At 39.5% G+C, this 144,179-nt stretch overlaps 6 protein-coding genes across 22 annotated transcripts in view; 2 read left to right on the top strand and 4 right to left on the bottom strand.

Moving 5' to 3' along the window:
- Window positions 1-23,153, bottom strand: part of kcnh1b (potassium voltage-gated channel, subfamily H (eag-related), member 1b) — a 64,325-nt gene extending 41,172 nt beyond the window's left edge. For 3 of the 6 annotated variants that reach the window (XR_006092868.1, XM_042397192.1, XM_042397217.1), the window contains exons 1-6: window positions 22,919-23,152; window positions 15,556-15,679; window positions 15,364-15,470; window positions 14,335-14,463; window positions 11,218-11,336; window positions 6,042-6,434 (exon numbers count right to left, since the gene is read on the bottom strand). Coding sequence is in view for 5 of the 6 variants with exons in the window: in XM_042397192.1 (XP_042253126.1) it covers window positions 6,042-6,434; window positions 11,218-11,336; window positions 14,335-14,463; window positions 15,364-15,470; window positions 15,556-15,679; window positions 22,919-22,991 (945 nt within the window). In the remaining variant the exon portion in view is untranslated. The other 3 variants (XM_042397202.1, XM_042397208.1, XM_042397197.1) reach the window with 2 other exon arrangements.
- Window positions 23,154-28,792: 5,639 nt separating this feature from the next.
- rcor3 (REST corepressor 3) lies at window positions 28,793-45,086 on the top strand. 2 transcript variants are annotated; one of them, XM_042397229.1, is made up of 12 exons: window positions 28,793-29,165; window positions 29,262-29,318; window positions 34,506-34,583; window positions 34,675-34,727; window positions 34,832-34,993; window positions 36,635-36,759; window positions 37,940-38,018; window positions 38,157-38,372; window positions 39,497-39,574; window positions 39,843-39,900; window positions 41,386-41,630; window positions 42,740-45,086. In XM_042397229.1, the coding sequence occupies exons 1-12, from the start codon at window positions 29,042-29,044 to the stop codon at window positions 43,124-43,126; spliced, it is 1,662 nt and encodes a 553-aa protein (XP_042253163.1). In that variant the 5' UTR covers window positions 28,793-29,041; the 3' UTR covers window positions 43,127-45,086. The 2 variants fall into 2 exon arrangements, with proteins under 2 accessions (XP_042253163.1, XP_042253171.1); XM_042397237.1 differs by lacking the exons at window positions 28,793-29,165; window positions 29,262-29,318 and adding an exon at window positions 29,325-29,405.
- Window positions 45,087-47,035: 1,949 nt separating this feature from the next.
- On the bottom strand, window positions 47,036-71,503 carry LOC121907097 (NACHT, LRR and PYD domains-containing protein 3-like). Of its 2 annotated transcripts, XM_042426472.1 has the most exons (9): window positions 71,367-71,503; window positions 67,272-67,379; window positions 64,359-64,638; window positions 59,474-61,319; window positions 58,760-58,933; window positions 55,312-55,485; window positions 54,977-55,138; window positions 48,177-48,223; window positions 47,036-47,945 (listed from the first exon to the last, which is right to left on the bottom strand). In XM_042426472.1, exons 3-9 carry the CDS (start codon window positions 64,630-64,632, stop codon window positions 47,386-47,388), a joined length of 3,237 nt encoding a protein of 1,078 aa, XP_042282406.1. In that variant the 5' UTR covers window positions 64,633-64,638; window positions 67,272-67,379; window positions 71,367-71,503; the 3' UTR covers window positions 47,036-47,385. The 2 variants fall into 2 exon arrangements, with proteins under 2 accessions (XP_042282406.1, XP_042282414.1); XM_042426480.1 differs by lacking the exons at window positions 64,359-64,638; window positions 67,272-67,379; window positions 71,367-71,503 and adding an exon at window positions 62,793-63,043.
- Window positions 71,504-74,929: 3,426 nt separating this feature from the next.
- On the bottom strand, window positions 74,930-138,599 carry LOC121907047 (NACHT, LRR and PYD domains-containing protein 12-like). 3 transcript variants are annotated; one of them, XM_042426369.1, is made up of 15 exons: window positions 138,516-138,599; window positions 138,335-138,439; window positions 135,418-135,543; window positions 135,226-135,279; window positions 132,204-133,995; window positions 131,947-132,120; window positions 129,501-129,668; window positions 128,937-129,110; window positions 127,098-127,271; window positions 125,532-125,705; window positions 94,103-94,276; window positions 92,023-92,196; window positions 84,781-84,942; window positions 76,072-76,118; window positions 74,930-75,854 (listed from the first exon to the last, which is right to left on the bottom strand). In XM_042426369.1, the coding sequence occupies exons 2-15, from the start codon at window positions 138,387-138,389 to the stop codon at window positions 75,307-75,309; spliced, it is 3,996 nt and encodes a 1,331-aa protein (XP_042282303.1). In that variant the 5' UTR covers window positions 138,390-138,439; window positions 138,516-138,599; the 3' UTR covers window positions 74,930-75,306. The 3 variants fall into 3 exon arrangements, with proteins under 3 accessions (XP_042282303.1, XP_042282312.1, XP_042282323.1); XM_042426389.1 differs by lacking the exons at window positions 74,930-75,854; window positions 76,072-76,118; window positions 84,781-84,942; window positions 92,023-92,196; window positions 94,103-94,276 and adding exons at window positions 122,421-123,440; window positions 124,196-124,366; XM_042426378.1 differs by lacking the exons at window positions 125,532-125,705; window positions 127,098-127,271; window positions 128,937-129,110; ... (5 more) ...; window positions 138,335-138,439; window positions 138,516-138,599 and adding exons at window positions 96,174-96,347; window positions 97,595-97,768; window positions 97,851-99,639; ... (1 more) ...; window positions 101,137-101,253; window positions 103,124-103,213.
- traf5 (Tnf receptor-associated factor 5) lies at window positions 108,801-122,064 on the top strand. Its single transcript, XM_042426550.1, has 11 exons — window positions 108,801-108,916; window positions 111,988-112,260; window positions 112,781-112,844; window positions 113,906-114,007; window positions 115,950-116,114; window positions 117,677-117,754; window positions 118,158-118,232; window positions 118,338-118,430; window positions 120,247-120,387; window positions 120,553-120,715; window positions 120,851-122,064. The coding sequence occupies exons 2-11, from the start codon at window positions 111,992-111,994 to the stop codon at window positions 121,429-121,431; spliced, it is 1,731 nt and encodes a 576-aa protein (XP_042282484.1). The 5' UTR covers window positions 108,801-108,916; window positions 111,988-111,991; the 3' UTR covers window positions 121,432-122,064.
- Window positions 138,600-140,319: 1,720 nt separating the features above from the next.
- Window positions 140,320-144,179, bottom strand: part of LOC121907061 (NACHT, LRR and PYD domains-containing protein 12-like) — a 28,095-nt gene continuing 24,235 nt past the window's right edge. For all 8 annotated transcript variants that reach the window (XM_042426432.1, XM_042426399.1, XM_042426449.1 and 5 more), the window contains 4 exons: window positions 144,162-144,179; window positions 143,390-143,563; window positions 141,777-141,823; window positions 140,320-141,550 (listed from right to left, as the gene is read on the bottom strand). The exon at window positions 144,162-144,179 is cut by the window's right edge and continues 156 nt beyond it. In XM_042426432.1, the coding sequence (XP_042282366.1) occupies window positions 141,006-141,550; window positions 141,777-141,823; window positions 143,390-143,563; window positions 144,162-144,179 (784 nt within the window). In that variant the 3' untranslated portion in view covers window positions 140,320-141,005. The remainder of the gene's footprint in view (window positions 141,551-141,776; window positions 141,824-143,389; window positions 143,564-144,161) is intronic.

Genomic DNA, 144,179 nt, shown 5'->3' with positions numbered 1-144,179 from the left:
GCCTCCACTCAACAACTCTGTTTTCCTCGTTCCTACAGAAGCCCAAACAGGATTTAATTATCTCTACTCTTTGTTTTCCTTTATTGACAAAAGTAATTATTCCGTTGTGATGAGAAGGTTAATTATCTTTCATGTTGAGATCACGTATTATCGTAGTAGGATAAAGTTGTTGTCATGGTTTCATAATTATAAGAGCTATTTAAATAAACTCTATTATTATTAATAATGCTTGCTTCTAATATACTGTAGGTATATGCCAAAAAATAGGAATATATATATATATATGTGTATATATATATATATATATATATATATGTATGTATGTATTATATACAGTACCAGAAGCTCAGAACAAGAGTCAATAGCAACAGCAAAATAAGCTGTTTGTCATTGGCAGAGAAGATTTGGCAAATTTTTCATGGGCGCAACCCACATACTCTGCTGCTCATCCCATTAATGCTTGTTCTTTACAAATATGGCTCCATTTAAAAGGGAAATAAACAGGCTTTCCAACGATTTATTGCCAAGAAGCATCGTTACAACAAAGAAAGAATCTACCAAACACAAATTTCCTTACTTTTTGTGCTAAGTTTATATATATATAAATACTAAAAATTTGTGTCTGATATGATTTTTCCACAAAAAAGTTAAATTACCTTGTTAAAAATTTTTTCTCCTTCATGAAAAGTGTCTTTGTTTGAGCAAAGTTATATTAGAGATGTGTTTTCTGGTCCTGATCCCAATCAGTCGTTTGCAAATATCTATCAATCTGTATTTGCCAACACAGAGTCTGATCTGATATTTCTATTTAGCTAAATATTGATTAAACATGTATCTGACACATTAAAACAATCACTGTAGCCACTAAAGTAAACTTGCCTTTTTTCATGAGTTTCTTGATTGAAATATTGAAAATCCTGATTCAAAACTACAAAGCAGAGCTACAGAAACACTCTGATTGTGCAGCGATGTTCAATCTGCTCGTCTCCTACGTCTGAAGCTGAAGTATCTTAAAGTTCCACCGACGGCCGCTAGCTGCTCCAACTGACTCCTGTTCAAAAAGTCTCAACTTCTCTCCAGAGATACCGAGTCAACGAGTCATTCTGGTCTCAATCTCTAAATTCAGACCCTCTAATAAGTGTGCAGGTGGTCATCTTGGAAATTATTGCTCCGTTAATAAGATTTGAAGACTTGTGTCTGCTGTGTGTTAGCTCAAGTGTGCGACGCTTGGTGTTCTCAGGAAGCTAGTATTAGCTTGGGTCCGAGGTAGCGTGGCGTGTTTCCAGAGTGTGAAAGGCAACACTCCTTATCTGGAAGGTCCTGGCTCTGAATGGAAAAGATGGTGCCGACCAGAAGCTGCAACTCTGGACTTCAACCGGCTCCAGTAAAACCAACAGATGACGTCGCAACTCGCTACGTCCAGCTTTATACGCAGCGTATGGTGGTGTGACAGAGTGGAGCTTCTTCCCTCACAAGTGATCTTTGTTCGAGTACAGACACACAAACCGTCAACAGACGAGTTTCATTTTGTCATCAAGTGACTCAGATTTAATTAGTGACAGCTGATATGAGCTGCCGCCCAACACGTTTGTCTTTTTAACTGCTGAAAGTGACATGAGAGTCACTCTCTTTTCACATTCATACTTTCATTATAGATGAATCTGTCGATAATTTTAATTAATCTATTAGTTGTTTGGTCCCATAAAATGTCAATCAATGTTTCTCAAAGTCCAAGATGACTTCCTCAAATGTCTTGTTTTGTCCACAACACAAAGATATTCAGTTTACTGTCATAAAGGACTAAAGAAACCAGAAAATATTCACATTTAAGAAGCTGAAATCAGGGAATTTTAGCATCTTTTTCTTTAAAAAATTACTCAAAACGATTATAAAAATAGTTGGTAATTAATTTAATAGTTATTTATTATTAGATATTATTAATAGTTAAGTTAACTTTACTTCCACTGTGACATGAGGTTGGACCTACTGTCTGTCCCTAAAGTCCGTACTGATACTCTGCTTCCTCTGCTCGGAATCAGCTGCCGAACCACCTGAATCCTCGTCTCACTGGACGTATTTACAGGAAATCTAAATAACCTGGACGCAGCAACATCTGGCTGATTCAGTTTGATCCCTGATGCTGATGACTTGTGACCATAGACTGTAAAAAATATGGACGTAGTGGGCGACTCAAAGAGGAGGAGCTGAGGCGGCTGAATGACGCCTGGTCGCTAGCAGTTAGCGACCTGTCAAAGCAGCCACGTCCTTAATTATACAAAACTTTACGGCTGAATAAAGTGAGTTATAAAAAAATTCATCTCTGAAATTAGCTATAGAGACTAAAACCGTTGTTTGTACCAGGCTGTAAACATGTTTATTTCTTATTTTAACATGAGAGTCTTGACTCGCTTTTGGAGCCTCAAGTGGCTGTTCGAGGAACTGCAGTTTTTTGGCTTCATGTTTCAGCGCCGGAGGTTCCTGCTTGATTGTGACGAATACTGATGAATATTTTTGACATTTTAATTTATTCTTTATTTTCAGTGTAATTGTTATATGTTTTCATGTCTGATTTTTTTAATCTCAATGAGACTTTTCCTGGTTAAATAAATAAATAAATAGATCTCTTCGGACTCTGAAGTGCTCCTCATGTCGGTGGATCAGCTGACTGTCGCAGGTCGGCCATCTTTAACCAGATCAGTGTCAGACTGCTGTGCTCTGAGCTCTTCTTACAGCAGCTTTAGATAAACTGGATTATTACCTTTTCCATCAGCTTCCCCCTGAATCAAACACCAGACACCAGCCTGATGTGTTGCACCGTAGCAACATGACGGATTCAAAAGATTTTCTCTTTGCTACACTGGAGGGTTTTTGGCATTTTTGACCCGTCAGCACTTCAGCGCTGCTCAGTCCTGACCTTTCTCTCTACACCCACAGGAAGTAATTACATGCTGTGAAGTCATTGGATGAATGTTAAACAGTCCACTCCATCATCCCGCTGAGACTCGCCGTGCCACATCCTGCAGTCGGGCTGCATTGTCTTTCAAATTTCATGCTTCAGCCGGCTGGACGGGCGGACGGCGTGAGCCGACGTCTGCGTTTCATACAGTTCTGCTTCTTCACAAAGCAAAAGTTGGTTGTGTTGTGGATATTTCTGAACGATGGTCGACACTTCAGTGGAGAGAAGCACACACGAGCCTTTGATGTCTTCATGCTGAGAATGTTTATTGAAGTTACTTGATCGAGGAGAATCGTAAACAGCGAACATCCAAGTTGTTGTAACTCGGATGCTGTCTCTTTAGTCTTTAGCCAGGCGGCAACCTCTGGGGCTGTAAAATGAAGCCAATCCAACAGGAAGTTCCAAAAACTGCAGTTCCTTGAACGACCACTTGAGGCTCCAAAAGCGAGTCAATCCCCATAGACCCCCATGTTAAAATGCCCAACTTTACAGCAGAAATAAACATCTTTACAGCCTGGTACAAACAACGGTTTTGTTTTTTTTATAACTCACCCGTTTAAATTTTATTAAGCCGTAAAGTTATACATAATGAAGGACATGGCTGCTTTGAGTGACAGGTCCGCCAGCCGCTAGGTGGCTTGTTTCAGCCATTCGGCCCGCCTCTTTACCCATTTTTGATTGGCTGGGAGTTAGGCAGCGTCACACACTGCCAAGATGGCGACGGCCGGAGCGGCTCACTTTGAGCTTTGAAACTGCTCCTCAGAAACCAACGGGTGACGTCACGGTAACTACGTCCATATTTTTATACAGTCTATGTCTTTAACCCAAGCAGATCGGCCTACAATATGAAAAATTGGTCTGATTGGTTCACTAGTTTCTAAACAAAGGACGGCACTTTACTCGTGACATCTTAAGTCACGTTGCATTGAGCCTCAGGTCAACACATCTGTGTTGTCTGGAAGGGTCCTCTCTGGTCTTGGCTCACCATGGCGATGCTGATATCAAAACATCACAGACAGCTGACGTCTCGAGGAGAGATTAAGAATTACAGCGTGACCTCAAGGCTCAGTTTGTAACCTTTAGAACAGGTTGGATCAGATTTTCTGTTTGTTTGAAACTAATTTCTATGAAAATCAAACTGCAGACAGTTTATACATCAAAGTCGACCTTCTTCTGAATCTCAGACCCACAAAATGCATTGATGAATGTTTCCAATTCAGCAAATGGTTTTCTAATATTAACGACGCTCAGCTGACCTTAAAACACAGCTGAGCTGACATATTATTGAGGAGAATGGCAAATGTATTTCAGAGCTGCTATCACGCCCTCTCACAGTTAAATAAGGCTGGCAGCTCGATGAAAAGGTCAGTGACTGAATAAAAAGATCCAACTACAGCTGGAAGACTTTCCTGGAAGCTTCTCTGAGGCTCCTACTGGCCCCGACTATACATGACAGCACTAAAGAGCTGAAATTACTAGAAGATTCATCAATTAGTCCATTGACAGAAAATTAATTGGCAACAATTTCATAACTGATTAATCATTTAAGTCCTTTTTTAAGCAAAAATACCAACAATTCTCTGGCAGCAGCTTCTCACATGTGAATATTTTCCAGTTTTCCAGGACAGTAAACTCAACATCTTTGTGTTTCTCAGACAGAACGAGTCTGAATATGTTCACGAGGGCTTCAGGGAACAACGATCAACATTTTATTCACTGATTCAGACTAGTACAGACTGAACTTCACTGTATAACTAATTAAAGGATATGAAGTAAACCTGGAGCTTCTGGACTTGTTCCTTTGAGGCAGATTTGTGATTCAGGTCTTTTTAAATAAAACTGACTGGACTATTATTACACCTGCTTACTGGTTATACTGTATTCTACTGAACTATAGTGGAACCAGTGGTGGAAAAAATCCTCAGATCTGTTACTTAAGTCAAAATACCAAAACATTCATGTAATTCTGTTTGTTTTGTGTCAGCGTTCAGTGACGTTTCAGCTCCAGACTGTGATGAATGTGGATGTGAAACGACTCAAGAATCAGATGTCACTGATTACTGTTATTTAACACTGAAGAAGACGAATCATCAAGCTGCGTCTGATGAACAAACAGACTCAACCAGAGTTACTTCTATTAACATCAGTGAAATCAAACTTCACCATAAAGTCTGTAAATACTTGTTTTCACATCATAAGTGTGTTTCTATGATATCAAATGTTCCTGACTGAATAAGGACAGTGTGGCCTGAAAACATCTGCAAACAACTGTCAGCACATTTGACGTCACTCATTACCGGTGACGTCACGGTAACTACGTCCATATTTTTATACAGTCAATGGTTTTAATTTACAAACTAAATGTTCCAGTTTGAACAACAAACTGCCACCACGAGCCTCTGAAACCTGTTTAACTTTCTCCTTTAAACCCTCATGTTTCATTCTGAGCGGCGTGCTGACAGTAAACTGCCCCGCCCCTCCCCCCCGCACTGGTCTCTGTTAGCTCGGTGCTAACGTTACGTTTCTTTTACAGCATCATGTGTTTTAGATTCATATGAAATGATGCATTTCTTCTGATCACAGTGTGACAGAAATCTGAAAAAAAAAAACACTTTCACATCCAGACTGTGAAGGTCAGACAGAAGCTTCGACCTTCATCTTAAGTTTTTCACAATATCACACTCGTGTTTGAAGCCTGAAGAACGACAGACGACCTTCATCCGTCCGCCGTCGTCAACACAAACATCTGTGCCGTCGCTGCAGTCGACGTGTGTGAACTCTTTGTCTGTAGCCATGGTTACCAACCATCTTCCTTAAGGGACCCTGTTATTTTGCTATATAAATAACACTGCAAATGTTGGAAATAACTATTAAATTTAGCTGTTTTCTTCACAGACATGAATGAAATGCTGAGACATGTGTCTAAAACAACCCTTAAAATCAACACAGATGTTTCTATCGACCGTGATAATACACTGCTTTGATATATTAATTGATCTAATATGAAATAACTCTCAATATGAGGAAAACTGATATTTGCTGCATTAGTTCTATTTAACAAGAGAAACAATAAAAGTCCACCGACCTCGTCCACGTTCTCGAAGGCGTTGATGACATCATAAGGCAGGCAGGACAGCAGGTCGATGACGAACCAGGTCTTGACATAGTTCATGCGGATGAGTTTGGGGTCGGAGATGACCTCGCCGGCCGGCCCGACGAACGTGGTGTGGAAGTTGAGGACGATGTCGACGAGGAAGATGACGTCCACGATGCTGTCCACCACCAGCCAGGTGACGTTGTTCTGCTTGGTCTTGAAGGAGACGTTGTAGGGCACCATGATGGCGGTGTAGAAGGTGAGGATGAGGATGACCCAGTCCCACGTGGTCTTAAAGAGGCAGTAGTGCAGGATGATGTGCGGCGGCGTTTTCGGAGTTTCCTGTTTGTACTGAGGCAGGATGTCCGAGCCCAGCTGGAGAACCTGAGAGACAAAATACAACAAACTGACCGTCGAGGTGAATTTCATTTATCATATCATATAAAGTGAATGAAAAGACTTGATCTGAGACCGACTGAGTGTTAAGTTATTAACTTTTTACACGTCATTATATATAATAAACGTTTTATGTATGTTTGGTTTCTTTTTTCTGTGCTTTGGTACTTTTATCTACAGCATTTCCTGTAATTAAATATAATTAAAAGGAGGAAAAAAAAATGATGGAAGCCACTAAAATAAAACCGCCTGCATGTACCAACAGAAACAAGCTTTTAATTATCAAGAAAAAACAAATAAAACAAACAAATGATACACATTTCATTTTTGTGTGACTAAATAAATCAAGGATTTTACTGAGCTGAGCCTTTATAAATAACTCTGTGTATAAAATCAATAATATAATAATATGATCAGAGTCGTCATGTATGGATTAATTCATTAGTGCCGGCAGTAATTATTATCAGTCACAGCTGCTTACAGCTGAAGATGTTTGAAGAAAACTCATTAAGTACATTTAACCATTTTTATTTCTAATTATCTGTTTAAATACACAAAACAGTTTGTTGAGATCAAAATATCTTTTTTCCCAGCGGTGGAAGAAGTTCTGAGATTATTTACTGAAGTACAAGTAGAAATATCACAATCACAAAATATTCCATTACCAGTAAACCTCCTGCGTTCAAAATCTTTGTTGCTGTGTCTCAAATCTCATACTTCTGTACTTACACAACATTTTGAGTGCATAAGTGCGTTCACACTGAGAAGTATGGAAAAATGCACTGTGAGAACTAGGATGGTGCACTCAAAACGGTCAAAAACTGTTGGACTATGGACGCTTCTCGCCCTCAATGGTCGCCATCTTGGCTACGTAGCGGAAGGGGAGGGACCATTTTTCAAACTGGAAATGGCGGCCAAGTAACTACGGTGAACATCACCGCATTATATAAATGTAAGTTATACAGGTGTTTTTTAGCACTAAGCACCACTATACTGTTGTCAGAACCTTTTCTTGTGAGTTTCGCGGCCATCGAAGGTTCTCCTGAACGCTTGGAAGAGGAGGGTGATGGGAGGGTTTTTCATTTTGGTCTCAATCTGCAACCTCGCCGCTAGAAGCCAGTAAATCTTACAAACTGGTCCTTTAACGTAATAATCTCAAAGATTCTCTGCTTTATTCTCTTTGACGATACCTGTGGCGATAAGCGGTAAATGCAGGTGTGGTTTTTTAACGTAACTTCCATGGATGTCCCAGAGTTCCAAACAGTGTCACACACCGTGAAAAATTAGCTTTTTTGTCCACCGGCCAAATGGTTAGTGGTGAATGTTCAATAGATTTGTTTTGTTGGCTGGTGACTGAAGCAACCAGCCTCTTGTGTATTTTACCCTGGTGTCGCCTGTGTGACGTTAGACCGGAATGTACACCATGGATGTATAATAAGAGCTGGATAGGGCGCCGCTGCTCAGCCTTGCAGCCAGTTTTTCCCAGTGGCCACTTGCGGTATTGCAGCGAAAAATCCCCCTGCGGCCCAAAAAGCATTTTCCCCCATAGACCACCATTGTAGAAGAGACGCCTGTAAAACTGTTGACAGGACACCTCGAACTGCAAACAACGTCAATTATGAGTCTTTCTGTTATGATCTTTCGATCCATGGAGGTTTTATATTTGTAAAACTTTCCTCCAGCCGAGAAAAGCCATTTTAAAAGTCCGTGACAATTTCATGACAATGTCATGACAATGTAAAGTCTATGAGCCGAGCGGGAGCTCGTGAGCGGGGCCACACAACGCGGAAGCAAACCCGGAAGCTAGAAACTTTTTTTGGCGTATGCGCCAGGTGAGCGGTTCCTACAGGACTGAATGGGTGCCATGTTTAGTCCAGTATCCAGCTCTTATAATACATCCGTACTTCACACACAAGTGAGCTGAAGAGCGACCGTTGCGTTAGCTCCGCCTTCCCTCTCTGGTGGACCAACCACTGCTGGCTGATGGAAACGCATCACTGATCACAGCGGGTCACAGGCTCAGTCACCACAACAGCTAATTAGAATCTATAATGATGCATATTTTATTAAGTTATCATTTGTTTTATGTATAAAATATTGAGCTGAAAAGTAACTATCGCTGTGAAACATACAGTATGTACTGTAGTGAAGAGAGAAGAAGCATGAAATGGAAATATTCAAATATTCATTTTATGGTTTTATATTCAAAATCTGCTGGTACAAACAAATACATGATATGAGCTGCATAAAATGTAAAATGTTAAATTATATCTCATTTCATTTGCAATTTGCCCTGAAGCCTCGTTACTATTGAACCACCTTTTTATTTATTTATTAGATCTTTTGATGAATTTTAATAACTTTAATAGTTCTTCATCTCCTAAATATTAGCCTAATTTAAACGAAACAAAGCAGCTGATCTGAACTGTAACACGCAGGTGATTATTTCCTCTTCAGTGTCACAGAATATAAAGAAATAACCGACAGTTAACTGGTTTCAGTTGGTTCACTGTGTTTCCAGTTTAACGGACACTTGGATCCACAGAGACGTCCAGTGTTCAAGTGTTTATAGTGAGCTTCATGACAGCTTAAAAACTGTTGTTGATGTTTTTAAAACCTCCTGAACAGAAGAAATACTACCGTTACCATCCGAAAAAGACTAAGCAGCATCATCATTTAACTTAATCAGACTTTTGTTGGATGTTTTTCCTCATTTCCTGTCATCCCTCTACTTTCATCTGTCACGTTACAACACAATACAGAAGCTAAAGATGCTCCTCTGATTCCTCCTCTTTTTAATATTCCGGATACTAAAATGTTTCTGAAGCTAGAATCTAGGGCTGCGACCAACAATTATCTTAATTATTGATTATATTGCAGGTTGTTTTTTCTGTTTTGTCCAACCAGCACGTAAAGATATTCAATTTACTGGCAAATCATCACATTTTAGAAGCTGAAAACAGAAAATATTTGGCCTTTTTGCTTGAAAAATGAATAATCAGTTATCAAAATAGTTACCTGTTAATTTTCTGTTGATCTACTAATTGTTTTAATTTGTATTTTATTGAGTTTTTAAGGAGCTCTGATGACCGTTGGACGTTCATGTTTAACAGCAGCTTCAGTCTGAAGTAAACAACAACAGGAAGTACCTCCATCCATCTGAACACTCAGATAGCAGAAGACAGCGGCTGTCAGAGGTACTTTAGGCTGTTGGCTTTGTTTCAGATCCATTTACAGAAGTTCTAATAAAAGTAATTCTCGTCTGCAATTCTGCAATTAAATCAATTCCTTCTTGTGCCGTCCAGCGCTGATTACTGCTGTACGGTGTTCTCAGTGGGTGAAGAGAAGTGCGGTCATTTATTATACATCACATCTGCTACAGAGTCTGAAACAAACAGAAAGCTTTTCCGATGCCACTAAGGTACCATAACAGACAGAGGTGAGTCCATCGGAGCTGTGTCGGTCCAAACGTCGATTTCTGCTCTTTCTGTATCTCATCGCAGGAAAAGATCAGACTGAAAGTCTTTGGACACCAAGTCCGTTTTTTACGTTTTTTAATCCATCATCCATCACAGAAACCTTGCACACTGAGTCCGATGCCTTTTATTACTATATTTGTTGCGAAAATTCGCCATACGAGGCAAAATGGAGTCGTCAAGCAGTGAGGATGATTTTGTGGAAAAAGAAAGAACTACACAGTAAAAAGAAGACCACCAATTTCCACGATCCAATTGATCCTGAACAGCGGCTGGCTGAGCAGCCTTTCGACCGGATCCACAGATTTTCAGGGGACAGCCTCAAAACGAGATGATGATCAATAGTTGTCCTGTGATCAGTCTGTGTATAACTTCTCTGCTGGAGCTGATAGTATCAGTGTTTCCAGGCTGTGTTGTTTGCGTGTACGGTGGCTCTGAGTGGTCCAACAACTCTGTAAAGGCTTTTGACGGACGTAAAAATCAACAGAATCAACAGCAACAATAACACAGACTGTTTATATGTTTAAATGTATTGTATATGACTGTCTTTAACCTTTGGCACTTTGTTGCTTGTTGCACTACCTTCTTGTTGTTTCTTGTCTACTTCCCGTCATTTCTTACTTTAATAATTAATTTAAAAAAAACATTTTAAAAATTTTCTGTCTTGCTTTCTTTCTTATTTCACTTGTACCTGTTCAGCTTCTTGAGAAGTTTAACTCGCACTGAGTCGGACAATATTTCATTAAGTTTAATGTGACTTGATTATGATACCTGCCCTGTTAGCACCATTTAGCTACAGTAGCTAACGTTAGCCCGAGTGTGCAGCGCTCAGTGTTGCCAGTAAGCTAACGTTAGCTTGGGTCTGAGGTAGCGGGGCGTGTTTCCCGAGCGTGAAAGGCAACACTCCGCGCTTCTTATCTTGAAGATCCTGGTTCCAAACGGAAAAGATGTAAAGAAAGAGGCTTCAAACCGAGTCCGATGAAACCGACGGGTGACGTCACATCTCGCTACGTCCAGCTTTATATACAGTCTGTGGTTTCCCTCCACTCTGTGACAGCAGACCTTTCACTCCACCTTCAGGTGTGGATGTTCAGAAAAACATGCTGTATGAGCTAGTCATGATGGAGCATAAACCAGCCCTTAGGACAGTGCTGTGTTGAGCTAAATGCTTCTGTGTAATGTTCAGGTATAATATTTACCGTGTTCACCGGCGGAAGGCTTCTGTGTAGGAGAAGCACTTCATCTCCTGTACTGGCTGTAAGCTGAAGTTTCTACAGGAGGTGAAAGGATCTTACCTCTGCCAGGCGCGAGTGTTTGTGGACGTTTTCTCCTTTATGGACAGCGGGAGCGAGCTGCTGGAGAACTCCTCGACTGCTGGTTAACGCACGAGTCAGACGGGCAAATTTACCCCAACCTGGCAATAAAGACAGAATAACAGCATCACATGACTGAAACCTCACTAACAATATTTAATGTCTGGAAATTTCAGTTTGAAAAAGTGGGTGTTGTATTATATGGAGTACTGTGCAGAAGTTTTAGACACTTTAGATGTTTAGGTTCTTCTCCATAATGCACCAAAGAACAAGGAGTCCTGCAACAGGTGGTCTCTGATCTCAACATCATGGAGTCAGTCTGAGATTAACATGAAGAGACAGAAGCACTGTGGCAACAAGCGACCTGCCGAGAACCTGAAACACTGAGGAGAACTGCTGCTGTTTTAAAGACAAAGCTGCTCACAGCAGATATTGATTCACTTTCTGCTGTTTACTCAACTTTGAATCAAGTTAACTGATCAATAAAAATTATTCATGGCATTATTTTTGAAAGCATCCTCACTTTACCTTTAGTGGCTAAAACTTTTGCACAGTTCTGTGTATAATAATAATAATAATACATTTTATTTGGAGGCGCCTTTCAAGTCACCCAAGGTCACCTTACAAGAAATAAAAGCATAAAAGAATTAAAAAAACATCAATTAAAATGAAACATCAGCATAAAAACAGGTGAGGTGCACAGTGTCCAGTTATAGGGAGTATGCCAGTTTGAACAGGTGAGTTTTGAGGTGGAACTTAAATGAGGTGATGGAGTCTGACTGTCTTATATGTGGGGGGAGAGAGTTCCAGAGCCTGGGTGCTGAGCAGCTGAAGGCTCGGGCACCCATGGTACTGAGGTGTGACGTGGGGATGGATAAGAGTCCAGTAGAGGTTGAGCTGAGGGGTGCGGGAGGGAGTGTATTCATGAAGGAGGTTGCGGAGGTAAGTAGGGACTAGGTTGTGGAGAGCTTTATAGGTGAGGAGGAGGTTTTTGTAGTGGATGTTGTTAGTTGATAGTTGGATGAGGACAGGGGTGATGTGGTCGGATGATTTGGTACGGGTGATGATCCGGGCGGCATCTGTAGTCCATTACAATCAAAACATACAACAGCACAACAACAAACAGTACAAAGCAAAAAAAAACAAACAAAAAAAATACAAAGAACACACCATACGAAATACAAAAGCTACACAGAACAGCACATCACATACACCCACAATGTCAATTAAAAATGAATGATGTAAACTAGGCTCAGTGGTCACACAGCTGATTGGTCTTTAGTTGATATTTTAATTTGGCCTTGAATGTACTGATAGAACTACAGTTCTTCATATCATCAGGTAGGACGTTCCACTGAGTTGTGGCTTTCACACAGAAAGACTGCCCAAATGCAGTGCGATGAAATGGTACAATCTTGTATAGAGGATATAAGTTTACATATTATTTATCACTTTAAGTCCTGAGTTTCTTGAGTTTAGATTAGCTTGTGTTACTTACCAGACTTACCAGGAGACAAATGGGGGAATCACCCAATGACTTCCTGCTTTTAAGCTTGTAGCGGTAAGACACCGGGTAATGTCCCAAGCACAGGTTGCAAAGGACCATAAACCACAAGAAGAACACTTAGGCAAAATAAAATAATCTCAACCACACCACCGCTTGAATGTTCACAAAAATATATTAGTGCACCGTTAGACATTCAGTCCAGGTCCATAAAGGTTATAAAAGGAACCAAGTACTCCATTTCAGCAAAGGGATGGCCTCATAGCCCGACTCGGGTCATCTCTTGCTTATCATAGTTTCTCTCCTGTCGTTTACGGGCCAGAGAAAGGTTCTTTAAGACAAAAGCTTTGAGATCATCAAGCTGTGTGATGTTTTGGTAAACTGGAGAGTCAGGTAGAGCATTTCTGGGCTGCAGCAATACATCCAGCGGTCCCCTGAGTGGTCGGTTTAGGTTGAGTTCTGCCAGTGTAACTCCTGTGGACTCTTGTACAGCAGAGTTCAAGGAAAACCTGAACTCATGTAGACGTTTATCCCAGTTTTTATGCCTGGAGCCCACGTAGGAAGCCATCATAGTTTTTAAGGTCCCATTCACTCGCTCTGTCAAATTTGTCTTCGGATGGTAAGCAGATGTCAGTTTGTGTGACACATTCCAGGCTTTACAGATAGCCTGGAAGACGAAGGAGACAAGTTGAGAGCCTCTGTCTGAGAGAATGTAATCAGGTATTCCCCATCTGGTGACAATCTCCCGGGTGAGGATGCGAGAGATGGTTTCAGCGGTGGCGTTCCTCAAAGGGAAGAACTCCACTCACCTGGAGTAATAGTCCACAAAAACAAGTAGGTATGTGTTTCTGCTAGAACTCCTGGGGAAAGGACCCATCAAATCCATTCCCCGCATTTCCCAGGGGTGGCATACCACTGTTTGTATGCTCAAGGGCATACAACGCGAACACGGATCAACGCGGACTTAAACGCACGCAGAATGCCAGTGGTAGGCTTACAAAACGGAGGTTAAACTTCTCCCCTGTTCCTCACTTGTCAGCTTCAGACGCCATATTGATTTTATTGTCACCTGATACGAAAACATAAGAGGCCGGACTCCGAGAGAGCGGTAAAACAGAGCCATATGACTGGCTGACTGGGCTGGTGGGGTGTGGGGGTGAGTAAAAAAAAAACATAATACTGACGATTCACATAACATAACATATCGTAATCCAGAATATGATTTCGAGATGATACATAAAACAAATCATATAGTCATGAAAATAACACAAACGACAAAGAAATACAAAACTTTCAAATCATCATTCAACCGTTGTTTACCAATACCTGTTTAACGTATTGACATAACCATCATTAGTTATAATTTGGGTGATCACCACCGGTGATGTCATGGGTTAGATGGAGTATGGGGGATATGTTGCATTGAGTTAAATGTCTGGTTTAGTATTTATGTGATTCTTACTTATTTTGTCTTGTGATGAGGATTATGCTGTGTGTGTGTAAACAATGTTAACTGATACAAGTAACACTGTAATATTAGTCGTTGCCGTCCTGCATGTAGGGATTTGGGGGTTTTGGGTTTGTGCGCCGCCCACCTTTTGAAGAGTCATCCTCGATTGGTTGCTTGAAGGCGGTGATGTCACTGAAGGTGCAGAGGAACAGGACGACTTTGTCCTGCTCGTTCCTGATTGGAGCGATCTTCACGAAAAACCACACCGGCATCCCTGCAGTGGAACAGACAGAGAGGCAGGTCACAACAAAAAAACAGTGACGTCGTCATAAGAACGAAACTAAATATGATTCGCCAACAGTTTTGGACGGTTTCATTGTTTTCACTGTTAGTCATTGAAACTGTGTCTGTACATCTAGCTGCGTTTCCACCAGAGGAACCAGTGTCTAAATGAAGCTCCCAAAAAGTCCCTGCTGGTGGGGGATGGGGGGACTTTGGGGGCGGAGTTTGCAATGATGACTGTCACTGATTGGTCAAACACACGCAGCACTGCTTCATTCATAAAACAAGGAAGTACTCTAGTATCAATTTAGGATGAAGGGGGGACATTTTTCTTTGTTTGTTAACGTTAAAAGTAAAGTTAGGTTTATGTTGTCCGGTTTAAAAATGAGAAAAACAGAGAGAGAAAGCAGCGGCGGTCGAGCGAGCTAGAGAATGAATGGAGAGGGAGCAGCGGTAGCGAAAACAAAGCCGGTGAACGAGAGAAATAAAATGTTATTTTCTTGATTGTTTCATGTCGTTTGGTTCTAAAGCAAAAATAAAAGCATCAAACACTCAGCAGATGATTTACTGTGGAGACAGACGCTCGCTGCATTTCTGCTTTTCATTCATTCATCACATAAAACTCAAAGAACAACAGGACAGATCTGTGTTGTTGTTGTTTCGTCGTGTGTGAACGCTGCGTTTCATGTTCTAATTCCTCCTGGTTCTCACCTGCAGGATCTACCTGGTTCCTCAGATGTGGTGGAAACACAAACAGAGACTTTTAGTTCCAGGTTTAGTTCCTGAGATTAGTTCCTCTGGTTCCAAAGTATCTGAACTTCTGATTGAATAAGTGTAATGATAAAGCAGTGGACTCGACATATGCAGTACTGTGAAAACCTGCACTACTCACGGTTTTTCTTGTACATCAGAATCTCAAAAGAGTTCATCTCGTAGTTTTCGAAGGTCTGCCGAACCTTCTCCGTCAACTCCTTGTCGGTCAGCTCTCCGTACATGAAGCTGCGGAGGAAAACAGTACACAGGTGTTTTCTATCATCAGCTTCCACCGATGCCACAGCAGCGCGGTTCGGTGTCGTATTCGTACCTGCAGGTGCTGCTCTTCTGCATGACCTCGGCTCGATGGTAACCGGACAGTTTGCAGAAGCCGTCGTTGCTGTAGACGATCGGCCAGTCGACGATCTGAGCGTTTCCCAGCACGAAATTAGTATCTGACCACAGGAAGCAGTAAGTTACAATCTGTTCTGTTTCATAACCATTTTCTACATATTAGGGCTGAATGATTAATGCTGTAACAAACATCATCATGCTTTTGACTTTTTATTAATTAACCCTGATCAGTAAACTTTCTGACCAATCACAGGTGTTGTAATGTCTCCTCTGCTGTTCCTACAGTCGGACGTTTGATGTTCTTCTTCTCTGTGCAGAGTTTGTGTTGAAAGTTTCTCTGAGCTCACCTTAAATCTCAGTTTAACACCTGCACGGTTTGTGACATCACAACTAGTGACTAGGAATTCAGCCAATCGTGGTCCAGTATGCAACGTGCACAAGTGTGATGTGGAAGCTTGAAGCCTCCAGTGCACAAACACTAAGAAAGGACTTTACAGTGAAAGGGGAGACAACAGTTGGAAATAAAACATATCTGCATATTCATAGATTTGGAGTTTTTCAACGAGGGAGAAGATAGTAAAGTAAAGTAAATGACCTTCAGGAGGAGATCTTCAGCTGTCAGTTACAGCACAAGCACATGAATTTTGTTCATAAAGACTGATGCATTATCAAGTTCTTCATGTACTTTAAGCCATAATCATGCAGCCCTAATACAGACAGATATCATGTAATTATCATTCTTCTCTCTAGCTGCAGTAAAACTGACGATGGCTGAACCAGGACATGAGGGGAGCACTATTTAATATTTAGTTATTAATGTTCAGGTTGGACACAACAGAACAAACAGCCACTCACAGTCCACCAGCAAAGACAGACACACCAGTTTACAGCATCACAGGGAGGATTATGTGTGTGTGTGTGTAACTGGTTTATAACACATTAATAACAGCTGAACTGCAGCTTCAGAGCGTCTGTTGTCTCGTCTCGTCGGCTGGTGGCGACGAGACGAGACGACTGAAAAGTGATCTGACCTCCAGCTGGAGAACCACAGACCCAAAAACCCAAAGATCTCCCTTTGTTTCCATCAGAACCTCCATTTAAATGTAGTTTAATTTCTGCCTTAAAAACTCTCCCCTGCTGATACTTAAAATTCCAATAATTCCTAATTTTATCCTTATTATATTTTCAGCTGATTCATACAAATATATAAATCATCAGCTGAACTTTAGGACTTTGGTTGCCTCGATTTTAAAGCATGAAAATAAACCACGGTGCCTTAATTAAGCAACTTCAGAGGGAATCAGATGGTAGATAACATGTTGTTATTAAATGAATTAGTTTCTGTAGTTTTTCCTAACAAGTGAAGAATTTATAAGTGTGATTGAGGGAAGTTAATTAAATAAAAAAAATAAGTCGACTTGTTTCTACAGATTTCTGTTATCAGGTGACACTTCAGTGAGGAGCCACGAATTTGTGCTCTCGATTTATTTAATTCATGCTCTCCATTTAGCAATTCATGCTCAGATTAATAATTCATGCTCTCAATTTCACTACTTTGCCAGTCAGCCGGAAGTTTGAAGAAAGCAATAAAGACGATGTTTCCCTGTAACGTCAGTTACTGATCAACACTGGATCCAAAGCAGCCAGGAAGCACTGAGAGAATATAATACATAATATAAACTGTATATATATATATATATATGAAAGTGTTCACAGTAAAAAGTCTGTTATATTATCTCAGAGATAACACAATGTTGTGCTAAAAGTAGATCCAAATATCTGAGTCCAAGATCAAAATCAAACCTTCTTAAATACAAGCGATCCACAGTGAGGGTGAACGTCAGTTGAGAGAACGGCATGAAGTGAATTCTGTTGGATCAAGAGCAAGAATGATTAAATAAAGAGCACACAGTGTTTACCATACGTAGGCTCTACTTGGGCAGCCCGCCCAGGTAGAAGTCAGTCCAGTCTAGTAAAGTCCGTCTGAGTTGTGTGCTGCAGTAACTGAGCATGGATGTATCAAGAGAACTGGATACGGCGTTGGAGGCGCGGCCCCGCTCATTCCTATGAAAGTTGCTCAGTGGCGCATGAAGCCAAAAAAGTTCAACTTCTTCAGCCCATAGAGCGAGCGCAGTAGTGACTTTCGCCAGCCGAATCGGCTACTTCCGGTTTAGCCCGTCAGCTAACTTGAATGGGGATGAAACAATTCAATTGTGCGGCTCTTCTAGGCTTCTGAAATGTGATCAGGACCAAGCGGCAGCGTCCAGGGCTGTAAAATGAAGCCAAAAACTGCAGTTCCTCAAATGACCACTTGAGGCTCCAAAAGCGAGTCAATCCCCATAGACCTCCATGTAAAACTTTACAGCAGAAATAAACATGTTTACAGCCTGGTACAAACAACGGTTTTGGTTTTTTTATAACTCACCTGTTTAAGTTTTATTAAGCCGTAAAGTTATGCATAATGAAGGACATGGCTGCTTTGAGTGACAGGTCCGCCAGCCGCTAGGTGGCTTGTTTCAGCCATTCGGCCCCGCCTCTTTGCCCATTTTTGATTGGCTGGGAGTTAGGCAGCGTCACGCACTGCCAAGATGGCGACGGCCGGAGCAGCTCGACGGCTTCAAAACCGCCCCTCAGAATCCAACGGGTGACGTCACGGTAACTACGTCCATATTTTTATACAGTCTATGGATCGGACCAAACGGATCAAATTCTGATAGTAAGGCAAGTCATTTCGCGGAGGTTGTGATGCTCAAAAAAATTTTTGGGCCAGCGTGCATCATGTAACGTTGTCATTACACGGTTTGGCCGCTATGTCAAATTGGCTTCAAAGCCCGGCGCTCTTCCTGTATCCAGTTCTCTTTATACATCCATGTAGCTGAGTGGGGACTAGAGGCTTCTCTGTGAGCAGCCGCCTAGCTAGCGTCTACCGATAGCCTGCATGTGAGGCGTTTAGGGGACGTCTGTAAATTGACCTTAGTTACACTCTCCGCCTCTAAACTGAATGAGTCTGCCTGCTTTTTTTTTCTTAGCAGGGATTTGGACTTCAAGAGAAAATTATGAAAGTGTCCTTATCTGTCTGCATATCTTTTCATTATAATGTTAGTGGTATTTTGATGTTGGTTACTTTTTAATTCCACTTCCTGATTTCATATAGTTGAAGCTGACAGCCAATAAACATCTGGTGCAGCTGTTATGAATGAATTTTAAACCCGCAAAAGGAGTGATTTTTATTTTCTGCTCAGTTTCAACCGATATCACTGTCACTTCCTGAATATTTCACATCGTTCAATTATTTTTGAAATGAAAGCCTGCGTCGAGTCCCAGCAGAGACGAGGATAACGTGCGTCTGCCTGCAGGCGTTAACATGCTCCAACAAAAAAAAAAAAAAAAAAAACTCAGGATGGAAACACACACACACACAATAAAAACACAATCAATCACAATCAATAACCAAACTGATGTCAAACACACTGTATGTCTTGTGTACGTTAATGTGTCCGTCATTTATTTACGAATCTTAAAGTAACAATCTCAAAGATCTCCGTTTCGTTCTCTGTGGCGGCACCGTGTGGCGATAATCTGTAATTACAGGCGTGTTTTTGTGATGTCACGCTAGCACAAGCGAGTCTGTTACGTTAGCTCCGCCTACCCTCTGATGGAAAACACGTCACCGACTGCATGGCGGTAAACACCCAGTTCGTAATAATAATCATAATACTGCAAATGCAAGAACTTAATAACTTTATATCGTTAATTCAATATTATATAATTCTGTAATAGTAGTGAAGAACTAACATGTAAAGTCCTTAAAATACAGAAAACACAAAAAACTGAATTCTGCCCCAAATCCCATGTGGAGCTGAGATTAAAATAGTTTCCAAAATGGCTGCACATCACTGACAAACAACATGACGATGACGAGGAGGATGACTCCTAATCACTTCCTGCCCTCTGGCGCCCCCCATCGGGACAAACAGTTTGAGTCATTCTGTGTAATTAAATTAATTGGGGTGAATCGGGTTCAGCAGCTGAACGTCATGTTAATGAATCCAGTTGTAGTTTATCATGATAACAACATCCAGGAGCGCTGTGACGCTGCTGTTCAAGGAGTTTAAATAATGATAATATCACGTTTAACTAAACGTTCAGACCAAAAACTGCTCTGCGTTACATAAGTCAGCTGGTGCGGTTTATCAGACACCAACATATTAATATATGAGGGTTTGAACAGTGATCTCGTCTGTTAAAGTCTGATGTTTTGTTGACGACCTCCTACAAACGTTGTCTCCCTACAGTGACGTCACCTGATTTCCTCCTTTGTTCCCGTCATCATTACTACGACCAATAGACGGACATGGTTTTGCTGGACGATGCCGTGTCGTCGTTTTATTTGCCGGAGACTTTTGCATTGGCACACCAGCTGTCACGCCACAGTAACCTGACCGACAAGAGTTATTAGGACTATACATTTACACGTATTTGCTTTTTGCAGGTATGTCGTATCAGCGTACATGTGGGTGGATACGTAATAATTCAGAAACAGTGTCTCCGTTACAGAGTTTGTCCAACTTAAGCTTAACTTTTCTACTGTTTAAATTTTATTAAGCTGTAAAGTTTTGCATAATTAATGGCGGCTTTGAGTGACAGGTCGCAAGCCGCTAGGTGGCTTGTTTCACCTCAGCTCCGCCTCTTTGTCCATTTTGGATTAGCCGGGAATTAGGCAGAGTCACGTACTGCCAAGATGGCGACAGCCGGAGCCGCTCTTCAAAAACCAACGGGTGACGTCACGGTGGCTACGTCCATATTTTTATACAGTCTATGAACACTACACATCTTGGTCACAATTGTTAAAAATCACATTTAAGGCGTCCTTATCAGAAGTGTTTATGTAAAGAATAAATATCTGCTGATATCACTTTGGGGTTTTTTTTTTTAAACGGTCTCAAAAATCCAGTAAGAGTCGGACTATAAAATGACTGAGCGACTGTTGTCGGTCTGAACTTCACTGTAATTGTGGTGTTGTGTTACTGTGTTAGAGATTCATGAGTCCAAACTTTCCAAAAATAGACTTTAACATTAGGTCTCATGAACCCCCCACAGACAGCATCAAACTGTGCATTAATACGCTGAAAAGTTCATAGTTTGTAAACAAGATTTCACACAACAGCAAGAAATACATGTATAAATAAAGAATTTAACAAGAACTATAATCAGTGTGTGTGTGTGTGTAAATAACACAGGTGAATGGATGGGGAGGGATAAAACATGTACACGACAGTATGTGGAAACACTGGTCTGTACCTGTCTGTCTATGTGATAATGTCCAAACTGAAAAGTTGAAAAGAAACGTGGTTAAAGGAGCAGAAACAGTTGAAGCAGTGAGAACAGAAGGAGAGGCGAAGGACACAATAAACAAACTGGCTGAAGGTCTGAAACGTGACGGTCTGACACACTTCATGTGTTTCATCAGAAACGTTCCACGGTTTTTAATTCCTCACCGTGTCCAGCGAGGTTTATCCAACGAGACATTATAACTTACATACTGGACTGTCATAGTGTGGAGGGCCTTTTCCTCTCTCATAATTATAGTTTGATGACATTTAAATCACAAAAATCAGCCATTTCTGAAATACACATATACGTCTACAACTTATTATTGTGGTTCCAATCATTAATATGAAATATTATTCTCATTTACATTCACAGGGATAAATATAACATATTTTAACATATTTTAGGCCTACATTTTTCTCAGCTTCTTTCATTGCTTTACTGTAAATCACTTTGTAACTGTGTTTACAACAGTGCTATATAAATAAAGTTTATCATTATTATTGTTCATTAAGGTGATCGTTTTCTGTGAAAAGCAATAACTAACGTTTTGTGTAATGTGCTAATTCTTGCTGTGATCATTTCATTTTTATAGTGTAATGTTTAAAGTGCAGGCAGCTCTGCTAGCTCAACTACCAAAAAGTATCCCACAAATTTTTGAATTTTTACAAAAGCCTCTGACGACTTGTGTTACGCTCATTTTGCACAGTGTTTCAGTCCCTTTGTTCCTCATTATTAGATTAATATTACCACAAATTTATGGCTATTATTAAGATTCATGTCCACCAAAATAGGCAGGCAAGCAAACACTTACGTTCCTGTAACGTTCCCCAAAGGTTTCTTGGTAACTCCTGGTGACATTGGTTATAAGAATGTTCCCGTTGGGTCTTGTTGGTGTAAATGTTTAATAGTTATCAAATTTTTATTTTTTTAAAATACTAATACAGACTAGGAAGCACTTATTTAATTTAATGTTACTATCAAAATTATTATCAAAATGCCCACTGACGATCTTAAAACAAAAATAACTGATATTCATGACAGGATGAGGGTTCATCATGCTACTATGGAAAATGTAGTTAAGTTTTTAAATATGAATGTAAAATATGGTTTTATTAATCATAATCGGATTAATTGTTTTATTTTTTAAAATAACAGAAAATAGTGAAAAAATTACATCAATTACGTCAATTTTTTTGCAGAGTCCACGGTGAAACATTTTCTTGTTTTGTTCGACCAACAGTCCAAAACAAAACTGTATTTAATTCACAATTACACAGATCAGAGTAAAAGATGGAGAATGGGACAAAGTGGGGACTGTAAAAGTTTGGTTATTTGTTTGATAAATTACTTAAATGACTAATTGATAATCAAAGTTTTGGCCACTTAAATTTCTCTCTGTTGACCAATGATTTAAATTTACCCTTAAATTCATATCAAGTCAAATGTAGGGTTGACAAGTCATAGCTTATAATAAGACAGAAAAAGAAAGTAGAGCTACTTTAAATTCTGAATATATTGACTTGTTCGTTTTTCTCTTGTCAAATATACAGCAAGTTCACAGCTCGGCTGACTAGGAAGCTCAATACAGGAATAAGCAGCAAAGCGTGAAGCATAATATAACATTTGGCTTTAAAAATGAAAATATGTCTTTTTATATCTGCGTGTAAACGTTGGTTAAATATATGAAGCTGAATAAAGGGGAAGGCATTTAGCATAATTAAACTTTCTAAAAATGCGGGTAAATATGTGCTGCTCGGCTTTAAAAACTGAAAATGATTATTTTACTGTTAAAAAGACATAATTGTATATGAAGGCAGCTGTGTAATATACCTGTTAGCTCAAGTAGTGAGTGTTAGCTAGCAGTCTGCTGTGAACTGGACATGTGCAGCTTTCTGTCAGAAACCCAACAGAACCACGAGACGCTTCACGCGACAAACAGCCCCTTTAAACCGTTTACATTCAGCAGGATAAACCGGATAAACCGTATAAACCGGACCGGATCCTACCGTTGGACCGGCGGACGATGTTCTCCAGGAAAGTGTTCTGAGGGGCCACCAGACCCCGCCGTCCTCCCGCCATCCTGCCGTCCTCCTGCAGCGCGAGGCAGAGCCGCTTCCCGCCGCTCACATATCTGATGCTGCACGAGCCCTGCGCTCTGTAGAGTAGGGGCGCGCGCTCTCCCTCTCTCTCTCTCTCTATTCCTCCCTCTCTCTCTATTCCTCCCTCTCTCTCGCTCTAGCTCGCGTTCTCTCCTTCCTTCCTTCTCCCTCTATCTCTCTCTCCCTCTCTCTCTCCTTCTCTCTCTCTCTCCTTCCCTCTCTCTCCCTCTAGCTCGCGCTCTCTCTCCCCTTCTCTCTCTCTCTCCCCTTCTCTCTCTCTCTCTCCCAGCAGGCTCCTTATTGGCAGATGGTTGCAGCACGCGCTCCCACAGCAGCCACAGTGAGGCTGAGCTTTAGCGCGCGCTCAGAGAGAGAAAGAGAGAGAGAGAGAGTACAGGTGAGAGAGGATGGTAGAGAGACACCTAGAGACACCGTGACATCATTACATCACTCCTTATTGTAATTAAACGGCTCAGTTCACAACAAAAGAAGCTTTATTTACATGATTACACAAGAAAACTCAGAGTACTTTATAGACCTGCAACGATCAGTTGGCTAATCGATTAGTTACCAACTATTAAATTAATCTCCAACTGTTTTGATAATGATTAATCGTTTCTGTTGGATTTCTGAGTGTGTTTGAGACCCATAAATGAGGCAAGAAACCAAAGTTCAACATGCAGAGCCGTTTTATTTTCATTTCTTTGTATTTGTGTGGTTTAAACTCTTATTAAGGTGAAGTGGTGCACCTGAGGGAGGCGGTTCCTCTCCAGGTGGGAGCGCGTGTGTTTTTATCCTCCCTGCCTCAGGTGCGGTCATGTGACTCCGTGATGGGACTTCTTGACAGTCGCATCCATGTTTCCCTCACTTGCGTCCTTTCCTTGGTCCTTCCCACCGAGGATGCAGGAGAGACGCAAGGAAAGATCAAATAAGAGACCCGAGATGCGCCCACTGATCATCCTCCATGACCTCCAGGAGAGGTACTAGACCCGCAACTGTTCCAGGGTCTGTTCACGCCTCCAACAGGTCGCAGGGAGCGACGATCATAGCAACTTGTCCTTGTCCATGTTCCAGTTTGGTCTTGGTTGCAGGTCTGGAAGATGATGGCTGATCAGCTGGAGACGCATCCAGGAGGCTTTAAACTCCTCCACCAGCGGGACTCCTGCAGGTACAGATCGATCCGCTCCGGAAGTCAACCCGACGGCTGGAGCCCAGGACCGGAGGCCGGCGGGCAGGTGAGCCGGTGGATTCAGAGAAACAGGAAATAGCTGCTGCTCAGGTGCGGTCATGTGACTCCTTAATGGGGACTTTTGACAGTTTTAAATTCCACCATCTGATTCTCATCAATTGAGTCATTTTTAAAGGAAAAAAAGTCAAAGTTGTCTGATTCCAGCTTCTTAAATGTGAATATTTTCTAGCTTCTTTAGTCCTTTATGACAGTAAACTGAATATCTTTGTGTTGTGGACAAAACAAGACATTTGAAGACATCAGTGATTTTCACCATTTTCTGACATTTTATAGACCAAATGACTGATCGATCAATTGAGAAAATAGTCAACAGATTTTCAACAGATGCTTTACAGAACGCAAAATAATACAAGAACAGAAAGAAAAAGAAAAACAAGACTAAAAGAAGCAAGTAAAAGCAATAGAGAAGTAAAATACATTAAATATGATTTAAAAAAGGTAATTAACATTTAAAAGATAAAAATTATTAAGTGAACCTTTAAAATTTTACTAAACAGATGTGTCTTCAGGTAGTTTGTTCCAGATGTGAGCTGAAGCTAAAAGCAGCTTCATCATGTTTAGCTTTAGGGACCACAGGAAGACCAGAACCAGCTGGCCTGAGAGCTCTGGAAGCTTCTTACTGTCTGAAAAGATTCAGAGATTTACAGACGAGCAGGAAAACTTTAGTGATTTGACAACTCCTCGATTTTTAAGTCTTTATCAGGACGCTAGCAGCAGAGTTCTGGATCTACTGGATCTGTCCGACCACAGAAACCAGAGAAAAGTCAGTTTTATTCATAAAGCATCAAATAACAACAGAAGTTATCTCAGGGCTCTTTTCACATAGAACAGGTCTACTCTTTAATTTACAGAGACTCAATATTCCTCCGTGAGCAGCACTTGGCGACAAAAACTCCCTTCTAACAGGAAGAAACCTCAAGCAGAACCGGACTCTAGGTGGGCGCCATCTGGCTAGACCGGTTGGGTGAAGAGAGACAGAAGGGGGGAGAGACACAGAGAAGCATAATAACAACAATAGTAACAACAATAATAACAATGGCAAAGATAATAATAATAATAATAATAATAATAATAATAATAATAATAATAATAATAATAAGCAGCAGCAGCGATGAGGCGTCACGCTGGACAGCAGTCGGTCCGCAGCCGAAGGTCACCTGAGAGATGAGAAAGCATAAAAACTCCGGGGAAGAAGCCAAGTTAGTGACACGCATCAATGGTACAGATGGAGACGAGGAGGAGGAGGAGGAGGAGGAGGAGGAGGAGGAGCATCATGGGAAGTCCTTCAGCAGAAAAGTCCATCACAGCAGTCCAGCCAGTTTCTCCAAATGTTGTATTTACATGAAATCTCTGGGATGTTTATAAGTTTCTGATTTTGTGACAGATTTAATGTAACTGCTGAAACTGACAATGAGGTTTCTAACCTGGTTATTATTCTGGAGGAGAAGCCATGAATTCATATTTACTGCTTACAGCTGAGTATCAACTGAAAATGTTGCATTTTGGAGCAATGAGATACCCGAGGTTCATAAAAAGGAAAACCTTTTTGTTTTCTGGACTTTAATTTTGGATATAAAAACAACTTGTAACATTTTATCATCTAAAAGACCTTTTTAGCAGTGAAATCTATTTACTCCAATGGAATAAACTTTGGAAATATTTGAGCCGCTGTTGTTGTTTAACTTTTAAGAGAGCTGGAGAATCCAAAATGGAGGGCGCTAACGTAGCTATTAGCTGGTTCGTCCTTCCAGTTGTACTGAAGCTCTTCTGTCGGAGTAAAAACAGCAAACATGTTTTACACACAGTCAGGAAACAGCAGGACATGATACATAAACAGGATGTCTTTGAATAAACTGAAGGATCTTATTGTCGTGATAGTGGCCGAGCTAACAAGCTAGCTAACTGACAGTTAGCAAGCAGTTAGCAAACACGCTACGTCAGGGACCTTTGCCTTTTTCACTTCTCAGTAAAACTCTTTATTAATAAAGAACTAAATTGTTAAGAAATGTAGGGCTGCAACGATCAATAAATTAGTCAATCCACAGAATATTCATCAGCAACTATTTTGATAATTGTTTAAGTTTTCAAGTAAAAATGCTCAAAAATCTGACGAACTGCTGCTTTTCTTTGTCTTACTACATGTATATACATATATATATATATATATATATATATATATATATACTACTCTTATCATATTAAATTTAATATTTTAGGGTTTCACACTGTTGCTCGTACAAAACAAGACATTTCATGACGTCACCTTGAGATTTTTTCACCTTTTAATGGCTTTTAGTGTTTTCTGATGTTTTTATTGACCAAACAATTAATCAATTTAATGACAAAATTATTAGCCGCTGAGGCCCTATTGATAGTTGCGGTCTTAAAAAAATATACAAATATATAGTTTCATATTTAATTTCCAAAAACAGCTGGTCTTTATTTGTTTTTAATAAACAAACAAGAGGTAATAGTATATTTGTTTGGGACTATTTTCAGCAGCGGATGAATCCACATTTTGTGCTTGGTGAGTATTTGTGCAGCGTGTGTGTGTGTGTGTATGTGTGTGTGTGTGTGTGTGTATGTGTGTTCATGGTGATGAAGGAACATGCTCATTGACGTGTTTTAATAGTTTTGACACAACGGAAGAATAAGATATATCAGTAACACAACAGAAACAAAATTAATTGATCTGCTTGCAAGTAGATCAATTTATTGTAGATTTGTTGACATGAAGAAATAGAAAATCACCAAACTACTTTTAAAAAAATCTGGCAAATCGGTCGATCCATAAGTGTTAAATGAAGAATGTTGAACCACATATTTGATACTTGTTGGTAGCGACTACAAACTGCTAAAACTACATTTACTGGAATCTTTGATTAACTTAAAGGACGAGTTCACAATAATAATAACAATCACAAATGTGCAACACTCATATTTGAAGCTATTAAAAGACTTTGAGAGGAACATAAATAGAAATAAAGTAAAAATGCTGTTTTTGGAGACTGAAAAGGTTTCAATCAAATGACCACAAACTAACTAATAGATTACTCTCTGCTGCATGTGTAGTCTGCTGTGTTTACGTACTTTTCTAGCATATTTCAGATAAAACATCTGCTGAGTTGAAAGAAATGTCTTTGACGGTGAAGAAAATTACAATTTGTGAACTCGCCAGCAGCTTATCTCTCTATAAATAATATATATAAATAATATCCCTGTTTACAGTTATACAGAAAATTATGAAAACTTTAGTGAAAAGAGACGTTACTGTTGAATTTCGTTAATGTCATTTTAAATGTTTTGAACTGTAATTGTATCTGAACATCTCATAAAACCAAAACTATCTATGACTTTATATGATCCTATAAACCAGTGCTGGAAGTAATTAAGAACATTCAGTCAAGTACTGTACTTAAGTACAATTTTTGAAGTACTTGTATTTTACTTATACTACTTTGTACTTCCAGGGAAATATTTATAAAATGTTCATATACCTTTGTCACCTATCAGCTTTAGTTACTCACTAATTTTCAGATCAATATTTTATATGTAAAACCATCAGTTAATAGATTAGACTACTAGACAGTATAAGTTGTTAAAGTTAGCTCTAACTTGACTACATTCAAATGCTGCTCACATGTACACACCCATGAATCAATATGAATCAATATGAATTTATATATATATAAATGACTCTGAATGGGGTCTCAGTACTTCTTCCACTACTGCTATAAATAATGATTTATTTTTACCATCTGCTGTAAAATTCAATACAATACAGAGTTTTCTTTGTTTTCCCATTTATTACCTTTACTTTTATGTCTTTATATACTCTAAGTAATAGTAAAAGTTAACAGAAGCCAGATTCTACAACTGTTTCACAGTCAAACAAGTGAAGCTTTTAGTTGAATTTAAACTGAATTAGTTAATTAGAATCGCAAAGGAGAGACAGTCAAACTCATGTTTTCTGTTTTTTTTCTGCTGTCTGACTGTCAAACTGGATTTTGTCTGAGTGAAGTTTTGATTGTTTGTTGTTTGTTGTTTTGTTGTCAGGAGTCAGATTGTTGAGCGGTGTCGCCCTCTGCTGCTCATCGGGACTCAGTGCAGGAAGACTGACTGATAAACAGGAGAAAAACAAAAACAACAGGCCAGTTATTAACAATATCTAATCCGTTTTAGTAAATATAATGTAATAATGTGATCATATTTAATATTTGATAGTCCGTGACATGTATTTTTATTAAATTATTATGTTTAAAAATAGATTTATTGTTGGTATTTAAGATTTTATAATATTTTAGACTCAGTTTGGGTGTTTATGTTTGCTTAATATTCGTTGTTTTTATTTTAAAAGTCAGTTATAAATGTATTTTGTGTTTTTTTATTTTATTTTATTACTTTCTGTCGGCGGAAGGATCTGCTACCACAGGCGCCGCAGCAGCAGGAGTCTCACTGCCGCCTGACGGTGCGTAAAAAGCCTTCCGCCACGTTGGTTAGACCCCGCTCAGTCACGGCTTTAAAGCGGCAAAAACTTCCCTCACAGGAAACACTTCATATATTATAAGAATGTAAATTTCAGAAGAGACTCAGCCGTCGTCTTGTGTGATGTGTTGCAATCTGCACGGAGCGTGTAAACGCGGCGGGAGCGCAGCGCAGAGCGCGACAGCGACACGGCGGCGCTGCGGGGAGCGAGCGAACAGCAGCAGAAAAACCTCCGGCTCCTGCTGACATCTTATATCCCGACACGGAGGCTTCAAACGGCGGATCTGAGCGCGGAGATGCCGGGGATGATGGACAAAGGTTCGGAGTATTTAGGGAAAGGTCGCTCAAACGGCACCAAGAGTCCGTCCAACGCTTCTAACGGACATTTTTCTGACGAAAGCGGCAGCGACGACGAACACGGTGAGTATAGCCTCGAACAGCCTGTTATCGCTCCGCGCTCTGAACGTCAACATGTGAATAAAAACATCTCCCGGGTTTGTTTTCTGTGTTTTCCAGATGTGGGTATGCGGGTTGGAGCGGATTATCAGGCCAACATTCCCGACTTCGAGCCCGGTGAGCTTTTACTGGTTTCACTGGTTTGTACCGGAGTGACGGACGGTGGTAGCCTCGAACACGTCCAGAGAGACAGGCTTCATGTCTGTGAGTCAGTGGTCTCAAACTGTCAGTGTTAGAGGAGCGTTAGAAACAGGTTTCACTCTGCTGTAAAATAACAACAACAATAATAATTAACATAGTTTATAATAAAGTAAAGATTAAAGCTGCAGAGAGAAACATAAACCTACAAGTTGTTACTTTAATTAAATTATAATTAATGAAGAAAAACGGAGTTGGTTTGTTTTAATTGGTGCTCTGTATTTCACCTCCATATATACTAAATAATTTGTAATAATCCTGGTGTCAGAGTGCAGGCAAACAGCTGCTGCAGGCAATAAAAATAATAAAATAGATAATAAAACAATAAGTTTTCATGAAGTAATATAGTCCAATATGTGTTTTCCAATACTAATACTCTTTGTTTTTAATCATTTGTGTTAGAATATGTGTAAGTTTGCATAAAGAAAACATTACAGTTTGACATATAGAAGATTTTGTGTGTGTGATATTAATATATTTAAAGTTTTTAAATACCAAAATATCAGCAAATAATGTGATCATATTTAATACTTTAATAAATTATGACTTGTAGTTATATGAAATTATGGTGTTTTAAAATAAGATTCTTTGATCATCTTTTTTTATCAGATTTTGTGATATTTTAGACTCAGTTTGGGTTTTATGTTTATTTAATATTTGTTGTTTTTTCTATTCTATTTTAATAAGAATCCTGTAAATTTATTTAATTTTTTCAAACAATTATGACAAAAATCTGTGATATTTGGGACATTTGACAGTATGAAAATAAACTTTTTCAGCGGCCTCTGCTGGACAAACTCTGAAAAGGAGATTTAAAAATGTTTTTAATGACCATGAACATGTTTAGCATTTACTGTCACTGATCAGCTGATATGTTCACACAGCGGCGTAACGAGTCAGCGCCGAGCCCCGATGCAAGATGGTCAAAGCGGACGTGTCCATCAGAATCAGACGTAACATAACGTGATGTCAGTAGCGAATGAAAGAAGTGAAAACACGCAGCTTTGAGACCAGCAGCAGGGAAACGCTCTGCACAGTTGACGCCTAAATGAAATAATTACGAGGAAAACAGACGGCAGTGATGGTTGATAATTAATCAAATACTGACATCATAGGTGCGCTCTTAAGATCCAGCTGGCAGGCTCGTTTGATAGCGCGGTAAGTCCAGATAAACAGATCTGTCCCATGAAGTTAGCTTTAATAATCTGTTATTTGGACAAGGACCGTTCGGCAGGTGTAACAGTCACTGGAATTAAGAAAAGCAGTAAATCAGTACAGACTTCCCCAAAGCTTGCAGTGATGTGGTTGTTGTCTACGATCGACTCTCTCTTAAACGCCTGCGGACTGACTGGAGTTGCGCCAGAAATGCCGAAGTTATATCATCTTTGTAAATATGACATAACTTGCTTCCTTGCTCAAAAAGTCCATCATCTGTTGCAGTGCAGAGAGTTTCAAGCTGTAGAGGTTTGAATGTGTCCACTGTTGTCCTCAAATCTGTGAATCTCTGCCACTATATTAAGACAAGCATTGAACACAGTCATGCGAAAATAAGACTCTGCGTTTGCTAAACGTTCATCTTGACAAAGCTCATCAAAATGCTCTTCCACCGTCCCCCTGCTGAATATCCTTGAAGGTTTTGTTTACCCCCCCTGCAGGGTCTGTTTGGCATCCTTGAACCGGTCTCGTTAGGCCTGCAGGTCTGCGACGGTTCTGTCCAGTAGCCTATCAGCTGTGTCCAGGTCTGCGTCTTTGGCTTGAAGAACACAATGTTTGCGTGTCACAAAATCTTGTTTTGGAGAACCAGACAGATGAAGCTGAATTTTTTTGATTGAACATTTAAAGTATGGGGATAGACTCGTCCACTTCATCTTCTTCTTGCTTTTTGTTCGTGAGATGTTTGTTAATGCCTTCAGCAGGTCACTGCTTCTTAACGTGAAGGGCTTTGTCTTTTTACAGCGACATTTGGGATTGATGTCGGAGTCAAACTGCGTCGTAGTTGGTCTATTTGAGAGCATTGCTGATCTCTTAATGTTGTGCCCAAAGAACACATATATGCGCTTTACTGTATCTGGTATCTTCACAGAATCATTAAGGATGAGGTTTAGGTTGTTAGAGGCACAGTGAACATAACATCTTGCTTGTACTTCTGTGTATATGCCGCTCATGTTTGCCTTCTGCGCTGTGATCGTCCTCTATGGATGCAGTTGTATCCTTGGCCAGTTCGATTGGACACCTTACGGAATCCAACGAATGACTCCTCGATATTCACGTCATTGGCTACACCGTGAGCGTCTCTCTCTATGGTGACACATCTGAAGATCTGACTCATTGATCTACTTTAGCTACATCCTGTGAAGTGTCCATAATAACAGTGAAAAACGGGGCCCGCTTGTATTTCATCCAGAATGACTTTTTTGAGAGACGTTTTGCAAGGATGGGCTTACGTATGTCAATGAGCGAGATAATTAGATCTTTTAGGACGAGCCCAGTGATAGAGAGGAAATCACCACTGGTCATATGGCCTAATATTTCTCAGTGTCCTCTGAATGGGATGTTATTTGTAGCTTAAGTAAGTGTGACATTAATCAGACGGTCCAGTACCTGTCGTCTCCATGTCCTTGTCGATAGTTCGTTCAGTAAACGTTGAGTACAGTTAGACCCAGCAGTCTCCATCAGGTTGGGCGAGTTCAAAGTTCTGAATATACCCCCGCTGTTTTCACAAGTAATTTGTTAGTCTGTCCCTCCCACCGCAGGAAATAATGGATTAATCCTGGAAAGCTGCTGATGTAGCACTTTTCTCCTTATGAAAGTAACACAGAGATTATTCGACCAATGAAAATTTAGTCGGACGAGAGCATATCGACCAACTGATCGACCAGTCGACCAGCAGACTACAGCTCTAGTCTTCTCCATGTCCTTGTCTATAGTTCCATGGCCACTCCGCTGGTCTTAGATATGTCAATGAATGAGCTAATTAGATGTTTTAGGACCAGGTCTTACTTTTCCATCAGCTCAGTGATAGAGAGGAAATCACCATTGTTCATTTGGCCTAATATTTCTCAGTGTCCTCTGAATGGGATGTTATTTGTAGCTAAAGTAAGTGTGACATTAATCAGACGGTCCAGTACCTGACGTCTCCAAGTCCTTGTCGATAGTTCCATGGAAACGCTGCTGGTTTTATACCACACATTCAGTGGTCTGTACAGAAGATGTTTCATGCTGCTGGATTTTCGTGAATAAATTACACCAGTTGTTTGTTTTGTTTTTGTTGTTTGCTGGTGTAATAGGCAGTGGAAAGTAGCGTTGGATCCTGTGGGAAAGGGCTCGGATGTTTGCATTAGACACAATATAACGTTTGACATTTGTGTTTTTCTTCTCAGGAAAATGTCCGCTGTCCCTACGACGGCAGTTGTAGCTACTGGCTTCGGCTCCGGCGTGTCCTCTTGGACCTCGTTCTCACCATATCCGGTGGTGTTGGATGGCGTGCTAGCGCTAGCGTTAACAGGTGTCTTATTTGGCTCCTGCTCAGTGGAACAACTAGTGCTTCCTATCTCGTCTTTTTAAAGACACTGCTTATTTTTGGAAGCTTTTCTTTTTCTTCCTCGGCTACTTCTTTCAATTTTCGCCTCTGAAACCTGTTTTTGGGTTTGTATGTCGATTGTTTCTCACTTAATCGCTGTCTTAACTCTTCGGTGTGGTTTTTGCTACACAGTAGGGCGCACTCTGCACATTTATGAACATCAAATTGCCCTTTAACCTTTAGTTAAACTTAATATAGAGATGTAACATAGAGGTATGAGTCAATAAATGATATGCTTGTATATGTAAAACGGTTTTCTGTTATTGTAATATTGTTTATTTGGTGAATGAATAACTTCAAGTATGTGACACCACGGAGCAGACGACTTGGCTCATTTAGGAACATGTATATTTATCGCTTACCATAAAAGTTTAGTGGCTGCGTGTTTGCTGTAGACTCAGTGCTGGAGATGCTCCAGATCTTTTGATTCGATAGTGGTGAGATAAAGAAGGGCCCGTACCGGCGTGCAGCTGCATTACCTGCATATGTGGTAGATTCACCGCTGTATATACAGATACTACAGATACACCTGTAAGAACATGAAATCAGATCATTTATTGGTCAGGCTTTAGATAATAATCAATAAAGACATCAAAAGCAATGAAAACTTAAAAATTGAAAGAAAACATAACAACATTTTTAAGACCTTTTTAAATAGACCATTTTAAAGGCACTGGCAATCATTTTTTTAACTGTTTAAATCACAAGTTTGACCCAGAAATGAAAACTGATTCATTTAATTAATTTAAAATATTGGTTTGTTAACAAACTCTACTGACGTAAATAAACATCATCAGATATGAATAATATTAATAAATGACGACAATAATAATTTGAGTAATTTTCAGGACATTTTACAGAGAGGGTGGTGTAATTAGGTCCAAATTATAGGAAAAAAAGTGTAAAGTTGGTTTAGTCGGCAGGTTTTCAGTGTGTAGTTTTGTGTGTACATTTTAATATATTAGGTTATTTCTGAAAAACTCTATAATGAGCACATTTCCTGTATACGACCAAATTACATGAGGCTTTCAAAGAAAGTCCAAAGATCTAAGTTTGACACACAAAACTAAACACTGAAAACTGAATATTTTCTGTCAGTTAAAGAATTGTCAAGAGTCTAATTTACTATTATTTATTATTTTTGCAAATTAACAACCATGAACCTAAATATAATGACCAACTAAACCAACTTAACACTTAAACAACTTAACAACATCCCCATCATTTCCATTGTAAGGTCATTATGAAGGGATCTTCTAATGGTCAGTATGAACAGGAGGAATGATTACAGCAAGAGAAACAGCTTTAATGTTCATTTGATGACTGACTGTTGGTTTAAGACACATTTGAAAGTTGTGTGAACTCGTCCTTTAAACAGTTGTTGCTGAGTTTTGATTCTCATGATGAGTAAAGTGAAGCTCATAAATCAGCGGACTGCCCCTTTAATAATTACATAATAATAATAAGTTAAAAAGCGTAGCTGAGGACTGAAGTCGTGTATTTCTCTGATGTTTTTCCTCGTTCAGGTTCCACTAAGTACACAGATAAAGACAGCGGAGGGATGCTGGTCTGGTCTCCGTATCACAACATCGTCGACTCTAAATGTAAGTGAACTTCAGTCGTCTGCACACAGTTGCAGTCCTCAATCAGGTCCTCAGATCAGATCAGACTGACTGTGTGTGTTTCCCTCCACAGTGGACGAATACATCGCTATAGCCAAAGAGAAACACGGATACAACGTGGAGCAGGTGACTCTCTTTATATGTTGTGTTAATGACAGACTGGAGCGTCTGCAGGCTGTTAACACTGTGTGTGTGTGTGTGTGTGTGTGTGTGTGTGTGTGTGTGTTCAGGCGCTCGGCATGCTCTTCTGGCACAAACACAACATCGAGAAGTCTCTGGCCGACCTGCCGAACTTCACCCCGTTTCCAGACGAGTGGACGGTGGAGGACAAAGTTCTGTTCGAACAGGCCTTCAGCTTCCACGGGAAGAGCTTCCACCGGATCCAGCAGATGGTAAAACACATCCAGAAAACATCACTAGAGCTGCAATCATTAATAAACTTATGGATTAGTTGATCAATAGATAATCAATTGCCAGATATTCTGAAAAGGCCAAATATTTGCTGGTTGCAGCCTCTCAAATGTGATCATTTCGTGTCATATTTGATAGTAAACCAAATATTTTCAAGTACTCCTCACTGCAGGCTGGAAGTCCACAACTTAAAAAGTGAATAAATAGTCTCAGCAGATTTATAACTTCGTGTTTTTGCTGGAGACGTTTAATGTTGCTCGTCATCACTTATTTAAATGATGTAGGAATTTGTGCACTCAAATATCTTTATGATTTTATGGGGGAATTATGAATTATTATTGTGCACAACTCCAACATGAAATTATTCGTCCAGTGACATAACTCATATTAGAGTAGGTATAATAACAGGGAAATAGTCCTCCTTGTTGGACACACAAGAGAGATCAATTAGAATTATGGTTGTTATTAATCTTAATTATGATTTTGTGAGGGTTTAAGGTCTTTTAAGCTTAAGTGACTGAGATGCACAAGAAAACACAAACAAGTTCACTTTAGTTACATACACATTTATTACTAATACTACAACTACAAGTACTAAACACCACAACGTTTAACAAACAAGACACAAGAGGGAAACTGGTGCACAAGGCTATGACTAGTGCATGATTGAATGCATGATGCAGAGTTATCTATTGTGTAGTTGGTATGAAAGACCTGATAAACAGATGAGATGACTGTTACCTGAGTAATGGTTGGTCTTCCCATCTTGCTGGCTCTTGTTGCTTGAAGGATCAAAGGTGGTTTGGGTCAGTGGTCTGGTTTGGTGACCATGCAGGAGATGGGGGTTCCTTATCTGATCCTTTCTGTTTGCAGGAGGTTGTTTAGATGGTCAGTGAGGAGTTTGGGACTCTCACTTTATCGGCCAGCATTCCTGGGGTGTTGAAGAAAGAGCTGGTCTGTTGTTTGAGGCCTTTGAGACATGCAGGGACTTTACCCTACAGTGATTTTTACTCAATCAGCAGCTTTGTTTTATTGAGAATACATAAAGTTAGCCAGCAGCTAAACTAGACTTTACATTGAGACAGATTTTACATCTGGTAGAAGTCCAAAATCATTTCAAAGCTGTAACTTTTGTACAAAGCTTCTGTTGTAGTTCACTAAAAGGTGCTAGCATAGTTAGCATAGCTGCTGGTGAGCATTAGCTTCATTTATTCTCAATAAAACTAAGGCTAAAATAAAAATAGTTTAATGTTAATCTAAATAATTGATTACTGAGAGATTATCTGCTGCCATCAAGAGTTTCTGCTGTTTGTTCATTGATGAGATAATTCATAAACTTTGTGTGCAGGTGTGAACGATGAGCAGCTGCTAAATCAAATGAAAATAGTTGTTAGTTACAGTGTGTAGCAGGTTTTACTTTTTTTGACACACAAACACTGGTGTAAATCGCACAAATACTCTAGTAAAAAGGAGGAAAATATAAAAGTTTAACTTTTTATGATAAACTTTTAATGACGTGACTGTAACTTAATGATCATATAACAACACTGACATCATCCGTGTGAGTGTGTGTTTTTGAACTTGTGTTAATGTAGATTGTTGTTGTTGCTTCATGTTTCCAGTTACCAGATAAATCCATCTCCAGTCTGGTGAAGTATTATTACTCCTGGAAGAAGACTCGCTCCAGAACGAGTCTGATGGACCGACAGGCTCGCAAACTGGCCAACAGAAGCAACCAGGGCGACAGGTAACGACACCTGACACACACTCTGACTTGAGATTAAACAAAAAACATCAACAAATTAAAGCTGCAAGCAGCATTGGTCGGGACCTTGCACGCTGGCCCGTCGGGATAAGATCATTTTGCTTTTTAAAAATGAGGGATGTTTATTACAAGTGTGGTGTGCTTTTATTTTGAAAGATTGATTGATAGGATGAGAATTTTCTGCAGGGTGCAACATGTCTGTCTTGCTCACACCTGTAGCATCAAAATTATGCAAGTTTTGGGCCCATTCACTTGAATTTCAATTAGTAAATTGAAAACTCTTGATGAGTTTGTGTGTAAAACAAATTATTTTCCTAATTTTCATCAAGTCTATTTTTAGAAAAAGAAAAAGACTTTTAACAATCATACATAACATAATCATAACAACCATCATTTTTAAAAATCATATGTTTAGTAGGAAATTCGTTGCGAATCCATTGATACAGGTTTGAAAGTGGTCAGACTTATAGTTTAGACGTCAGAAGCCTCTGTTTGACACAAAGTTCATGCCCACAGATTGCCTCCCCATTGGTTTACATTGTAAGGTGTGATGTGGCACTGCAACTTTCAGGGCTTATAAAATCCAAACTGTTCGAGTTATTACAAAGTTTTTAACAACTTTTTTTCAGCATAGTGTCGTAAGTCACCTATTAAAGCTGAAGTCGATACCATTGATGTCCTCGGGGGAGATAGCGTTAGTTCGGGGGCCAAAAAGTCTTATTTTGAAAGGCTAATTGCAGGCTTCCTGTTGGATTTAGGTCAGGGGTGTCAGTGTATGATTTGTAGGTCTTGATGAGATGAATAATTGAGTTTTGGTTTGATCTCTCTATGACATTCCTACGGGCCGTGGCAGCCATTTTAGATACATAGGTGGCGCTAGAGAGCACATTTTGGCACTTTAGGGGTTAATTTTTACATTTTATCAAATTTTTCACCAGAACTGATGTGCGTGCCAAATTTGGTGAGTTTTTGAGCATGTTTAGGGGGTCAAATTTAGGGTTTAAGTGGCGTAATAATAAAGAAAGAAAGAAACACACGGCAAACAATATTGTTTTACTGTACTCCTCTGCCTTCTGGACTCGGTCCCTAATAAAAACCATCTGACAGGTAAAGAAACTGGATTCAAAGGTCATGACTGAATTTTGGCTTGTTGTTGCCGTAGTGACGAGGAGATGGAGGAGGCCAATCCGATCGAAGCAAACGACAGCGACTACGACCCCAACAAGGAAACCAAGAAAGAGGTATGTGGACGTACCTGAGACTCTGTTGCCATGACGATAACTCACCTGAGGCCTCGTTTCTGTCTGACGTCGTTAAATCTGTGGAAGACTTCAGTAAAGTGAAATAAAGACGACACGTTCCTGCGTGTTCTCCTGCAGAACCAGGTGGAACCGGTGCTGCCGGGCTCCAAGGTGGCTTTGGGTCGGCGGGAGCACCAGACGCTGCAGCACCGGCACCACCAGCGCTCCCGCTGCCGCCCGCCCAAAGGCATGTACCTGACCCAGGAGGACGTGGTGGCCGTCTCCTGCAGCGCCTCCGCCGCCAACAGCCTCCTCCGCCAGCTCGACATGGAGCTGGTGTCCCTCAAGAGACAGGTAGGAGGTGCTGCAGCACTCCTCCTGCTACGCTTCTTCCTCCTCCTGCTACTCTTCTTCCTCCTCTTCCTCTTTTTCCTCCTCCTCCTCCTTCTTCCTCCTCCTGCTCCTCATTCTCTTCCTCCTGCTACGCTTCTTCCTCCTCCTCCTCCTCCTCCTCTTCTTCCTCCTGCTCCTCCTCTTCCTGCTTCTCCTCCTTCTCTTCCTCCCCTGCTCCTCCTCCTCTTCTTCCTCCTGTTCTTCCTCCTCCTCCTCCTCTTCATCCTGCTGCTCCTCCTCCTCCTGTCTCTCCTCCTTCTTCCTCCTCCTGCTCCTCATTCTCTTCCTCCTGCTCCTTTTCTTCCTACTCCTCCTCCTCCTCTTCTTACTCCTGCTCCTCCTCTTGCTGCTCCTCCTCCTTCTCTTCCTCCCCTGCTCCTCCTCCTCTTCTTCCTCCTGTTCTTCCTCCTCCTCCTGCTCTTCATCCTCCTCCTCCACTTCTTCTTCCTCCTCCTGCCTCTCCTCCTTCCTCTCCTCCTGCTCTTCATCCTCCTCCTCCTCTTCCTCCTCCTACGTTACATGTTACAAATCAGTTTGGTTGCTGCTTTACAGTAAAGACATTTTTATTTTACTCAGATGTTACTGACAGAGAGAGTAACTCACCAGCAGTCAGAGAACACGACAGAAACACCAAACTGACATAAACATGACGGACTGTTAACTAGTAACTTTAACAGCTGCTCCTTCGTCGCTCCGGGCAGCTAAACTGTGCTTCAACTGTTGTCTAAAGTTCGTCCACAGTATCAGTCTGTCTGTGAAACGCTGACACCTGCTGGTTTCAGTTGAAACAGGTTTGCTGCTGAAGACAGAAGTTAATTCAGAGATTAAGTCAAGTTAAATTCTATAGATTCTATAAAGGAGGGTGTTTAACTGGGATTTAACAGTGTTGATAGACGGGGAGGATCTGACAGTGAAGGCAAACTGCTCCCCAGTCTGAGAGCAGCGATGGAAGAAGCTCGGTCACCTTTAGATTTAGATCAGGAATGTGGAGCAGAGAGAAGTAACTGATCAGAGGATCTGTAATAAAGATCAGAGAAACAGTGAAAATCAGACTCGTGTTTTCTGTGTTTGTGTTTGCTCTTCAGGTCCAGAACGCCAAACAGATGAACAGCGGACTGAAACACATGTTGGAGTCTGGCATCGAGGATTTCAAGCTGCCGGAGGTACATTACTGATCCAAACACACCGAAGCTCACCGCTTTCCTCGTCTCACCACCCAAAAATACAGTGTTAACTAGTCCGGAGGAAATGAATGAAACTCATCAGTATTCTTCATCTTAATCCTCTGGACAGATGTTGACTCGTTTTCTACTCTGTAGAGTTTTATCCCTTAAGTTTTTCCTGTATGGAGATGAGTCACCACCAGAGGGCGACACTGCACACACTGTCAGTTTCTACCTGTCAGTAGCTTCTACTGTGTTTGTGTTTCAGTGCAACCAGAAGGTGAACGCTCGCTGGACCACGGACGAGCAGCTGCTGGCAGTTCAAGGTGAGCTTCATCACGGTTTGTAGTAACAGCAGGTTACAGATTTGAAAGGTGCAGGCAGCTGTGCATATCTGGTGTGATGAAGACCTTCAACACTGTACGTACATCCCGATTCCCTTTATTGATCCTCACTTGACCTGGAAGTCGTTCCGGTCCGCCCTTATGAAGGCCGTCCCCAGTCAGAGAGACGAGAAGTCTGTTGTCTGTTAGTAAGAAACACATTTTAATCATTTATCATCATTTATTCAGTCACATGTGAGGCTGAAAATCCCTGAGCGTCAGGTAGAAACTGTAGTTTGATATTATTTAAGTAATTCCCTTTTTCCCTGAAACATTTGACCAAATAAATAATTTCTAGTGTTTATAAGATATTCTAATCATAATCTGGTTTATTAAGTAACAAAACTACAACCAGAATATCAATAATGTTAAAGTCGACTGTCAGCTGATCCAGCTGTGACCTCGGTTCAGAGGAAAGGACGTCTCATTTCTCTAAAAACATATTTCCTCATTTCATTTGTGTTTTATTTGTGAGATCCTCACATCTTCAGTGGACGTGAGACACACGTGAGGGAAACGTGGATGCAATTAAGGGAACTGGGATGTTCGATGCATCCACTCTGTCTGCTGTCCTTTAATATGATGCAGTTCCTGTAACGGCCACTAGAGGCTGCTGCAACTAAACTATTCAAATCTAGAGTAAATGAGTGAGAGTCAATTGTTTTGCAAAATCTGTCACTTAAGCACTAATTTCACTTCTTCTCATGTGTTTTCTTCAGTTTTGCAACTTAATTTGTCATCATGCAGATAACATATAGAGCCAGAGGTAAACACACATACAGTAAGTTTATCAGACGAGAAATTAATCAGTAAAAATACAAAGTTAAGGAATATTCAAAGAGGAAAATAAACAGTTTTAGTTTCTTTTGATTTGGAAGAGGTCTTAATATATTCTATACAGTGCATCAACTCATATTTAAATACATGAAACAAAGGTTTTGTTTTTATGTGTATGGATGCTGTGTTTATTTGGCAAGAATAAAAAGTTCCTTTTATGATCATTGTGAAAGTCAAGATAACGAAACATGTTTAAAGGCAAACAGCATAGATGTAAGATGAAATAAACTTAATATTTCTGTGTGTAGCTGCAGAGCCAAAATAATATACATAATATGCATAATTTTAATATATAATAAAACTAAAACAGGTGCAGGACTGTCTCTGAGCATCATCACAGATGTGTTGTTTAGTCTCTGGAGGTTTTTTCTGGATATAATTTGTGGAGCAACGTGTAGAAAATGTCCCTCCTTCCACCTCATATGTCAGTAGATATATATATATATATATTTCAGAGATAAAGTTCACGCCTGCTTCTATGTGTTTCCTGTACAAATTCATTCCAACAGGATGCTTCACTTCTTCTTCTGTGTTTTAGTGACAGTTTTAGAAACAATGACATCACTGTAAATCTTCTGCGATGTTCTGCAGGTGTCAGGAAATACGGGAAAGACTTCCAGGCCATCGCTGACGTCATCGGTAACAAGACGGTGGGCCAGGTGAAGAACTTCTTTGTAAACTACCGGCGGCGGTTCAACCTGGAGGAGGTGCTGCAGGAGTGGGAGGCAGAGCAGGGAACACGAGCTCCCAGCGGAGACAGCGCCACCTCTGGAGAGGAGGGGAAGAACAGCTCCACCACTCCGTCAGGGAAGAGCACCGACGAAGAGGACGAAGAGGTGGGACATTTAACTCCATATGCTGCACAATTAAGCATTTATGTTTAATCTGTTTTCATGTTGACTTCACAAATCATTAGTTTTAGATTGATTTCCTTTCTTCCAGGCAGCTGTTTGTTTCAGTTTCAGAGAGATAATCCATCACAGTCAACATTTAGTCTACTTGGTTTGTTAACATTGTGCCATGATAATACAATTATTACATTAATATTATGTTTCACAGACTCCTTGTTGATTCTGAGACTCTCAAACATCTGAAATATTAACATGAATTGATGAACAGTGTGAATGTAAAAACGACCCAAACTCACATCAGTTTCATGTGTTTGTTGCTTTTTGGCAGTTAGATCTTATGTGTAGAAGATTTATTAAACAAATCAGGAAACTTATCAATATAAAATCTTCTCTCAACTGCTCCACAGCTGTGACAAAAACTAAGTGAAAACATTGGCCGCCCAGACGTTGGGCTCAACAGTTACAAGTTTGAACAAATAACTGCTGATTCTGTTTATGGAGCCATAAGTTGATGCTTTGTACAATGAGATCTTGTTGAATGTGATGTAGACGACAAATACAGACCGAGAGTTTAGGTGAAAGAAAACAATCTTAATTTAAACCACAATCACAATATTGGTCAGAATACTTTCCTGCAGTAGTCCAGCGCTCCTTGATGGTGTGATTTGGAAAATGCTCAGCAGGGACGTAAAGTACATTCATGTTTTGGAAGTTAATGATCTAAAACATTTTAAATTCAACAGTAGGGTCATTTTAAGGCTGTGGTTGCCAAACTTTTTGGCTCATGACACTTAAAAGAGAAAGATGTCTTCAAAGGTTAATGTCTGTAAGTTTTGAGCTAATGCATGATGTCATATTCGAGTAGTTTATTGAGGCCTGAAGATGTCAAACTCAACTCAGAACTCAAAACCACAAAGCAAAGACCAGTGAAAATGTTGCTTTTGTATTTCCTGTCTTGTTGGACATCTCTCAGGTTGGGAACCACTGCTTTAAGGAACAGACTGAGAGTTTTAATTGATTAATAATATATATCTTACCATGAGGCTGATTTGAATATTAATGGTAATGTTGGCCCTGCCCTCTCCTCTCTGCAGGGTCAGGTGACCTCCTCAGGTGCGTCTCCTGCTGCCTCCTCGTCCTCCTCAGCTCAGACTCCAGTGACGTCCAGCGCCGCCTCCTCCTCCTCCCTCCACCAGCCCCCTCCTCTCCTGCGGCCCTCCCTGCCGGCCACGCCCTCCCTGCACCGCCAGCCGCCACCCCTCCAACAGCAGGCCCGCTTCCTGCAGCCCCGCCCCACCCTGCAGCAGCCCCCGCCTCTCATCCGCCCCTCCAACCCCCTCCCCCCACGCCTCAACCCCCGCCCTTCGGCTCCCATGACCCTCGGCGGCAACCCGGGGGTTTCGGGCCCAAGCTCCGCCCAGCAACCCTCTAGCCTGGTCGTCCACCAATCAGAGACGGCTTCGTCTTCCTCCCTCCACTAACGAACGTCAGACTGAGTTTCTGTAAAGAGAAATATCGTCTGCAGGGCTGCGTTCAGGTCCTGTGGGAAAATCTGAGTGACTTTGCGGTTTAAAATAACCAGAAAACACCAACACTCATCTTTCACTGACTTCACTGACTTACTTCAACCACAAAGCAAAAATCTATTTGGAGTTTTTATATTTACAGCTGAAGTACAGAAGAAGAAGAAGAGGTAAACAGTATTTTAGGAGTTGATGTTTGTTTTTCCCGTAGGACTTACATGCAAACATAACTGCTGGTTGATGGGCACCTGGTTTCAAAATGTCTGTTTTGCAAAGGAGGTTTGACTAGACGTCAGTGCAGATCAGTAAAGCAGAGACTTTTCAATCAACTAATCATCACCAGACTTGTGGCGTCCCACAGGGTTCTATCCTTGGTCCCCTCTTTTTCTCCATTATTGTTCTTCTATGCGGACAAAACTGCATTAACCACCAACAAAAATGACCTGCCTGTAAAACATTTGAAAGCCACGATGTAGTCACTCTCATAAGCTGTCTTGTAGATACTCAAAGTTGGATGACGCATTGTTCTAACTAAATAAATCTGAATCAGAAATAATGATCACACTAAAATCTAAAACTACCATAAATTAGAATCAGTGTTATTTCTTACATTAAGAAACTTATTTTTTTTTATCTTTTTCATTTAACTGTCCTCCTTCCAGGGTTCATGAGTCTCCACTGACGTTTGTTTCTCAGCCCACCTGAACTTCACCTGTTGATTTTAGCTGTACTGGTGTCAAATTTGGAAAACACTTTAAGATAACTTCAGACTGATAGTCTTGTGTTTAAAGGTTATGTCTGGTGATATTCTTTATTTTTCTTATTGTAAAACCCACACAAACAATGTGTTAGTCCGACTCCGTCTGTGGCTCTCAGCTGCAAGCCCATTGGTCCCCACTGAAGACCTAAATGTATAAAATCATCTCACAAATATATAGTTTCATGTAAAAAAAAAAAAAAAAGACTCAGTGATTTCCTTAAACAGCTGCAAACAAACAGGAGGAAATACAGTAGTGCATTTGTTGGGGACTACTTTCAGTGGCGGATGAATCAACATTGGGAGGTCTACGGCCCAGAGGGATCAGATATATCAGGCTTTGGATACACACACAATACTTGTTAGTAGATCAGTTCATTGTTGGTTTGACTCTGTAGAAGAAAAATACAGAATATCAGCAGACTAAAACTTAAATGTTCTGGTACAAAGGTTCTAGTTGGAGTTGATCCCTGTTTTTATGATTTGTTGTCAGTCAACATGGCGGCGTGTCCATGGTAACCAGCGGTAAATAAACCGTCTGACAGGCGTGTACAGTAACGTTAGACATCAACATGTACAGTTTTTATCGACTTGAATAATTTGTAACCTGCTAAAACTAATCGTCCATCCAACCAGCCGCCAATAAGTCGTCAACTGTGACAAACAGCTCCTGTACATTCAGTTTTACAGTTGATTTGATGCTTTTTGAAAACACTAAAGCTTCACCCAGATGTCCGTCAGTCTCTGCAGAAATGTCTCCTTTATCCAAATGAAACATCTTCCTCACTATTCTTTTAACTGTTCTGTTGTTAGATTACATTTTCTCAGAGTAGCTGTTGTTTTTCTACATGTTGAAGATTCATTTTGAATCTAAAAAGCAGTTCATCGTCATCTGGAGTCTGAGCTTCAGATGTGCTGTCAGTCTGTCCTTTCATTATTTATTCTTCTTCCTGGTGCTACCACTTTGGACTCGGTGTAAAAAAAAAATCATTGTGAAAGTGCTCTTAATTAATGCTTTTTGGACAAACGTATCACGGCATTAAATGTGACTGGAATCATAGAGTCATACATAGAATCCTTGAGTTTCAGTAGAACTTGTAAAATATTGATGTTAAGATGAAGCTGCTGGCTGTTCTCATTAAAAACTACATTTGTACCGTCTGACTGTTTTCATTCTTCAGTGGAGACAAACATCTCAAACAACTTGTTTCAACATGTCAGACAATAAAACAATAATTACATTTCATTCTGTCTCCAGTGAGACTTTCTGAAGGCTGATGGTTCTGTTGTTATACAGACTTTTGGAAAACCTTCAGGGAGTTCCTGTTGCACAAGTGCTCTTAGAGAGGAAATCAGTAATACTCGTGAAATCTTGTTAGGGCACACATTATGTAACTAAGTACATTTACTTAAGTACTGTGCTTAAGTACAGTTTTGAGGTACTTGTACTTTACTTGAGTATTTCCATGTGATGCTACTTTATACTTCCACTCCACTACATGTCAGAGGGAAATATTGTACTTTCTACTCCACTATATTTATTTGACAGCTTTAGTTACTTTTCAGATGAAGATTTGACACAATGGATAATATAACAAGTTTTTTTTTAATGTAACTAATTAAGTGGCTCACAGGAAAGACATGATTTTGTTTTACAATAAATCACACAGGCCCTTACATCATCAAAGTGTTTACACTGTTCCTGTCTTAAAGATCTGGTATTCTGACTTTTTTGTACTTATTTTTATAAATACTGAGTCTATTTTAAACATATCTGTGACATTTTATTCAACAAAAGTTGTTTAGATTTCTCTAAATCCATCTTTTCTTACAGCCCAGATTCCTTTCTGTCCTCCAGCAGGCTGTTTCTGAAGCTATTTACATAAAATCTGCATTATTAATGAACATGTACTCCATTTGGCTGGAGGTATGGCCCCCACCTTCACCCCCAGCCAATGACCTAATAACCTAATGAATAATGCAGCATGTTTACCTGGCGCAATGTCTGCAGCTGGAGACTTAAAATAGTATATAAATGAAGGGAGGAACCTGCTGCTGCACAGTTGAGACTCAACAGGATGTTTCAGAGTGGTGAGATCATGTCTAAGTTTCATTATTTCAAACTTAGCTGGAGGTCGCTAGCTTAGCTTTAGCACACTTCCAGTGTCCTGGTTTGCTCATCATCTGGCTGCGATGAAAACTGTGACTACAGACGTTACGTACACACTCAGTGTGACAAAGGACTTAGTTCGGTTGTGTATTAGAGTAGTTTAGTCACTCAGTTGCCAATCAGCTCCCTTGCTGTTGGTGGCTGGCGGGATCGGCCAATCAGCACTCTTGTGATTAGCACTGCACACACTTGATTATGCTGCCAGCTGCAGTGGAGAGTGCATGAGAGAGAGACTGCAGCTGAATAAATATATTGTAAATAGTTGCCACTCATTACCCATGTAATGTAAAATGTAAGTGCTCACATATTCTCATAATCGTACTCTGGCTGTAACTCTGTGCATTTTAGGATTCACAGTGATGTCATGATTATTATTGAAGTGCCTTATGATTGCGGTGGTCTCAGGCTAAAGTGTATGTGGCCTTGTAATACTAGTTACTAGTGACTTGAAGAGAGAATCCCAGCATCCCTGCATTCTTGCTGATGCACCACAGTGGTCACCTACTTCCAACCAGCTACAGTTACAGTTTGAGCTATCAATCCTCCATTACATTCAGTATAGCACTTGGCAGTGGTAAGCTCGTGCTAAAGCTTCCAGCAGATTTGATTTGACTTTCTTTTTGTGAGGTAGTAACAAGTACCACCTTACCACCACTCGCTCTGCAGCTGGGAATTTCAAAATTTCAAATAACTTTAAAAAGAGAGAGGAGATAGAAACCATCACCCTAATCCATCCCAAATCTGTTTTTTCTTGTCTTCCACAATACCAGCCTTTTAAACAAAAAATAACATTGATCAATTCAACCTAAATTCCTGGAGACGGATGTCTTATAAGATCAGTAGATTAATAAAATGCTCAAATTAAACGTATTTTAATCTTCCAATAATCAACAACAGATAAACAAGAACAATGTGACTCTGGTTCAATATATAACTGGTTTATTTTCTAATAACATCTCATTTACAAAAACTGTGGAATCATATTTCTACAAAGTAAAATTATTGGTACATTTGTTTGAAAAAAACCCCATATATACATGTGTGTAGAATCAGGTTTTAGTGGATATACATACTTATTTATATGACAACATTTTCAGATTGCAAAGTAAAAAAAAAAGAAAACTAAAATCTTGGAAACATATTTGATGTCTCGCAGCATTTAGAATCATGGACACACATTACATTCACTAAAGCAAAACAACTGGAGATGTTTCCTGGAGTAGATTAATATGACTAATAAAAAGTGTGTCTGTCATCAGTGTTTCTCTACACAGGAGGAGACTCTTCCTCCTACAGTGAGCACAGAGACATTGAGGAACCAGACAATATCCAGAACCCAGCATACAGAGGTTCAGTGAATGTGATGTTGAAGGTGTGGAGGTGGATCAGTGTGTCAGAGGAGACTCTGTAGAAGAACAGAGTGCCAGCAGGACAGTCCACATACACTGCTACTCTGTTAGAGACAGAGGAGGAGGAGGAGGAGGAGGAGGAGGAGGAGGTGGAGGGGAGGTCTTTTTTCCTGTTATTGTGCCAGATAGAGTAACCATCATCATCAGAGCACCTCAGACTCCAGGAGAGATTATTCCCTCCAAACAAGCAGTCATTACTGTCTCCTTTCCTTCTGATTCCTCTGTAACTCACTGATATATAAACCAATCCACTCCACTCGACCTCCCAGTAACAGCGACCAGTCAGACCATCTCTACACAGCAGCTGATAATAGACATCAAATCTCTCTGGATGTTCAGGATATGGCTGCTCCTCTGTCACTGCTGTCACCTCCCTGTTGTTGTCAGACAGTTTGAGGTATTTGTGTGCTGTGTTTGTGTCCAGTGTGAGTTCACAGACATCTGATGTAGAGAACAAAACACAATACAGCAGCAGTTTATCATCAAACACACCTGGTTTACTTGTTGATTTATTAACAGACTCACTGTTAATTAGAAATAAACTTTATAATAACTCATCTTTTTGGATCTTCTTTCAAACTGAGAATGTAATGCAGATAAACAAGCTTTTGATTTAAACTTCTTTAACATGTGCTGCCTTGTTTTCATGAATCAAAGTGAACACACACTTACACTTCCTCAGACCAGGTTTCAGCCTCTGCTCCCCACAATGATCCACCCTGGAGGAAGAAACAAAGTCAGAATGAACCTTCAGAAGTTTCCTCATCAATGATCTTCATAAAAATTCACTCAGAACCAACATTAAGACAAAACAGCTGGATTTATAAACACATAAAAGCAGCTTCAGCATGTTTGGATTCTGTGAAGAAGCATCAGAGCTGACCGACCTCAGAGGTCTGCAGGGTTCAAACTGGATCACATCATCCCTGATCACACTACCTGTTGCCTTATTCTCTTATTTAATTTAACTAATTCACTCTCAGAACAACTGGACTCTGAATCACTGGATATTCTGGTTCATCTTGGGAATTTTCAATGAAGAAACATAAAAAGTTTTTTCTGCACCATCACTATGCTCAGCTGCACTCTGGTCCAATGTAAACTCATCATTTCAAAAGTCTATCTATCTATATCTGGATAAAATCCAGATCAGTCATCATGTCATCATGTCAAATATTTTTTTAAGCACTGGGGACTGTTTTTTATTTTGGCTTAGGGTAGGGACATACAAGTTTAAATGGTTACATTTTGTATTTATTTTAAAGACTTTTTCTTTTCAGAATATGTGTGTTACTGCTGTCTGGTGATGCTGATATGATGAAGTTCAGGATGGGATGTTGAAGCCAGGACCATGTGAGGCTGATATCTGGTGCAGTTCCTGCGGGACACACAGCTGCTTCACCAGCTCTGCCTTCAGCTACAGCTCTGCACCAACCGGAGATCAGAGATTCAGCTCCATGAAGACATGAACTGAGTGTCTCAAGTGTAAATGAGATCGTTGTTCTGAGGTGACACATGATTCATATCTTCTTTTACATCCTGTTTTAAAGTTATTTGTCACAGAGCTTCATGATTCTGATTTTAAAAAATATATGAAATATATTTCTCTTAGAACTACATTCAGTAATATTTTTAATTGTGGACATGTCAATTCCATTCCAGTCTGCGGACTTCTAACTCTTGGGATTTTTAACAGTGTCAATAATTTCTTTTTCATCTGTTCCCCTTATAAACATAGATTCTTTCCACATTATCTCTGCTACCAGTCTTTGCAATCTCCCTAGCCAAACCAGGACCAAACAAAACATATGATTAAACGAGTTCATGTCATTAATAGTTGTGTTATTCTTTGTCAGGAAATGGGTTAGCCTGCCTTCCCAGATTTATTTTTAATAATGGCATTTAATACTTTCATGTAAACATAGCACAAACAGTAAGGAAATTTGTGTTTGGTAGATTATTTCTTTGTTGCCCCCAGGTGCTGCCAGGAGGCCTGCCATGACTGCCCTTCACCGTCAGGCCCGTTTGCGCTGGTGTTGGCAACACGTGCATTGGAACCTGAACATGTGGAGGAACGTTATGTTCAGCGATGAGTCCAGATTCTGCCTGCAGTTGGATCATAGGGTCAAAGTGTGGAGAAGACGCGGAGATCGCTATGCTGATTGCTGCACTGATAGAGTAACATCTTTTGGTGGAGGCAGTGTGATGGTGAGACTACCTCCAGAATTTGGGAGTGGAGAGGATGGAATGGCCTGCCAGCAGTCCTGACCTCAACCCCATTGAACACTTGTGGGATCAGCTTGGGCGTGCTGTTCATGCCAGAGTGACCAACACAACCACGTTGGCTGACTTGTGACAAATGCTGGTTGAAGAATGGGATGCCATCCCACAGCAGAGTGTGACCAGGCTGGTGACCAGCATGAGGAGGATGTGCCAGGCTGTTGTGGCTGTATATGGTTCTTCCACACGCTACTGAGGCTCCTGTTTGTTAAATGAATAAATTGTTAAATTACCAATATGTCTTGTTTCTTCAAACTTCAATCATCCAATCCACCAAACACCAAACAATGTCAATGGCAGAATAAGCTGTTTGGCATTGGCAGAGAAGATTTGGCAAATTTTTCATCGGCACAAGCGACATACTCAGCTCTGTTCCTCACAAATGTGGCACTATTTAAAAGGGAAATAAATAGGCTTTTCAACGGTATAATATTTATTGCCAAGAAGCATTGTTACAACAAAGAAATAATCTACCAAACACAAATTTCCTTACTTTTTGTGCTATGTTTATTTTGAATATAGTTTTTGTTGTCCTCCAGTAGATTAGCGTAGTAGTCCTTTTTGCTGCTTCTCATAATTTTTGTCGGTTTGTCTTTATGTTTTATATGTGTGTTCAGCTTCTTTTGTTCTTTTCTTTAAATATTATATAATAATTTTTTGTATAATAATTTTTTCTTCTTCCATGTGTTTAGTACTCCCTTAGTACTACATCTTCCACATAGACTTTATTCTAGTCTTGTTTCATTAGGTCTTCTTTAAAGGAAATAATAGACCCTTGTGTTTTGTGTCTAATTGTTTTAAAGGTTTTAACATCTTTCTTGGCCCTAGTACAGCCCCGTATGATTGTAAAGACTGGCAGATGACCACTTGTGTCATTTATTAGTGGTCCACTTACTACTTTCTTATCAATAAAATTGGTGAATATATTGTCAATTAGTGTAGCACTCTGTGTTGTGATTCTAATTGGCCGTGTAACTGAGGGATATAGATTTATACTGTACATTGAATTGATGAAGTCTGTAGTAGGGGTGGGCCTGAATCCAAATATGTTATTCGGCAAAGCACAAATAGTGGGTTTTTATGAACATTTATTTTGCATAAATATTTTTAAAATTATTTGTTTTTGGGAAAAAAAACAAAAAACATGTTAAATACTGGCACGCAGGTCGGTTACATTACTATCTCAGTCTCTCTCCTCTGCTCCGTTGTTACGTTTATCAGCAGGTCTTAACGAGGGCAGTCACATCCACCTGCTACATGATGCAGGTTTCCTTATTTGGACATCACTCCCAAGCAAAGTGCTCTCAAGGGACTCTCCATAACCTGTTGTTCCCTTTCTCCTTTTCACAAAGTTAAGTTGTAAAAAATAGGCAATAAGTGAAAAGTGCAAAGCAGGAATTGCCTTTTAAGGTTTTAGCTCAGTAGTCAGCGCAGTCATCTATGATCTGGGAGACTCGAGTTCAGGATCTGGTGTGGGGACCTCCTTCGTAAGATAGTTTGTTCATAAATACTTATTTTAACACTTTAATATCCTAAAATTAAAAGCGTAATAAAAACAAAAACTGTATTCTTACACCTATTTCCACTTTTATTCAAATACAAATACAAATAATTTTGCTGCCACAACAAAGTCTTCAGCAAGTCAGTATTTAAATCCCAGCAGACAAAAAACATTTTCTCATTATTAATGTCATTATACAGTTCCAATAACATTTCGCTAAATGTGTTGATACAAGATCCTGGTTTTCTGTATACACAGCTTATTATCCATCTGAGTTTCTACTGTGTATTCTCCATAATCAGATAAACATAAACAGATTTACTTTTATAGATTTTGTCGAAATATAAAGCTTTTGTTTGAGTACTGTTAGTAAAAAACATCTCGTATCCCTCAATTTCGACCACATCAGTTTGCTCCTTACTAAGCCAAGTCTCAGATATCCCTATTGCTGTGAACTTCTTGTCCAGAAGTCTTAAACAGTGCAATAGTGCAAACAGTTTTTACATTTCTTTTAAACTGTTCTGTTTGCAATGACTGTGTGTATTATTGGAGAAATTATTTTCAGGGTCAATATCATTTTCCATATCTTGTGATTTATGTTCAGTGTATTTGAAAGTTTTCAAGTCCAGTTTTTCCTATTCCGTAGATGAATGACCTCTGTCTGAACTTGCCATGGGTGTGTTTAGTGTTTTCAGTTAATCACTATTTAAGTCTTCCATTACCTTGTTGTGTCGCTCTCCCTGGATTTATTCATCAAACTTATCCAGTTCATTGAAGTTCCTGATGATGAGAGCTTTCCCTGCCTCTGGTGTTGATCCATTCAGCTTAATGAATATTTTGCAGCATTCTTGTCCAAGTTGCATGGATCTTGTTTTGTTTTTTTAATATGCGGGCTCTCCTTGCGATGTCTGGGTTCTTTTTGGTGAGATGTTTGTTGATGTACACATCAGTCCCCTTTAGTTTCTTTCCTTGTCTGAGGAGCTCGTACTTTTTCTTTCTGTTGGTGAAGCTGATGATTATGGCTGGTGTTGCAGTTTTGTTTTTGTTGGGCAGTGTGTGACAAGCTTCGATGTCACTGCTTTCAACAGAAATGCCCTTGCTGTCCAAGAAGCCAACCACCTCGGAAGCATCAACCTTATGTCTGGCAGTGGTACCCTCGGGGGCCGAAACTGCCCCAGGGTAGAACTGGTGTCTGGTCTTCAGGCCACTGATAATAAGATTATCTGGGAGTACTGCTCCAGGGGTCCGTTTCACAAAGCAGGCTCAACAAACTCTAAGTCTAATCCTGAACTCTGAGTTGATCTACTCTGAGATAGGAAACTCTGAGTTTCCGGTTCCAGAACAGCTGATTTGAGTCAGTTTAATCAACTCGGAGTAGTTTCACCTGGAGTTAAGTGCGTGCACCACAACAATAAAAAGCCAGCATCAATGGAGCCCCGATCCGCAACGGGGAAGAGGATGGCTGCGTTTTTCACCCCACTAGCACTAGAAATCTTAATGCGCTCATACGGCGAGTTTGAACACGTTTTCAGAGAGAAGTGCAACACCGCTGCAGCTGCAAAGAGAGAGAGACGGCGTGGGAGAACATTGCTGCTCGGGTCAATGTGTAAGTTTAAATGTAGTCCTTTGCAATCACAATAATATTACAGGGGAAAACTGCTTGAATGGTCGCCTATTAATTTATTTCATTTAGGTGCAATCCCGCATTCAAATTCAAATAGGTGAGACCTCGGCATAATCTCATGGGGGTACCTCATTGTGATCATGTTTTACATTGTAAAGTAAATATTAAGTGGCTGTTTGACTGTGCAGTTGTTTTATCCCCAACGTAATGCTGGTTTCACACACATAAATGTCCTCTCATCTATATCATGTTCTGTTAAATAATTAAGCCTATTTAAACTAACACAGACTTCTACTCAGCCAACAGAAAGAAGGCAGATGCCCGTAAAACGGGTGGTGGTCCAGCACCGCCACCTCTAACGGAGGCAGAGGAGCTGGCCCTAAGCTCAAAAAGATAATTGTCTGGAAATGCTAGAACATCTATGCATGGTCTGATAACCATCTCCTGACAAATATTTAATTCTCTGCACAGTAATGCTGCACCTTCATCCACGGGATCGTTATCAAAAGGACATGCCATGTTAGTGAAAAAAGTTGCCACCTACTGTGCCCAATGGACTTCTAATATACTGACTCTGATTTCTTTTAATGATTTTTTTTACATTACGGACGACAGAAAAAGGCTACGCCAAAACTCGCCTGCTGACTGAATGCATGAGGAAATCAAATGGAGTGTGTGGCTCTGAAAGAGGGCGGAGACAGAGAGAAACTCGAGGTTCATTGAGGAAAAACCTGGCCCCGACCAGGTTAGGTTCATAGAGTCTGTTACTACGGTAACTGACCGAGAGCTTAAGTTATATCTCTCTCTGAAACAGGCTAGAGTTACCCCTCTTTCTCTGGTTTGAGTTACCTCCCTTTTTGAAACGGAAAACTCAGAGTTTCCCTCATTTCAGGGTTAACAGACTCTGAGTTTTCACTAAACCTGCTTTGTGAAATGGACCCCAGGTCGGCCACTCGATTCTCAAAGTATGATCTTTTTTTCTTTTTCCATGTTTTGTTTCTTAAGTAATTGAACTTCTCCCATCAGTTCCATTATCCTCTTTTGTTGTGCAGTGTCTGTTGCGATCTCAACAAACAAAAAGTCAAGAGATTACTTAATCTTTTCTACCTCATTGGGCTAAACAGGCCAGTCAGCAGGCCAGCCAGCAGGCCTGCCAGTGTCCAGTGTCCAGCCTCTGCGACAGTGAAATAGAGTCCCAGCAGCGATCAGTGAGCAATATCCAGCACCTCAGAGGTTAGTTAAAAGTTAAAAGCACTAAATAGTCGAAAACTCTGGAAAATCCGGAAAACTCGTCCTCCTCCTCCCTCTGCTGCTGATGTGATTCATTGCCTGCAGGTACCGCCGGTAGAGGGGAGGGACTGGTTTTTCTCAGCCAGTAGCTAAGTTTACAAGAATTTGACTGGTTTAAAGATACATGGCAAACTAAGATTAACATTTAGGCTACATACAGACAGATTTCATTTTAGCTTGTTCATAACAATTTGCTATTAGTTTAACCAGCACACTGTGGTTGTGTAAAACGTTCCGGCAGTGGATGGGACACTGTAGGCAAAGCAGATGAAAATATCGCTTCTCTGCATGTTTATGCTGGCTGTGTTCTGCAGATGCTTTGACCAACCAGAGGAGTCACTATTACAGAAACAGACAAGATTGCCAGCAAGAGATACTGTATACAGTGGAATCAAACTGAATCCCTGGTCATTGCTGTCGTCATAGCTTCATGGACAGATACAGTATATTAACCTGTTAAATGGCACTGTCCCACCCATGGGACACTTTATCCTCTGTAACTTTGGTTCAGGATCTCTTATACTCGTTCTGATTTTTAGGTTGAAACATTTAAAGAGTTGCCTTTCAAATGAAGGGTTGAAGAACAGTAACCTTTATATTCTGGGTACATTATTTAGTGCGCAAAAATGGGGGTGCCTGGTAAGAGGTCAATATTCTATACATTAAAAAAACACACTAGCAGACAGAAATGCATGTTGCTAACAAATGTGTGACTCAGCAGTCCTCAGCTTGTCAGTGTGACAGAGAAACAGTGTGTGAGCTCTTGTCTGTTCATACCTGAGAGTGTCCAGCCTGCAGTGTGGATCCTTCAGCAGCTTCACTCCTGAGGCTCCTGGATGATTGTAGCTTAGGTACAGCTCTCTCAGATGGGAGGGGTTGGATCTCAGAGCTGAGGCCAGAGAAGCACAGCTTTCCTCTGTGATCAGACAGCCCGACAAGCTGCATGAAAATATACACATACACAGACACACTAGTCAACTAAATAATACATTTGTCTTAAGAAAACAACATCATCCACAACATCTTTTGTAAGAATCTTAGTGAAGTCCCACAGATTATAGACAATAATATTAACCAATGTGTAAATGTTGAAGAGATAGGGGAATCCTGACCTGAGAATTTCCAGTATACAGTTTGGACTCTCCAGTCCAGCAGAGAGCAGCTTCACTCCTGAATCATGCAGGTCATTGTCACTCAGCTCTAGCTCTCTCAGACTAGAGGACCGGGAGCTGAGAACTGAGGACAGAGCGTCACAGCTTCGCTTTGACAGATTACAGTCACTCAACCTGAGGGAGAGCTAGTGATTAAGACAAACACTGACACAGTTTCTGTTGTTTACAAGGTAAAAAGCATGATGCAGCTTCAACATGATCTAACCACAGCTGCTGAATCATATCTGATTGAATGTGAATGTATTACATTATTATGAAAAGATGAATGACACAAATGCAATTAAAGAAATTAAGGGGTCCTTGTTGGTGGTACTCTCTTTCTCTCCATGAACTGCTGTGATGGCAGCATGACTGACATTTGCGGTGGCCTCTCTTAGTTCCAACTTTGCAGTGTCTTTGTCCATGTCTACGTCTACGTCTGTGTCATTGTGTGGAGTGCAAGAGAAATATGTCTGATCGTCAGTTTCTTTTGGACATTCGAAACACTTCGAAAGACTTTTGCTATGAGACATACTGGCTGGGAGACCTAAATTAGCTGAGTGTGCTTGGTCTGCTACGCCCAGTGGACCCAAAGGAGACCATGGCCTTGCCTGGAGCTGAGCCAGAGAGGAAACATCAAAAGCAATGCTACAGGACATGGAAGCAGAGCAAGCACGTAGGAGCGCAAGCTGACGGTTTGAGAGCAGCTGTAACAGCTGTCAATCATGACGTCAGACCCCCTTTTTATATTGTCAAATAATTAATTAAAAACAAACTTATCAGGAAAAATTATGTTTGTCCATCAATATGACATCATGCTGTTGTACAAACATCAGCATGATAAGAACTACTTAAAATGACCATCTTTGGGAAAAATTTATTTGATGTGTACTTTGATTTTTTTCATTTGGCTCATGTCCCATCCACTAACATGGGGGGGGGGGTGGGACTTATGATAAGATGTTTTAGCTTCACTTTTGGGGGGCTGTCATGATGTCCATCTTTATATACAGTCAAAGATACTGTCAGTAGCTGTCTTAACTATAGCAAATATCTACCCTTCGAGTTAACTCTGACAGACTGCATCCTTCATGGCTGATAGTATTAACCGTTCCAAATATAGATGTTATTTTTATGGACAGCTGGTCACATGCACATACACATATTTGTCATTTGTTGATGCATTTTAGGGAGAAATTGGGGACCCCCTTTTTTCTTCAGAACTGCCTTAAGTCTTCATGGCATGGATTCAACAAGGTGCTGGAAACATTCTTCAGAGATTTTGGTCCATATAGACATGAGAGCATCACACAGTTGCTGCAGATTTGTTGGCTGCACATCCATGATGCAAATCTTCTGTTCCACCACATCCCAAAGGTGCTCTACTGGATTGAGATCTGGTGACTGTGGAGGCCATTTGAGTACAGTGAACTCGTTGCCATGTTCAAGAAACCAATTTGAGATGATTTGAGCTTTGTGACATGGCACGTTATTCTGCTGGAAGTAGCCATTAAAAGACAGGTACACTGTGGTCATAAAGGGATGGAAATGATCAGCAACAAGGCTATGGCGCTTAAACAATGCTCAATTAGGTTATGCCTGACTTCCATCAACATATTGACTGTGCTACAGGAATAAACAGTCTGGATAACTGTTATGCGCAATTCAAAAACGTATACAGAGCAAAATCACTACCCGCATTTGGGAAGTGCGACCATGCGGCCATCTTGCTAAGGTTAAAGTATGTAAACAAACTATGACGCATGCCTGCAGTGACGCGAGAAGTGAAATGGTCAGGCCAATCAGAGGCCACCCTACAATCTGCACTACAGAGTTGATGAACCGGCAGTCTGAGGCTGTAAATAACATTCCTGAAGACACCTGTAAGTAAACCTGATTGTTTATTCCTGAGGTCATTAATTCCCACATGGATGACAATGGTTGAGGGAGATGAGTTTTGATCCAGCAGTTGAGGGACTTTGGAGTCTATATCCTGGACTCTGGCACCTGAGTAGCAGAAGGTGTTAGACGCAGGCAAGGTGATGTGTCGAACCATGGATGAGCCGACTCCAAGAATCCAAGTACGTTATATGGCAAAGCACAAATACTGGATTTTTACCACAAATATTTAAAAAATTATTTGTTATCGGGAAGAAAAAAAAAACATGTTAAATACCAGAACACGGGTTAGTTACATCGCTATCTTGGTCTTTCTCCTCTGCTCCGCTGTTACGTATATCAGCAGATCTCAATGAGGGGAGTCACAGCCACCTTCTACATGCACATTTCCTAATTTGGACATCACTGCTGGAGTTGGGGGTGTTCCCCAGAGATAAAGCTGAGCTACTGACACATGCGAAGTGCTCCCAGGGGACTCTCAATAACCTGTTGTTCCCCTTCTCCTTTCCACAAAGTTGTAAATAGGCAATAAATGAAAAATGCAAAGCAAGAATCGCCTTTGAAGTTCTTCCCTACACGTTACACGGTGTGCTGTCTGTGTGTTATGGGTGTAGGTAGGTACAGGTAATAGGTAATAGGTAGAGGTTGGTCTGCAATGAGTGAAGTTTTAGCTCAGTAGTCAGCGCAGTTGTCTATGATCTGGGAGACTCCAGTTTGGGACCCTGTGTGGGACCTCCTGACAAGTTTCTATTAACTTGACAAGTTTGATATGGCTGTGTAAAAATCATAGAATGTAAAAAATATGGACGTGGCTACCATAACGTCACCCACTGATTTCTAGAGAGTGATTTTTAAGCTCAAAGTAGGCAGCTCCAGCTGTCGCCATCTTGGCAGTGCCTGACTCCGCCTAACTCCTGGTTAATCCGAAATGGGCAAAGAGGTGGAGCTAAGGCTAGTCAAATGAAGCCTGGTTGCTGACACAAGCTAACCTAATGGCTAGCGACCTGTCACTCAAAGCACCCATGTCCTTAATTATGCATAACTTTACGGCTTAATAAAATTTAAACGGATGAGTTTTCAAAAAACTCACCTCACAACTCACAGTTGTCATGAAAAGGGAAATTACAATAATCATATTTTGCACCAGGCTGTAAAGTGGGACATTTTAACATGGGGATCTATGGGGATTGACTTGCTTTTGGAACTTCAAGAGGCCATTCGAGGAACTGCAGTTTTTGGCACTTCTGCATGGGCTCCATTTTTCAGCCCTGGAGGTTGCCGCTTGGTAACAATACTGGTGGTGGATAGGAGACTTGATAAATGACTCTTATTCACAAAAGTTTTATTGCACTTACAGTAAGAAGTGTAGTTGTTGTGAAAATGTATTTCACTGTAATCATGAGGCCATATCACATATCATATGTTTCAAGCAATATAAAAAGTTGACCATACCATTTAATGTTTGAGGTATGACAGAGTTTTGCACAAAAGCATCACAGTATGATCTGACCTGAGAATCTCCAGTGTACAGTGTGGGTTCTCCAGTCCAGCAGAGAGCAAGTTCACTCCTGAATCCTGCAGTCTGTTTTCACTCAGATCCAGCTCTATCAGACTACAGGCCCGGGAACTGAGAACTGAAGACAAAGCATCACAGCTTCTCTCTGACAGATTACAGCATTTCAACCTGAGGAAGAGTTAGTGATAAAGACAAACACCATTTCTGTTGTTAACAAAGTAAAAAGAATTTAAAATATTAAAGTTGTCTTCTCTCTCTCTATAAATCATTAGAATCTTGGTCAATTAAGAGAATTTTAATCAAGTGATTGTTTTTATGATTTAAAAAAAATGGAAAACATTACACAAGATAAGTCATTACTTCAAAAATGAGAGTCACATCCTTTCGATCACAGTAATTTATACAAATATGCTTTGATCATCGATAGATAGTGAGATGCCCCCATGGCTTAGGGGTTAAGATGCCTACCATGTAATACAAAATCAGGCATAAAAAACATAAAATGCCCCAAAATTTTAAAAAAGAACTAGATTGTATGAGCTCATTTTGCATGTACATTCACCTGAAAAGGTATAATAACACTGACAAAACAATAATATTTCTATTAAACTAACTAATCAATTTGTTGACTAAAGCTTTACTTTCACTAGTTGGGAACAACTCTACACATGTGATACAGTTCGTATCTGCAGTTATCTGTGCACCTACAGAGCTTTGTTGGAGGCTTTGACCACTGGCAGCAGCCTCAGAAGAGCCTCCTCTGAAGCAGAGTATTTTTTCAGGTCAAACACATCCAGATCTTTTTCTGACGACAGTAAGATGAAGACCAGAGCTGACCACTGAGAAGGAGACAATTTATCTGTGGAGAGACGTGCTGAACTCAGGTACTGTTGGATCTCCTCCACTAGAGAACGATCATTCAGTTCATTCAGACAGTGGAACAGATTGATGCTTCTCTCTGAAGACAGATTCTCATTTATCTTCTCCTTAATGTACTCGACTGTTTCATAACTCATCTGTGAGCTTCTTTTCTTTTTTAGTAGGCCTCGTAGGAGATTCTGATTGGTCTCCAGTGAAAGACCCAGGAAGAAGCGAAGGAACAAGTCCAGGTGTCCATTTGGACTCTGTAAGGCCTTGTCAATAGCGAACCTGTGGAGCTCTCTCACAGACGTTTTGCTGAAAAACATTCGTACATGCTCACCGCAAGTTTGCCCTGGCTCAGACATGACATTCCTGTTTCTGTCAATGAGAGACTTCTCTACATAGAAAGCTGCCAAAAACTCCTGAATGCTCAGATGGACAAAGCTGAACATCTTGTCTTCATTCCCACGCTCCTCTTTAAAGATCTGTGTGAACACTCCTGAGCACACTGCAGCTCCACTGACATCAATGCCACTCTCTCTCAGGTCCTTCTCGTAGAAGATCAGGTTGCCCTTTTCCAGCTGGTGGAAAGCCAGTTTTGCTAATGATTTAATGTACTTAACGCACTTTTCTGGGCCATATTTTTTTTCCGTCCGAAGAATCTGAAACATCAGGAATTTTGTGTACATCTCAGTCAGGGTCTTGGGCAGCCCTCCTCCCTCTCTGTTTTTCAACACATCCTCCAGAACTGTAGCAGTGATCCAGCAGAAGACTGGGATGTGGCACATGATGTGGAGGCTTCGTGATGTCTTGATGTGGGAGATGATTGTGTCCTGTGTGGCCTGCTGCTCATCTCTGAATTTCTTCCTGAAGTACTCCTCCTTCTGTTGGTCAGTGAACCCTCTGACCTCTGTTGCCATGTCAACAAAATCAGAATGGATCTGATTGGCTGCTGTAGGTCGTGTGGTTATCCAGAGGCGAGCACAGGGAAGCAGATTCTTCTTGATGAGGTTTGCCAGCAGCGCATCCACTGAGGTGGTCTCTGTAACATTAAAATCTTCATCCTGCTCTTCATTAGTAGAGCAGTCCAGATGAAGGCGGCTCTCATCCAGTCCATCAAACACAAACAGAAGTTTGTATTTACTCTTGTCATAGTTGGTGTTTCCTGATGACTGTAGAGTTGTAAAGATGTGATTAAGAGCATCCTCCTTGATATCTTTGGTCTCCCTGATACATTTATGAATGAGCTCGGCCAAACAAAACTTTTGCCCCATCAGTAAATTCAGCTGACGGAATGTGAAGGGGAAAATGAGATGCACATCTTGATTGGTTCTTCCTTCAGCCCAGTCCAACACAAACTTGTGCACAAGAAATGTTTTTCCAATTCCTGCAATTCCATTGGTCAGAACTGTTCTTATGGGTCTGTATTTTCCAGAAGGGTGTTTGAACATGTCACTGGGTTCAACTGATTTCTCTGTTTCTGTTGCCTTCCCTGCCATCTCAATCTGTAGGACCTCATGCTGTTTGTTGATGTGTATGTCACCCCCGGCTGTGATGTACAGCTCTGTGTAGATATCATCCAGACGTTGCTCATCCTTCTTCTTTGCCAATCCTTCTTGTGCGCACATAAACTTGTTCTGGAAGTTTTCTCGAAGCCATTTTTGGTAATTTGAGATGGGTTGTGGCTCTGGTTCTGTGTGACACAAATAGAAAAGAAACATGCAAGATGCAGTCTTTTTCTCACAAGCAGCAGTAAAGGCATGACTTGTTTTTGTAGAATAACTAAAATGTTCAGTCAAACTGAATTTTTCTGTTATAGGTGACATGCATCCTACTCTTTAGCTTTGAACACATCATTCTCTTTTAGACACCCCAGCTTTACAAGATTTACACAGAGGAGCTGCCTAGTACAACCAAAGCCCTTGACTGGTGACCACTGAATAGCTGCTGGTGTTGTTGCCATCCACTGGTTCAAATGTCACAAACAGAAGTCCCTCAGTATGAACTATAGTCCAACATGCCATCACTGTTAGGTGTAAAAGTACAACTGAGTGTGTTTTCAAACCACATAGGTCAGTGCAGCAAAGCTTTCTGCCAGACAATTTAGACTGTCAGCTTCAAAAGTTCAAAAGTGTCAGTCAAGGATACCTTGACTTTTGTTTTAAAGGAGAGGATCAAACACTTTGTATGACTTCAATTTGTAGAAACTAATATTGCCAGAATGTGTAGTAGAACTGATTATTGACTAACTAATTCTGACCTCCCCTCATTTGTCCTTGATTAAAACCAGATCTGATTTTAAGGTGCTTCTATTGATTTATGATTAGGGGAGACCACAACTCTCTATTTGCCCTCCTTGTGTCTTATGTCTTGTCTTGTCCTGTCTTGTATGTTTGTTAACTTATACCCTGTTTATTCAGGAGACATGGCCAGCTGTAGCTCAGGTGTAAGAGCAGGTTGGCCATTGGTTGTAGGGTTTGTGTATTATATAATATTATCTATCTATCTATCTATCTATCTATCTATCTATCTATCTATCTATAGGTGAGGAGGAAGAGGAGGTGAATGAAGAGGACGAAGGGGAGTCTGAATGGAGGAAGGTCCTCTGTTCTCTAAGGCGTCTGTAGCATCACTGACATTCACTGAGATACAGAGAGAGAGATTAGGGGCTCTGTTTTCATGAATCAAGTGGCACGGTACAGTCAGATCTGCCTGAGGACGTGGCAACACTCTCTTTGTAATTTGTTGTCTTAGTTCACCTGGTGCACCTGTTTGGTATTTGGATACCAGGTGGTATCAGAAAGAATACATTATCACACGTTATAGCTGGGCATGTTAGAGGCTGTGACAGTCAAGCCCAGTCACATTTGTTACTTTCATCCTCTTGACACAGGGTTTTTCCATTTCCTTGTCTGGCACATGCACAATACAGAAACACAGCTGCTTAACCTTTTTTTAAAAATTGAATTCATGTTTCTGGAGATGTTGAATATCTGATATCCATTTTTCTGTGCATAATGGTGCTCAATTTTATTTGACATCACAATGATCTAAACAATAACCATCTGCAGTCACTTGCACAAAATTTAACCAGCAGGTCTGCAGTGCATAATTGTGGTTTGACAGTGACATCTCTCTAACTAGAGACTGCAGATGGAACAAATACCTGCTGCCTTCAGGTGTCTGTAAAGATCATCACCAGAGTGAGGAAAACGCCAGTATATGTGATGAGCTGGTGTGGATAACAGATGCTGGTAAAAATGACACATTAATCTTTATTCTGTCTCCTGACATTAAACATGGAATGCAATTTTTCTTTGTGAGTTGGAGTCAGCTGATGGAAGAATGTATGACAGTGGTTCTCAACCTTTTTTGGGCCAGCACCCCCTATCCATTATTAAGGTCCCTTACGGCTCCCCATCAATTAAAATGTAGGACTTATTTTGCACAGAATGCACAGAATGTGCAAAATAAGTTACATGCAGACTGGTAAAAATCACTCATTAATCTTTATTCTGTCTCCTGACATTACAGATACCACAAGGAACTTTCATTTTGTGTTGATTTTAGTGGTCCCTGTGGACAAAAGCGGTAGTGTTTTCCCGGATTGAAGAGTGCATTTCCCATGAGCACTACCGCCTTGTATCATAAAGATATCATAAAGATATTGTGTCATGCCCAGCCCTCATGGGTTTACAAGACACCATAAATTACAACAAGCCAGGACCAGAGTACAACGTATATATATTGTAAAAAAGAAAATCTTTCACCTTCAAATCTAGACACCATCATTTAATAGTACAGACCTTCTAATTTACTGTCAGAAGCTTAAGGTATATTACTGAAAAGTCTAAGTAAATACTAATTAAACAATCTACTATACTATTTTTCTTTTTTAAACTCATGTGTCATGTGTCTATTAGTGGCTATGTAAGATTAATAATTGTAATATGATGATGATGAAGCAAAGTAAACTTTCTTTTAGTACCATTAGGTTACATGTAAGGCTACATTCACCCGGAATCCGACCCGGCAGGCATTTAGAATAACTATATAGAAATAGCCAATCTTCTCACTGATGTCTTATTTGCTTATGTAGGACATATAGACGCATCAGAGGCATCATGAGACTGTTTCATAACCAGTTAAAAGTCCTTGTAGTAACTTTTAACATGGGATGCATTTTTTTGTGAGATTGTGTCAGCTGGTGGAAGAATGTAGGATGAAAATTAAACAGCCAATGGTAAAAAATGCCCCCCTATTTATTCAGCTGAGAATCGGTTAGACCTACTTTACTCTAGAGATCTTATTACAGGCCTGCAGATAAAATTAACAGCATAGATGGAATGTACGCAAGTTAATTACAAAACAGAAAATGAGGGCATTAATTTTTTTTTATGCTGTTTTATGGCTCTTTGTCCTCACTGTGGGACAGCAGGAAACATCCTGAAAAACAGTTTCTAAACTGAGTGTTTTTCATCGATCTGCTGTTTTTCCTGCAAAAAAAATACAAATAACATTAAATAAAATCTATACGCGTTAATCATGGTAGACAGATGAAGGTCGTCTGTGTGAATGTGGAAGTTCTTCAGTATTAAAATAAGTAAATAACATGAACGTAGCGTTTCTGTCTGACCTCTGCAGTCTGGATGTGACAGATGGCATCTTGTGTGAACAAGTTAATATCTTGTTTGCATAAGATTGTTGCAGTTTCTCTCCTCCTGTGACTGACCTTCTGGTCCTGAGCTGCTGTCTGATAAACTCTGCAGCAGATCATTCCTGTTGATCTTCTGTAAAAGCTTCTTGGTCACCTCCACAGCTCCAGGAAGTTGGTAGGTCTGCACCATCAGATCCACGGTGTCCCGTCTCTCTGCCTTCTCCAGCTGGGATGCTTTGATGGCTTGGTGGCCTTCCAGACTTTCATCCTTTAGGAACCACTTGAAGTCCTCAAATTCCTTCTCTATCAAATCTTCCAGAGTGTTCAACAGGTCCTCCTTCATCTTCATTTCTCTCTGTTAAAATCAAAGAATATTTTCAACATGAAGGATTTTCCCTTTCCACAAACACAAATCTACAGCCAGATTTTCACCCCCATTGTCATTGCAGCGCTTTGTGAATACACCTGTATCACCGCACGGGAGCCATGGCCTAGTATGTGCCCAGTCAAACGTCAGCAGCCAGTAAAGATGGCATAACATGAAATGAACTAACCTAAATGCAAATCAGTGTTGTGTCATGTAATGCACGAGGGCTGCGTGTTGGCCTCAGGGAAGCAGACAAATCTCGCCGTGTGGTTGTAGACAAGCTCTTGGAGATCTGTGATATACTGTGTATTCAAGAGACATTCTTAGCTAAACAAGACTTGGAAAGACCAAATCCTTTACATAAAGACTTTTACAGGGCTGGTGAGTCTACTACTGACCTTAGCAGCAAAGTAGTTCAAGGCAGAATTCCAGGTGGAGTCGCCATTTTATGGAATAAGAAATATGATCAGCTGGTCAATGTGGTTAGATTAGATGTTGATTGGGCTATTGGAGTAGAGTTTCATTGTAATGACAAGAAGTTTATCATTTTGAACATTTTTACACCTTATGAGTGTTACCAAAATGAAGGGGAATATCTCAATAGCTTGGCATGTGTGATGTCTTTTATTCAGGACTGTGCCTCCACCTGCATCTATGTTGTTGGAGATATGAACGCTGATGTCTCTGATTTTAATTCTTTATTTGCTAATCACTTAATGCAGTTTTGTTCTATTGGTAAACGAAACAGCTTGGAGAACTACAGGCCTATAGCCTTAGCCAGCATATTATCCAAAGTGCTGGAGAGAACTCTACTAAATAGGCTGGAACAGTACACCCTGACTTCTGACAACCAGTTTGGCTTTAAACGTGAACATGGCACTGACGTACATTTTTACTTTAAAGGAGATTTTAGATAAATATGATTCCATTCCATTCAATTCCATAATTTTTATGTGTTTTATTGATGCTTCTAAAGCCCTTGACTGTATAAACCATGAAAAACTATTTAATAAATTACATGAAAGAGGTGTTCCTAGATTTCTAGTTAGAATCCTGGTTTTCTGGTACGCTCATCAGACGATGCAGATAAGATGGGGAAATTCTGCATCTGCTCCGTTCCATGTGAATAATGGAGCTTGACAAGGCAGTATTTTGTCTCCTTTCCTTTTTAACCTCTATATTGATGATCTGTCACTGCAGTTGAAAAGATGTGGAACAGGGTATATAGTTGGCAATTCTATCATTAACCACATCATGTACACAGATGATTTGGTGATTTTCTATCCATGTAGTGCTGGTCTTCAACAGTTGTTGAGGGTATGTTCACAATATGGTATAGATTTTGACATCAAATATAATGCAACTAAGAGTAATATTATGATAGTCAGAAGTAGAGAAGACAGAAAATTAGTATTTCCTGATTTCTTCCTGTCTGGCATTGCCCTTAATGAGTGTAATGAGGCTAAATATTTGGGCCATTATCTAACTAATGATTTATCAGATGACAGGGACATTTACAGGCAGTGTTGAAAGTTGTACGCACAAGCAAACATGTTGGCTCGTAAATTTAGTATGTGTTCAGTGACTGTGAAGATCTCTCTTTTTAAAGCTTTTTGTACCCCACTATATACGGCCCACCTGTGGCGGTGCCACAGAAAAGGCAGCATGCAGAGACTCACAGTGTCTTATAATGACAGTATGAGGCTGCTGCTTAAAGCTCCGAAAGCTAACGATATTGTTTCAGCTTTGATCAACCCTGAACTGAGTTCCGTCAGGTTCTTATCTAGACTGTGGAACCATTGGTGTTTTAGCCTAAATGCAATTTATTGTGGAATGCCTTTTGTTTTTGTTTTTTTGTAGTTGTGGTTTTTTTTAGATTGTTTATTAGTTTATTCTTTTTTTGTTTTAGTTTTATACTCTTTATACTCACTTTGTATTTTATTGTGCTATGGACCCTCCATGAGTTGTATCCTTAATAAAATTTGAATTGAAATTAATTGAATTGTGTTTAAATCTCTGATCCTGCCTGCTTCTCTTTTGGATTCTCCTGAATGCCAACTTATTATCAACCTCTGCCTTCAGTCAAAAAGTTTTTTTTATCTTACCTGCTCTGTTGTTGAGTCTTTCTTTTGAGTCCAAACATCACATACCAGAATCATTGGAAAATCATTGAGTTGGATTAACAAACAAGTAATGTCAGTAATGGAGGAACACAAGACTGAATGTGCAGTAAATGTAAAAAAACATTTGACAGGTGTGCTATAACCATGTATCACCAGCAGGGAGCACTGAAGCACCATGCTTAGCTCTGCAAAAATGTACAATTTAATACTGTTAAAGCAGCAATAAGGTACCGCCAATCACTGAATCTAAATTCTGTGTGGGTTTATTATTAACAATATTAAAATGTGAACACCATCAAACCCACACAAAGCAACATTTAAACAATAATATATAATAAAAAATAACATATGACACATATTCCAGTACACTAAAACAGACTACACAAAAAGTAGCTGAATGTGTCCCAAACCATCAACCAGCAGCACAGAACGGTTAGCTTAAATGAGGTCGACCGCTTCCTAAAACAGTGAAGAGATAGAAATGTATTTAACACTCACAGAGAAACAACAGCTGTCTTTTTCCTGACTGAAGTCTTGTTGATTGTAGATTCTCCTGCAGACTGAGAGAACTGAATCTGTGGAGTCTCTATGAGCCGATGAGCAGAGCTGAGAGACACAACATGAAGAGTGATGAAGATCTCAAACAGTAACTAAACCTTCACGTTTCCTCATGCAAGAGATAAAGAACATGATTAGTTAGTAGACCAGTATGTTGTGTTGCTACACCCATGAAATGTGGTTGTGAATAAGTGAGTTTAGTGATAAAGTGCTGCAGAAAAATAAAATCAAAACTAAAATTTGAAGCTCTGTACTGCAGTTTTTCCTTTATTAGGGCCCGAGCACCTAGCGGTTCGCTCACACTCTCCATTCAAATATATTTTTCTGTGTCCAGCTGTGTCCAGTGTCCAGTTACTTATTGTCTCTACACACCTGACAGTACACATGTCAATCAAACTTTGACCAGGTCATGTGGGTTAAAATTCTTTCCTTTTCTAAAAATGAAATTGATGAAAATTAGGAAATTAATTTGATTTACACACAAACTCATCAAGAATTTTTTTTACTAATTAAAATTCAAGTGAATGGGCCCAAAACTAATATTGATGACACAGGTGTGAGCAAGACAGACATGTCTCACCCTGCAGAAAATTCTCATCCTCACACCGTTGAGATTTGATGTTTCGCCATGACAGAGAAAGTTGCTATAACTTTATTGTAAATGCTCCAGTCTGCACCAAACTTTACATGTTTGATAAGAGTCCCGGCCTGAACACGTCTACATGACAATATTCCATCAGTGATGCAAACTGGCTGAATAGCGCCCCCTACGCAAAGCAGCCCCAGCAGCAGGCAAAACAGTGGACAAAGGAAGTGATGTTTATCTCCTTCTTGCACTGTCTGAAAACAGCCGGGGTCTGAAGACATCTACATGCCCGTCACAGAAGACCTTCGACTGCGCTGCCGCTTGACGTGTGTGGAGGCGCGAGGGCCCATTCATTGCTGCTTGCAGCTTTAATTTATATTTTGAGGATGACAGGTAAAACTTACCTAAGTTACTTTTGCTATAGTGGTTGTATAAATTAAGGACCTTAAACCTTCAGTGAACTGATCATTAAAGCTTTTTCTGTGTTGTATTTGGTGAGCTACAAGGAGCCACGGTGTGTTTGTCTGCTTTCATCTGATCACATCTGATCATCTGAGCTGAACAGATTCCTTCATCTGCCACAGTGAGAGCCACCAGTAAGTAACCAGTATCTAACCAGTATCAGCAGGAAAGAATGTTGTTCTAACACAGAAAAACTAGTTAAGTTTTGCAGAAGTGACACATCTATCATCTGTTTTATCTCTTTATATCATTTTAACCTTAAACTATATTTTTTATCATCAGTCACTGCTCCTGTGTTTTGTCCCTGTCAGATAAAAGATGAATACATATATGTAAAAATGTAATGTAGGTAAATGTATGTAATACACAGTAAGATTCCACCACTTTATCATCCATATAGGAAATTCAAGTCTGGTGAGATGAACTAATGTACAACTCTTTTCCTCGCTCTGACTCTGTTCTGTCACTGCTATTTTATTAAGATAAATGTTCACACACATTAATGTTTCTACTTCAACTGGATTAAAATGGAGGCTCTGCCTTTTTATTTACCTGTTGCCATGGTGAATTGTAATATCAGAGCTCCACTGATGATGGCTCTTTTCATTCATCATGCACTCGCGTAACTCAGAGGTTAATGTTGTTAAAAAATGCTCTGTGACAGTCATAGAAACCATGTTTGTGCATCTGAACAGTATGTTCCTGTGTGTTAGAGAAACAAAGAACATCTGTTCATGCTGAAGCTTATCCTGCCATGTCTGTATGGGTGTAACCACACAAACAGTAGTCACAACAACTCCTGGAGGTTGATGTGAAAGAGATGAAGGAGTATTCACCCCACTCTTCAGGTCTCACTCCTCTGCAGCAGCTTGTATGTCTGTATCAGTGTGAGTGAGCCGCTCTGAACATTAAAGAAAGTGTGACAATATTTACTGAGAAATTGTTTCTTTTCTCATTGATGTCAAGTGCAAGAGGTGAATTGCCACGGCAACACAAAATGGACGTATAAGTTGTTATGGCAAACATGTTGCACACAGTGCCTCTTTTTACAGAGCAGACACTGAGCAACATTAGCTTCAATTTGAAGAAGTGTCTTTGTCCATGCCCACAGATATGAATCTCTTCAGCTGTTCCACTTTATTCACCAGCAAATCTCTTAATATTTAAAACCAAAACAATGAGTTCAATCACTGTAAAAGGCTGATTGGAGCTGAGGGGAACTGCAGAGTCTGGTAATAATTTAGTGTGGGTTCATCACTACGTGCGACCTTTCACATCACATGTACAGTCCTCATCTGATCCTTTGTTAATATAAAAATATAAATTATACAGATATGGATTTCATGATTATTTCATCTCATTCTGTCGTTGCAGCTGAAATATCAGCTTGTCTAGTTAAAGCGTTTGCATACAGGCTCCCTGAGCTCCACAGCAACAGAGAAGCCCCTTAAACAATTCACACAAACATTTTATACTTTCAGCCTCCAACACAACCGTCAACACAAACACCTCATATACAATCACACTTCACTGTCTGCTACCTGTTTCCCAAATAATCAATAACAATTCCATATCGATGGCCAAAGCGCAAAACCTCGTATCTGCAGAATGATCTGATTGGCGGATTTCAGTTTGGATGATGAGAACAAGGAAGGTTTTGCTCATATTCAGTCTGTCTGCAAGATAATCAGGATAATCCCGCCCTTCATTGTGACAGAAAAGTCACACAATAAAACAAAAACACAACGCAGAGTCTCTGGATGTGTAGAGAGGCTGCAGCACGAATCACTGAACCTTCATCTCCAGTGGAAGGAATTCTGACCCGAGTATACTACAGTGTTATATTTACTACATCTTTTCACCTGAAAACAAACTGAATTTTATTTTTAATTTAATTTTAATTATTAACTTAATTTAGAGCATCGTTTTGTAGAACCTCTTCCAACTTGCACCAAGTGCAAAAGCTCCTATCTGCACTTTGCGATGCATTAATATCTATAACACATAATATAATAATATAGTCCACAAACAGTCTATTAAATATTGGGTATCCTTAACAAATAGCATTCTGCAAGAAAACAAGTTTTTTTTAGTTTTCTCAAAAAAGCGCATTTTTCAGATCAGAGGTTTTGCTCTTCGGCCGTCGATATATAATAATAATATCATGTCTGTCTTATACCGCTTCTTTCATTTAATTCCACTTTTCCAACAATCACTTCTTTAGAATCAGGATCACCGTATATCAGACACTTCAAATAACTTTTTCTATTTTTTCTTTCCTACAAAATATCTTACTTAAAACAGAACAATGTGGTTACAGCATATAAAATATCATAGATAAGGTCAAGAATACATCATATTCTTTTTAAAACAAAATTAATCAATTAAATACACTTCTGCACTAAATTAATAATCATCAAAATATTAATACAATAAAATAATTTCTCCAACAATACACATCTAATATCATTTTTTCCTCCAGTGTCTTCTCACCAGTGCAACTGTTCACGACCTGCAGCTCAAATCATCTGCGACTTTATCAGACAGACGACAAAAGCTCCAATATTTTCTGTTGTTTTGATACTTTTCAAAATAATTTTCAAAAGGTTTTAATACTTTTGTCCTGCTGTTATAAAAAAATGAATCTTGAAGTTGCTCATTCTTTAAAAAATAAGTCTTAGCTTACAACATTTAATTATGACCTAAGTATCATTAGTACCAGAGGAACATACTCATTTATTTACCATTTTCTTTTGACATTTTATTTCCACAGATATAAACAACTTGTGGAAAATAATAATAATTTCAAATAAACTTCACAAGGGATGAACAGCAAGGACTGGTCAGACAAGACTGGAAAAATTCAACCTCACAAAAATACAGAGACAACGAGAATTACGTAGACAACTGAAGACCACCAATATCAAAGGAGTTTATACTTGAGCTCAGATAAATGTGTTTATTAATTTATATTTAATAAAACTTACCAAGCAGAAACAGCATTCAGATTCAGGATTCAAAGTTCTTCAAATGTAGAAAGATGAACGATGCAGTTAAATTATTCCATCTTACACGTCAACTAAAAGTCGCCTTTGAGTTTCCAGATGAAGTTTCTGCTCTTTAGTCACAGAGAGGAAGATGCTGTTCTGATCTCAGCTTGCTCTTTCTTCTTCCTGTTGAATTTCCAGTCACCCTTAAAACGCTTACCTCTATCTCTCACTTCCACCCCCCTCCCTTGTGCTTAGTTTCCTCATTCAGGGAGAAAGGCATGAAGCATCAGACCTAATCATAACATAAGTCACATGTATGGTGGGAGATGTGCTTCCTTCTGCTTAAGCAAGATAAACATTCCTCAACTTAGTTATTACTACAATTATAGAAGCAAAAAATTAGAAAGTTAATTTAATTTTTATGCCTCCATCTCATCCTTGATAATCAAAAGGTTTACCTGCCTGGTAAATGCAGCTCAAATTATCTGTGACTTTATCAGACAGACGACCAAAGCTCCAGTGTTTTCTGTTGTTTTGATACTTTTCAAAATAATTTTCAAAAAGGTTTTAATACTTTTGTCTGCTGTTAAAAAATGCATCTTGAAGTTGCTTTGAAAATCGAGGGATTTTATTCTTGTGTGTTTATATAAATGTTAGATAAATGTGTTTATTAATTTATATTTAATAAAACTCCCCAAGCAGGATTCAGAGTTCTTCAAATGTAGAAAGATGAACGATACAGTTAAATAATTTCATTTTACACGTCAACTAAAAGTTGTCGTTGAGTTTCCAGATGAAGTTTCTGCTCTTTAGTCACAGAGAGGAAGATGCTGTTCTGAGCTGAGCCTCTTCTTTCTTCTTCCTGTTGAGAAAGCTTACTTGCATCTTTCACAAACAACCACCTCTTGTCATCTTTCAGTTCTGTACACCCTGCTTAGTTTCCTCGTTCAGGGACAAAGGCACGAAGCATCAGACCACCTCTAAAAAGATATACAAGTATAATTCACATATAAGGTGGGAGGTGCTTCAGTGAGATAAACCTTCTTCAATTAGTTATTACTACAATTATAGAGGCAAAAAGTTAGAGAGTTCATCTAATTTTTAATTTGCAACATCTCATCCTTGATATGTCAAAAGTCAACTACAGCCAACTGTGAAAACCACACGACTGTTGCTAATAATGTGAAAGATCTGACTTCCCTTTTGCAGAGTGAAACTTTCTCTTGAGAATTGTCGCAAGCGTTTACCACACATGAAGAAATGTTAAGTACATGTTGTACTTCCTGTCTCTGTCACCTTATCATTATTGTTATGGGTCTATATTTCCTGTAAAAGCAAAGACAAACTTTATTTTCATTATGATTCTTGTCTGAGAGTCAACAGTGGAACATGCAGGGAGTTAACAGACATAAATACACATTAAATTGAGCAAAAATAGAGCAAATAAGACTTTATGAGCAACACTCAAAGTTAACAAACTTCTCGCTCATGAGGACTATGAGTGAAAAACAGAAGTACAGAAATCTCTTGTGTAAAATAATCAAAACTGTTCTAAACTTGTGTTCATGTAAAACCACATCAATCATGACTGAGAAACTTGGTTGTTTGGATCTTTAAAGACACTTTGATTTGTATCTCCTCCTACATGATGCTACCAAGATGATTTGTGTTCCAGATTGTGTTTAATTCTGATCAACAGCACATAAGCTCATTATGATGACATGTACAGTGTTTGAGTTATTTACAGTAATGCACTAAGGCCCAATGCAGACGTTTGACATCTACAGATCAATTAGTTTTCATATGACTATAAAGTCATTAAAAAAATATGCCAATTAGCATCAGTCCTTGCAGAGATCACACACTTTTCCTCAGGAAATACTTCTAGTTAGTTTACTTTAACCAACTCTTAAATTTAAAAAGGAACTGAATATATTTATTCTCTAAATCAAGAACAGGACACAGAAGTGCAGACAGACAACCAAACTGAACAAATGATCCAACAAGACTGAACTCCAAACCAAGACTTGAATACTAACTGAACTAACAACAGATGGGGAACAGGTGACTAGACACAAGGGCAGACTGGCAGTGATTGGCTGGGAAAGACACTGGGAGCAAGGCAGGGCTGACGAGGATAATGCGGGGCAGGTGTGAAGGGACAGCAGACTGGGGAAGAACACTGGCGACGTCTCAAGTCTCTTATTTGATCTTTCCTCGCCTGAAGTTGTTCATGGTCCGCCATTTTGACAGGCGTCCCAAGTCTCTTATTCTGCTCTGAGGAGCGAAGAGACATGAGAGCAGCCTTCACGGAAGTCCTTTACCAGCCGACACGCCCCCTTATTGGATATCAGTTATTGATTGGACGCTGCAGCTGATCAGACTGATCTGATACATCACTGCAGTTTCATACCGAAGTGGAGACAGATTACAGATTAAATTTAAGTGTATCACTACCAAGTTTTATGTTCTATATAATTAAAAATCTGTTAATTGTTGGTCTGTTCAACAAAAGAACCATAAACAACTTTCTTCATTTATTAGAAAGATTTTTCTTTTCATGATCTGTTATTTCCTCCATTAAACTGTTTCTTCATTTATCGTCATTTCCATTCAGTCACATGTGAGGCTGAAAATTCCTGAGCGTCGGGTTTGATATGAGTTACACAATTTCCATTTTTCAGTGTTCAAAAGACACTCTGATCATATTCTGGGTTATTGAATAATGAATTCACCATCAGGATTATCAAAAAATACAGATGCAAATAATCAATAAATAGTATAAACATATTCTGCCAGTAGAAATGGTTCCTGTGTGTCTGAGCAGGACACAGTATAAATACAGAATGCAGGTTTTTATTAAGGTGTTTGTTAAACATGTAACAAGCATCATCATCTTCCTCCTCTTCTTCATCCTCCTGCTCCTCATCCTGTGTTACATGTTATTAATCAGTTCTATTCTTAATGAATTTAAAGGAGTAAACAGAACATTTATGTCTGTGTTTCCACTGTGTTTGTTAACAACGTCACAATTAAAAACCTTATAAAAACTGTCCCATTGAAGCTGGTTGCTGCTTTACAGTAAAGACAGATTTATTTTACTGACAGAGAAAGTAACTCACCAGCAGTCAGAGAACACGACAGAAACACCAAACTGACATAAACATGACTGGCTGCTAACTAGTAACTCAGGAGGCACAAAATAGAGAAATGAGAAGAACCTTGTGACTACAGTAGTTACGTAAACACTCTGGGCGGCGGTGCGCTCCTGCTAAAGCTTCCTGCAGATTTGATTTGACTTTCTGGTGTGATGTGGTAACAAGTAAAGTTTCTAATAACTTAAAAAGAGCAAAGAGATAATAACCATCACCCTAATCCATCTCAGAGCTATTTTTTCTTGTCTTCCACAATACAATGAAAGAAAAAATATCATTGGTCAATTCAAGCTAAATTCCTGGAGACGGATGTCTTATAAGATCAGTAGATTAGTAAAATACTAAAATGAAATGTATTTTAACCTTCTAATAATCAACAGATAAACAAGAACAAATGTGACTCTGTCTGGTTCAACATATCACTGGTTTATTTTCTAATAATTCATTTACAAAAACTAAGGAATCATATTTCTACAAAGTAAAATTATTGGTACATTTGTTTAAAAAAACATATATGCATGTTTTTGGAACCTGATTTTAGTGGATATACATACTTATTTATATGAAAACATTTTCAGATTGCAAAGTACAAAAAAAAAGAAAACTAAAATATATTTGGTGTCTCGCAGCATTTAAAACCCTGGACACACATTACATTCACTAAAGCAAAACAACTGTAGACATTTCCGCGTAGATTTTGTATGAGTAGATTAGTATGACTAATAAAAAGTGTGTTTGTCATCAATGTGAGTTTTTCTCTACACAGGAGGAGACTCTTCCTCCTACACTGAACACAGAGACACTGAGGAACCAGAAAATAACCCACACCCAAACCGAAACCCAAACCCAGGATAAAGAGGTTCAGTGAATGTGGTGTTGAAGGTGTGGAGGTGGATCAGTGTGTCAGAGGAGACTCCGTAGAAGGACAGAGTGCCAGCGGGACAGTCCACATACACTGCTACTCTGTTAGAGACAGAGGAGGAGGGGGGATAGATTACAATGTTATTGTGCCAGACAGAGTAACCACCATCAAAAGAGCATCTCAGACTCCAGGACTGGTTATTCCCTCCAAACCAGCAGTCAGTACTATTTCCTTTCCTTCTGATTCCTCTGTAACTCACTGATATAAGAACCTCTCCAAACCACGCGACCTCCCAGTAACAGCGACCAGTCAGACCATCTCTACACAACAGCTGTTCCCAGTAGTCAAATCTCTCTGGATGTTCAGGATATGGCTGCTTCTCTGTCACTGCTGTCACCTCCCTGTTGTTGTCAGACAGTTTGAGGTATTTGTGTGCTGTGTTTGTGTCCAGTTTGAGTTCACAGACATCTGATGAAGAGAACAAAACACAATACAGCAGCAATTTATCATCTAACACACCTGATGGTTTACTTGTTGATTTATTAACAGACTGACTGAATGAGATGAAAACTTCTTAATGACTTCTTTCAAACTGAGAATGTAATGCAGATAAACGAGCTTTTGATTTAAAATACTTAAACATGTGCTGCCTTGTTTTCATGAATCAAAGTGAACACACACTTACACTTCCTCACATCAAGATTCAGCCACTGCTCCCCACAATGATCCACCCTGGAGGAAGAAACAAAGTCAGAATGAACCTTCAGAAGTTTCCTCATCAATGATCTTCATAAACCTTCACTCAGATCCAACATGAAGACAAAACAGCTGGATTTATAAACACATAAAAGCAGCTTCAGCATGTTTGGATTCTGTGAAGAAGCATCAGAGCTGACCGAGCTCAGAGGTCTGCAGGGTTCAAACTGGATGACATCATCCCTGATCACACCACCTGTTGCCTTATCCTCTTATTTAACTAATTCACTCTCAGAGTAACTGGATGCTGCATCACTGGTTATTCTGGTTCATTTGGGGAGTTTTCAAGTGAAGAAACATAAATAATTCTTTTCTGCACCATCACTATGATACCAACACTTTTCTGATATTGTTTAGCTGCTCAGCTGCACTCTGGTCCCATGTACACTCATCATTTCAAGAGTCTCATATCTGGATAAAATCCAGATCAGGTTTAATAAACTGTTGTTTACATTTAGTCACATTTATGTGTCTTTGTTCACCAGATCTTAAATCTGATTACAATCAGTCCTTATTTTCATGGCTATGTTCAAATCAGGGTCGACTCTCCTCCAGTCCAGCAGGTGGTGCTGATGCACCTGAGGCTGTTTGACAACAGAAAAAAAAACACTAGAAGAAGAGCTTTAACAGTTAGTTAACAACTTAAACTAACACAAACACGGATAAACATTTGAGTGAGACAGTTTCTTGTTTTTGTGGACTCTCACCTTCCTCTTTGACAATCATCATTCAGTGTCTGAACTGATCAGGGATCAGATAAACACAACAACAGCACGTTACACCTCGAGTGGAAATGAAGTCATTGTTCTGAGATGATACATGACAGTGATGTCAGGTTAAAAGAGGTAGATGATGATTCATATCTTCTTTTACATCCTGTTTTAAAGTTTTTTGTAACAGGACTGCACGATTCTGGTAAAACAATAAATAAATAAAATAAAAGATTATTTCACTTAAAACTAAAATCATGATTTTCTCCCATGATTCTTTTAGGTACAAGATGCAACTTCTGGAAATCAAGCTAGCTGTAGCATGAGACTCCTAAGGAAGCAACTCCGCTTCCCCCTCCCCTCCCCGTTTCTGCTCAGTAGCTCTGCCCCGCCCTTCACCTGCGTCAACTAATGAAGTTAAAAACTGCCAGTGTATTAGGTCATCTGGCTAAAACTAAAGCTGTCTGATACAACAGTCCTGTAAACAAATCCTCCATTTATGGAGGTGATAATGTTCAGTTGTGTTTTAACTTTTTCAGTGTTGTTTCAAATGTATTTTATTTTGGAGGATCCAGATTGTTCTGCTGTTGAAATGTCTTGTGCTATACTGACAGGGATTTCTATTATTGTGTTCACCCCATTATATCAGTGAGGTTAGGCTAAATAACAGGAAACACCTCTGTTTAATGAAATACAGTTCAGAAGTATCACAGACTAAATGATCACACAGTTGAATTAATGTCTCTGAAAACAGTTTCAACAAAAACCTTCATGAAGTGAAGATTTACTGAAGGACTGTTGTATTAGACTGTATTAGTTTTAACTAGATTAGTACAATACACTGGCAACTAAACTTATTTATGACAGTTAATATTTGGTCTGATTATTCAAGTAATTCAGCTGTCATTTACAAGAGCAGCTATCTGGCAGACTAATTTGTCTTTCTGGAGAAAAAAACAGTTATCTAATGTTTCATAATACTTGTTTTGGCTAAAAACAAGACATATTGTACCTTGTTTTTTCTGGCACCATTGAGAAAGGCCCTGCAGTGCGATACAAGTTCATTACAGAACTCAAATAACTCAGAACTGAATCATGAACTCTCAGAGTCAGACAGAGCTGGAGTCTTGAAGCTTTAAAAACTGTTTCACATTGAATTGGTTTGTATCACACTGTACTGCTTAAAACTTGCAACTATGTGTCATAACATTACCAAAGCTAAATACTTATAAATGCAAAAGCACAACAGACAAAATGCTACAAAACTTTAAGTTTTATTACACTTATTATATATTATGCCAGGTTGATTGGAAGGCTGCTGTTCTGGTCGACTGCTGGAGTTTATCGTGTGCTACCTGTGGTGTCAAAAACAACAAAAAGTTTAGGAATTAGTAGCTTGATCACACAAACATGCATGACATGTGTTTATGTATGCATAGGCATTTCCAAATCATTATTTTTTACATAAATATTTTTTAAAATTGGTTGCAGTTTAGGCAAACAGGAAACAGAATCTCAGTTTCATGTTTTCTGCATGAAGACCTCATATTATGAAACATGGAATTCAACTTTTAGCTTCTTAAGTATTTTATTTAGAAAGCTCTGATGGAGCTCAGGATTTATCAGGAGGATGCTGCTTTACTCCAAACAATTTCACTATATGAACCTGGACTGTGAGTGTGACCTTTTGGATGTGTAGAAGAACACAGAAGATTAATGACCATTATATCCTGATACATTAGATCCAGATAATTAATGAAGTTAGGCTGCTGTGTCTCGTACATAAATGTGCACAGCCTCTCAAAGGGGAGACGTACTTATTGTTTCTCCTGCGTTCGCATGTCTGCAGGTATTTAATAAACTCAGACATTTTGAGGAGGGGATGTTTAATAGTCAGCGCCCCCGCATCTGCAAATGAAATCATGTTCTCGCAGCTATGGGTTCATCTGCCGATTTATGCACCATTTATGAACCACATTCACAGCCAAATTTGTATGTATTTCCCTATACATATTAGCCTATTTACCCAACCAATAATGGGAAACCAATCACAGTGGTATAGATACTTTTCTTGATAGAATAGATTGTAAGGATGCCGTTTTCTGTAAAATGTGCAGATTTGGGTTTTCATGAGCTGATCGGTACTGAAGCAACAATGGCTGCAGACTATAATTAGCCTCCCACCCCATACCCAGTTGACCCACGTCCGCCTTCCCTCCTCCCCATAAGCCTCAGCCAATTGCAAAAAAATCTTAAAGTTCAGGTTTCAAATTCACTTCATCCCTGTGGTGCTCTAAGATCTATGGTTTTTTTATTGAAAGGAATAACAGTAAAACAAATTGGCAAAAAAAGAAAAACGGGCTGGTTTTGATTGTGTTTTTGGTATTTTATTCTGACACCAAAAACAGTTTTCCGTTTTTTGTTTTGAAACAAATAACGGATTTACCGTTTTTTGGTTTTTGAATTACAAATTATCCGATGACACCCGGACCTTCATCCTTCAATCCAAAGAGGAATAACAATAAAAGGAATTGGCAAAAACCAAAAACGGGCTGGTTTTGAATGGTTTTTCGTTATTTGATTCTGTGTCCGTTCATGAAATATAATTCATTTGCAGTTGTTCACGTTGTATAATGAAAAACCCCATTTTTGGGGGTATTTCCAGATTTCATTTTCTTAAGAAGCGCAATACAATTCAGTGCGCTAAAGTGTCCGCTTGTTCTATTATCCAACCTTTATGCATAAAGAAAATTGAAACATGAAATTGCGAGCCGGAAACACAGACAGCTCGCCTTCAAAGTAAAAGTTGCGCGTTTGGAGCATGTTGGCTGCAGCTCAATTGAAGGAGAGCTACACTAAATAAATAAACAAATAGCCTAAATAATGAACACAATTAATAACTTCTTTTACACACTTTGGAGATAAAACTATGTAAAAAAAGAAAAAAAAAAGAAAAAAAAGAAGAAGCAGAAGCGGCAGAACCAATAAAGGGATTTTCAAAGTAACACAGCGTGTTTTATAGAGACGCACTGAGCCGCTGCAGACATTGACGTTACATACAGGTGAGTCCAACTTTATGTTTGTGGTCTGCTTGTCTTGTTGTGTGCATGACTTTATCGAGTTAACCTTTCAAACCAAACACAGTTTGAATTAGCCTATTTACCTGCCCACCACCGTAGCTAACCGTAGCTAAACTAGCTACCCGTTGTAGCTAACAAAAAGCTGTTGTATGTTAATGTTACTCCTTTATTATTATCAGCTGTTTTGCACATCATTTGGATTATTTACGGTGTGAGATGTCAACATATATGGGAGAAGTGAATTAACTGGACCTTCTTCAGTCATATATGTAGGGATTACGGGTGTTTTGACATGCATTTTTGATTTATTAAGCTCACAAATGTGTACATTACCAGCAATGTGTTTGTGCATGCAAACTATAAAGTAAAGGAATGTAAATAATATAATAAATGTTATTTGTCCTATTTGACAGGTGTGGGACCTCCATTGGTATGCTGATGCATAAACTCATCCAGTGACTGCACCAGGATAACCTGGAAACAGCCAGAGGAAACTAGCAGCTGGTAAGTAGAGAGCAGAGTAAAGTCCATCATTCAGATAGTGACACATTTAAGTTGTTTTGAATGAATGAAAGTGCTGACTAGGTTTTAAATAGTTTATTTTTTGTGTTTACATCCATATTGGGTGAACAGTGAAGCAACTGTAGCCCCCTTTTTAGGTAGTCTGCCAACTGTAGGACAATGCAGGAGGAGAATGATCCTAAATATACAGCAAATGCAGCCGGGGAGTTTTTTTTTAATGATGTTCTCCACTGGCATTGTTATTCACCTGACCTCAGTCCAGCTGAGCAGGTGTGTCACTCACTGAAAATCAGACCAAAGGCAAGTTTATAGTTCAGGTCCGACACAGAATCACCAGGGGAGATATAAGTGTCCTCTGGGATAACAGTCTTCAGACAGTCAATGTGGTTTGACACCAAATGTTAGATATCATGTTAGAATTGGAGAACTTTAGTTACAAGTACAAACTAAAGCTACAATTCCTACACTGTTCATCTGTGGATGTAAACACCATCAAGGTAAAGAGGAAAGATTAACCTTATAGTCATGCTTTCATTTCAAAGCCAATGTGCTGAAAGTGCAGATAAATTACAACAGAAGTAACAAATATGTGTAACGGTGAAAATAGTCTTTCTTGATGATATTGGATGAGCATCTTAAGAGGGTATGCCTTATTCAGCGATCAGAGTTACTTAAACCAAGCTCTCGAGGGACTCTTCTTGGGGCTTGGCACTAGTTTCTACATTCAGTTCCATCTTCAAGCCACTCCAAAGAGTAGTGAATAAACACTGGCATATTTTGGAGAGCGACCCCCATATTGTGAGTGCATTCCAAATTCCACCCAGGTATTTTTTATAAGAGGTCCTCCAACTTATGTGATCTCTTAGTGAAGACTGATTTACCTAAGAGTCACAAGCACTTTTTTTATCTCAGATTCCTAGTGGTAACTTTCCTTGTCATAATTGTGTACATTGTTATGCTATGATTAAGGGTATGCTATGATTAAGGGTAATCATTTCACCCACCCGAAATATGTTTATTTGTTAAGATGTCCATGCAACTTATATTACGTTGGTAAAACAAAACGAGAGTTAAAAACTAGGATCTGTGAGCATAAGTGTTCCATCCGCAATCATGACGATAAATCATCTATGGCTACGCATTTTAACAGCCATAACCATAGTTTGTCAGACTTACATTACATGGGCATTGAAACTGTGAATATGCCTTGGAGAGGTGGCAACAGAGTCAGAATCCTTCTACAGAGGGGGACATACTGGATACACTCCTTGAATACCCTCATTCACGAGGGTTTGAATGAGGAGAATTCATTTTCCTGTTTTCTATGAATTGAAGATAATGCTTCATTTGCTGACCTAAAGATATAGCTAAAAGATATAGTTAAAAAACGACCAAAATTTATCTAAAAAATGTGGCTTAAAACTGAATAAGAGTCAATTTATAACAGTTTCTGTGGAACAACCACCACGCCGATGTATTATCTTGTATGTGTGTAAGTTACTCTTTGGTAGACGCCATTGTAGCGGACAACACTTTGGTAGAGGAGGTATGACGTCAATGACAGGCGACCAAATGAAACAGTCCGTTACTTTTATTAAAATTACAGATTTCTCTGGGTTTGAAAATTGTTGGAAACATTCGGGATAACTCAACAAAATATATAACATAGGTCTAATTGATTTTAGACATTTTAATGTGGAATAATTACATATTATAGCTTTAAGTTTATTTCATTTAATTTTATTTATTTATTTATTTTATTTGTTTGATTTATTTTAGTTTTTATTATTTTTTGATCATCATTATTAGTATCATTATTCTTATTATTATAGTAGTAGTAGTAGTACTAGTAGTAATATTTTTTGTATTTATTTGTTTCTTATGAACTGAACAGAATTTGGTTTTGGTTTTGGGTTTACTGGATTTCTATGAGATGTTATAACGCTATGTTCTTAGAAACTGTGAATATGCCAAGGAGAGGTGGCTACAGGGACAAGGTTCTTTTGTAGGAGGAGACATATTGAACACACTCTAAATACCTTCACTCTCAAAGGATTGAATAGGAGATTTAATTTTTATGAGATCAAGATATTTTCTTCATATGATCTGTACATAATTCTCTATGATGTGCCACATGAGTGAGATTTGATTTCTATTTGTCTTTTTATGTGTCTCCTTATGAACTAGACATGAGTTGCTTTTGCTTTTTTGTTTATTTTGCTTACTATGTTATGACTCATATGTGTAGCTCCCTCTGCTAGTATGAACCTGTTGTGTGAGTTGTGGATGTCTATAACTAAGTCCACCTGTCGAGGATTGTGTTGATTGCCAGCATACATGCTGAGGAAGGGTGCCTGGCCTGAAACGTCTGTGTGGCAATTCAAATTTAAAATCAGTTGACTAGGTGTGCTGTCCTAATCCCCTTCTTTATTCAACTTCTTAAGACAAAGAAATCTGGAAATACCCAGAAAAATTGGGTTTTCATAATACACCGTGAACAACTGTAAATGAATTATACTTCATGCATGGACCATTCTGACACTCACTCACACCATTCTTTGAAACAAATAACAGATTTATCGTTTTTTGTTTTTTTAATTATAAATGAATTATCCAATGATACCTGGACCCGGTGTGTCCAGGTATGTGTCATTTTTATGGAGGTTTTTGACCTGCAGACGGCCGTGCAGCACAGGTTGGGTCTGTCTCTCCCGTCGCACAGCACACAGGCCTGCATGAGTCCAGTGAAAAGTTTCAGGAAGCGGCTGTGCACTGGTCTTTACCGGAGGCGGGGTTTTCTCTTGTAAAACCGACACTTACTGTTTTAAAACAAGTCTGATATGGAGTAAAACTCCTGACTGTGTCTAGATCACTGTGTAAATTGAAGAGAGTGACACAGGCCGCACAAACCAGTAACCAAAAAACAGAGTCCTGGGGGAAAAGCACCTAATTAGTGGACACTAAAACACATTCAACTGGTGGACATTAAAAAATAACTCACCGATCACGAATCGGTTCTGCTCTAATACTTCAAAGTGACAGAAAACAGGGCAGCTTGTGGCTGAGTTTACCAGGCGTAGATGTTACTGATTGATTCTCATTATTAGAAATAAAAAGAAGTGTAGCTTAGCCTGCTGCTGCCATAAACACACTGCAAGTGTAACTGCAGTATTCTGGCATAATTTACAAGCACAAATGGTGAAAGAAATGTTATTGGCCATTATGAAATTATGGTATTATAACAAAGCTATAAAACTTACCAGTCAAGTAGAAATGATGCTAAATTGGCATCCGTGTGGAAATTTCTCTTCTCTCTCAGTTCCCTCTATCTGGTGAAAGCGGCACCAAAATAAATCCTTTGTTTTCTTTTTGCTTTTTTCTTCTTCTGCAAAAGTCTTTCCTTTCTTGCCCTTCTTTGTGGTGTACGTTGTCTCAGCTAATGCAGGAATCGGGGACCTGCTAGCCTGCGAGTCAGTCATATGGTGACATCTCCCAGCAGCTAACGCTAGCGCTAGCTTGGCACCTCAGCAGTCAGAGTAGTAGCCCAGAAGCACAGGCGCGTGTGCCCCTGACTTGGGCCTTCACTGATTGGTTAGTCAACACAAGACTTGTGTAGAAAACTTTAGAAAGGAATATCTCTGCCGCTGCAGCCTGTGCAGTGAGTCTGAGGTCAGAGGAGCCATTGACAACACCTCTCCACATTAAGATATGCTTTGGATCAAATTGCATATTGTCCCTTTAAGAACACAAACTTTATAAATGAAAAAATATTTATTGTCTTCATGCAGACAAAAACAATATGATCTTATTTTACAGTGTTTTTGTCAGAACTGAGGGAGGATACATGTATTTCTTCTTCCCCTTTATCACTGAGTTTCCTTCAGTTTGACTCATTTTTGTTGTTGTTTCACTGTATTTTGCTCCTCTTACTCTCAGATTTTAACACACACTTGTCATTTTGTGATGCAGTTTAGGGAGTGATTGGGAGTGCTTGGTTTGATGTAATAGTTCTCCCTGCTAACACATATACATCAGGATTATTGTCATGTAAGAATAATATCTTAGACTGAATGAGATAGAGGCATGAATTAAGATCATGAAGCTCTAATTTGCAGTTAAAACAGGCATGTTGTGTATTGTAGGTGCTGCTACATGATCAGCACATGATTCTGGTCTGATATTAGTTAGGAGGTCAGTCTCAGTGGGGACAGGGACTCTCAGCACTTCAGTTATTGTCTTCACAGTTATCAGCAGTGCTGCTGGTACAGACCTCAGCTTGTCAGTTTCGACAGAGAAACAGTGTGAGCTATTGTTGTCTGTTCATACCTGAGAGTAATCAGTTTGCAGTGTGGATTCTTCAGCATCTTCTCTCCTGAGGCTCCTGGATGATTGTAGCTCAGATCAAGCTCTCTCAGATGGAAGGGGTTGGATGTCAGAGCTGACGCCAGAAAACCACAGCCTTCCTCTGAGACCATACAGCCTGACAGACTGGAGATACACACAATTCTTGACTAAAAATCGATTCTCAATTCAATAAATAGAAAAAGAGGACACTGTTTCAATGCTCTGACTCTAGTGCTCTGTGTACCAAAGCATTCATCTGTGTTATTAGTCCACTCAGTTGCAACATGAAAACTAAACAGTTAACTTTCCTTAAAGTCCAGCTCAAATCACATTTAGTCATCCTTTTCTGTAGTCAAAAATAATGTTGAAAAATGTTTTGGTTTTTTTTTCAAAGGCAGAAAGAAAGGTCTTTGGGGAAATATCAGAGATGCCCCTTTATGTCTGGGTCAGCTGGGGTGGTGTGTCTATGTCTGATTGTATGGAAATACGTATATTTTTGTTTTTTTCTCCATGATGACACCCCATATCCCATATGTCAGATCCATGTCTGTGAAGATGGGGAACTTATTTCCATGCATCAAACACAGACACGCCACCCCAGCTGACCCAGACATACAGGGGCTTCTGATATTTATCCAAAGACCTTTCTTTCTGCCTTTGAAAAAAACATTTTGCATTACATTACATTTCATTTAGCAGACGCTTTTATTCAAAGCGACGTACATTTGAGACTGATACAACGATGCAATACAATGATGCAACATTATTTGTGCCGTATATACAGTGTATATATGTGTGTGTATATATATATATATATATATATATACACACATATATATATGAAGAACAATCTAAGCTGTAAAATCCTACAGATTTTTAATATTTTCAGTGACATTCATCTGTCCGTAAAGCAGCATTTAAATGGTCATCTACTAAACAAATAGTTGTCTCCTTATCTGAGAGTCTCCAGTGTACAGTGTGGACTCTCCAGTGCAGCAGAGAGCAGCACAGTAACTCACTGGTACAAACAAAGGAACTCAATCCTCCTCAACAGTCGAATGTGTAGCACCAAGGCAAAAACAGTGTCCCAAACACCAAATACATTATCATACTTCTTGTGAAGTTAAATATATCATGCAGACAAAACATAATACTTTAACATAAAGTTCAAATCAGACATGTGCCGTGATTGACAGGCTGCCACCTGAGACGGCACTGGAAGTTCTTTACCTGGAAAAGAAAAACATCCAGGATATAGAAAAGTGTTTTTACAGAGGCCCAAATCAATAGGAGGGTTGGGTTTACCACATTTGTAGTTTTATTATTGGGCGAGATACAGGCCAGAAAAATAATACACAACTTGGTTGAACATGGAAAGGGTCTCTAGCTCTTCCTCCTCCTTTTTTTTTTTTAACCAGCATTGCTTTTCCCAGCCTCTGTAGCTAATCTGGTAGTCTTCTCTCAGAATCTGGACTCAAATTAAAAAACACAATGGCCGGTGAATCAGTTCTTTATTGGCCCCTATTAAAGCAAATCATTCTTTTGCACAATTGTTTAATAGCATATTATTTGATGACTGGCATCAGGAATACTGATGTCTGTCTTCATTTGACCTCAAACAAGTCTCCACCCCTCCCACTCACAAAGTAGGCAATACACTTGATCTAATTTTCACTCGGAACTGCTCCACAGCAAATTTGACTGTCACCCCCCTACACCTGTCTGACCACTTCTTCATTCAATTCACAATCACTTTACCAGGAAATCCTCACGCTCCTCCACAAATGATCTCTTTCCGCTGCAACATCCGGTCCCTCACATCGTTTCAACTTTCCAATGAGGTATTGGCTACCCTATCTCCTAAAAATGAATTTTCCTCACTCACGGTCAATAAGGCTACAGACACTGCTCCTCACTAGCTACCTCTCTTAACAATCTCTGTCCCCTAACTTCCAAACCTGCTCGCATCACCCACCCTAGTCCATGGCTTACTGAAGTCATCAGAGAGCAAAGGGCAGAACTCAGAGCAGCGGAGAGAAAATGGCGTAAATCCAGAGAGTCCACTGACCTCAGTGACTATCAGGGTCTTCTTGCATCATTCTCCTCCAGTCTAAAAACTGCTAAGACAACATCAGAACAAGATCTGTGGCGCCACAAATGCAAGGAAAATGTTCTCTGCTTTTAATTCACTCCTTAATCCATCTCCTCCTCCGCCCTCCACTCTTCTCACTTCAGACATGTTCACCTCATTTTCCACTGACGAGGTCTCTGCCATCAGTAACCAGTTCACTGAGCCTGACCAACCCAGTCTACAGCTGCCCACTAACAGGGCCACACTGTCCTCATTCTCCCCTATGACCAAGGAGGAAGTCTCCAAAATTCTGCTGGACTCCCGTCCCACTACCTGTCCACTGGACCCAATACCATCCAACCTGCTTCAGAACATTTCCCCCACACTTTACTCCGCCGTCACACACATCATCAACTCTCACAAGCTCGAGTCACCCCTCTGCTCAAAAAACCTACACTCAACCCAGCTCAGGTTGAAAACTACAGACTGGTTTCACTCCTGCCCTTCCTGTCAAAAGTAGTTGAGCACACAGTCTTTAATCAAGTCTCTGAATTCCTCTCTGCCAACAACCTGTATGACCCAAATCACTGTGGCTTTTAACAGGGTCACTCTACCGAGACTGCACTACTGTCGGTTATGGAATCACTGCTCATCTAGAGCTCCTGGTCAGTACTCTGCCCTTTTGCTACTGGAACTGTCAGCTGCTTTTGATACAGTTAACCACCAACTCCTCCTCTCCACACTCACTGAGCTTGGTATCTCAGGATCTGCCCTCCGCTGGTTTATGTCTTACCTGTCAGGGAGATATTTTAGAGTATCTTGGAATGGAGAAATGTTCAAACTGCACAGCTTATCCATAGGGGTTCCCCAAGGGTCAGTGCTTGGTCCCCTTCTTTTCTCATTATACACCACCTCACATGGCGCAATCATCCACTCCCATGGTTTCTCATACCACTGCTATGCTGACGACACCCAGCTCTTCCTGTCATTCCCAGCGGAAGACCACACAGTCTCGGGTAGGATCTCTTCATGCCTTGCAGATATATCAGCATGGATGAAAGAACGCCTCCTTCAGCTTAACCTCTCTAAGACCGAGCTCCTTGTCATGCCAGCCAGTCCTTCCATACAACAAAACATCCAGCTAGAATCAACCCAACTCATGCCCACAAAATCTGCCCGGAACTTGGATGTCATGATTGATGACCAACTAACCTTTAAGGTTCACGTGGCCTCAGTCGCTCAATCATTTTGATTTGCCCTGTACAACATCTGGAAGATCAGACCCTACCTGTCTGAGCTTGCAGCACAACTCCTGGTACAGGCTCTCATAATATCATGCATCGACTACTGCAACTCCTTATTGGCAGGCCTCCCTGCATGTACACTTAAACCTCTGCAGATGATTCAGAATGTGGCAGTGCGTCTGATCTTCAATCAGCCCAAAACAGCACGTCACCCCACTATTGATATCCCTCCACTGGCTCCCAGTTGCCTGCATCAAATTCAAAGCCCTGACACTCGCTTACAAAACAGCAACTAAAATGGCTCCTGCCTACCTGAACTCCCTCATTCAGGTCTACACTCCCTCCCGACCACTACACTCTGCCAATGAAAGGCGCCTTGTACCACCACCACAACAGGGCCCTATCGTCCTATCGAGCCCAAACTTAAGCTTTATGACACTTACTCGCGTTGTTGTCTCCTGACTAGATCTACTAAATGAAAAATGTAAATGTAAATGTGATTTAATAATTCTGTTTACAGATCACGTGTTTCTATCTTTTGAGCAGTAAAAAAGGAAATATATTTGCCCAAGTTGAACTTAAAATGTTTTTTGTTTTAATATTTGCAAGTGCAAAGCTTTGTTAAAGAAAAATAATGCACTATATCTTGTGCTCCAGAACAATCAAGATTTCTGCCAGTGCATTTCCCATCGGGTCTGAGTTCAGCCCCCACCAGGCCCAACATTGGGGGTTTAAAAAGAAAAGTATTTTAAGATGTTTTCCAAACTAAAATGTGTTATACAAGGAGAGTAGCTCCTTTAAGGAATAGCTCAGTGTGCAGCGAGTGTACAGTTGAGAGAGAGAGAGAGAGAGAGAGAGAGAGAGAGAGAGAGAGAGAGAGAGAGAGAGAGAGAGAGAGAGAGATGTGTGCGTGACAGTGAGGCTGCAGTTACTGGAGCAACCAGCCTACTATCAGAGAGCAGGCTGAGCAGGCAGAGAGCGGGAGATTTTCTCCCGAAAACAAGAACCGAGACCAGGAGAGCCATGAGAGCAGCTGCTCGCTAACAGCTAAGTGTGTTTACAGCAGAGAGCAGGAGGGAGGACAGACATCTCACTTCACTACTTTGTGCTGCAGATGGTCACAGAGCAGACACTTTCAGTTTATAATTGTGGCATCCGTCGTTTGACTAATTATTGATTACACACTTAATATTTTACAAATTAGAGTTTTTTTATGTGATGAACTTGGGTGTGAAAATTAACTAAATTGGTTTTGTCTATAAAAAAAGCAAAATGACGGTGCAGGCAGTGGGACAAGTAATGTAATTGGTGTATGCACGAACACTGTGTTACACCGGTAACGCCTTTGCCAGATTCATTCATGAAACAACAACATTATCATTATTATTATTATAACAAAACTTAGGAGTTGGAGAAACGGGACTACGATGGAGATTTTTGATTGTATAGATTTTTTCTTCAACAAATTGGATAAATGTTTATGAGTTTTATCTCCCAAGTCTTTTTGAGGGTTAGTCTGTGTAAAGAGAGGAATGTATCACAACTACCGGTCAGGTTTCCAAATATTTTGCTCTGGTCTCTGAAGGATGAAGCCTAATGATTTTGGTGACTCCCTGACTTTTACTTGAACACCACCCTCAGGACAAAATTTCCACTTATTTACACACAAGAAACACAAAAACTGAATTAAGAGAATGCCATGAAACTAACAGCACATTCATGCTCCCCAGAGCACAAAGCCGTCCTCTGATTAATAAAGTTTTAGGGCCCTATTTTAACGATCTAAAGCGCACTGTCTGAAGAGCATGGTGCAAGTGCATTTAGGGTGTGTCCAAATCCACTTCTGCTATTTTAACGGCGGAAAAATGGTCGATGCGCCAGGCGCATGGTTCAAAGGGGTTGTCCATAGTCTCCTTATTGATCATGGGTGTGTTTTCGGCATAACATGCAATAAATAATCAGTGTCATCTCCCATTCCCTTTAAGAGGCAGGTGCGCTTGCACCTTGGCGGATTGCTATTATGACGGCTGATTTGCCAAGTAGTAAGAAGGAAGCTTCTCTGCAGAGGAAAGGAATCTGCTCGTGCACAAAGTGAGAGTGCACGATCCATAACGAGCACACTGGCCTCTGCTGCTCCTGAACCTTCCCGTGGCCCCAGACCACCAGTTTAATATCCTGTTCATTCATTTGTTGTAAATTTCTTTTCGTTTGTTTTTTGAAAAGTTTTATTTTTTAAATTACAGCTTTGGTTTCTTTAAAATTGTTTTGTTCAGTCATGGAGTATCAGGTCAAATCAGCAGGTTTTAATTGCTGAAAGTATGGAAGCTTGATCATTGTAATCGTAAAAATGTCAAAGAATATTTGTTAAATATTGTTAAAAAATTAAATCATTAATTTTAATCATGTAAAGAATCATTAACACAGTTTTCAGGACTTGATCAGCTCTCCAAGGTTCTGATCCTGCTGCTGGCAGCAGCTAGAAGCTGTGCAGATTTATGTCCTTTTTTAGTTTAATCATTGTTTTCAACTTATTTATTTCCTCATGTGTTCCTCATGTCATCATGTATGGATGCAGCAGGACAGAAGATCTGTGTCTGATCCGTTGTTGTCCATCTGTTTGAAGTGTATTGCCACGATTTGGTCAAATAATTAGACTATTTCATCTGTCATTACTAGTTAATTCTGATAAATATTATGAATAACCATTATGACATGTATTTTTAAAAATATGTTAATGTACACAATAATAATCCAGTGTTTCCCCTTTATTCATTCAGCACCGCCGCTGCAAAATTATGAACGCCGCTGCACTCGCACACTGTACAAGCAAAACACCCTTCGTTACTGTGGAATTTTTTTAGTCGTCCTCCCTCTCTTCATTCTTCAAAGGACATCTACGTGAAAGGTACAAGAGAAACGTGATGTGAACGCGAGCGGAGCAGAGGAAAAGTTTAGTTGTCAATATGGCAGTAAATGTACAGTACAGGCTGTGTGTCAGTTAATAAGTGCTGCAGCTCCTCAAGACAAAGAAAATACTCATCTATCGAGGGGGGTTAGCCCCGAAGTTAGCAGCAACGCGTTAGCTTAACTTGATCAGGCTCACTTAAGGTGGACTGACTTTCAAGGTGGACCAGCAATTCTCAATGTGTCAATCTCAGCCGCTCTTTAACAGAAAACGGAGAAATGTCTGGCTGATGAGTGTCTTGAGTTTTTCTGCATGAAATGTCCAAATCAACAGCCGCTTGTGGTTTGGACCAATTGTGGTGTTTGGTGTGGTGGTAACTGATGTCATTCAGGTGGAAGATGGACAAATCTCACCTACCAACAAAGCAAAACAATTCCCAAATGTTCCCAAATGTTTCTAAATGAGGTTTGATTCAGTTAGTCAGAAGAGTACAAGCTGATGTTGTTCAGACAGCAAAGATGGACAAAATCTACCTCAAACATAAACATGAAACTAGATTTTTATGTTGACGGATTTATTTTAATGGCATTATTGACTGATTTTATTTGGTGCTAATGTTGAAAGTTTATTTAATAAAGGTTATAAACGAAACTCAGGTACAGTATTTTTTTATTTTTATAGAACTTGGAGTCCATGCTTCTCATGTTCAGAAAATACATAAAACATTAGAACTGAAATATAGTTGTTTCTGTATTATGCAGGATGCTTTTTATCCAAGGAAGTCATTACATATGACTATTCAGTGGTAGTAGTTTTTTTTTAATTGCAATTTTTGCAAATTCCTGCAATTTTACCACCAAAAGAGCACATAAAACATCACAAAATGTATCATAATTTTTGAGAAAAGACGATGCAAAATCAAATATTTTTGGCCACAAAAATCACAAAAAAAACTGCAAAATCCTGGAGGGAGTGTGTAATGTAATTATGTGATAATGACTCACTTCAGTGTCTCCAGTCGGCAAAGAGACTCTGCCAAGAACTCAGACAGGTGTTGGACGCCGCGGTCTCGGAGGTAGTTTCTTGCCAGATCCAGAACCCTCAGGTGGGCGGGGTTTGACCTCAGACTGGAAGCCAGAGCAGCACAGCCGCTGTCAGTGATCCAACAACCAGCCAGTCTGTTTGGGGAAAATATAGGTGGTTAGATGGTTACATACAGTGCCAGACCCCTGTACATGCAAACCTGCCCACTGCCCTGACCCAGTGACTCCACATACAAACCAGTAAGTCATCTTTTCTGATCTGACCAATCAGTCAGTGCTGAAGTGTTTTAAAGTCATCCCTCTTTTGCAGCCAAACATAATGTCAATGCATTTTTTAAATGTTAGCAGTTTTTTATCATTAAAAAGAAGAAAGGTAATCTGATGGATTACCTGAGCTCTAGACAAACTGAGCGACCACAGACATACAGTTCATATAACTGCAGTACGGCCTGGTTCAGCAGCCGATCTGTGAAACTTCAAGTTCTAATTTAAATAAATGTCTGTTAAATCACTGTCTATCGCCGAATGAAGTAACACAATGGTGATTGAGCCTATGGCCTGCTGATGAAAGTTCTTGCATTTGCAATATTATGACTATTATGAACCGGGCGTTGGCGGCGACTTTCCCGCCATGTGTTCAAATCAGCGGAGCTGACGCAACAGACTTTCAAGGTGGACCAGAAATTCTCAGTGTGTCAATCTCAGCCGCTCTTTAACAGAAAACGGAGAAATGTCTGGCTGATGAGTGTCTTGAGTTTTTCATAACCCCCCCCCCCGCCGCTCCAAAGCAGTCAACCTAGGGGAAACACTGATAATCTTTCACATTGTTATTCTTTTATTTGCAATCTTTTGCATGTCTGTGTGCTGCTGTTCGTCCTGTGTGTGTAACAAGCAGCGTGTATGTTGTGCACCAGCCTGTGTAGGCGCATATTACTATAATGATAATGTGCCCTCAAAATAACAGTGAAACGCTGTGCCATTGACTTCACACCAGGTTTTTGTTGGTCAATAGTGCAATTGCTCTCTGCTGCCTCAAGATAGCAATGCGCCAACAATGTGCCTGACCACACCTCATTTTAGGACCAACACACCCATGGGCGCTCTGATGGGCGCAAGTGCATTTGCTATTTAAACAACGTGGGTGCTGGACGGGAAAATGACAACTGCGTCGATCTTAAACTAGCAAAGACACTTGCGTCACGCTTGGCACTGCTTTGTGCCGGGTGTAAGATATGGCCCATAGTGTGAACAAGATGGAAAAAAGATAAAAATGTGTGATAACAAGTCCCTCCAGGAAGTAATTGGGAGCAGTGATTTTGCTAAATTACAGCAACTTTTCTGCATGAAATGTCCAAATCAACAGCAGCTTGTGGTTTGGACCAATTGTGGTGTTTGGTGTGGTGGTAACTGATGTCATTCAGGTGGAAGCTGGACAAATCTCACCTGCCAACAAAACAAAAAACATTTCCCAAATGTTCCCAAATGTTTCTAAATGAGGTTTGATTCAGTTAGTCAGAAGAGTACAAGCTGATGTTGTTCAGACAGCAAAGATGGACAAAATCTACCTCAAACATAAACATGAAACTAGATTTTTATGTTGACGGATTTATTTTAATGGCATTATTGACTGATTTTATTTGGTGCTAATGTTGAAAGTTTATTTAATAAAGGTTATAAACGAAACTCAGGTACAGTATTTTTTTATTTTTATAGAACTTGGAGTCCATGCTTCTCATGTTCAGAAAATACATAAAACATTAGAACTGAAATATAGTTGTTTCTGTGATATGCAGGATGCTTTTTATCCAAGGAAGTCATTACATATGACTATTCAGTGGTGGTAGTTTTTTTTTTTTAATTGCAATTTTTTTGCAAATTCCTGCAATTTTACCACCAAAAGAGCACATAAAACATCACAAATTGTACCATAATTTTTGAGAAAAGATGATGCAAAATCAAATATTTTTGGCCACAAAAATCACAAAAAAAACTGCAAAATCCTGGAGGGAGTGTGTAATGTAATTATGTGATAATGACTCACTTCAGTGTCTCCAGTCGGCAAAGAGACTCTGCCAAGAACTCAGAAAGGAGTTGGACGCCGTGGTCTTGGAGGTCGTTTCTTGCCAGATCCAGAACCCTCAGGTGGGCGGGGTTTGACCTCAGACTTGAAGCCAGAGCAGCACAGCCGCTGTCAGTGATCCAACAACCAGCCAGTCTGTTTGGGGAAAATATAGGTGGTTAGATGGTTACATACAGTGCCAGACCCCTGTACATGCAAACCTGCCCACTGCCCTGACCCAGTGACTCCACATACAAACCAGTAAGTCATCTTTTCTGATCTGACCAATCAGTCAGTGCTGAAGTGTTTTAAAGTCATCCCTCTTTTGCAGCCAAACATAATGTCAATGCATTTTTTAAATGTTAGTAGTTTTTTATTATTAAAAAGAAGAACGGTCATCTGATGGATTACCTGAGCTCTAGACAAACTGAGCGACCACAGACATACAGTTCATATAACTGCAGTACGGCCTGGTTCAGCAGCCGATCTGTGAAACTTCAAGTTCTAATTTAAATAAATGTCTGTTAAGTCACTATCTATCACCGAATGAAGTAACACAATGGTGATTGAGCCTATGGCCTGCTGATGAAAGCTCTTGCATTTGCAATATTATAATTATTATGAACCGGGCGTTGGCGGCGACTTTCCCGCCATGTGTTCAAATCAGCGGAGCTGACGCAACAGACTTTCAAGGTGGACCAGAAATTCTCAGTGTGTCAATCTCAGCCGCTCTTTAACAGAAAACGGAGAAATGTCTGGCTGATGAGTGTCTTGAGTTTTTCATAACCCCCCCCCGCCGCTCCAAAGCAGTCAACCTAGGGGAAACACTGATAATCTTTCACATTGCTATTCTTTTATTTGCAATCTTTTGCATGTCTGTGTGCTGCTGTTCGTCCTGTGTGTGTAACATACAGAGTGTATGTTGTGCACCAGCCTGTGTAGTCGCATATTACTATAATGATAATGTGCCCTCAAAATAACAGTGAAACGCTGTGCCATTGACTTCACACCAGGTTTTTGTTGGTCAATAGTGCAATTGCTCTCTGCTGCCTCAAGATAGCAATGCGCCAACAATGTGCCTGACCACACCTCATTTTAGGACCAACACACCCATGGGCGCTCTGATGGGCGCAAGTGCATTTGCTATTTAAACAATGTGGGTGCTGGACGGGAAAATGACAACTGCGTCGATCTTAAACTAGCAAAGACACTTGCGTCACGCTTGGCACTGCTTTGTGCCGGGTGTAAGATATGGCCCATAGTGTGAACAAGATGGAAAAAAGATAAAAATGTGTGATAACAAGTCCCTCCAGGAAGTAATTGGGAGCAGTGATTTTGCTAAATTACAGCAACTTTTCTGCATGAAATGTCCAAATCAACAGCAGCTTGTGGTTTGGACCAATTGTGGTGTTTGGTGTGGTGGTAACTGATGTCATTCAGGTGGAAGATGGACAAATCTCACCTGCCAACAAAACAAAAAACATTTCCCAAATGTTTCCAAATGTTTCTAAATGAGGTTTGATTCAGTTAGTCAGAAGAGTACAAGCTGATGTTGTTCAGACAGCAAAGATGGACAAAATCTACCTCAAACATAAACATGAAACTAGATTTTTATGTTGACGGATTTATTTTAATGGCATTATTGACTGATTTTATTTGGTGCTAATGTTGAAAGTTTATTTAATAAAGGTTATAAACGAAACTCAGGTACAGTATTTTTTTATTTTTATAGAACTTGGAGTCCATGGTTCTCATGTTCATCAAATACATTAAACATTAGAACTGAAATATAGTTGTTTCTGTGATATGCAGGATGCTTTTTATCCAAGGAAGTCATTACATAAGACTATTCAGTGGTAGCAGTTTTTTTTAATTGCAATTTTTTGCAAATTCCTGCAATTTTACCACAAAAAGAGCACATAAAACATCACAAATTGTATCATAATTTTTGAGAAAAGACGATGCAAAATCAAATATTTTTGGCCACAAAAATCACAAAAAACTGCAAAATCCTGGAGGGAGTGTGTAATGTAATTATGTGATAATGACTCACTTCAGTGTCTCCAGTTGGCAAAGAGACTCTGCCAAGAACTCAGACAGGTGTTGGACGCCGCGGTCTCGGAGGTAGTTTCTTGCCAGATCCAGAACCCTCAGGTGGTCGTGGTTTAACCTCAGACTGGAAACCAGAGCAGCACAGCCGCTGTCAGTGATCTGACAACCAGCCAGTCTGTTGGGGGAAAATATAGGTGGTTAGATGGTTACATACAGTGCCAGACCCCTGTACATGCAAACCTGCCCACTGCCCTGACCCAGTGACTCCACATACAAACCAGTAAGTCATCTTTTCTGATCTGACCAATCAGTCAGTGCTGAAGTGTTTTAAAGTCATCCCTCTTTTGCAGCCAAACATAATGTCAATGCATTTTTTAAATGTTAGTAGTTTTTTATTATTAAAAAGAAGAAAGGTAATCTGATGGATTACCTGAGCTCTAGACTAACTGAGCGACCACAGACATACAGTTCATATAACTGCAGTACGGCCTGGTTCAGCAGCCGATCTGTGAAACTTCAAGTTCTAATTTAAATAAATGTCTGTTAAATCACTGTCTATCGCCGAATGAAGTAACACAATGGTGATTGAGCCTATGGCCTGCTGATGAAAGCTCTTGCATTTGCAGTATTATGATTATTATGAACTGGGTGTCAGTAGCGACTTTCCCGCCATGCGTTCAAATCAGCGGAGCTGACGCAACAGACTCACTCTGCATTGGCTTGTGTGTGAAGCAGTTTATCTTTTGAAAGCTTACTCTTATTGGCTTTTTACTGACAAAGCTTTTATTGCCTGTACAGTAAGTGTCTCTCCTGTGCTGCGCTGTGTACAGCACACACATGGACCCTCGCCACTCCTCACAGCAGAGGAGAGGAGACAAAGCAGCGCAGCCATAAATGACATTAAAATGCAGCATGAAATCTGTTTTACTTACATAAATTCTGAGCAGCATGGGACCAACCAGCGACTGCTAAAGACAGAGCTGATATCTATTAGCTTGGTGCTAGTGTTATGTTTCTTTTACATTATCATGTGTTTGAGATTTGTATGAAATTATGCATTTCTTCTGATTACAGTGACAGAAATCAGGAGTTTAATGATCCAAAGTCATTACTGCTGATTTAATGAGTGACTCCACACAAACAGCACTTCCACATCCAGACTGAGGTTGGACAGAAGCTACGTTCATGTACTTTCAAAGCCTGCGTCACACCCAATTTCACACTTTTGTTTTAAGACTGAAGAACTTCCACATTCACACAGACGACCTTCATCTGTTCACCACTTTCAGTAGCAGTAGAAATGTCTACACTTCTACTCTGAGACCACAGGGATGAGAGAGACACATAAATCAGCTGCTGCACTCATCTATATACTGTGCAGCACCTAAACTTTGGTGCCTGAATGTGCAAAGATCTTTTTACCTGAGTCTCTGGAGTTTGCAGTTGGGATTTTTGAGGCCATCAGAGAGAAGCTTTATTCCTGAATCCTGCAGTTGATTTCTGCTCAGCTCAAGCTCCTCCAGACCAGAAGACTTAAAGCTGAGAACTGATGAAATAAACTCACAGCATTTATCAGTGAGGTTACAGTCACCCAACCTGAAGTGACAAACAAAATGACTGTTAACATCTTGTAAACATTCTCCTCTGAGCATTTGGTATGTTGAAGCCAAATACTTACAAAGCTTTCTTTGATGCTTTGAGCACTGGCAGCAGCCTCCCCAGAACTTCATTTGACTTGTAGTATTTCTTCAGGTCAAACACATCGAGGTCTTCATTAGAAACAAGCAATATAAAGGCCAAAGCTGACCAATGTGCAGGTGAAATTTTACTAACATCTCCTGAGCTCTGGTACTTTTGGACTTGCTCTACTAGAGACTGGTCACCAAGTTCATTTAAACACTGGAAAAGATTGATGCTCTTGTCGGTATCGGACAGTTTCTTGATCTTCTCGTGAATGTAGGTGATTGTGTCCTGATTGTTCAATGGACTTCTTACATTAAATCCAAACCCCTTCTGAAGAAGGCTCTGATTCTTGTCCTGTGACAGACCAAGCAGGAAGCGCAGAAACAAGTCCCATTGTCCGTGATCACTGGCTAAAGCTGTATCCACTGCGTTCTTGTGGAGGAGGACGATGAGGATTTCTCCTTTCTCTGATCTCACTTTAACCTTTGACTGGCTGGGAAGCAGATTTTGTCCACTCTCTATGAAGGTCTCTAATACATACAGAGCTGCAAGAAACTCCTGTACACTTAAATGCACAAAAGAGTAAACCTCCTGTCTGTGAAGACCGTATTCTCTCCTTATGATCTGTGTACAAACTCCTGAGTAAACTGCAGCTTCTTTCAGATCAATTTGACACTCCTTCAGATCTTTTTCATAGAAGATTATGTTGCCCTTCTGTAGCTGTTCAAATGCCAGCTTTCCCAATTTCATGATCACATCTTTATCCCTTTCTTTTTTTCTTTCTTTGTCTGTTTCAACCTCCTGATAATCCTTCTCGTTTTTCCGTGTTGTTTGGATAATCAGGAAGTGTGTGTACATTTCAGTCACAGTCTTGGGTAACTCACTTTCATGAGTTCCTGTGAGGAGACTCTGGAGAGCTGTGGCTGAAATCCAACAGAACATTGGGATGTGGCACATGATGTACAGAGATCTCAACGGCCTTGACTGAAGATGATCGGAGATCTTTTGAGCCACATCCTGGTCACTGATTTTCTTTAGAAAGTACTCCTCCTTCTGCTCATCAGTAAAGCCTCGTACCTCGGTCACCCTGTCGAAGCACACGGAAGGAATCTTACTGGCTGCGGCCGGTCTACTTGTGATCCAGATCGAGGCTTTGTGAAGCAGTTTTCCTTCAATTAAGTTGGTCAGTAAGACGTCTACTGTTGTAGTTTTTTTAATGTCGCGGCACACCTCATTTTTCTCAAACAGAGGGAATTTTAATTCATCCAGGCCATCGAAGATGAACAAAACATTAGAACTCTTGTAGTCTGAAGGTTCCAAATCCTTCACTTCTTCAAAATAGTGACCTATTAAATCCATGAGACTATAATCTTTGTCTTTTATTAAATTCAAGTCTCTGAATGTGAATGGAAATATGAGCTGAAAGCTTTGGTTGGCTTTTCCAACAGCCCAGTCCTGAGTGAATTTCTGCACAGCAACAGATTTTCCAATGCCAGCAATTCCCTTCGTCAGAACTCTCTGAGGAGGGTTCTCTTCGTTTGGCAAAGTTTTCAAAATGTCATTGAGTTCGATTTTCTTCCCCTCACTCGCACACCTTCTACATTCTAATTCAACCACTTCATGTTCACTGTTAACCTCCCCACTGCCTCCCTCTGTGATGTACAGCTCTGTATAGAGTTTGTTTAAAGGAGTTGATGATCCATCTTCCTTTGTTACTTGTAACAGATTCTTTGTTGAATTTTCAAGGTAAGATTTTAGTTCATCTTGGCACCTTTGGATGTTTTCTGAAAGATAATAAAAATATAGTTACATGAATAACTTTTATTTGCTCATATTCTTCCAAGTTAGCAAATATGTATCTGTGCATGTGTGTGCTATTTTTCAGACCAACTCAAAACAAAAACCCAAGAACCAGATGTGAACCACACCGGGTCCAGACTTGAGAGTGCCTTGGCTTTGGCTCTGGTTAAAGGATAGGTTCAGGTGGGAATGGGTTTTGCTCACTACAACAATTCCTACTCGCCATACTGACCCTGAATTCTCTCTGAATGTGACTACACTGTAAGAAAAGAGGGTTAAAATCCAGTCTTTGTTGCAAAGTTCAGCTGACGCTAACATGATGCTTCAGCAGTCTTAGATAAATCGAATCTGTATCTTCTTAAGTCACAGTCTGTTTAGTACAAAATTCCCTCTTTTTATTCCCACTGAGTAAAGTTCTTCGCTGATCTGTGGCAAAGACATATATTTAGGTTGTGGTGTGCAAGTCTGTTGATGTCATCTGGCTTTTACTACTCAAGACGTGCTCAGAGTGATTTGTTTCTTTGCAGATTTGATAGCTGGATTATTTTTGCAGTCTACATTTTCAGACATTAATATTTTGCCCGCTCCAACTCTTTGAGAAAAATTTGAAATTGAAAAAATTAAAATCCAAAAGAGGGTCAAATCACAGACATCAATAGCTTGTTTTAACTGTTTTCTTTAGTTGTAAAATAGAAGAAATCACCACAGGTCACATTAACAGTTGGCAGCTAATTGTCACTTGTCTGCAGCTCCATCACTTCCTGTTTTACCTGCTGCCATACTGCTGGATGTATTTTCAGCGTCAATTGTGTCAACTCCACAACATCTTCATAACGCCTGGGACACACTGGATGCGTGAGCAGTGCGTGTGCATGTGTAGCTGAACTGCTGCGTCTCGCACGCTTGCAGCATCCACACTGGAAACGTGTCTGCTGCGGTGCTTCTGCCACTGGCAGCCCTATCTTTCTATCGTGTTTCCTGTCTATTTCCACTGAGAACCGCTCGCGTCACACAGAGAAAATAGGCAAGACCTCGAATCTCTAGATGAAGCGATGCAGCAGCCTCGTGTGACACACGTGTCTCACGTGTGCTGTGAGGCCGCTCTAACCTGTTAACATGGGCGCCAAAATGAAAAGCAAGAGGCTCCGTGACACGCACGGGCTGCTCACGCATCCAGTGTGTTCCAGGGGTAAGAATTTAATCTAATTATGTTTTACTGACAGAAGTAAATTGATTTTCTGTCATTTTGTTTAATATAGGTCATATTTGTAATGTAAACAGCACAGTACCTTTGGTTTTAGGAGAAACAACATTAGTCTCGTCTGTCCTGGCAGGAGCTTGGACTGAAACAGAAACATGCAACATCTCTTGAGAAAAGCAGAATAATTAAATGCATTATGCTGGTTATAATTTAGGCAACTGCATAATTTAACATATATGTAAGTATTTATTTGACTTATAAATTCAGGAGAAACATTTACCATATGTGTTGACAGTTAGATCCCCTTTAACATGAACACCGCGTAACTTAAGTTGGCTGGCAACACTTCCATTCTGGGCGCTGATTGTTGTGTTTCCTGCATCTCTCTGAGTTGTAGCTGAATGGGAACAGAAAAAATTATCAGGAAACACAAACCAGAACTCACTTTCCTTTCGTCAACAAGTGAACTGTGTAGTAGGGGTTTATCTTGGTAAAAATGTGATACATGGGATGGGACTGGCATATTTAAATTTAAATTGACCAGACAGCATTTTTTGAAATTTTGTTGACCTTCAGAAGCAAGAATGTTAAAAAAAACAAAAAAAAAGTTAAAAACCAAAAGGTGACCTCAGCAGAAAAAATGTTCACTTCCTGTCTCTGCAGCTCTGCTGCAAAATTAATTTGCACATCACTGCCAAACAGTTTGAAGTATCAAAACTCTGTTTATAGGAGTGGAGTCATCTTAAAGATGTTCTTTTCTCTTTCTTTTCTTTCATCTTTTCAGGAGTTTTTTTATTTGTGACAACTGCAGTAACATTTTTATGAAACACTGTAAGGCCCCTACAAGAGTCACCACCTTAACATGGTGGAGGGGTGTGTGTACCCCCATGTCCCTGGTAGCTGTGTTGTCTAGGCACTGCTCCTCGTCTCTCTTGATTCCTCATCTGTTTATCTTGTGTTTAATTGTTAAGCAGAAAGCTTATACATTTTATTATTGTCTTTACACTAAACAATAAATGGCAGTGCTTGTCTGACTACATCGGCAGTATGTTGATTCCCTTATTACGAGACGCCTGCAGGGTTGCAACAACGCAACAATGAAATTACACATGACGGTCTGGGAGACCGTTGCGGCGCCTGTAGGGGGTGCTAGAATGCTGGTGGTCCTAGTGTTAACTCCCCATGTGCCGTCACAGGCCCTGATTATCATTATCAAATGCTGCTCTCCTGGTGCTTCCTAAATCCAGACTTAAAAACAAAGGTGACAGAGTGTTTACCGTCAGTGGCCCCAGACTTTAGAACAACTTTCCAGAGGTGATTAGGAGGGCAAAGTCTTTATATATCTTTATAGTCTATCCATCCTGTGATCCTTCAATCTTACCTTTAACACACCATTAGTTTTATTGTTTAGTTTTTTTTACCATGTTTATGTTTTATTGCTTTATTTTATTTACTGTTGTATTGATGGTGCTATCGTTCTGTTTGTTGTTTTCACCCTGTAAAGCACCTTGTAAACCTTGTTTGGGAAAGGTGCTATACAAATAAAGTTTATCATTATTATTATATCTGTTTATTTTATGTGTGTGCAGAGTGAAAAAAAATTAAAAATGACTTTTTAAGCAGCCTTTAGCTGATTTCAACTGAAAAGAGTTGGCAACACTACTTGTTCATAATTAATAACAGACACATTACTACACAGATTCAGGGGCTGTAAGTAACATTATTACTGTTAAAACACGTGCTGCCTGTAGTGCTCATCAAGTTTTCTACCTCTGTAACTGGCTGACAATTCTACAAACTACAATTATATTAACATCATTACCATTTAGCAATGTTAAACTGTGGCAATAGTCAGCACTGACAGTAATTGTAGTAGTGGTAGGCACTAAGTGTGAAATGATGGAGATGGTATTGTGCTCAAGTCTGTTCTCCCTTCAAATAGTATGGTAATAAAATTGTATTTCCCATACACCACCTTGGGGTGAGGGCTTAGGTTATGGTTATGGTTAGACATATGACTGGTTGGGGTAAAGGATATGGTTGGGTGCAGGTTAATATAAAGAAAATTGTCAGGGCAACAGACTCCAACACAATACCTGTATTCAGTTTTTAAAAAGCAGAGAAAATCACTTGGAAAATCTTTTCCAAATGCCCGACATGATAGCTGACTGGATCTGACTAACAGTTAACGTTAGCTAACAAACTCAGTCAAACATAGCCAAGCTAAATGTAGCTAAGCAATGCTAAAATTTCCTGAGTTTACTAACCTATTTTTTTGCTGGAAGACATCTCAGTCCAGGTGTTATTGCATCAGAGACTCTCAATGGACCGCAATGACCTGCAAAGTGGGGGTCACGTGACTGATGGAGACAGCTGGAGGCATCAGTTGGCTGGTTTTCGGGAGCCTTACCAGCTTGTCTATTTTTACTGCAAAAGAAGCAAAACACAAGTGAGTAAAACTCTACAGCACAGAGAAAAACACGTTCAAGCTGTTAATCAACCTACTGCATTTCTACTTTTGTCTGTTTAGTTTTGACAAATTCTGATCATAACTCTGCAAAATATTTTTAAAAAGGTAAAAACGTCGACCATGAGAGAAACAAATTAAACACTTGCAGCAGTCGGCCTCCCAACTCCCAAAATTTGACATATTCATTATGACTTTTTTTAAATTAAATATCAGTAAAGTGTATCATAGACCCGTTAACAGAATGTAATGGCAATTTTCATTTTTCAATGTCCTTTCTTTTCATAGTTTTCCAGTTTGCCATTAATACACAGGTAGATTAGGTTAGAAGTGATCTGACACTGATTCAAAAACAGATTTTCCAGTCGGTTGGCTGCCAGTTAGTTTGTTGCTTTACTGGAGTATTTGTACAAGCCATGAACATACCAGGTTTTCTGTCCTGCCAGCTGTCCTGTGTGTCTGTTACCAGTCTGGTAAGAACTATATGTTCTTCCCTTGCCTGTGCCTACTGTTTCCTGTCACCTATGCCCCTAAATATACAACCCTGTGCATCTAATGACCGCCACCCAGTGTCCAAAACAATACAGCAAGTTATAGTTAAACAAATAACACGCTAACAATCAACATAAATGAGCTTAATCTTACATTAAAAATCATATTTTAGTAGGAATTTTCGTCGTGAATCCATTGATACAGGTTTGAAAGTGGTCAGACTTATAGTTTAGATGTCAGACGTCCCAGTTTGGCACAAAGTCCATGCCCAGAGATTTCCTCCCCATTGGTTTACATTGTAAAGTGTGATGTGGCACTACAACTTTCAGGGCTTACAAAATCTACACCGTTTGAGTTATTACAAAGTTTTTAGTAACTTTTGTTCAGCACAGTGTGATAAGTCATGTATTGAAGTTTGAAGCCGATACCATTAACGCCCCAGGAGGAGATAGCGTTTATTCAAGGTCCAAAATTGGCACAAAGTCATACTTGAATTGTGGACTTCCTGTTGGATTTAGGTCAGGGGTGTCAGTGTATGATTTGTAGGTCTTGATGAGACGAATAATTGAGGCTTGGTTTGATCTCTCTATGACATTCCTACGGGCCGTGGCGGCCGTTTTAGTGACATAGAAGGCGCTATAGAGCACGATTTATCAAATTTTTCAGCAGACCTGATGTGCGTGCCATGTTTGGTGAGTTTTTGAGCATGTTTAGGGGGTCAAATTTGGGTTTGAAGTGGCGGATTAATGAAGAAAGAAGAGAGACAGAAAGAAAGAAACAGTACAGATACAAGAGGGTCCCTTTGGGGCTCAGGCCCTAATAAAATCTCATGAATCAACATCTGCAAACACAGTCAGTGTGGCCTATAATATAACATTGTAGCTAATGGCTCACACAGTGATCAGTCTGTAGTAAACATGCTTGTGGATTAACTTGCTAGCAGTAGTGCTATTCGGTCATATGATCGTCCCCTTGCAGGTTGTAGCTGTCCATCCGGAGTCTCCGGTTATTAAGTATGTCATGAATTCTACACTCTATAACAGAGGTGGTGGGTGCGAAGGTTGCATTAACTACAAAGTCACAGTGGCCACATTTATAGGAAGTACAACAGGTTGAAAGAGGAAAAGTGATCCACAGATTCTTCCTGTTTTTAACAGTTTGACAGCCTTGTTTGCTGCAACAGAGACACTGATGAGTTCTCTACACTGAGACTCAACTAAATTAAAGAATTATGTGAATTTTAAAGACAGCAAATCATGATGCATTATTAAGTTTGAAAGTTGCTATGAAAATGAACGTGCCTTTAGATGATTATATTTGATGTCCCTTAACCCATATTTAAATTAAATATTCTTGTTAATGTTACCGGTGCCAGACTGAGGGGAAATCTGGACCGGCAGCAAAGGTTACACAGGCAAGGGTGCACTGCGTAGCCAATAAGAACAAAGTCTGTGGATTAATAAGGGAGAGAGCCAAAGTTAGCGTCTTGCTCCAGTCAGCGCTCAGTAAAAATTGAATACAACAGTATAAAACTGTACATATTTCTCAGTCACATCAGCTTTCTAAAACTCGCTGATTTAAAGTTCATGTTTAACGTTCACACCAAAACACATTACAGAAATAAAATAAATGTTGAAACCAAACTGACAAACAATATAAAACATTCTGTCTAAAGAAAAAAAGTTTCACACTAATTTAAAATATGACTTACATTCCTACATAAACAAGAATGGGCTTAACTAAAATATAATATATATAAAATATAACAGCTACAAAGATGATATTATCCAAAACACACATTTACTCAAATTACTAAAGTCACACATATTTTAACAGATACATTACAGTTACACTCATCCTATATTGATATAACGTACACAGAACCTTTCTGCAACATCACAGTAACACTCTCTTAAATTGCATCCACGTTTCCCTCACTTGCGTCTTCGTCCCTCACACCGAGGATGCAGGAGAGACGCAAGGAAACCACGCGAGGAGAGGAAACGACGAGACGTCCTCTCCTCTGAAGCGTCACATGAAGCGACGTCTGTTTCTGATGTGTCCTGCTCAGACGCACAGGAACCATTTCTACTCACAAAATGCGTTTATACTATTTATTGATTATTTGCATCTGTATTTTTTGATATTCTGATTGTGAATTCACTATTTAATAACCCAGAATATCATCAGCGTGTCAATTGAACACTGCAAAATGAAAATGATGTAACTCATATCAAACCTAACGCTCAGGAATTTTCAGCCTCACATGTGACTGAATGGAAATGACGATAAATGATGTAAAATATAAATGTGTTATTATGGATAAAGTTAAAGTCAGGAAGAGTCTGTCTGTCAGCAGGAAACAGTTTAATGGAGGAAATAACATCATGAAAAGAAAAATCTTTCTAATACATGAAGAAAGTTGTTTATGGTTCTTTTGTTGATCAGACCGACAATTAACAGATTTTTAACTAGATGATGAATCAGAAAACAAAACATAAAATTTAGGACTTATACACTTAAATTGAATCTATAATCTGTCTCCACTTGGGTATGACACTGCAGTGATGTATCAGATCAGTCAGATCAGCTACAGCGTCCAATCAATAACTGATATCCAATACAGGGGGCATGTTGCTGTTTGTTAGTAAAAGTTGGTAAAAGACTTCCGTGAAGGCGAAGAAAGATGGAATAAGAGACTTGAGACGTCCCGTTAGACTTGAACAACCTCTGAACACAACGGCGCGGCTACTTCCTGTTAACGAGCGACCAGAAGTGAAACTGTTTTGAATATAGCATTTCTCTTCACATTTAACTCACGACTGACTGGCTTATACTTTAAAACAATCTTTAAACACATTTTCGTATGTTACCATACGCAACTGTCTGTAACTTCCATTGACAAGACAGAAAACCGAAATTCACGGAAGTAAATGTTCTAGATGGCAGCGCCCACCAAGACACACAGCAACAAAAAAAACGTTCCAGATACATCTCAAAACCGTGTCACAATTTCACAGAACGATTTGTAATGCCTTCACATTAGATATTAAACAAAGCTAATAATAGAAAAGCAACTTTTAACATACCTGTAGATTAATAAGGGAGAGAGCCAAAGTTTGAATTTTGCTCCAACCAGTGGGCATTGAGCTCTTCAGGTGTCCACAGTGGCATTAGAGCGCCATCCTCTGACGTCTTTGAGTATTGACCTGATGTCAAAACTAGAAACAGAATTAGATTAGTTCAAATAATTACTGGGTGTCTGTTAACATAAAAAAACCTCAACATGTGGCATTTCCAACCCACTACATTATCTTCTTTGTATATATCAAACTTACTTTTCTCATTTTACATCAAATGATTTTTAAACAGTATTTTTAGGCAGGGCCCATACTTTTAAGTGTTGTATGAATACAGGCCTATTTTGTCCACTTTTTGTAGCCCTCACATGTTGCCGTCTTTAAATTCTGTTATTCAGACATTTGAACATTATTGGACAGAAAGACACATAAAGTTTATGTTATTCTTCTTTTCTAAAACATGTATAAATGTTGTTGAGTATGCAGACCTCACTCCTTTATACCCTGCAATTAAATGTTAATGCTGAATGTGTTTTTCTAATACTAAATGGTTGTGAAAAATGGACTCAAATCTATCTTTTCTCTGTTATTAATAACATCCAGCGTGTTGTGAGAACAGCACAGTACATCTATGGCATTGAGTTGCCATCACTAGAACATCTCACAGCACTCGCTGTGTGAGGAGGGCTAAGAACATCATAAATGACATTACACACCATCTGTTTAAGCTCCTCCCATCCGTTCACGCACAAATGGACTGAATAACAGCCTCTTCCCAAAAGCTGTGGCACTATTGAGCTCAGACATCTAATATGCTGCCATCACTGGGCATGTGCAATATTTATTTACTTATATGTCACTTTGAGCCACTGATTATGTTTAGTATTTCTATACCAACCACGTGTCATTCAACACTCCAATACTCCATCACTTTATATCTGTACATGAGACCTTTGCTGTACTTTTGAATTGTATGTAATGTATTTTAACCGTTAATCACATTTTATGCTTTATATTGCTTATATTTTGTACTAATATAATAATCTGCGAAGTAAATGTGTGTGAACCTCAAATTGAACCATTTGACGCTGACGCAATAGCAATTTAGCTGTGCTTGCATAATGACAATAAAGTTCTTGAATCTTGAATCTTGAATAAACATTGCCAAAAAAAAAAAAAAAAAGATACTGCAATACAGTGATGGGCCTGCATAGGCTGCAACAGGCCTGCATCACATCCTGAGAAGCCAGCAGTCATTTATCTAAACACACTCCAGACTCTGTTTTAAAGAGACAAAGTGCATTTAAATCTGCACTGCATGAAAGAGTCTAGTCCAACAAAGTGAAAGTGTGTGTATTTGTGCTCTTGGTCCTCGTATTTGCAGTAAGAGGACAACTGAAATAAGAGCTGCCTCCTGCCAGGACACAGCTCTGCTTTCATTCTCCAGTGGAGATGTGATCAGACAACCAACAAACATCTGAAACAAGATAAAATACATTTGACTGACTTTTTGAAGACTGCTGACAGCATGTTTTGACTGCAGTCAGAACGGTGGATTCCTGTTGCATCAAATCAGAAAAAATAGGAAGTTATTCTACAGCACTAGTTTCACTTGTGCAATAACAATCTGTTCATGTGTGAGTTTGAACACTAAAAACCCATTATGTTAAAATTTGACCCAGATATACTCAGAATTAACAGACCTGTTCACTGACTTTGTCACAGGTGGTCACAATTGTTTTAAAATTGTTTTCTTTATTCATATTTTCTTTCTTTTCTTTTATATTATATAGTATGATATGATATGATATGATATATGATATATGATATATGTTATTATGCAGAAGTAATAAGAGCGGCAGCAGCAGGTTGTTGATGTTAAGTCACTTCCTGTAGTTTCCTCTACAGCTGCGTTGCTGTATCGTATCGACCATGAATAATAATCAATACCGGATGATGATCGATCAGCTGTGACTGACAGCCGGCGGTGAGGAGGTGATTTCAGGGATTTCAGAGACTCGGTAAGAAAATCCACTAAAATGTGACTTGTGTGTGTGTGTGAAATGTTGTTCTGAGAAGAAACTGAAAGTAAAGACGCTCCTTTCCTCAGCGGGAACATCCCGACTTTCACTCTTTACACAGAAGCTGAAAGTCTACAAGTGTGAAATAAATCAACTGTAGTTGAAGTGATGAACGCAGTAAAACAGATTTCAGATGTTTGGTTCAGTTTGGATGATAGAAACAGCAGCAGCAGCAGCAGCAGCAGCGGGGATTCCCCTCAAACTCAAACATCTCAACAAACTGACTGTAATGTGTTTAATGTGTTTATTGACTGTTGATGGAGGTCATTATCATTACAGTCACATTTTAACGTGCGTGCGTGCGTGTGTGTGTGTGTGTGTGTGTGTGTGTGTGTGTGTGTGTGTGTGTGTATGTGTGCGTGTGTGTCAGCACGTGGCGCTGACATTTGAATTTATAACGCCTGATCGCGCGCGGTTATGATCTCATTTCATACATTTTTTCAACAATTTTATTTCCTTTTTTCTTTTAGTCGAGTGCAGCTTTGCTTTCAGAAGAGACATGAAGTCCAAGTTTCATTTTTTAAAAGGCGAATGTTATTTCCTGCATTTACAGTTTTTTATAAACCAATAAATCGATAAGAGCCCATTAGACGTATAGGGAAATTTGTTATTAAGCTTCTCAAATTAGATGTAAACAGTTGTATGATTTATGCTTTAACACTACTTTAAAAATGTTGCCATAGTTTCCTGATAGTTGATGATAGAAAGTTATATTTCCATCTTTACTACCAGCAGCTCTGTTCTGTCTGTCTGATCTGTGACTGATGATCATCTTCTAGAATATCAGCCGCATTGTTACTAAAACACACAGATTCACGAGGACTTTTTTGTAAAAACACGCAGAAGAGTTTGCATTATTTTTTAACCCTGAGTAATGTCTGCAGGTCATCCTGTTGAACTGCAGGTACAACTTCCACCAATCAGAGTGAAGGACAATAGATTATATGTAGCCTGAGAGGTGAAACTCGGGGCAAAATAAAAGTCACTCCATTCTTAAAGGGCAACTTCACAGTTTTTCAAGTGTGTCTTAAAACAACAGTCTGGAGCCCAAATGAACATTAAAGCTGTTTTTCTTGCTGTAATCATTCCTCCTGTTCATACTGACCATTAGAAGATCCCTTCATAATGACCTTACAATGGAAGTGATGGGGGACAAAATCCACAGTCCTCCTTCTGTACAAAAATGGATTTAAAAGTTTATCTGAAGCTAATATGAAGCTTCAGCGTCCAAATGAGTCAAATCAAGTAGATATCTTTCAACGTTACAGTCTTTTTAGTGCCAAAGTTCCTCTTTTTGTAACTATTCTTCCACCTGCAGCTCAACAGGGAAACACTGTCCGAGGAAACACAAAGAGGGAATTTGATGCTAAAAAGACTGTAAATGTGTCAGATATCACCTTGATATGACTAACTCAGACTGATGAAGCTGAATAGAAGCTTCACAGAGACTTTTAAATGACTGTGTGGACACACTGTGGATTTTGGCCTCCATCACTTCCATTGAAAGCACATTTGAAGGATCTTTTAATATCCAGTATGAACAGGAGGAACGATTACAGTGAGGAAAACCTCTTTCACTGCTCATATGGACACCTGACTGCTGGTTTATGACATAAATGAAAAATTATGAACCGTCCTTTAAGATTTGTAGCTGTGAGATCATAACTGAAGGTGACTCTCATCTGGATTTTGGCAGCTGGACGCCGTTGTTATAGAGTCTAGTGAGGATATACAATTGAAACTGTAATGCTACTTATATATATTTAAATGAAAAATCAAAGAAAAAATACCTTTATGTAATATTATTATAAACACTCACTGTCCAAACTTCATAATCCATAAATAAGGAGTTGGCAGGCAATGAGGTTTTTAAGGACTTTTCATTGGAGGGTCATTAAGTGGCGCAGTGGAAACACAGGCCTATATGTCTTATTTATTTATAACTCTGTCTGGGGTTGTAGCTGCAGGCAGATGTCATTTTCCCATTAATAAGTGATGGATAACAGTAACAGCTTATCTTATTACTCATTTGGCTAAAGATGACTCATACATGAATATTATGTTCTGTGTTGCACTTTGAGACTAGAGACGTACTTTGTTGTTATCTGCACTCAGCAGCAGCTTCATCCATGGCTGACTGGAAGTACTGTTGTTGTTGTCGTTGTTGTTGTTGGCATCAACACACCATTTCAGTTCTATTATATAAAGAACTTTACCGAGAGTTCTGCCTCTCAGGCTGATATCACTCACTGAGGACGTTAACATGTGAAACCCAAACAGAACCATTTGATTGGTTGAGCTTGTTGGAGCTGCACAAACTCTGACACGACTCTTATTAGTAGAGCTGCAACTAACAATTATTTTCATTATGGATTAATATGTTGATTATTTTCTCGATCAATCGATCAGTTGTTTGGTCTTAAAAATGTCAGAAAATGGTAAATAATGTTGATCAGTGTTTCCCAGAGACGACGTCTTCACATGTCTTGTTTTGTCCACAACACAAAGATATTCAGTTACTGTCATAGAGACTAAAGAAACCAGGAAATATTCAGATTTAAAAAAGCTGGAAGCAGAGAATTTGTACATTTGCTTCTTAAAAAAATGACGCAAAATGATTAATCGATTATCAAAACAGTTGGTGATTAACTTAATAGTTGGCAACTAATCAGCTTATCATTGCAGCTCTACTTTTTAGGCAAGAAAAGTTATTGTTCTATCTGCTTTTTATCATTTTTAAAAAGTTGCCATATTTCGATTTACAGACACAACAAATCAACATGATTAAGCACAATGACAGTGACAGATTGATCATAATTTGTCAGTCAGGTAGACACACATGCATCCAGTCATCATTTTAATTTAATTATAAAATGTCAATACAGAGTCATATGTTCTCATTTCACTAGTCTGGAGAGCAACGAGGGATCCAAACAATGGAAATTAAAATTAGCGAATCTCTCACCAAGTCTTTTAAATCACCTTTATCTGTTCGGTGTGGCCTCCTGCAGGCTCATGGCCACAGCAGACACAAAGACGGGAGGATCTGAGGAGTCCAGTTTGCAGTCTGAGGAGTCCTTGAGGAGGTCTGAGGAGTCCAGGATGAGGTCGACGGGCCCCGTGAGCTCCTGGGAGACGGAGCTGACCTCCATCCAGCACTGCCTGAAGTTTGTGTTGAAGCTGAAGGAGGAGTTTGTTTGTCCCGTCTGCAGAGGGGTCGTGCTCAACCCCCAGCAGAACTCCTGCGGACACATCTACTGCTTCCACTGCCTCCAAGGACTGCTGTATGGGCCAGTCCACCTTAAAATATACCTTTCAGTGACATAGACCACTTTAAAACACCCTCACAGTGACCCAGTCCACCTTAAAACATTCTCACAATGACCCAGACCACCTTAAAAATACACTTCATAATAATACAGACTGCCGTAAAACATATTTATGATGACACAATCCACCTTAAAACATACATGTGCTGAGAAAGTCCACCTTAAGTCACAATGACACATTCTACCTAAAAATATGCTTACACTGAGACATACCACCTTAAAACACATTTTAAGATGACAGTCCACTTTAAAACATACCTGGTTTGTAGTGAACAATGTCAAACTTGTGCTTCTTTGTGTGAAATCTGTGTGAGATGATGATGATAACTGAACTTCTGATGACTGTTACCATGGCAACTACACCAATTCAAACAGAGCAGGATCTCATTTCGCTGGTACCTGAGTTGTCTGAATCGTTATTCGTTATCGACCATCTTCCTCTCTCAGTCTGCGGTGTGTCTGCTTTGTGTTTCAGGGAGACTTCTTCACCGTCCAGCCCGGCGTGTCCGGTGGACGGACACGTGATCACTCCTGCTGAGGTCAGAAAACATGAACATTCACACCAACACACAGAAATACATTTAGACTTAACTGATAAGATGTGTTTTCACAGTTTAATCACTTAAAGATCTCACTGATCTGTCCTCAGGTGCCTCAAATCAGATTTACACTTTTACACAAGAAATAGCAAAAACTGTCATGAAATGTTGTGATGTCATTCCTCCAGAGCGTAAAATAAGACTATGAAATAATCATGTGCATAAAGTGTCAAATATAATACATTAGTGACATAAAAACAAACTAATAAAACTGTCAAATTATTTCACAAATAATTGGTTTATTTATATATTTTCACACAATTCATTCATGTTATTATGTCACATTATTGTTTAGTTCCTCTGACAGCAGATGAGGGTTAGCGTTAGGGTTAGGGGTTAGCGTTAGAGTTAGGGTTAGGGTTAGGGGTTAGCGTTAGGGTTAGGGGTTAGCGTTAGGGTTAGGGTTAGGGGTTAGGGTTAGGGTTAGGGTTAGGGAATAGCATTAGCGTTAGGGTTAGGGGTTAGGGTAAGGGTTAGGGTTAGGGGTTAGGGTTAGGGTTAGGGTTAGGGAATAGCATTAGCGTTAGGGTTAGGGGTTAGGGTTAGCGTTAGGGTTAGGGTTAGGGGTTAGGGTTAGGGTTAGGGGTTAGGGTTAGGGTTAGGGTTAGGGTTAGGGAATAGCGTTAGCGTTAGGGTTAGGGTGATCCACACTCAGCGTCACTGTAACAGCAGAGCCAGTGTGTGTTGAGTGAATAATGTAGCCAGAACTTCCTGTTTTTACACTGCTGCCATGTTGAGGAACAGACTTCTACACATCCAGATGTTAAAAATGAGAGCAGCTTATTGAAGTCACATTATTTTTGATTTAAACTGGATCTCAGGATTGTACTGTTTAGTTTTTATTTTTAAATGTCTTGTGTTTCTTTATGTTTCTTTGTCTTTTAACATCTTGAGACCATGTTGGAAATAAGTGTTTTCACTTTGGCATGTTAGTCTGTAATCAATAAATAAATTGTATCATTTATATCTGTATATACTAACAAAGAGTTTTGTCCCTGCAGGTTTTCCAGGACAACTGCTGCAAAAGAGAAATCTCCGGTTTAGAGGTTTACTGTACCAACTCCCCATCCTGCACCTCCGTCCTCACCTTACACCACCTGCAGGTAAACTTTATACTCCAGCAGCTCATGTCTGAAGGATTATTATAGACATATTTATCCTATATTTGAGCTCACTTGGTCACAGCAGACATTACAGGCAATTTAGTGACCAGTAAACATTTATTCCACAGACTGATTTGGGTGGATATAGTGTGTGTGGTCTACATTAAAACAAAAAGGAACAAAGGAATAAACCTACATGTTAATTATGTACAGTAGACATACTGCTGAGCTTCCAAATCCACAGTATTTAGGACTTTTCAAAACATTACCAAAAGAGGTCACAAGATGGCGTCTGTGATACATGAAATAGCTCTACAGGCTTCATATTAAAGGACAAGTTCCCAGTGTTCCCAGTGTATTAAACCAGCAGTCAGGTGTCCATATGAGCAGTGAAAGAGGTTTTCCTCGCTGTAATCATTCCTCCTGTTCATACTGGATATTAAAAGATCCTTCAAATGTGCTTTCAATGGAAGTGATGGAGGCCAAAATCCACAGTGTGTCCACACAGTCATTTAAAGTCTGTGTGAAGCTTCTATTCAGCTTCAGCAGTCTGAGTTACTCATATCAAGTGGATATCTGACACATTTACAGTCTTTTTAGCATCAAATTCCCTCTTTGTGTTTCCTCGGACAGTGTTTCCCTGTTGAGCTGCAGTGGAAGTATAGTAACAAAAAGAGGAACTTTGGCACTAAAAAGACTGTAACGTTGAAAGATATCTACTTGATTTGACTCATTTGGTCGCTGAAGCTTCATATTAGCTTCAGATAAACTTTTAAATCCATTTTTGCACAGAAGGAGGACTGTAGATTTTGTCCTCCATCACTTCCATTGTAAGGTCATTATGAAGGGATCTTCTAATGGTCAGTATGAACAGGAGGAATGATTACAGCAAGAAACACAGCTTTCATGTTCATTTGGGCTCCTGACTGTTGGTTTAACGACAGACTTGAAAAACTGTGAACTTGTCCTTCAGCAGCAGCCAAAGTCATTTAGACAGAATATCAAACTATATGTCACATTTTTTTCAACATCCATAAGTTTAACAACAGTAAACGGTGAATCAAGATGCATTAAGGTTATTATCCATGTTGTCTTATTCCACTAGTTCACTGAAATCTAAGTTGCGTGCCATCATTTAACTAGAGATGTTATGCTCTAAGCAGACGACTCGACACCGTGTCCACCTTTCAATGAAAAAGTATTGCAGCAAGATGTTTGTTGCAAAAATCACATGACCACCCCAAATAAGACCTCATTACGTCATACCCATATCAGAGAAACAAGGTGTCACAGTATTTAAAAACAGAGCTGTAGACTGTTTTAATAGTTTAGACTTCATTGAACTTAATATCAATAAAGACCACTTGGTGACGTTTTATTTTACAGCTTTTTAAATTTTATTTGCAGCTATTTAAGGGTTGACTTTTAGGACATTTTACAGAGAGGGGGTGCAATTTAGTACAAATTATATAAGAAAAATATGAAGAAGTGTTAAGGTGGTTTAGTTGGTAAGTTTCGAGTGTTTAGTTTTGTGTGTCAAACTACATGTTAGCATATTAGGTTGTTTCTTAAAAACTTTATATAAAGCACATTTCCTGTATACTAACAAATTACATAATGCTTTCAAAAAGGCATGTCTGATGATTAACAGTTAGCACAGCAGCTACTTTTAGGAAATTACTGAAAAAATCTAACATGCTGATATGAAGTTTGACACACACGCTAAGGAATTGTCAAGAGTCTCAGTAATTCAGTAATTTTTACTGAACTGCATCATTCTCAATCAATTAACTGCTAATTACTCAAAATATAGCGTTTCCAGAACATTATTTTAAAGGTCCCTTCATTTTATATTAAAATGTTTGTATTAAATCTGAATCTCCTCCAGGATCTTTCATCTGTTACAGTTTGTTTTTTCAGCAGCATCATTTCTCCTCCGCAGGAGCACCTGAGGTCGTGTCAGTATGAGCAGCTGCAGTGCTCCAATCCAGGCTGCAGCGCAACGCTACAGAGGAGAAACCTGCAGGAACACCTGAGCAACACCTGCCCTCACCGCATGGAGCCCTGCCCACACTGCAGGCAGCCGCAGCAGCTCAGCCTCATCCAGGTAACGTCACATCCAAACAGTCACAGCAGTACCAGGTGAGTCCAACAGAGTCTCTTCTGACCCAGTCAGAGGATGAACCGTTAGCCTGCTGTGCTTGTTTAGCTGTGAGGCTTCTGTTTGTGTATCTTTCACTATATGTGACTCCTTTTGTTTTCAAACATATTTGGCCAATAAAGCTTATTGGCCAAGTATGTTTTACTTGGCCAGTGTGTATGTATTTAATTCAATTTTATGAATAATGTAAAGTTTTAATGTCACAGATGATGATTGGCAACCATCAATACTAAAAAGTACAAATGATAGAGGGTTTCTGCAGCTTCACCAAGTTAAATATGAAACATTTTTAACACCAGTTTAGCACCATAAATGTCAGTTTATTTAAATTTATTTCACATTTTTGTCATTACTTCCTGGCAGTTTATAACAAGAATATAACTAATTAATCAGGACCTGGATGTGGATAAGCAGCAGAAAAGCAACAGATGAATGAATGACAGATTAACCAATTAAAAAATAACTTATTAATATAAGGTCAGATGTCTGGAATAATAGATTCGGGCTTTTCCAGCCAAGTTTTGCTAAAATCACATTAAAAACCATTTCATAACTAACATTAATGCCTGTCAGGCTGGAGAAAAATATTTAAGACCTTTGTGATTAAATTTAAGACTTAAATATCTTCTAATGCCTTTTTTGAGGAAAGCTAAATCAATGCTTTTTAAGACTTTTGAAGTCCTGCAGATTCACTGTGATAACACTAACGTCATTGTTATTTGTCACCAAACCAACGCAGCGAAGAAAGAAGCCAGAGACCAGATTTAGTTTACAGTCTCGTTGTAGTTTAAACTTTTATGACTTCTGGTTTTAGTAACACTGGCTCCATGTCAGTCTGTTGGTCCAACACTTTGACCCAGACTGAAATATCTCAACACCTATCAGGTGGATTGTCATAGAACTTTGTGCACACATTCATGTTCCTCTCAGGATAAACTGTAAGAACTTCGATCCTCTGACTTTTCATCTGGACGCCTCTAGTGTCATTTGGTCAAGATTTTAATTTTGTTCAATACTTATGAGGTTTATGAACAAACACCTACAGAACTAATGTCATTCCCATCAGCCTCAGCTGTAGTTTATTGAATTGAATTAATAAATTTAAGATTTCTCATTTACTGCTTGTCAATAAACATGTTCGGATGTTACTCTCAGTCTCGCTGCCCGTAAACCTACAGACATGACAGAGTGAGTGTGTGGCGTTTTCAGTAGAGCTGCAACAATATTCTAATCAGTTAATTTAATTAAGCACCAACTGTCAACTATTTTGACAATCAATTAATTGTCATTTTTTAAGAAGAAAATGTCCAAATTCTCTGATTCCAGCTTCTTAAATGTGAATATTTTATGGTTTCTTTAGTCTTTATGACAGTAAACTGAATAACTTTGTAGACAAAACAAGACATTTGAAGACGTCATCTGGAACATTTTTCACCATTTTCTGACATTTTGTGGATCAAACAACTTATCACTTAATGGAGACAATGTGTCCTGACTGTGTTCTGCAGGATCATGTGTGCAGCGTGTGTCCAGAGGTGGAGGTGAATTGTCCGAACAGCTGTTCCCAGAAGGTCCGCAGACACATGGTGAGCTTGTTACCTGATCATAAACATAACAAAGATCCACAGATTAGACCTTGGCTGTCCCTGCTGGCACATAGCGGAGCACATGTGAGTCTTCTCTGGTCCAGATTTAAATGTTTTACAGGTAAGACTTTCAGTTTGGGCTGAGAATCTGCTCCAGTTAGGAAACGCTCTTAACTTCTAAGATCAATCATTATTGAGAAACGAGGCCTTGAACCTGCTGAAAAACAGCATAAAATTAGATTACCAGTTATATTATTTCTTAAATTAGCCTTTTATCTACCTTTAAATGGAGAAATCATAAGCAGGTTTATCACAAACAGCCTGTCAGACGTCTGCAACTCACAAATAACAGACGTAGAAAATGCGTTAACGAGAGTTCATGTTGTATCTGTTTCTCTTCCAGCTGACAGAGCACAGAGAGTCGTGTCCTGAAGTTCTCATCGACTGCTCTTATAAGAAGTTCGGCTGCTCTGTGCAGGTCTGTTCATCTAGTGAAGGAGTAAAACACCACGGGGAGGAGGCAGAGCTCTCTGTGTTGCTGTAATAACATTATTACCTGACATCAGGTGTCGTTGTCGTGCAGGAAAAGAGAGGGAGAATGAAGCTTCATGAAGACGCTGCTGTCAGTCATCACATGCTGCTGGTTCTGAAGAGCAACACTAACCTGGAACAACAGGTACGTTTAATCTGACTCAGAACACATCTTCAAACAGGAGTCTGTAATTAGTGTTTTACATCATTACTGAGTGACCGAAGATGAACACAGACAGACAGTAACATGTCTGTTAGAAATCTCCATACTCACATACTTATTCAAAAGGTCTATTAAGATGTAAAAAGAAACTTACTGTATTTAGGATATACCACCATACAAGAGTTTAAAAAAGCTCTATTAGTCATGTCCAGATTAACCTCCTGACAGAGCTGATTTATCGTTTAAGTAATTTTCTCAGAAAAATACCAAAAAGTCTCTGGCAGCAGCTTCTCACATGTGTTCCATGATAGGATGGAATAACACAAGCTGTCCCTCAGTTTGATAAAACACAACTTTACAACAAATGAGATCAATAGAAACTAAAACTATTAAAGTCCTTCTTCAACATCAGGACCATAGGATGGAGGCGTTCACATGGGACTCATTGATCAGAATATGTAGAGCCAGATGATGTGAAGTAAACCTGGCTGGTAATCCAGCCTTGGTTAGCTTTGTGAATTTTGGTTTGTTGATATTTTAAAGCAACATCACAAAGAGTTTCTTTTTTTCCTCTTCACATAATAATATTTTTTATGTGATTATGACATATTTTTCTCGTTATTACTACACACTAAATATTAAATTTTTACAAGAAACTTTCCTTTTTATAACAAGGTATCTTTTATTTTGTTATATCACGCCACTTTCTCATTATTTCACAAATGCACCTCGTTAAAACAAGACAGATACGTTTACAAAAAGATCATCTCGACCCTTAAAGTCTGACTGGTTTACTTGGTTTGTTTGGATAAATACATACAAATACTCTTCATCATTCATCATGACCTCTCTGCAGCAATAACTGGTTTGCATATTATTATCATTTTAATTATTATATCTTTTTATTTGCCTTAGATTATTATTGTTATTTTATTTTTGTTTTGGTATCAGTTTGAATTTACACATCGTGGTATCTTTATTTTAGTCCTTGTTTATTGGGTTTTTCAGAGCAAAAAATTCACATTTTAAAACGGTTACAATCAAAATTGTTTTTATATAAACATAGAAAATTGTAAAGCATCATGTACAAGAGATAAAAATCAAACAGGTTCAAATACAAAAATCCCCATAGATGACTTGACCAGAAAAAAAGCAAACATCTAAACAAATCACACAAGGACAAAAAAGAAACAGAGAGAGAAATAAAAAAGAAAAACCCAACAGACAAACCTAACAAACTCTGACAAGACAGTTAACAAAACCCAAACCCGAACCCCACCGCCTGCCGCCACACCACCCAAAAAGCATCACAAAGATTGCAATATTTTTGACATGTTGCAAAAAGGGCCCCAAATCTTTACAAAGTTATTAGAAGTACCCTGTAGTGTAGCCTAAAATCTTCCAACTTAAAAAAGTAGAGGAATCTTTTATTGCATTGTGGTATCTTTTGTCTGTAAACATTTTCCCTCCGTCTCTCTGTGTATTTCAAGTCTCTACAGTCTGTCTCTAGTTTTATTTCATGCTTGGGATGAAACAAGTCAAAGTATCATCCATCCTTTATTTATACCTGCTCACCATGTGCAGGGTCTGTTTCAGCTCGGTACACCTGGACAGGTTGGCAGTCAGTCACAGGCCAGACACATATAGAAGTACTGAATGGGAATGAGACACATTATTGTGATTCTATGAAAATAAACCTTCACGTAGTACAAATTTCATTTTTGCTAATAATCACAGATATTTCTGATAAACCAAGTGACAGACGTGTTTTACCTCAGACTGTTCTCTCCTGGCTCAGATGGATGTTCTCCAGGAGGAGGCGCTGCTGAGGCAGCAGGACGTCCAGACGGACACGTTACTGCTGGCTGGGCTGCAGAAGAAAATCAGACCTCTGCTTCAACAGAGCAACAACCACGAACACATCGTCTCCACAGCTCAGGTCAGTACAAGTTTCATCCTTACTGTCACTTTTCTTACTGTCTCTGATCAACTCTATTTATTTACATAATCACAAAACCAGAAGTCATTGATTCAGGATCTGCAGGCCTCAGTGTCAGAGCAGCATGAATAAACATGTCACCTCTCCGTCTGCCGGTATGATCAGAGGACTCTGAGCAAGCACGAGGACGTCCTGTCCACCGTCCAGCTGGAAATCCAGCAGGAGTCTCGAGGACTCGGTTCTGGTCTGGAGTTAGAGCAGCTCAGAAGCTCTCTGGATGCTGTGATCCAGGAAGTGTCGTCAGCTGAGGCCCTCAGAGAGCACCTGGGTAACGAAACCTGCATCTTTACATCTATAAACCTGCTTCAGACTTACATTCAGCTGCAGGAGTGAAGGTTACTGTTTTTCTTCTGGACAAGATGATCAGTAAATACACTTCAACACTGATGTTTTCTTCTTTCAGGAACTTTGGAGGAGAATCTGAAGCGTCACTCAGGTCTCCTGGATGTCCATGCCGCTCAGCTCAGCCGTAACATGCAGCACCTGCAGGAGCTCGAGGCGACGTCCTACGACGGCAAACTGATCTGGAAGATCCAGGATTTTAGGAAAAAGCAGGAAGCTGAGGCCAAAGGTCAGTCACCGTGCCTGAGCAGCGTGCCATTCCACACCGGGCGCTGTGGCTACAAAATGGCCGTCAAAGCTTATCTGAACGGGGATGGCGAAGGCAGAGGGACTCACCTGTCCCTTTACGTTGTGCTGATGCCGGGAGACTTCGACGCTCTGCTGCCGTGGCCTTTCAAACAAACCGTGTGTCTGTCTGTTCTGGATCAAAGCGGTGCCGGAAACCATCGCAGTCTCAGCTTCAGACCCGACCCAACATCCAAAAGCTTCCAACGACCCGCCGCCGACGGCAACGTCGCTGTCGGGTTTTCATGCTTCATCCCCCTCAACAAGCTAGAAACTCCTCAAAATGCTGCGTACGTCATCGACGACACAATGTTCGTCAAAGTGAAGGTGGATATGGCAGGTTTAGATCAACTGTAAGCTTTCTCCCATCACTTGTAGGATTTTAATTTTACTTTGGCACCGCACAGACTGCTCCAGTTTTCAATGAGACTGTTTTCAGCAAAATATGCAATCAGATTAATGTGAAAGATGCTTTAAAACATTGTGGCTTTTAGCTTCAGGATCAACTCAGGGATTATTCGTCTTTGTTCCTTTGGTACGAGGTCATGATGTAAAGTTAAAGTTACAAAGACAAAACTGTTCTCCTTCCTCTTTGGTATCATTCACACTGTATGCTGTTGTTGCAGCTCTGCACTGAAGCTATTTGATGAAATATTTAAACCACAGACTTCATGTTTTACAGCTGCATCAGTCCATAAGATGGAAATATTCCACACACATTTACCCAAAATTCATCCTGACGGATTTGTTGTGTTTGGAGTCTTTGAGATCTTGTACGTTTGTACAAACAGCATGAGTTCATAAAGGTGGAGTCACACATGGGTTCAGTCTGTAGCAGTGACACTGACATGGAAGGATTACTGATTGTCTGCTTTGACAAATTCAATAATAATATGAACAGAAATGTTTTTAAGCTATTACAAATGATGTAGCGTGTCTTAAAACAACAGTCAGGAGCCCAAATGAACAGTGAAACCTGTTTTTCTTGCTGTAATCATTCCTCCTTACTGCACTTACAATGGAAGTGATGGAGGACAAAATCCACAGTCCTCCTTCTGTGCAAAAATGTATTTAAAAGTTTATCTGAAGCTAATATGAAGCTTCAGCGTCCAAATAAGTCAAATGAAGTAGATATCTTTCAACGTTACAGTCTTTTTAGTCCCTCTTTTTGTTACTATACTTCCACCGCAGCTCAACAGGGAAACACAAAGAGGGAATTTGATGCTAAAAAGACTGTAAATGTGTCAGATATCCACATGATATGACTAACTCAGACTGCTGAAGCCTCATATAAGCTTCACAGAGACTTTCAAATGCATTTCATATGGGCACCTGACTGTTGTTGAAAGAAACACCTGAAAAATTGTGAACCTGTCCTTTAAGGTCAAAAAGGTGTAGACTGTTTTAATTTAAATGGTTTTTAAAGGGGCTGTAGTGTCAGTGTGCAGGTCTGGGTAGGTTTGGTCCAACTACAAAACAACAAGATAATCAAAAGTTAATTTCCGTCAATATGCACAGAGCAAAACTTCAGTCAGTGGAAAGAATAAAAACATGATTTTGACAGAGCGCCTGTAAGAACTGATCAATTAAATTTGGTTAAAGTAAACAAGATAAAAGAGCAGAATTATTAACATTGGTTTATTGTGTTATTTCATTAATAATCTTGTTACCTCATTAGACCTGTTCCCACAAAATATGTGATTTCACTCAAGTATAACAGTAGAAAGATGCTTGGACACCCTCTAAATTCTGTTTTGAGCATTGATACTGCTAATTTACGGTGACTATAATCAATATCATGGACATAATCCACAGTCTTATCTATCAGTGTGTAATGTGTTGGTCGTGGCTTGTAGTGATGGACCTACAGAGAATTATCAGAATGATAATATTGCTCCATAACTGCTGGATGTGGAAATAAGCAACTGTTGGCTAACAAGTTCAACATGTCAACATAAAATCTGCTGATGTGTCAGAGTTGTGCTCACTACTTGTTTTTCATGAAACTAGCAGACAAAACATCAGTTAATGCAGGTTTAAACAAAGAATCAGGATGCATCTAATGATTTATTGATAAACTAACTAAAAATAGAAAATAAACTCCTGTAACTTTCTCTCAGCAGTGTATTTAATGTCCAGTTCAGTCTCTCAGTGTCACTCAGGTGGTGTTTGCTGTTCAGATGTTTGATCACAGCACTTTCAGCGTCTTCAGTTTGTACCGTTCGTCCTTCTGGAGCTCAGACAGCAGCCTCAGACCTGATTCTCCTAGATGACTCTTGTTCAGCTCCAGCTCTCTGAGGTGAGAAGGGTTGGACCTCAGAGCCGAGGCCAGAGACACACAGCTGCTCTCTGTGCACTCTGATAACCTGAGAGACAAACACATTGTTTTAACACCACAGTAACAGAAATCATAACTTGCTTTCAGGCTGTCAGGTGTCTGCTGGAATCATGTATGTGGAAACCTAATTTAATGGCTAGGCTGACTACAAACACACTGTAGAACATGGAGGAGGATGTAGGCACAGCTTGGTTCCTTTGCTAAGCTGCTGCGTCCACATAGAGACAATAATTGACTGTAATATTCTGAAGATTCTATATTTTGATTATTTACTTTATGCTTTGAAATATATTATTTTCTTCATTGGAGACCATTTATCTGCCATTTCTACAGTGAAATCTTTATTCATTTGACCCGTCATGCTCTGTAGTGTTTAACATGATTTCAAAAGACCATAATGTCTTAGTGACCTCACCTCTTTAACTCACATTATTAACTTGGTGTTTTGGTCCTCAGACCATCAGGTAAAAACTTTTTCCCAAAATCACATATAATAACAATATTATAATAGCTTTCATATTAACTTTATTTATATTGCACTTTTCAAAAACAGGGTTACAAAGTGCTGTACCTACATAAAATAGAGTACATGACACAATGCAATATATATATATATATATATATATATATATATATATATATAGTTTGACGTCAGAGTAAACTAAACTTATAAATTACATTCATTAATTTTCAGAGCTGGCTCCCAGTAAAGAAAGAATTACAGACAATTGTTTTAACTTTGATGTAAAAAATAAAAAACAAAAAACATCTGAGAAGTGTCACCTGAGTATCTCCAGTCTACACTGGTGATTGCTCAGCCAATCAGAGAGCAGCTCCACTCCCTGGTCCATCAGCCGGTTGTAGCTGAGGTCGAGATCTCTGAGAGCAGAGGAGCCTCTGAGTGCAGAGGTTAAAGACTGGCAGCCGCCTGCCGTTAATGTGCAGCATCTCAGGCTGGAACGAGACATTTAAAAAGAGTTTTCAGTTTCTGTGGACGTGTCTGAAAGATTCCCTCATGAAACAAAAATATTATTCAAAAGTTTGCAGTTTGAGAAACGGGACTACAATGGAGATAACAGCAGATTTTTTTCATTTTTATAGATTTTTTCTTCACCAAATTAGATAAATGTTTATGAGTTTTATCTCCCAAGTTTTTTTGAGAGTTAGTCTGTGTGAACACAGACTTCTCCGAAGGGTGAAGCCTAATGATTTTGGTGACTCCATGACTTTTACTTGAGCACCACCCTCAGGAATTTAAAAAAAAAAAAAGATTAAAAAAAAAAGTGATAACCAGTCCCTCAAGGAAATTGTGATTTTGAGATTGCAAGTTCAAAAAATATTTACAAGATTTTTTTAAATTTATTTTTCCGATTGTCAATTTTGCTAAATTACAGCAATTTTTCTGCATGAAACGTCCAAATCAACAGCCGCTTGTGATTTGGACCAATCGTGGTGTTTGGTGTGGTGGTAACTGATGTCATTCAGGTGGAAGATGGACAAATCTCACCCGCCAACAAAACAAAAAACATTTCCCAAATGTTTCCAAATGTTTCTAAATGAGGTTTGATTCAGTTAGTCAGAGGAGTACAAGCTGATGTTGTTCAGACAGCAAAGATGGACAAAATCTACCTCAAACATAAACATGAAACTAGATTTTTATGTTGACGGATTTATTTTAATGGCATTATTGACTGATTTTATTTGGTGCTAATGTTGAAAGTTTATTTAATAAAGGTTATGAAATGAAACTCAGGTACAGTATTTTTTTTATTTTTATATAACTTGGAGTCCATGGTTCTCATGTTCAGAAAATACATAAAACATTAGAACTGAAATATAGTTGCTTCTGTGATATGCAGGATGTTTTTTATCCAAGGAAGTCATTACATATGACTATTCAGTGGTAGTAGTTTTTTTAAAAATCGCATTATTTTCCTTTGCTTACAATTTTTCCAAATTCATGCAATTTTACAACAAAAAGAGCACATAAAACATCACAAATTGTACCATAATTTTTGAGAAAAGACGATGCAAAATCAAATATTTTTGGCGACAAAATCACAAAAAACTGCAAAATCCTGGCGGGAGTGTGTAATGTAATTATGTGATAATGACTCACTTCAGTGTCTCCAGTCGGCAAAGAGACTCTGCCAAGAACTCAGAAAGGAGTTGGACGCCGTGGTCTCGGAGGTCATTTCTTGCCAGATCCAGAACCCTCAGGTGGGCGGGGTTTGACCTCAGACTGGAAGCCAGAGCAGCACAGCCGCTGTCTGTGATTCGACAACCAGCCAGTCTGTTGGGGAAAATATAGGTGGTTAGATGGTTACATACAGTGCCAGACCCCTGTACATGCAAACCTGCCCACTGCCCTGACCCAGTGACTCCACATACAAACCAGTAAGTCATCATTTCTGATCTGACCAATCAGTCAGTGCTGAGGTGTTTTAAAGTCATCCTTGTTTTGCAGCCAAACATAATGTCAATGCATTTTTTCAATGTTAGCAGTTTTTTATTATTAAAAAGAAGGAAGGTCATCTGATGGATTACCTGAGCTCTACACTAACTGAGCGACCACAGACATACAGTTCATATAACTGCAGTACGGCCTGGTTCAGCAGCCGATCTGTGAAACTTCAAGTTTTAATTTAAATAATTGTCTGTTGAATCACTATCTATTGCCGAATGAAGTAACAAAATGGTGATTGAGCCTTTGGCCTGCTGATGAAAGCTCTTGCATTTGCAATATTATGATTATTATGAACCGGGCGTTGGCGGAGACTTTCCCGCCATGCATTCAAATCAGTGGAGCTGACGCAACAGACTCACTCTGCATTGGCTTGTGTGTGAAGCGGCTTATCTTTTAAAAGCTTACTCTTATCGGCTTTTTACTGGCAAGGCTTTTATTGCCTGTACAGTAAGTGTCTCTCCTGTGCTGCGCTGTGTACAACACACACGCGGAGGGCTGAGCCCCGCCCCTCGCCACTCCTCACAGCAGAGGAGAGGAGACAAAGCAGTGCAGCCATAAATGACATTAAAACAATCATCTCTGCTGCCTTTTGCTCTCATTTATAGTTGCGCTCTATCCTCTCCTCTCCACTCAACCCGTGTTTCAGCGCAGACTCCTTGTGTGTGTGTGCTGCACACACAGCAGAGAAGAGGACACTGAACCAGATACCAGGAAGTACTTGAGTTGATGGCAACTACATTTGTTACGTTACTGTGAGTGCAATAAAAGCTTTGCGAGTAAAAAGCCAATAACAGTCATTTATTAATGTTATCTACGCAAAAGAACAACACACCTGCAATTACCACTTATCACCATATGGTGCTGCAAATGTCTTCTGACCCCTTGCATGTTTTAAACTGAGAATACAAAATTCTGCCCTCCGAAAGAGTCCCTCAGTTTAAACTTTTATACATCAGTCTATCAAGCTGCTTAACCAAGATGATTGTACTGTTAACTGAGATCTGAATCCAGAGATATGATGTGATATGATTGATTGTTATGACTGTTAGATTTGTTATGTCAGGCTGTAAAAACTTTCATATGTATAATTGTATGTTTGATCTGTGTGTCAATCTCTTAATTAGAACTGCGTAGTGAATGAATTTCACTGTAAGCCAACAATAAAGTCATATCGTTTCATATATTCACGCTGAGTTTTGTCTTTGAGGACTGTCTCACCTCAGTGTTTCCATTTTGCAGTTTGGATCCTTCAGCAGAGACGCGAGCTCCATCACTCCAGCATCTTCCAGTATGTTCGCTCCAAGATCCAACTCCCTCAGCTTGGATGGGTTTGAAGCCAAAGCTGAGGCCAGAGCTGCTGCACACTCCTTTTGTAGGTTTGTGTTGAAAAGCCTTTACAAAAAATAAAATAAAAATGTCAGTCTCCTTATTCAAAGTCCCAGATGTTGTTTAGTTTTATTCACTCAACACTGTGTGTGGTCCCTGTCAATGCTAACTCCATCGATGGTTGGGCAGGGGTTCTACCTCCATGATGTGGTGTTTCCTGCTGCTTCTCTTCACCTGCCTCTAAGGAGCTCCATGCAGGTGTAACAAACAGGAAGTTTACACTTTCCTTCTAAAATTCCATGCACCTACATGCAGGACCAACCATAGGAGTCCCTTTTGGTGCAACAAGAACAATCATTCTCAAAAGCTTTCAGCCTGTGAATGTCTGACCAAGCATTCATATACATATACATAAACATTTATATGCCACTAAATTGTATTCCCAATTACATTTTACAGGCACTGTAATGCTTTGGCAAGTTGCAAAAATTTTGATGCTGAACATACAAGTGACATGTTCACAGACAACCTAGTTCTTCTGATCTTGCAGCACAATATCAGCTAGTAGAAACTACAGCAGTGTCCGTAGTTGTGTTCATACGCTGGCAGCATTTGGTTAGAGTCAGAGAAAGATCATAGTCCTTGTTAAATACAGAAAAAGGCCATCAGGGACTGAAGGTCAACATGTTTATGAACATTGTAGTGAAACCACAATCTTTCACTAACCTGAACCAAAGTGCTTTTGTTGTCTAAACCTGAACACACACAGGACTCAGGATGTGAATCCGGATCTCAGCTGTCAGAGTCCTGCATCTTGTAGCCCCCCATCCATCCTGACCTCCTCCCTCCCACTGATATATAAAATGTAGCTTCATTCATTCCACGAAACCTTACTGTGCACTTCATCCAGGCAGAGATTATGTTTGATAATGGAACGTAATTACAAATATTCAGTAGTATATTAAAGTAATTTGTAGGAGACGGGGTCGCAGAAATGACACCACAGGTCTCTTGCTGCAGGAAACTAAACATTTTCAGTGGCTGCATAACAAAAACTAGAAGATTTGATTGTTCCTTCAGTTTAATGTTTAGCATAGTGTAGAACTTTATAATGTTAAATACACAAAAAGAGAAAATTGATATATAAGGTGCCATCTCTTTGTGTCAAGTACAGAGATAAGCCAGGATGTGTTTAGCTTAGCTAGTTTAGCTTAGCACAAAGCCGAGAAGCAAGGGGAAACTGCTAGCCTAGCTCCATCGAAACTAAAGAAGAGTAAGTCTTCTAAGAACTCCAAACCTATCTTATTTACACTTTATATCTTGTTAGCTAACAGGCTAGTCAGCAGTCCATCCTGCAGCCAGCTGGGGTTAGTTGACAGTAGAGTTAGAACAGAGATCAAATCTGACAAACCCACTATCAGTTCAGGACAAATTCAGGTCAACAAATAGCTGCAACAGCTTAGAGCTGGGTGCTGCATTTCTTCCACTATTGAAAGGCTAGCAGTTTCTCTCAGTTTTTATACTAAACTAGGCTACATGTCATGGACCTATCTCTGTATTCAACACAGAAAGGAAATTGATAGTCAAAGTCAAATAGTGATTGTGATCTTATCATCTGACTCTGGGCAAAACAGTAAGACAGAGAATTTCCTAAAATGCTGAATTGTCATTAAACCTTTACGCTGAATGAATTTGAAGACTGGTTTGAGTCTCACCTTTGCAAAAGCTTACCATAGTCTCTCCAGCTGGCAGTCAGGATGCTTCAGAAAGCCACAGAGCTGAGCAACTGCCTGTCCTCCAAAACTGTTCTTGCTCAGATCCAGGTTTTTCAGGTGAGAAGGGTTTGAGCTGAGAGCCAAAGCCAGAGATTTGCATCCGTCCTCTGTAATGCCACACGCACATAACCTGCAGACAGGATAAAATAGGTGGCACTCAGATGTGCTGTGGATATTCATGGTTCCGTCACTTTGGTGACCCACTGGTGTTCCTTTGCAACATTAGAGCAAAATGTTTAAAAAAAGATGTTAAAAAAACACATGAAGTCCAGTCTGAGCGTTCTAACAGTAGTCGCACGGCCAGAGATCAGATATGAATTAGATCTAGGACCAAATATGCAAGCGGCCCAGATCTGATATGAAAACATCTAATTTGGTTTGTTCACGCTTCTGTGAAAAAAATCAGATCTGAGTCACTTGGAGGCAAAAAAATTAGGTAAAAGGATTTGGGCCTTTTCAGCATGTATTGTGAACGTAGCTTAAGAGTAGAATAATCATCAGGATGTTGTTAACATTTTACCTCAGTGTTTCCAAAGAGCATTTGTTGAGAACTTCTGAAAGCACTTTCAGTCCTCCACTATGAAACTTATTGTAGCTGAGATCCAGTTCTTTCAGGTGGGAGGAGTTGGAAGACAGACCAGTTGCCAAAGATTGACATCCTTTTGTTGTGATGCTACAGTCTTTCAAACTACACAAAAAGAAACAATATAAGTGTTATAGTTGCCTAACACCAGTGCCACATTTTTGTCAGTTCCGAACTTTTTTGCAACTGGAGGAAGATATATTATTTGGTCATCATGGTCATGTGGTAATGGAGAACTGAATATAAACAATAAAGCAGAACTGTAGAGAACAGTACACATAGTTTAACTAAAAAGAAGCCCCAGATGAATCAAGAAAGAAGAATTTAATTCAAAGAACAAAGCTCTTCAGATTGGTACTTTTTCCACCTGAACATCTAGCTATAGACAATTAAAACCACTGAAAATGTTTATAGTTTTTGGTACCAAATGCAATTAAAATACTGAAGGCATTGCCTGGTTAAGCTTCCTTCATAAGCAAAATTTTCCATCAACCCTCTTTGTTTTTTAATGTTGTTTTAATACCCCTTTTATATTTCTTTCTCCAGTAAACAAGATGTAATACAGCCTGTCAATTAAAGGTACAGCAGTTGGTGGAGTAGATGGAAGGTGGACTTTTTCTCTTTATCTTTTCTCTCTCTTGTTGTAGCTAGACTAACAGCATCCATTGCTTCAAGTCTTTGTGCTAAACTAGACATAACAACTCTTGGGCTGAGGAGAGGATTTTAGTTTAAAACCTGTTTGAATATGGAAAATGTACATGATCACCACTAGATATGAGATATGAGATATTTGAGGGGAAACATCTATTGTATTTTCACAGCAATAGATACTGCATCTACTCATTGAAAGAAAAGAGAATTATTCCCACTTTGAGTGTCCCACAGCCCTTATTACTTGTACTGTATTATAAATCCCTCAACATACAGATGAATTGGGGTTATAGGCAGAAGTAAAAAAGCTGCTCCAGCTCAATGTGGTGGCTCCTCACTTGTAAACCAGCATATAACACTGTAAGGTACATACAGGATTTCACTTTTTTCCAGGAGATCCTGTAGAAGCAGTTATATGATGAAAATATATTCATCATATGTCATTAAAGCTTATCTAAAATACTTTTCAGTAAAATGCTAACAACTGCAGTTGAGATGTCTTTTCTGTTTCGTGCTGTTAGCAGATGCTAACAATGAACCTCAACTTTTAAAAAAAAAGGAAAGTTTAAGCCTAATGTCAGACTCAGACTACACAACATTTTTGTCTGATAAGACTTTACAGTGTCAAATTAGGCATCTATAGTGTTTACATAAATGTTAACATAAAGTCTTGCTGTGACCTGGCTGAGAAACATGAGAGACTACACATTGTTACCCAACCAATCATAGTCTTTCAGAACCTGTATGATGTCATCGGAAAGAGGTGCCAAGAACTGACTTCCAGGACCAAGAAGGTAAACAAACAGTGCATATGGTAGCAGTGTATATGGTCTGAAACAGTGTACATGGTGTGTGTGTAATCTGGCTGTTGCCATAGCACCACAAATCTTTCCTCAGAGTTTCAACTCGCAGCATGAACTGCATCAACATGACTCCTCTTTTGCTTTGGTATGTTTATAGTTGTGTGCAAAAGAGTGTTCTGTGCATCTATTGGTCAACATCACAGAACACGTTGTTGAAGTTGTCCAACAGGAATTACCTCAGCTTTTGGAGAGAGAAGGTAAAAAAATTCTGACGTCTTTTCATTGGGACGTCGTGAAGCATCCCAGATGCGGCTTTGGTTGTTGTCCACTGTGATACAGTAAGCCGGATGAAACAGTTGTTGCACTGGGTCGAGCTATTATCAGGCTGATATCATGTAGTCTGAACCTGGCTTTGCTCCATGAAATATGTTTTACTTAAATAAATTCTGAGTGGCATGGGACCAACCAGCAACTGCTAAAAACGGAGCTGATATCTATTAGCTTGGTGCTAGTGTTATGTTTCTTTTACATTATCATGTGTTTGAGATTTGTATGAAATTATGCATTTCTTCTGATTACAGTGACAGAAATCAGGAGTTTGATGATTCAAAGTAATTCCTGCTGATTTAATGAGTGACTCCACACAAACAGCACTTTCACATCCAGACTGAGGTCGGACAGAAGCTACGTTCATGTACTTTCAAGGTCTGTGTCACACCCAATTTCACACTTTTGTTTTAAGACTGAAGAACTTCCACATTCACACAGATGACCTTCATCTGTCTACCACTTTCACTAGCAGTAGAAATGTCTACACTTCTACTCTGAGACCACAGGGATGAGAGAGACACATAAATCAGCTGCTGCATTCATCTATATACTGTGCAGCACCTAAACTTTGGTGCCTGGATGTGCAAAGATCGTTTTACCTGAGTCTCTGGAGTTTGCAGTTAGGATTTTTGAGGCCATCAGAGAGAAGCTTTATTCCTGAATCCTGCAGTTGATTACTGCTCAGGTCTAGCTCCTCCAGACTAGAAGACTTAAAGCTGAGAACTGATGAAATAAACTCACAGCATCTATCAGTGAGGTTACAGTCACCTAACCTGGAGTGAAAAACAAAATGACTGTTAACATCTTGTAAACATTCTCCTCTAAGCATTTGGGTATGTTGAAGCCAAATACTTACAAAGCTTTCTTTGATGCTTTGAGCACTGGCAGCATCCTCTCCAGAACTTCATTTGACTTGTAGTATTTCTTCAGGTCAAACACATCCAGGTCTTCATTAGAAACAAGCAATATAAAGGCCAAAGCTGACCAATGTGCAGGTGAAATTTTACTAACATCTCCTGAGCTCTGGTACTTTTGGACTTGCTCTACTAGAGACTGGTCACCAAGTTCATTTAAACACTGGAAAAGATTGATGCTCTTGTCGGTATAGGACAGTTTCTTGATCTTCTCGTGAATGTAGGTGATTGTCTCCTGGTTGTTCAATGGACTTCTTACATTAAATCCAAACCCCTTCTGAAGAAGGCTCTGATTCTTGTCCTGTGACAGACCAAGCAGGAAGCGCAGAAACAAGTCCCATTGTCCGTGATCACTGGCTAAAGCCATATCCACTGCGTTCTTGTGGAGGAGGACGATAAGGCTTTCTCCTTTCTCTGATCTCACTTTAACCTTTGACTGGCTGGGAAGCAGATTTTGTCCACTCTCTATGAAGGTCTCCAATACATACAGAGCTGCAAGAAACTCCTGCACACTTAAATGTACAAAAGAGTAAACCTCCTGTCTGTGAAGACCTGATTCTCTCCTTATGATCTGTGTACAAACTCCTGAGTAAACTGCAGCTTCTTTCAGATCAATTTGGCACTCCTTCAGATCTTTTTCATAGAAGATTATGTTGCCCTTCTGTAGCTGTTCAAATGCCAGCTTTCCCAATTTCATGATCACATCTTTATCCCTTTCTTTTTTTCTTTCTTTGTCTGTTTCAACCTCCTGATAATCCTTCTCGTTTTTCCGTGTTGTTTGGATAATCAGGAAGTGTGTGTACATTTCAGTCACAGTCTTGGGTAACTCACTTTCATGAGTTCCTGTGAGGAGACTCTGGAGAGCTGTGGCTGAAATCAAACAGAACATTGGGATGTGGCACATGATGTACAGAGTTCTCATCGGCTTTGACTGAAGATGATCGGAGATCTTTTGAGCCACATCCTGGTCACTGATTTTCTTTCGAAAGTACTCCTCCTTCTGCTCATCATTAAAGCCTTGTACCTCGGTCACCCTGTCGATGCACTCAGGAGGAATCTTACTGGCTGCGGCCGGTCTACTTGTGATCCAGATCGAGGCTTTGTGAAGCAGTTTTCCTGCAATTAAGTTGGTCAGTAAGACATCTACTGTTGTAGTTTTTGTAACGCTGCGGCACATCTCATTTTTCTCAAAGTTCAGAGGGAATTTGCCTTCATCCAGGCCATCGAAGATGAACAAAACACTAGAACTCTTGTAGTCTGAAGGTTCCAAATCCTTCACTTCTTCAAAATAGTGACCTATTAAATCCATGAGACTATAATCTTTGTCTTTTATTAAATTCAAGTCTCTGAATGTGAATGGAAATATGAGCTGAAAGCTTTGGTTGGCTTTTCCAACAGCCCAGTCCTGAGTGAATTTCTGCACAGCAACAGATTTTCCAATGCCAGCAATTCCCTTCGTCAGAACTCTCTGAGGAGGGTTCTCTTCGTTTGGCAAAGTTTTCAAAATGTCATTGAGTTGGATTTTCTTCTCCTCACTCACACACCTTCTACATTCTAATTCAACCACTTCATGTTCACTGTTAACCTCCCCACTGCCTCCCTCTGTGATGTACAGCTCTGTATAGAGTTTGTTTAAAGGAGTTGATGATCCATCTTCCTTTGTTACTTGTAACAGATTCTTTGTTGAATTTTCAAGGTAAGATTTTAGTTCATCTTGGCACCTTTGGATGTTTTCTGAAAGATAATAAAAATATAGTTACATGAAAATTTATTTACTCATATTCTTCCAAGTTAGCAAATATGTATCTGTGCATGTGTGTGCTATTTTTCAGACCAACTCAAAACAAAAACCCAAGAACCAGATGTGAACCACACCGGGTCCAGACTTGAGAGTGCCTTGGATTTGGATCTGGTTAAAGGATAGGATCAGGTTTTTTCAAGTCTATCTTAATACAATATTGATGCGTCATTATGTATGTGGGAATGGGTTTTGCTCATTGCAACAATTCCTACTCGCCATACTGACCCTTAATTCTCTCTGAATGTTACTACAGTGTAAGAAAAGGGGATTCAAATCCACAGCCCTTGTTCCAAAGTTCAGCTTATGCCAATATGATGCTTCAGCAGTCTTAGATAAATCGAATCGGTATCTTCTAAAGTCACAGTCTGTTTAGTACAAAATTCCCTCTTTGTGTACCCACTGAGTAAAGTTCTTCGCTGATCTGTGGTGGAGACATAAATTTAGGTTGTGGTGTGCAAGTCTGTTGATGTTCTCTGGCTTTTACTACTCAAAACATGCTCAGAGTGATTTGTTTATTTGCAGATTTGATAGCTGGATTATTTTTGCAGTCTACATTTTTAGACATTAATATTTTGACCGCTCCAACTCTTTGAGTGTTTTGCGGTCAATCTCCAGCTGTTCTTGTCCTCAAGACCACCTTGACTTGCTCCTGCCTCTGTGCCTGACATAGAATATCGTTAGCATCTGTGTTTATCTGATGTGTTGTGAAAAAAACAAGCAATGGGAAAATACATTGGGATCTTCTTCGAGAGGTCCTGAAAGGACAAAAGTGCAAGATGAATTTTTGATTGAACCCAAAAGGACTCCAGAATGATGCTTTCTGGTTGAACAAATGATAATCAAATATAAAAAATAAATCTGACTCATTTAGGATCAATATACCAACAAGAGTGCCCTCATGCGGGTAGGCTATTGAGATTAAGATTTATGAGATTTAATCAGAAATCAAAACATTATGTGAAGTACAAGATGGATGTTTGACAGGGAAGACAAGAAAATAGGTGATGGTCATGGAAACGCCTGTCAAATCAGAAATATGATGAAATCTGAAGGAGAGCCTTGTGTCTTTTGTGTCTACAACTCTATACTTGAATTTTTCATTTGAAGAACTGAGAGATTTCATGACAGGAAACATGCAGTAAAGTGATTTTCTGTAATTTTACCTTTGGTTTTGGGAGAAACGACATTAGTCTCGTCTGTCCTGGCAGGAGCTTGGACTGAAACAGAAACATGCAACATCTCTTGAGAAAAGCAAAATAATTAAAGGTATTATGGTGGTTATATTTTAGGCAACTGTATAGTGAAATTTATATGTAAGTATTTATTTGACTTATAAATTCAGGAGAAACATTTACCATATGTGTTGTTAACATTGACAGTTAGATCCCTTTCAACATGAACATCGCTTAACTGAGGTTGGCTGACAACACATCCATTCTGGGCGCTGATTGTTGTGCTTCCTGTGTCTTTCTGAGTTGTAGCTGAATGGGAAGAGACAAAATTATCAGGAAACAGGAACCAGAACTCAATTTCCTTTCGTCAACACCTGGACTGTGTAGCAGGAGTTCAGATATTATGTTTTGTTAGAGCTCATCTAGGAAAGACCTAAAAGATCGTGAGCAAAGAAATCTTGGTAAAAATTTGGTATATGGGACTGACACATTTAAATTGAAATTTACCAGACAGCATTTGTTGAACAGTTGTTGACCCTCAGAAGCAAGAATGTAAAAATGTTAAAAAAAAAAACATGTTAAAAACCAAAAGGTGACCTCAGTAGAAAAACTGTTCACTCCCTGTCTCTGCATTTTTGCTGCAAAATCAATTAATTGCTAAAATTAGCAATATTAAATTAAAATAAATGAGTTTTGAAGTATCAAAACTCTGTTTATAGGAGTGAAGTCATCTTAAAGATGTCTAATTTCTTTTCTTTTCTTTCAGGAGTTTTTTGTCTGTACAACTGCAATAACATTTTTAAGAAATACTGTAAGGCCCATACAAGAATCACCACCTTAACATGGTGGAGGGGTTTGTGTACCCCCATGACCCTGGTAGCTGCGTTGTCAGGGGCAACAGCTACATATACATCTTTTCTGTTTGCAAAGACCAAATTAGTGGGAGGACCAGGGGTCCATGTACCCTCCATCCAAAGCTGTGTTCAACTTGTTTGATAACAGGATAAACAAACATACAATGCATTGTGTGCCTGATCACAAAAATCAAATGCCTGTCCTATTGATTTTCTCTATACATACATATATACATGCACATATATATATATATATAACAAATATAGAGTTATATGCAGTGATCTCCCTCGCATGTTAATGGCAGGTGTAAACAGGGCCTTAGTAACAAAGAGAAGGAGGACTCCTGTTAAGGACCATCTGTGTTCACAAAATATACCTGCTGTTGTACACTTATGACATTAATAATAATCATCAACAAACCAGCTGTACAGATATTCAAAAAACACGTTTTATCTACTTTCTTATTGTTGTTTTTTAATGTTTGTATCTTGCTGTATATTATTGTTGGGTATTTTATTCAATTTAACTGCTGTATAAAGCTTTTTTTTATGATTGTCAACCAATAGAATCATCAGGCACCACACAGAACAGACAGCAAAGCCCTTTTCAATCAAACTAATTTTTTAAACAGAGGTGAAGAAACATCTGTCTGACAGTCTCAACAAACACTGAACACTAAAGCTTCAGAAACTTAAGGTAAAGAAGTGTATTGCTGAACTACTGTATGTGACTGCATTAGACTGCGTTCATGTTATTGTGTCCATCTCCTGTACAGTATCTAACCTGCAGGTGTAAAGAAATGGAGCAAGATCAAAGAACAGACTATGTAAGCTTTTAAACTGTCTGCTAGCTTTGGATCTGAAGAGGAAATGGACTTTTGCGCTGCTCAAACTGCTACAGAAGAGGAAACTCTAAACTGCCGACTAACCACAGAGGAAACCTGCTGCTGAGTCACAGTTTGTGTTTTGTTCACTTTTAAACCTTTCAGAGTTGACACAATTTTTATCAGAAGTCATGACAGCTGACTGGTAAATGAGAAGGCTGTTTGGACCAAGCAGGTTTGACTTGAGCTAATCTTATTTGAAAGTCAGTAGATTCTTATCTGGCTGATCAGTTTTTGTTGTGAAGACAGCGTCACAATGCCCGTTTGTAACTTGATGTATGTGCAGAGTTTTTTTTTCACATTCATCTGCTGAAGGAGGAAAGTTTATCTGTGCTCAGCTTAAATCTCAGTTTAACACCTGGACATACCTGCAGGATTTGTGAAATCACAACTAGTTTGGAGCCAATTGTGGTCCAGTATGCAACTTACACAAGTGTGATGTGGAAACTTGAAGCCTCCAGTGCACAAACACTAAGAATGGACTTTACAGTGAAGCACGAGACATCTGGTGTCCGGCAGGAAAATTTTTTAGAAATTAACAATATTTACAGATTCACAGATTCTGGATTTTTACTTCTTCTTTTACTACGAACTGCCTTTGTGGTTTCAAAAATTAGAACATTTTATAATAATATATAATTACTGTCACTCAGACTGTTAACTGGAACAGTTAACACTGGAACAAGAGAGATCACATTTTAACTTCTTTGCATTGGGTTCTCGTATATGTTGTACTCTTATGTGCCCATATGAAGATGCACTCAACCTCAGATCTTGCAACAAAACTCTGCTCGCAGTCCCCAATCTCATCTTAAAACTTGCATGTGAAAACATTTGAAGACATTTCTGAATTAATTGGTCTTTACGTGCCATGTCACTTTTAACTTCTACTTTGTGTCATACCAATCATTCTTACTATAGATATTTTTTTTGTTTTCTTTTGTTGTTGCTGTTTTGCTGTTAAGCACTTGGTAACACCATCTTGAAAAGTGTTATACAAACAAATTTATTTCTGAACATCAACTGCAAACTCAGAATGTTTTAGATCTTTTTTCATCCCACACTCATCACAGTAACACTCAGTGTACGGCTGAGCAGTTTGTACATCAGGGTGTCAGGTTTCCACTCAACTAGCCAAACAGGTTGGGTCAAATCACCTGTGTTACAGTTACTAATTATAGTCTGACGCACTGTTTTCTCCTGCCTTCAGGCAGACATGTTCAGTCATATTCATGGCTACAACAATCAAAACAAAAGAAAGAACTCTTACTGTGTCTGTTTCCCTTGTGTCTGTTTTGAAGCTGAAGTTCTCATAAAGAAATTAGTAACACTTAACAAGGAATGTTAAAGCCATTTTCTTACCACATTGTGGTGTTGCTGGAACCTCAGCCGGAGGAGTAGGAATCTGGTTTCCCATTCTGCATTCTTTCACCCAACTCCTCTGACTTCAGAGGTAAAGAAGAAACACTGCACAGAGAACAAAACACATTAAATGAAATTTCATTTTATATCAAAAAGCCTCTCCCTGGATTTGCATACTTACTTTCAGCCTAGTTGTTGTTGAGAGGGAAAAAAGCAAGGCTGAATGAAAGTCAAACCGAAGTTACTTCCTCCTCTTTTCATTTCCCCAGTGGCCCAGACTTTCATATGATCACGTGAGATAGCAGGAAATGATTCAGCTTTGTGTTTACATACATTATTACTCATTAGACTCTCACGTCAGTATGGAGACACCTGCCTCTGACTTGCATGCAGTTCACAGTTTTTTTCAGTTGCTTTGGCTTAATTCTCAAATGACAGTTGAAGTCATCAATCCTGAAATCCTTCACATTTTGTTACTTGTTCACAACAGAAAGAACATTTCTCATTTATTATTAACTTCTGCAAATGTTTCAGCACATTTAGGCAAATGACTAAGTACAATCGTCTACAATTTGAACAATTATTGGTTGTATATGTCTTTGTGATCAAAATAGATTACGTTTCTTCTCAGTTGAATAGTTTTACTTTAAATATGTTAGAATTCTTTCACTGTGTAAATCATTACATGCAGAATAGTCCATATAACTGTCAAAATCTGCTGAGCCCATGTTTCATAAATTGCGTTAATATGGAGAGTTAAGTGTGCTAAATGTATAAATCCGTTGTCAAAACACATTTATAGAGACAGGATTACCACAATTTGTGAACATGGAGGAGCCTGCTCAGATCATTGACCACAAAATCAAATGTCTTTGCTTGCTGCAATGGATGCTGCTTGTGATGACATAACAGCAGAAGCATGCAGAGGATGGTTGTGTCATACAAAACAATTCTTCCACCGTTGCATTGCAAGAGAGAGCATTAGATGTGAGGTTGAATTTGTGGCCAAACAAACAGGAGTGACAGAATGTCCCATGATTCCCAGCAATGTAACTTCATTTTGTTACTGTACAACTGAATACTGTATAGTAGGCCTATGTTTTGGGAAGGTGTTATTTACAGAAATGAATTTAAATGCACTCCCATTTTACTCAGTAATCTTTCTTCTTTTGAACACCTTGGTTTTAAGCCAAACAACATTTTTATCCAGGAGTGTGCTGATTTACTATCCCATTTCATGTCAAAGTGTGACAAAATTCTCATTTTAGGTCATTTTAACATCCATAGCTGCTGCCCTTCTTAGACGTTTGTAACTGATTTTATGGACACTTTAGAATCTTTTAACCTCATTCAGGCAACAAGAACCCACACTCTTGATCTAGCTCTGTACAGCAATCTCAGCCCTGACAATTTTGAGATTAAGGATATCTGTGTGTCTGATCACAAAGCAGTTTTATTCAATTTGGTTTTAACCCAATTAACTTTTAATCACAGTACACCCATCTGCCAGTGTGTTTTTAATTCTATGTCTGCTAGCAAGTTTTCTGAGCTTTTTACCATTGTCTTTCCAACTGCCTTTAATCCTAAAGAAGTAAAGAAAAATGTGTTTAATGTTACATGCCCAAAGGGATTGGAAATACAAAAGCAACAAGTCAATGAACGCTCAGGGCTGTCCCACTTTGAATTCAGCGAGTGTTTGATGGCTCTCTGATTAATTTTTAAACACTTTTTGTATACTGCCTTTGTTAGTGCTCCATAGATTTAGCATTGCACTCCTTTAATACTGTCAGACTCATGATGGACAGTAAAAAGAAAAAATGATAAAACTCGAGAGCCAGAGACATCATCTTTTTTAAAACCACACATTCTTCTTCCTTGTGAAAACCTGGCACCTGCTTTACCCATGTAGCATGTATAGTGAACATAACACAAACGATTTACACACACAAACGAGTTGTGACAACTTCTCTCAGTTATATGGTAATTTATTCACAATATTTATACATAATGAAGAGAGAGAGAAGAATGTATGTATGTGTGTCTGTATGGGACTACATGGGAGAATGACAGGGATAACCATAATAACACATGATGAAATAAGCAAGTATCATTGAGCCCCCATTTCTTACGCCCCACCCTTAGTCGACTGTATGGGGCAAACAACAATCCACCATTTACTCAATTTAAAACTCTTTTAACAAACAAACACCTTTTAAAACACTCAAATCATGGGATTTATTAATGAAAAACATACAAAACAACCAGAACACTAAATAAATGCTACAGCGATCAAAATGCAACAGAAAAACTAAATAACATAAAATCCCAGGCTGAGAGGCAAGACAAGCAGTCCACAATCAAAAAGCCTTTCACTGTAACAGGAACCTGGAACATGAGACAAAAAAAACCACAGGGAACACATACAGCTGTAATAATCACATTTATGTTGGCTTGTTTAATCAAGATGGATTATTAACAATCAAAAGTGAGAGAGCAAGAGACTGAACAATGGCTGAACCAACTTAGAATATGAGAGTTTATGTGATAGATCCAATCAAAGAAATTGATTAAAATAAGGAAACTAAAGCTACTTAAAAAGTTTTTTTTATATTATGAGGTATGCATCTTAACCAGAATGCCACCAAGGTGCCCCAAAAAGCCACACTCCCTCCTACAGTGAGCACAGAGACACTGAAGAGCCAAATCCAACCCAGAACCCTGGATACAGAGGTTCAGTGAATGTGGTGTTGAAAGTGTGGAGGTGGATCAGTGAGTCAGAGGAGACTCTGTAGAAGGACAGAGTGCCAGCAGAACAGTCCACATACACTGCTACTCTGTTAGAGACAGAGGAGGAGGAGGAGGAGGAGGAGGAGAGGTCTGTTTTTCTGTTATTGTGCCAGACAGAGTAACCTTCACCATCAGAGCACCTCAGAGTCCAGGACTGATCATTCCCTCCAAACCTGCTGCCAACACTGCGCCCATTCCTTTTGATTCCTTTGTAACTCACTGATACATAAATCTGTCCTCTCCATTTGACCTCCCAGTAACAGCGACCAGTCAGACCATCTCTACACAGCAGCTGATGCCACCAATCAAACCTTGCTTTATGATGAGGATATGGCTGCTTCTCTGTCACTGTTGTCACCTTCCTGTCATTGTCAGACAGTTTCAGGTATTTGTGTGCTGTGTTTGTGTCCAATGTGAGTTCACAGACATCTGATGGAGAGAATGAGACAATGGGATATAAATAATAAACAAAATAAATAATATACAAATGTATATATGAGATATACATAGATAATGATGCAGAAACTTCATAATGACTCATCTTATTAGATCTTCTTTCAAAATGAGGATTGAATGCAGATGAACAAGTTTTTGATTTAAACTACTTTAACTTGTGCTGCCTTGTTTTCATTAATCAAAGTGAAGACAGACTTACACTTCCTCACACCAGGTTTCAGCCTCTGCTCTCCACCATTTTCCACCCTGGAGAAAGAAACAAAGACAGAATAACCTTCAGAAGCTTCCTCATCAATGATCTCAATAGACCTGGGCAGACACTGAATGGATTTAATTTAATTCTGAGTTAGTCTAATTTTAGCATTATTTGCACAGCTACAAGATGTCCCTGTCAGGTAAACATAAATGTAGGTTGTTCTAGGCACTTCAACAAACAACAAATCCCAATGGTTTTCCTCATGACAACACTGACAAATGGAGATTTAACTGAATCCTCTTTTGATAATGATTGTATTTTCATAATAAATCTCTAACTGCACATGATGTTGCAGTAGCCAACCACACAACCTCTCATATAGATGAATAAGGAACAATCATTGCATTCAGGTACACACTGGATGCCTAAATAGTGAGTGAGTTTCTCATATGTCCAATGATAGCAATGCTATACTTCAGGGTATGGCTCATCTTGATATCCCTTTTGAACCCAACAGTAGGATATAAGATAAAAGCCAAGTCTATGATTTACATTAGGAATGGGAAAGTCTTTTGTTTGTGCTTATAAATGAAATAGTGTTACAGTTTCCCCGATATTAAATGTAAGCCATGAACATTTCAAAAGTCAAACAAGAGTCACTTTGCAAATTTTTCAGTTGTTCAAGACTTAGCGCCACTTCTTCAACATGTATATGATTGTGTCATTTGCATATATGAGGATTTCTTCATGATCACACACAGACAGGAGATTATCGTTATACAAACTAAATTGCAGTGGCCCTAGTACGGAGCCTCAAGGTACACCCATAGTACAGACAATATGTTATTTATTCAAACAAGCTGGGTGTGGTGTGATGAAAATGATTTTATCCAAATTAATACATTGTTAGAATTATTATAATTGCTGAACTTAGTAAGAAGTATTGAACGGTTAACGGTGTCAAAGGCCTTGCGCACATCATCACTCCCACTGACCCTCTTTTATCTAAATAATATTGACCATAAGGGAATAGCAAAATTCAGTTTTAGTAGAATGGCTCCCTCTAAATCAAAATTGCATTGGTGCAGGTGGGTGTTAGCAGCATTGGTGACAGAATTTAAAGTTCTGTGATTGGATGTATCTTGCTGAAATGTACCTTGGGAGTCGTAGTTGACTTCTCTCCTTCAGTTTCTTTTTGAAAGATTTTTTTTGGCATTTTTATATTTATTCAACAGTAAAGGTACAGAGAGAGAGAGAGAAATGGGGCAGCGAGAGGGCTGACAGGCAACACAGGTCTGCAACTGGAATCGAACTGCAGACGTGAATAAACCAAACCAAATTTGTGAAATCTTTTGTGATAATGGAGGTGTGTTTGCCAACCACTCAAAAAAGCTGCAGAAATAATCATAATCCATACTGCTATTACATAAATGTCCATTTTAAGTGTATGTAAACTTCTGACTGCAACTGTAGGAGGTCATTCTGAATGGGGACAGGGACTCTCAGCACATCTGTTACTGTCTTTACTGTTATCAGCAGTACTGCTGGTACAGACTGTGAACCAACAGTCTTCAGCTTATCAGTGTGACAGAGAGTGAGCTCTTGTATGTTCATACTTGAGAGTGTCCAGTCTCCAGTGTGGATCCTCCAGTCCAGCAGACAGCAGCTTCACTCCTGAGTTTCCTGGATGATTGCAGCTCAGGTCAAGCTCTCTCAGATGGGAGGGGTTGGATCTCAGAGCTGAGGCCAAAGAAGCACAGCCTTCCTCTGTGACCAGACAGCCTGACAGTCTGGAGGCACAAGTTAGTTTTCCATCAATTAAGCACAGGTTGATTTTGTGTATCCACAACAGTAATTTTCCAACAAGTGTTTTATGAAAGTTATTGGTTTTTAAACTATTTATGAATACTGTCAGATACCAGCAGAAAATGTAACTGTCGACAGTTGACTTAACGATCTGTTTTGTGCTACATTTGCCTGTGAAACATAAAAATCATATCTCATATTGAAGGACTCAACAACCAGTTCTTGAACAGAAAAAAATAAAACAGGAGCCTTCATATGATGCATGCGCAGCATCTGGGACAGGAGGAGTTTGGAGGCATAAGCAGAAATATAAACTCTTATCCGGCAGATTTCCAACCTAACTACTCAACACATAACATCTTGGACCTCACACAGTTGAAGACTCCTGTTGCTGCACAATGTTGCCAATCAAAACAACAACACCACAACAACCACAAGTACCTACATTCATTAGAAACTGGCACTAACAAGTTAAATCAGTAAGCAGTAACACTATAGATTTTTAACATCTTCACTGACATTGATCTGTCTGTAATGCAGCATTGAAATGGTCATCTACTGAAGAAATAATTGTCTCCTTACCCGAGAGTCTCCAGGGTA

Source organism: Thunnus maccoyii, chromosome 2 (genome assembly GCF_910596095.1).
Source record: "Thunnus maccoyii chromosome 2, fThuMac1.1, whole genome shotgun sequence".
Taxonomy (NCBI): domain Eukaryota; kingdom Metazoa; phylum Chordata; class Actinopteri; order Scombriformes; family Scombridae; genus Thunnus; species Thunnus maccoyii.
Note: the sequence above shows the minus strand (reverse complement) of the source record. Positions and strands in the feature narration are given on the sequence as shown.

Bases quoted from the DNA above. Each gene is read 5' to 3' on its own strand.
- rcor3 (XM_042397229.1), top strand. From the start codon at position 29,042: ATGCCGGGGATGATGGACAAAGGTTCGGAGTATTTAGGGAAAGGTCGC. The intron at 34,584-34,674 runs GTAAGTGAACTT...TTCCCTCCACAG, and splicing joins CAACATCGTCGACTCTAAAT to TGGACGAATACATCGCTATA. The intron at 38,019-38,156 runs GTATGTGGACGT...GTTCTCCTGCAG, and splicing joins ACAAGGAAACCAAGAAAGAG to AACCAGGTGGAACCGGTGCT.
- LOC121907097 (XM_042426472.1), bottom strand. From the start codon at position 64,632: ATGAAGATGAAGGAGGACCTGTTGAACACTCTGGAAGATTTGATAGAG. The intron at 55,486-58,759 runs GTCAGATCATAC...GCTCTCCCTCAG, and splicing joins TGTACACTGGAGATTCTCAG to GTTGAGTGACTGTAATCTGT. The intron at 55,139-55,311 runs GTCAGGATTCCC...ATTTTCATGCAG, and splicing joins TGTATACTGGAAATTCTCAG to CTTGTCGGGCTGTCTGATCA.
- traf5 (XM_042426550.1), top strand. From the start codon at position 111,992: ATGGCCACAGCAGACACAAAGACGGGAGGATCTGAGGAGTCCAGTTTG. The intron at 118,233-118,337 runs GTCTGTTCATCT...GTTGTCGTGCAG, and splicing joins AGTTCGGCTGCTCTGTGCAG to GAAAAGAGAGGGAGAATGAA. The intron at 120,716-120,850 runs GTAACGAAACCT...TTCTTCTTTCAG, and splicing joins GGCCCTCAGAGAGCACCTGG to GAACTTTGGAGGAGAATCTG.
- LOC121907047 (XM_042426369.1), bottom strand. From the start codon at position 138,389: ATGGGAAACCAGATTCCTACTCCTCCGGCTGAGGTTCCAGCAACACCA. The intron at 135,544-138,334 runs GTAAGAAAATGG...CTTCCCATTCAG, and splicing joins TCCAGCAACACCACAATGTG to CTACAACTCAGAAAGACACA. The intron at 132,121-132,203 runs GTAAGTATTTGG...TTTTCACTCCAG, and splicing joins AAAGCATCAAAGAAAGCTTT to GTTAGGTGACTGTAACCTCA.